The sequence below is a fragment of the Heteronotia binoei genome, chromosome 15, assembly GCF_032191835.1.
Source record: "Heteronotia binoei isolate CCM8104 ecotype False Entrance Well chromosome 15, APGP_CSIRO_Hbin_v1, whole genome shotgun sequence".
Taxonomy (NCBI): Eukaryota; Metazoa; Chordata; class Lepidosauria; order Squamata; family Gekkonidae; genus Heteronotia; species Heteronotia binoei.
The window spans coordinates 27,824,231-27,968,409 of NC_083237.1; the positions used below are offsets into that span (position 1 = coordinate 27,824,231).

Genomic DNA, 144,179 nt, shown 5'->3' on the forward strand with positions numbered 1-144,179 from the left:
TTCCACCTACTGCACCCAGAAAAACCCCGAGCGAGAGCTTAGGGGGGGCAGTATGTCAGCTTGTGTTCTATTGATGCCGTTGATACTAACCATATTGCCTATAGTGTTTATTTGTTTAAGACTAACCCTAGTGATCCAAAGTAGAATTTTAGGCGTGCCTGAGGGGGAAGAGAAAGGTGGGGGGGAGTTGGGCGCCAAAGGTAATAAACGGCTGGGAAGCACAGAGAGAGACACCGCCGCTGCTTCCCAGGCGCCGCAAGGCCATCGGCCGGGAGGGGGAGTAGAAATGGCCAAGCAAGATAGATAACAGGCGTGTGAATCAAACACCTCAGAAAGCAGAAGGCAACTTTATTATGAGAATGATTTAAAGCCCCCTGGCTTTGATGTACCCCCATAAATGCTAGTGCTTGTTCCATGTATGTTATCACTCTCAATAACCTGATGCAAGAGTAACATTGTGTATTCAATAAATGAAACTTATTTTCAAAAAAGAGAAGAGTCATCTCATTGTTGAAGCACTGATGAACCCTGCGCTGACACTACCTTTCTTTCCCACCTAATTCTGTAAGTGCTTGTTGATGTTCTGAACTGGTGCTTGGAATCCATAATAGGCTGGGTGAGGGTGAACAAGCTGAAAGTTAATCCTGACAAGACAGAGGTTCTCTGGGTTAATGGAAAAGTGGACAAGGGCCTTTGGATCTGCCATATAGGAGGTTAAAAACTCCCCTTTAAAAGCAAGATTCACTGCTTGGGAATGTGACTCGACACAGCAATCACCTTTGAAAACCAGGTGGCAGTGGTGGTTCAGAGTGCTTTTTCCCAACTTCTGCTCGTGCATTAACTGCATCCATTCCTGGTTCTATCAGATCTTAGCCACAGTGATGCATGCTTTATGTATTCCATTTTATGTATTTTCCCTGTTTCATAAGCCATTGAGCACTGTAGAAAGAAAGGTGACTAATAAATGTTTTAGCTAAATGAATAGTCTCCCAGCAATAGTGACCAGGTGAAACAGCAGCCCTAGTATGTAGGTGACACAGAAATCCTAGAGTGGCTGCAGAAGGTGGATGCTCATAGACTTCCGCTTCTCCTATGAAAGAAGGATTCCCACTGGGCTACATCCCCTCCCCAAACTTTCCCCTACCCCCAGGCACTGCTTCTATGTCTCTCAATCTGGAATTGGCAACCTGACATGTAAGATGGTAACAATAAGAACTGTGTATATAAAAATTGAAGTTAGAATTCTTCACCCAGGAAATCTGAATTCTACTGCTAGTAAATCCTGCCCCCTCAGATTTAGCTTCGGAGACCTCATGATCTTACCTCACATGTGATGAGTATAGAATTGTACATTTATTTTTCTTCTTCTGCACATTTGCAGCTTATGGGAAGTTCTGGGACCCCAGAAGAAGTGGCATTGGCTGCCCTGTACCTCGCCACAGATGCTACTTTCTGCACTGGTTTAAACCTCATGATCACTGGTGGAGCTGAAGTGGGCTTTGGAAAGAAGAACCAGGTGAAACCTGAGCAAAGTGTGAGTGGGAACTCACAGAGTTCCTCCCATAAACAATAGGACTGAAAAGGGGAGAGGAAACAAAAGCTAAGAATGCAGGTGTCATTGATTCAAAGCCATCTCTTCAAGAAGAGGTCCACAAAGATGTTGCAGCAAAAGAAAACAAAATAATAGATATTAGTGTTGGACGACAACTCAGCAATGAAAGTCACTGGATGCCTTTGGGTACACTGCTCATGGATATACAGAATAAGCTGTGAGCAGAAAGAGGAGAGCCACATGTGTCACCTTAGGCTTTGTTTGAGGAAGGGCAGAATTAAAAACGTCCCTTTAAGATACACCAAGGGTGGCCAATGGTAGCTCTCCAAATGTTTTTTGCATACAACTCCCATCAGCCCCAGTCATTGGCCATGCTGGCTGGGGCTGATGGGAGTTGTAGGCAAAAAACATCTGGAGAGCTACTGTTGGCCACCCCTGAGATACACCATTATAGATAGGCCACACTAAGAAAGAAGACTCATATTTTTTTTATTCTTGCAAGAAGGTTTAGTAGTTTTCAAACTGATCTCTTGCTGGTTTCTTTAATATCAGTTTGATCCACAACAGATGTCAGGGGGCTGTCATCCCTTTTCATGCCATGGAAAGCTTCAGCTGCTCATTTCCACACATGAAGCTTCTATTAAAGGGAGAGGACATTCTTCCCCAGGCCTGTTGGCCACCCTGCTTCCAGGGTTTCCAGTCCTTTAATGTTTAATTTATTGTGTAAACAGTAGCAAATATCCAATTTTTAAAAACAAGCAGTCTGAAAATCAGATTTCAAAGGACATCAACAGGAGCTTGAAAGGAGGACATGGTGGAATTTCATTAAACTTTTCCAGTTTAGTTTCTGTTGACTAACAACTGAGTGTTTTCTGGTCCCAAATTCCATCATCCAATAAAGAAATAGTTTGAAGAAAAAAAAGATGTCATAAATGTGTTGTTGCTGTTTCACTTTAATACATTAAAACAAATTTGTATAAGGGATGTACCCTTCCTAGTTGAGCTGGATTTGGGGTCCTCTCCTGGGTATGATTGCCAGTCCTCGGTTGGGACCGGTAAATTAAGCTGTGAAAAATAACTTCAAAAGCACAATATTAATCATTTACATAAATTTCTATAATGAATCCAGTCAAATACTACAAAATACAATGTTCAATATATAAGCCCATGATCACTATAAACATCTAGTAGTCATTTACATTATTCAAAATGCGCAGAAATTCTGCTTTTACGTTACAGAGGGTGTTTTCGCACTCACGTTCAGCCGGCACGACCCCCCTCTTCATCGCGCAGGATCTGCGCGGATTTCGCACTAAATGCCGCGGAGCAGCCTTTTGCGCCGGAAACTCCCGGCGCAAAAGCCGCTCAAACGTAAACCGCCAAAAAGCAGTTTCCATTTGCGCGGCTTTTGCGACGGGAGTTTCCGGCGCAAAAGGCTGCTCCGCGGCATTTAGTGCGAAATCCGCGCAGATCCTGCGCGGTGAAGAGGGGGGTCGTGCCGGCTGAACGTGAGTGCGAAAACGCCCAAAGAGAAGCCTCATGCCTAATTAAAGGCTCCAAGGATAGTGCTTGCGCCATTCCAATTAAAGTGCTTGTGCCATTGCAAATCCTTATAAAGTAAGGTTCCAAAATCCTTTGTGGTCTTGCTTTGTTAATTTCATAATCCAATAAGAGTATGGACATTACTCCAATTAATAATCCAATAAGAGTATGACCAGAAGCAAAGAAAGGCAGGAGTGCATATTACAGAAGGTATTCCAGACAGGGAGAACTTGCTTTCATTGTGTAATTTATTCCAGTTTGTTGCAGAACACACCTCTTCCGGACTGCAGGCATGAGACTTAGGTTCCCAACTCTCTTGAGGGGTTCCCAACTCCCTCTCAGAGTCGCCCGCTGCCACTGCCTGATTGTTGTTGGGATTATCCACTGGGAAGATCAGGACTCCCAGCTTCCCTTCAAAGAACATAGGCCTTGCCTCTATGTCCCCTGCTGGCCAGCAACTGGTCACCATGGGGATAGTTTAACGGTCACCTCGATTGGACTACTATAATGCCCTCTACATGGGGCTGCCCTTGTCACGAACCCAGAAACTACAGTTAGTGCAGAACACAGTAGCCAGGCTGTTATTGGGGCTGCCCAGGTGGGAGCACATACAGCCGGCACTGCAAAAACTGCACTGGCTGCCAATAGTATACCAGATTCGCTACAAGGTGCTGGCCATTACCTTTAAAGCCCTTTATGGCCAAGGACCTGCCAACCTGAGGAACTGTCTGTCTCCACATGTTCCCCAGAGGGTACTAAGATCAGGAACTCAACATCTTTTAGTGATCTCCGGGCCAAGGGAGGCAAGACTGATGACTACCAGGGATCGCACCTTCTCAGTAGCAGCCCCCCACTGGTGGAACCAGCTGCCGGAAGAGGTTAGGGCCTTGCAGGACCTCGCTCAGTTCTGCAAGGTCTGTAAGACCATACTCTTCCGGCTAGCTTTCAGCTGACCTTTGAGACCTCCAACAGCAGGAGGAACCCAGGAAATACTGACGCAATCATAACTGAATAACACCAAAATGTTATTAGCACCAGCTGTTTTATTAATTAATTGATTTTATTATGAGGTACCAATGTGTTTGGTTTTTATTGTTATTATGACTAATGTTGTAAGCCGCCATGAACCTGCCTCAGTGGGGAGGGTGGGGTACAAATTTAATAAACTAAACTAAACTATAGTTTACTGCCTTGTGCACCCCTGAAGGAATACTTGCTTGCCAACTATCTTCCTTTCTCCCTGGTGCCCCTCTTGGAATAGATGGTGGAGGTCTATGTGAAGAAGATATTGGATTTATATCCCACCCTCCATTCTGAATCTCAGAGTCTCAGAGCAGCTTACAATCTCCTTTATCTTCTTTCCCCACACCAGACACCCTGTGAGGTGGGTGGGGCTGAGAGAGCTCTTACAGCAGCTGCTCTTTCAAGGACAACTCCTACAGATGCTATGGCTGACCCAAGGCCATTCCAGCAGCTGCAAGTGGAGGAATGGGGAATCAAACCCGGTTCTCCCAGATAAGAATCTGCACACTTAACCACTACACCAAACAGAGAACCACTACCGGACTCAAAAATTATGAAGTATTTATTAAAAAGAAAACACTTAGAAGCAGAAGGAGGTATCCCAAATCAGGCCATCTTAAAAAGAACTGTCCTGAAGCCTCCATACTTTCCCCCACAAGCTGTCTCCATCCCGTCCATGGGGTGACATGGGTGCGATCAGACGGCTGTCATGCACCATTCCTGTTGCTCGGTTTGGGTTTTTTCCCCCATACATTCTTCACACCGCCAAAGTGCCTCACTTGCGCCCTCTGCTGCCAGACACTAAGGTGGCGACTGGCGTGCGGCTCAGAAATTTGCTACCAATTCAGAAGTGGTAGGTTTTTGAGCCACACTGTGAAGGGCAGAGGGTGGGGTACAGATTTTTGTGTGTGGAAGGATTTTTTGGGTCTATTTCAGAGGCATCTCTAAGTCGGCCCAAAGTGCCAATCTGTAATCACCCATTGTCTCCTTTTTTACTGCACACTAAATTAAACATTTATTTAAAAGTCAATATTGATTTGAAAGGTTCCTCAGGAGAGAAGTTTATCATGATAAATTGTTCCCTGTATCTGAAAATAAACTCCATTTCATGTCGCACTAGAATTTTTAAATTGCTCCCGACAAATGAAAAATGTAGAACAATGAAGGGCTGTTTTATTGGTGAATATTCTCTAGGAAACTCCTTGAAAAAGACCTGGTGAGCAGCTTTAAGTGATTTTGTAACACCTGTGGGCTTTCCATCAGGATATCACATTATGCAATGATCACTACTTGAAATGTTTTGGATGACAAACACAGACACATGGGTATCAAATTGCCTGTTTCACAATAAGATGTGGCTGGGAAGAAGCTTATGGTATCAAGCTGGTTTTTGCCAGCCTGCATTCTCCACTGATTCTATCACATGGCTGTTTCTACATGTTTGCTGCTCCATAAACACACCTTTAACTTCATTTCGTTATTCTCTCTTTCCCACAATAAATAGATTATTAAGACCTTTACCATGATATACTTTATTTCTTGAGATGTGTTGCATGTAAATTCACTGTCCTCCTGTCTCCTCCTTTTTGACCCAGGTTTATTAGCAATAGAATAATTAACAGGCATTCTCACATTCTGACATGTTACTGTTTTATGGTTTCCCATACTAATTCAACCCAGATCAAAGGTTTTCTGAATTTGTTAATTTTACTATTCTGCTATTGGTTTTTAACGTTGTACCACTTGGCATTCCAAACCCCACCAGCTATATGTGGCTCTGCTTACTGTACCTCATTCCTCGTCTGAAGAAGTGTGCATTCACACGAAGGCTTATGTTCTGAATAAAACTAAGTTGGTCTTAAAGGTGCAATTGACTCCTATTTGGTTCTTTCCCTTCTGACACTCTCCCATTTAAAAAGTTCAGTTTTCCTGAACAAAGCTACCTGCCTTCCTTCAGTTACCCTATGGAAATATCATACAATCGTCTCTCTTTCTTCACTTCCGTTCCATTCTTGTCTTCAAACATTTCCCTCCTTCCTTTAGTTTTGTTTCCACACATATTTACCCCTTTAATGCCCCCTTTAATGGAGAGCCAGTTTGGCGTAGTGGTTAAGCGTGCGGACTCTTATCTGGGAGAACCGGGTTTGATTCCCCACTCCTCCACTTGCACCTCCTAGCATGGCCTTGGGTCAGCCATAGCTCTGGCAGAGGTTGTCCTTGAAAGGGCAGCTGCTGTGAGAGCCCTCTCCAGCCCCACCCACCTCACAGGGTGTCTGTTGTGGGGGAGGAAGGTAAAGGAGATTGTGAGCCTCTCTGAGACTCTTCGGAGTGGAGGGCGGGATATAAATCCAATATCTTCTTCTTCATCTTCTTCCTGTCTTAAGTTGAAGGGGACTTGACCAGTTTCCCCCTGGCCACTGCTCATGCTCTCTGTTCTCAACAGGTTGGGGCAGTTTATCTAAACACCAATTTGCATAGAGATTTCTCCCACCTCTTTTATGGTTTATTTTTACCACATTCCCTTCCCTTTTTAAATCTTTTGTACTGGTACTGGCATTTTTCTGTTTAACAACATACGTTCAAATGATCTTCTTAGCCTGTTGTGGAAACATCAGTGAATGATACATCAATATACGTTCATTTAATCTTTTCCCTTTAATTTCACATTTTTAAAAAAATTAAATGATGAGGTGTTCATTCACTTCAGTGCAAGATAGTGGTTAGAACACAGAGTAAGATTCACCATGGTGAGAAAAAGGCAGAGGAGCAAGGGTTATCGAAGGTATATCCAGTTTCCAAGATGGGAAGCTTTAAATTTAATTAAAGATTCAACAAACTGGAATAAATAACTCAGAGAAAACTGGTAGTCTTGGTCTGGAATACCGTCTGGAATATGCATCCCCCCCCCTTTTTTTTCCTTACTTCACTGGAAGGATTCACTGATGTTGTTCAGAGCTGGTTCCAGTTTTTGAGGGCCCTGGGCAGACAGTTCCCCTCCCTTCCTCTGCCCATCACCAACACTCACGTGCCAACACCCTCCTGCATGTCTCCCACCTGCTGTTTCTCCTTGCCCTATCTGCTCACAATCCATCCCACTATCCCTGCTCGCAGCTGCCTCCAGACCTTTCCCCAGTGCCCAAGGAAAGACAGGCAGCTGGGACAATGGGTGCTAGGAAGGGAGTGAGCTGGCAGTGCCAGCTGGCAGTAATGGCACTACCATAAGCCCCAGGGACTGCTCCACCTGAGGGTATGCTGATGCTGGCACAAGTGTCATTCTACTCTTTTGTCATTTTTTCATTCACGTTTTCCTGCAAGTAGTAATTGGGTTTACTTGCATCTTGGTGTGTTTCCTTTATGTAATTGTATCTGCTTTCTGAATAGACTTTCCATACATTGTTCTACATAAAGGGCAGTTGCTTCCCCCCCTTTTGTGCTGCTGCGCTTTCTTAATAACTTATTTTGATGGTGGCATCTGAAAAAGATGGATGACTTTTTCAGCCTTGATTCAACAGTTGAACTGCTGGGAGTTACCTCAGGATGAAGAGATCTATTCCACCACTACCACTCTGATCAGAAGCCCTGCTTTTGCTGATCCTTCATCAGGGAGCAAGCACAGTTTGCCCATAAACAAAGGAAAAGGAAGTTGAGGGGGAGAAGCAAATGAATCCAGGCAGAGCTTGCAGGTGCAGGGAAAATAAGCTGTAAGGCAAGGCAGAGAGCACCAAACCCAGTTCAACTAGGAAGGGTAGGTTCTGATGCAAACTCATTTTCAGGTATTAAAGCCAAACAGCAACATGTTTATGATATCTAATTTCTTTGAAGTGCATCTTTATTGGATGATGGGATTTCAGATTGGAAAAGGCACAGTTGTTACTCAAAAGGAAGTAAACAAAAAACATCAACAGGAAATGTTTAATGAAGTTCCACCATGTCAAGGTCCTGCTATCCTGAGGTACATTCATATGACCAGCTCAAGCCTAAATAGAGAAGAGACACTCCAGGACTTTGCTCTTACATTACACTATCAGAGTCTGGGCCAGGGGAGGCTGAATCCAAGATAAAGCTAGCCATCTTTCATTCTGGGACAAGTACAGGGCTTATTTCCTGGGGGAACGTGGTGCAATGGTGTTCTGGAATGTCTTTGTGGGGGGGGAAATTCTCAAAAATTGTTTAAAAGTTATGAAAGGCACCCCTGTGTTCCTGCTCCGTTTCCCTCTTGAGAGTTCTGGCATCTCTTTTGCTGGAAAAAAAGCCCTGGAAAAAAATTTCTACTTGCCCCTCAGAACATGACAGGACTGGGAAAGGGTGGCTAAAAGGCTTGGAGAAGAATGTTCTGTCCCTTTAAGAGAGGCTTCATGTGTGGAAATGGGAAGCTGAAGCTGTCCATGGAATGGAAGTGAATGACATCCCCTTTGGTATTTGATGTGGGTGAAACCCACACTAATGAATCCAGCAAGAGACCAGTTTGAAAAGTAACAACCTTTACCTACAAGAATAAAAAACATAAGTCTTCTTTACCAGTGTGGTCTCTATCTGAACCGCTGTATCTTAAAGGGACTTTTTGGATTCCGCCTTTCCCCCAAAAAGCCTAAGGTGACACACATCGCTCTCCTCTTTCTGCTCACAACATCCTGTTTGGCAGCTCAGGCTGTGTATCCATGACTGGCCCAGGGGCATCCGGTGAGTTTTATTACAGAGTTGTCCTAGTCCAACACTAAATGTCTCCTGCTTTGTTTCCTTTTACTACAACACCTTTGTGGACTTCTTCTTAGAAGGATGACTTTGAATCAATAACACTGGTGTTCTTACTTTTAGGCTGATTCCGTACTCACCTTGGTCCGGGATAGGCTTCCATTTTCGCGTGGAAACGGAAGCCTGCGCCGGACCAAGGTGAGTGTGGAATCAGCCTTAATCTCCTCTCAGCTTTTCTGACCTATTGTTTGCTGGAGAAACCCTGTGGCTTCCCACTCTCAGTTGGGTCAGGTTTCATCTGGTTCTTCTCCCCAAATCCCACTTCAGCTCCACCAGTGATCATGAGGTTTAAACCAGTGCAGAAAGTAGCATCTGTGGCAAGGAACAGGGCAGCCAATGCAACCTCCTCTGGGGCCCCCAAACGTCCCATAAGCTGTAAATGTATAAAAGAAGAGAGATATATGTAGAATTCTATGCACTCCTCACATGAAGTAAGATCATGAGGTCTCAGAAGCTAAATCTGAGTAGAACAGGATTTACCAGCAGTAGAAATTCTAACTTTCAATTTTTGGATATGCAGCCCTTAGGGTGGCCATAATATCTGCAGGCCAGCCAGGGACACCTTGAGGGGGGAAGGAATGTGTGTGTGCGCGCGCAGAGCGCGTGCACCGCCGGAAACAGGAAGTGGCGTCACTTCCGGTGATGTCATCCCACCGCCGGAAACAGGAAGTGACATCACTTCCTGAGACATCATTTCCCCCGCGCCACCTGCCGGAAGCAGGAAGTGACACCACTTCCTGTGACATCATTTTCCCCCCGCGGCACCAGCCGGAAGCAGGAAGTGACATCACTTCCTGTGACATCACTTCCCCCAAATGACATCATTTCCCCCAAATGCCACTGCCGGAAACAGGAAGTGACTTCACAGCACTTCCTGTGACGTCCCCCAAAATCCCCCAAATATCACCGCCGGAAACACCAAGATTATTTATAGAGAGGGAAAGGGGGAAATAAAGTTAAATAAAACTCTTTTTTTACTTTTTTCAAAGTGAGAAGACTAGAGAGAACGGGTTCCACGCTGATAAGCCAGTCAGATTCCAATGAGATTCCAGTGAGACTGTGCTGCATAATGCAGCCTATTTATTTTGTCCTGTTTGCTCTGTTGGCTCTATCTGCGCCACCTTCATCACTTTCGAGGTGTGGATCCCTTAGTGGGGTGGTCTCCCGACTCCCTCCGCCGGCTGTTTCTGATAGCCCTGCGCCCCCTCTTTCATTTGATATGTGTCCCGTGCGGGTGCCACCCTCCCGCCGGGAGATGCCGCAAAATGAGCCCCCTTGAGGCTTATGGCGGCAGGGCTCGGGGGAAGCGAGCTAGACTGCTGTTATTTTGAGGGGTTATAGAGTGTTTCGAGCCCGTCCATGTGGCATCGGTCCCATCGTTGTGGGACCCAGGGGGCCGGCGCAGCGGCCTGCTGAAGCAGCCTGTCACTAATAACACAGGTCGAGATGCAGGACAGGAACCCGGAAGTGACCGACAGGCTGCTTCAGCGGGCCGCTGCGCCGGCCCCCTGGGTCTCACAATGATGGGACCAATGCCACAGGGACGGGCTTGAAACACTCTATAACCCCTCAAAAGAACAGCAGTCTAGCTCGCTTCCCCCGAGCCCTGCCGCCATAAGCCTCAAGGGGGTTCATTTTGTGGCATCTCCCGGCGGGAGGGTGGCACCCGCACAGGACACATATCAAATGAAAGAGGGGGCGCAGCGCTATCAGAAACAGCTGGCGGAGGGAGTCGGGAGCCCACCCCACTGGGGGATCCACACCCCAAAAGTGATGAAGGTGGCGCAGATAGAGCCAACAGAGCAAACAGGACAAAATAAATAGGCTGCATTATGCAGCACAGTTGAGAAAGTGCCTTATCTGATATACTGATGAAGTAAATACAGGATTTGAGAACAAAATTGCACCAGAAGACACAAACACAAAGCTCCCTTACACTGAATCAGTGCTTGGGTCCACCAAAGTCAGTATTGTCTACTCCAGGGGTGGCCAGAGTTGCTTAACAAAAGAGCAACACAGAATAAAGGTCAGATGTTTGAGAGCCGCAAGACATGAACATCAGATATTTGAGAGCCACGGACGGACGGAAGGAAGGAAGGAAGGAAGGAAGGAAGGAAGGAAGGAAGGAAGGAAGGAGGGAAGGAAGGAAGGAGGAAAAGAGGGAGGAAAGAAGGAAGGAGGGAGGGAGGAAGGAGGGAGGGAGGGAGGGAAGGAAGGGAAGAGGGAGGGAGGGAAGGAGGGAAGGAAGGAAGGAAGGAGGGAGGGAGGGAAGGAAGGGAGGAGGGAGGGAGAGAAGGAGGGAAGGAAGGAGGGAGGGAGGGAGGGAAGGAAGGGAGGAGGGAGGGAGGGAAGGAAGGAAGGAGGGAGGGAGGGAGGAAGGAAGAAAGGGAGGAAGGAAGGAAGGAGGGAGGGAGGGAAGGAAGGGAGGAGGGGGGAAGGAGGGAAGGAAGGAAGGAAGGAAGGAGGGAGGAAGGAAGAAAGGGAGGAAGGAAGGAAGGAGGGAGGGAGGGAAGGAAGGGAGGAGGGAGGGAGGGAGGAAGGAAGGAAGGAGGGAGGGAGGGAAGGAAGGGAGGAGGGAGGGAAGGAAGGAAGGAAGGAGGGAGGGAAGGAAGGAAGGAGGGAGGAAGGAAGAAAGGGAGGAAGGAAGGAGGGAGGGAGGGAGGGAAGGAAGGGAGGAGGGAGGGAAGGAGGGAGGAAGGAAGAAAGGAAGGAAGGAAAAAGGAAGGAAGGAGGGAGGGAGGGAGGAGGGAGGGAGGAGGGAGGGAGGGAAGGAAGGAAGGCCGGCCATCCCCTCCCGCCAGCCGCCCCCCCCGCTTTCGGCCCCCTCCCTCCCTCCCTGCCTGCCGGCTTACCTTCTCCCAGGGCGCGGCCTCCCCTCCGGGCGGGCGGGCTGGCCAGGTTGCGCAGCGGCAGCTGGTGCTGCTGGCGGTGCTGCTGGCGGGGCTGGCGGCGGGGCTGGCGGCGGCTGAGGAGGAGACGGCCGAGCCCACCGACCCGGGGCCTCCCGCCACACCGCCTCCGCAGGCGCCACCGCTGCCGCCGCCGCCTCCACCGCCTCCCTCCGCGGGCCTCCAGCGCCAGCCTCTCCGCCGCCTCCCCCTCCGCCACCGCCGCCGGGGCCCTACGCCAGCGAGAGGAGCCGGCGGGCCGCACGCGCGAGGAAGGCGGCGACTGAGGGAGGGAGCGTCCCTGCGCGTGCGCACGGCGATTGGCAGTGGTGTGGCGGGCCCTACGCCACCCACGCTCCTGGCCCCGCGCATGCGCAGAGCCCGCCACACCGCCGCCAATCACCGTGCGCACGTGCAGGGACGCTCCCTCCCTCACTCGCAGCCTTCCCCGCCCGCGCGCGTGGCCCACCGGCTCCTCTGGCTGGCTAAACTGGGATCTCTAATGGTCCTGGTATAGCCAGCCCGGGAGGCGGGAATTTGCGGCCAGAAACGGGACTTTCCCGGGTGATCGGGACGGTCTGGCCACCCTAGCCCAGCCCTTCTTATTGTTATCATCTTAGAAGTGAAAGAAGTGAGGCTGCCAATTCCGGCTTGGGAGGCATAGAAGCAAAGTTGTCCTTCTGGGAGAACTTAAGGCCCTGCCCCAAAGATGGCAACTTTAGGGAAAATGAGTCATCTGCAGCAGCTCCATTCCTGTTTCCCCCCAATACACTTGCCTGACTATTGATGGCTTTCTGTGTTGCTGCCTCTGGATTCGGTGATAGATTCATATCCTTTTCAAACAGAGGAGTCTGGATATAACTTGGTGAGATGCTAGGATTCAAAATGTTTGGGAATCAAAAAGGGCAGAGATACCAAAAAGCATCAAGAAATATGTCCCCTAATGAATGAGTTTTGAAGACGTGTCTTTCTTATGATCGCTAAAAAGATATCAATTTCCAGTTCCATTACAATCTTAGAGTTTAGCATGCTATGTGAACTGGCTGCTTTAGTGGGTGGTCACTACTGAAGTCTCTACTGTCCATAGGCTCCACCCCCAGAATCTCCAGATATTTCCCCACCCAGAGCTGGCCACCCTAGTGCTATCACATATGCTAATATACACTACTATAGTTAGAGATACTTCCTATGCATGGTGCTAAGGGAAACCAGATTATTCCAGTGAATGTGGAAACAATGGAATTCATTTCCTAAAATTTAATTCTAGAAGACATCATATTTTGGGCCTAGTCTATTTTTTGTGTTTCTGTGCTCATAGGTAACAACACTGGAAATACCTTCTCCAGAAAAATAACCCAGCCCACTTGTCTGGGTATTTGACTCTCTTAGAATGCCAGCTATCTATTACTATTATGTTCTCCAACTATTACCTTTTTATTTGTTTTAGCAAAAACTTTGCCGGTAAGCTCCTGTCCTTGGGGTACGGAGGACTTGTATAGGGGTGTGCATTTGGTTCGGCTGAACCAAATAGACTGCCAAATACCCCCTGATTCGGAAGTATACAGAGTTGTATACTTCCGAATCCAATTAGAAGGCATTACACAGGAGCCGTATACGGTTCCCCGTATACTTCCAAATCAATATTTGGAAGTATATGAAACTCAGTGTAAAAGGCGGGAAAGGAGCTTCTGCAGCCTCAGGAAAGCTGCTTGCCTCCTTTCCCGCCTTTGGAAGTCTTTTCCCACATCTCCCATAGCCTCCCTGGGATCGAGGAGGGGGAGAGGAGTCCAAGCAGTCTATCCAAAGCATGCATTTGCAAAATGCATTGCAAATGCATGTTTTGCAAGGCTGTTGTGTAACTGATGGCTGGGCTAATCCCCCAACCATCAGCAACATTGTTGTTCTTTTGTTTACTTGGGTATCCAAGTAAACACTGTTCTCTGGCCAATCACAGAGCAGTGGTATTTTTTGAAACTGCTCTGTGTAGGGCCAGAGAACCTTTTTAAGGAGTCTGCCTGGCTGGACTCCATTCCATTGCTGCTGTGTTGGTGTTGGTGTGAGAGAGCGATTGTGCTGCGCTGGCCCTTGGCCTCAGCTGCTGCTGCTCTCTCTCAGCCTTGCCTTACCTGCCTGGAGAAGACATCTAAGGTAAGACAATCTTGGGGTTCTTGTTTTTACTTATCAAGAAAAGTAAAAGGACTTTTTAAGACTCAGAGTCCCTTTACTTATCCATATTTGGGTGGGTGGGTAGCTTATTTGGGGTTAGGGGGTTCTGCTGGGGTTGGGGGTCTGGGGTGGGGCGGTTGCCAATTTGCCTATATCTAATTTTAGTGAGAGGACTTTTAAAAGTGCAGTGTCCTTTTACTTTTCTTGATTTGGGCGACTTGAATTTCTTGGGGTTAGGGTGAAGGTTTTTTGCGGGGGAGGTGTTGGTTAAGTTCCTGTATTGTTAAAAGTCAAGTTTTTTACTGTTTTAAAAGGATACTGTGTTTGATTTGTTGCTGCTGTGCTGCTGTTGTTCCTTTTCTCTTCTGGTTCTGGTTCTTGGGGGAAGGGGGCTGTTTGGCCTAATTTTTATTGTTAAATGCTCAGTTTTTTAATAGTTGAGTTTGTTGGCCTTTTCTCAGTTGAATTTGTTTGGATCTGTTGTTGTTAGTTTTGCATCCTGTCCTGTCGTCCTTTTCCTGGTTCTGGTGTTTTTTTGGGATTTTTTGGGTTTTTTTTGGGGGGGGGGGGGTTGACTGATTTGGCCTGAGGTTTTTTATTGTTAAAAAGTTCAGTTTTTTAACAGTTGAGTTTGTTGGCCTTTTCTCGGATTTGTTTGGATCTGTTGCTGTTGGTTTTGCATCCTGTCCTGTTGTCCCTTTTCCTGGTGCTGTTTTTTTTTTGGAGGGGGGTTAAAAGTTCTTTCTGTCACGTTTTGGTTTTTCTTAATTACCTCTGGTTGGTGTGAGGGGGGTTGGTGTGTGGGCTGGGTCACTTTCATGTTTTTATAGAGCTATTTTTGGAGTCTGAATCCTTGGGTTCCATGCAGTTTTGGGGGCTCTCCCTCAAATCCCCTGCCACCCAGTAGCCTCTGATTATGCCCTATATTGCCATTGAGTTCAATGGCTCATAGGGTATAATGCTAGGATAGGGGAACCCTCTTTGGGTTCCCCTGGAAAGGGAACCCCTGGCCCAATCTTTTTGGGACTAGGGGGTTCGTAGGGGAGAGTCTCCTGCATGTCCCCTGCAAATTTGGGGGCTCTCCCTCAAACTTCCTCCCCTTCAGGTGGCTTCCAATATACCCTATTTTGCCATTGATTTCAATGGCCCATAGGGTATAATTGGGCCGTATATTCGGAAATAGCCGTATGTCTCCAGTATATACAGCTATTTCGAATACTAGTATTTGAAAATATATGGTATTCCGAATATTTTGGCCCCGTATATTTCCAAATCTGATTAATTCTGATTTTTTTTTTTTTTTTTGCACACCCCTAGACTTTTATTTCTTTCCTGGAAGTGTTCTGAAAAGAACACTGTTCATTGAGGGTTCTGTATGGATAACAATCATTTTTACCTGTTGACTCGTACTCCATATTTACTCTCATCGATGGCCAGGGCTTTGGTCAGTGCAATCACAGCACCCTGCAAGAGAAATGCACAAGATGGGTTGCCATTGCCAACTGACCAGAAATGGCTTATCCTCCTCCTCTTACAGTCCGACGTGCATTAAGGATTTTTTTTTAATTATACACACATAAATAATGCCTCCAATCCACGTTACTACTCAACTTCTACTAAAGGATAAGCCATTTTTCTCAAGGCCTGTTGGAAACCTTCAGTGAAGACACAGTACATGGGAGACCAATGTTGAGTGCCTTACTGTAGTCTAGACTCAATCTTGGCAGCCCTAGTAAAAATAGGATGGGGTGGTAGGTCAGACCTTCTCATTTGTAAATGTTGACTTTTCACACCTGAGTTATCACCACTCACCCAAAATATCTTATTCCTCTGGACAAGAGAAACAGGGGTAGTGGGGCTGACATTCCTGGGGGGGGGGGTGTGCAGTTTGGCCCTAGATATCCCAGTCTATTCCCTTGCCCAGGAAAATGGATATAGGCAGGGGGGTTTTGGTAGAAAAAGCCCATCAGGAACTCATTTACATACTAGGCCACAGACCTTGACACCAAGCTAGCCGGAACTGCGTCCCTGTGTGTTCCTGCTCAAAAAAAAGCCCTGGATATAGGGGACCTTAGAAATAACATTCCCATGGAGCCTTTGTTCAAGCAACAGGGCTTTTCATTTTCTCTAGGCAACTGGCAACCCTACTTGGGATTGTCCCCTAAGGGTTAAAGACCTGGGATGTTTTGCCTTTGGGGCTAAAGTGAGTTTTTCTCACTCTAATACTGAGAAGAAAGCAAATGGATGCTCTATAAAACATTTTCAGGTTACAGACTGGTTTTAGACTCATCTATGAAAATTGACAACTGACCTGAAAAAAAATCAGCCTGACCTCCTCCTTTGCCTTTTGGAGCAATGTAATTTACGGAAGCCTGTAGGGGGAGTTTTTCAAAGCACAGGAAATGGAGATTCTCTCACTGGTCATCTCCATTCTGTGCAAATCTTCATCTGCTATTAAAGTCTCAAAGCAGAAGCATTAAAACAAAAAGGCATCTATCCTTGGGTCAGGATTACCTTGCTTGCAATATATGACACATTTCCCTTTCCCCCAAAGACACCGACAATGCTGGCCATGTTGATGATGTTTCCTTTTGTTTGACGTAAGTAGGGCAGTGCATACTGTATACAAAAGAGAAACAGAAACAGTGTGCCTCATCTCAAAACAGAAACTCCTGAAGCTGCTATAGCTTAGACTTGTCCATTATAATCAACAAAAAGGGATCACAGTTCATATAACAGGCAATAAGAGAAACAAACACTGTGATGTACTGGCTAACAATGTTTAGTAAAACCATTTAAGAAAAAACCTTTTAAAATCATATAATCTTTTTATACTGCACTAGAAATGTCCATTCACACAACAATATTACAACAAAGGTCCATTCTCACATTACAATATTACAAGAATGGTCCTATAAACACCCAGATATAGGCTCATTTCGTCAGTGAACTTCCTCAGTAGTAGTCCTGCCAATTTCTTCCAGGGTTACCAGCCTGTTGTAACAGCCCAATGTTAATGCTCTTCTGCAACATCTTTTACTTCAAATTCTCTCATCCATTCATTGACACTTAAGTGTATATATTTTTACTAGGAGCTTAAGCCAGTCCAAACTTCTTCTTTTAACCAGATGCACAAGCCTTCTGGAGTTCGCTGGCCAACAGCTCTCTGCAATATTTTTATTAGAAGCATGCTGTTCCTTTTGATGGCAAAATGCCCTTATGCTCTCTACAATTATTTATTTATTTATTTATTTAATTTTTAATCTTGAGCAAGCCATTCCTATTTGACAGTGAAATGCTCAAAGCCACTTAAGTGTATAATTTTAAACAGGCCAGTTTTATGCCTCTTTCATAACTAAATGCAAAAGCCTTCTAAAGTCTGCTGGCATAGCTTAGAATTGTCCATTGGCAGAGGCCCTTCTCAGTACAGCTAGCAGAAATCTTTAGAACCACAGAGGGCAGCGATGAACTTTTTGGGTGCAAAGTGGGTCCCCAGCTATGGAGCCCTGGCTCATCCCCACTGTTCTGATTTGGGCAGGAGATAAACTGATGAACACAGATAGAGGACTAAACCTCTGAGTACCATTCCAGGTTATTTTCTACTGAACTTTCAACTCTGGATTAAGCCAGCTGCACTTAGGCAAGAGCAGAAACTCCTTAGATGTTAGAAACATTCACCTTGGATGCTAACAAACAGCTCACAACGTTGACTTCCATGATGTTGCGAAAGTCTTGGACACTTGTTTCATCTATTCCTTTGAAATCACCTGTTTGCAAGAAGGATATAAAATGGAAGTAAGTTTCACACACAAAAAGCAAGAGAGCCTTTCTCCCACCCCCAGAACATTTTGATGGCTTCACATTGGTTTTAAAGTAATACTGCTTGGAATGAAACAACAAGGCAAACGTAATCATCAGTTCATCTGGATGTAAGACTAGCCCTACTGGGTCTGATCCTGGAGACCCTTTAACACAGAGGTAAACCCGCTCCAGAAGGCCCCAAGCCTCTCCTTGTCACTGCCCTGGGGTTCCCTGCCTCCGAGTGGGAACATAGAGAAAAAAGCCATCAAAATAAGATGATCAATTTTGAATAAACTATTACTATATCAATTATAGTGAATACATCATCTTTCAGTTTTAAGAACTACAAAAGATCATACAGGTATCAAATAAACACATTGAAATATGTTACAATTGCCTGTGACTGTGGCCATAGAAGCTCACAGGCACTGGATACCGATGAAAAGGCAGCAGTTTACAGAGAGAGTATGCAAAGCATTTACACCTAGAACTGCATTTTGAATTACAATAGAAACAGTAATAGAAAGACCTCTTTGTCAAAGACTAAATAATTCAGACTCAGAGAAAGTCTAGACTGTAAGGGACAATGTCCTTTAGGACACTGTTATAAGACCACAGTGCTCTTTCAGTAGATGTTGAATACACACACACACACAGACTGGGTGTATGGGCGTATTAAAATAATAACTTAAAATAACCTTGTGCTATAAGGTGATTGTAATTTCGTTAGTTTCTTTATAAACAGCTGCCTGACAAGTTATACTACCGCAAACCCTTTATTGCACTGGTTCATTATTCTGGCTTTTGAATAAACAGGAAATGACCTCACATTCAGACACAGACATCCCAGTGAGTCTTTCTAGCCCCCCAAAGGTTGAACATCACTTACCATCTCCAGCATTGTTCACCAGGCAGTCCAGGCATCCGTAACGTTCTACAGTTACCAAAATCAACCTCTACAGGAACAAAGATAAAAAACATCTAAGAAAGGGAAAGAACAGCAAAAGAACTGAGAATGCTGAAATTCCAGAGCTGCAAGCAACCATTACCTACTCAGGGCTGCACCTGTTCCAGCTTGGGCAGCAAAGGAGCCTTAGGGAAAACAGGAGAGGAGAAGCCAAAGAAGAGGGATTTTATGTGGGCTGGAGGACAAGGCCTGATCCAGCCTGGGGAGAGGGTTGCTCAAGCATTTGGTGGTTGAGGGTCTTTGAACCATGAGTTGTCCCTTATTGGAATATAGCAATGTCTTGTGTACAAAGAAGAAGAGGAAAGAAGATCCTTGCAGGGAGCAGCAAGTTCTACCTAGAGAGGACTGTGGAGGGAAGCACTTTCTTTCCTAAGGGGATTCTCTTTGTCTGTCTGTAGAATTGTCTTCTTAGGCTTTCCTTCTGAAATAGTCTAGTACTCTCTGACCGAGTCTGCATTTCACACTTGCCTCCCTTCAGTACAGGGCTGAGGGCTCCTCACAGTGGCTCTTTTTCTTGGATTCTGCATTGGCATCTCTGGAGTGGGGCTGCATGTTCCCCGCTTGCTCCCAGCCCCATGAAAACTCAAGCCGAGAATGAGACTGGAACAAAGGCAAATGCAGAATTGGTTTCTGTCTCTCACCTAGCAAGGCAGCTAGGGTTGCATCTTCTGTTTCCTAAAAATAAAAGGTAAAGGTAGTCCCCTGTGCAGGCACCAGTCGTTTTCGACTCTGGGGTGACGTTGCTTTCACGTTTTCACGGCAGACTTTTTATGGGGTGGTTTGCCATTGCCTTCCCAGTCATCTACACTTTCCTCCCAGCAAGCTGGGTACTCATTTTACTGACCTCAGAAGGATGGAAGGCTGAGTCAACTTGGAGCCGGCTACCTGAGCCAGCTTCCGCTGGGATCGAACTCAGGTCGTGATCAGAGGGCACCTACTGCAATACTGCAGCTTTACTACTCTGCACCATGGGACTCTTTCTGTTTCCTATCCACTATTAATTTTACAAATAAAGTTTTTTTACCCATAATTGGTTCTGTGTCCTGACTGCTGTATAGGCACTCTGCTATAACACCTCCAGCCTGACTGAGCCCAGAGTCAAGGAGGCAATGCTTGTGCTCAGCTTCTGAGTTTGTCCTTTTTCAGACTCCAGGGCATGCTGGGACAGTAAGGAGGCTGGAAGTTTAAAGCTGATGGAGAAATTATGTGGAACCCCAGTGCAAGGAATTAAGCAAAGAGAGACACTTGACACCATAGCTGATACGCATATTCTGAATTGATGCTAGAAGAGCATAAATCAAGGGGAAAGGCCAAGCAGAACAGAGTTATGGCCATTTAGACACCTGAGAATTAGAATATAGAGAATGGTTTTAGTGATGGGTTCAGAGATTAAAGGAAAGCTGAAGAACCCCCAAAGAAGTACTACTCTTCCCCCAGTTTTACCATACCTTAATGTCTGACTCATTCCGGACATCACAGACCTGGTAGAAAGCATCCCCTGGGCACCCAGAAGCCTGCAGTTCACTCTGAATCGCTTGTCCCTCTTCCGCTGCAAGGAAAGTGGGGGGTGGGGGGGGGAGAGAATAGAACAACTGTCATCAGGACAAACTTTCTAACCCTGCCTTTTTTTGCAGCTTTGGCCTTATCCCTCTATCTTCACCCCCCCCCCCCCTTTTAATATATTTATAATCAGAAAGACCCCTATACAAATACACAAAAGCAAAACCAATATAGGGATAAAATACATTCAAAACAGAAGAAGCACAGTGTTCTCTTTTCGTTCTCCTTATCTAGGCAGTTTGAATGAGATAAGAAATCAATGCCCCCTCTTTGAGCCAGATTGATGTAGTGGTTAACTGTCCAGACTCTTATCTGGGAGAACCGGGTTTGATTCCCCACTCCTCCACTTGCAGCTGCTGGAATGGCCCTGGGTCAGACATAGCTCTTGCAGAGGTTGTCCTTGAAAGTTTCTCTCAGCTGCACCTACCTCACAGGGTGTCTGTTGTGGGGGAGGAAGATAAAGGAGATTGTGAAGCACTCTGAGATTCAGAGTGGAGGGTGGGATATAAGTTCAATATCTTCTTCATATTGATGCCCCCTCTCCAAGTATCCCATAGATTGCTTCCTGGGATTAAAGGTATACGTTTACCCACACAGGAGTGCCCCATGGTGCAGAGTGGTAAAGCAGTGGTACTGCAGTACTGTGGTCTGAACTCTCTGCTCATGACCTGAGTTTGATTCCGGCGGAAGCTGGATTCAGGTAGACAGCCCAAGGTTGACTCAGTCTTCCATCCTTCTGAGGTCAGTAAAATGAGTACCCAGCTGGCTGGGGGGAAAGTGTAGATGACTGGGGAAGGCAATGGCAAACCAACCCTTAAAAAGTCTGCTGTGAAAATGTTGTGAAAGCAACATCACCCCAGAGTCGGAAATGACTGGTGCTTGCACAGGGGACCTTTCCTTTCCTTTACCCACATGTACGTATATTAGCATACAGAGAAATTCCCCTCCTAGCTTCCATATTCAACAATAATAACAATTAGGAATACCAAACATCACTGAAATGAGGAGGAGTCACTCCCTTTGGGAAGTGCTAAATAAAACTCTCCACCAATCCCAACACTTCTCCCACCCAAGAACCCAGCTTCCCTCCCCCAAACCCATAACAATGATTTCCAACCTCCCAACAGAAGATGGACAAAAACAAACAAAACTAAACCAAGACACCTGCCATCCCCATAAATTCTGTACCCCCACCCTATCATTTTGCAAGCTGCCTTCTCCCCATTGGTGGTCCACCCAATTCCAATCCAGGCTGAGAAAAGAGGCCCCCAACCCCTCCTGCTGAGAACTCTCAATTTCATCTTCTACCTGCTATTGCCTATTTGGAAGGGCACCCCCTTGAAAGCCTAACTGGTATGGGGGCCCTGAAAATGAATCTCAAAAATACACCTGGTCTGCCAGGACCAAGGTAAATTCTATCACAGACCCAGGGTGCCACTGTTATCCATAAAGCGTTTACATTCCCTCAATTCCAAAGCATCAAGGCAATATGAACCATTTCCAGCTATAGACAGTTAGGCAACTCTTAAGTATAGCCAGGGCTTTTTTTGTAGCAGGAACTCCTTTGCATATTAGGTCACACACCACCACCACCACCACCCCGATGTAGCCAATTCTCCTGGAGCTTACAGTAGGCCCAGTACGAAGAGCCCTGTAAGCTCTTTTAGGATTGGATACATCAGGGGGTGTGGCCTAATATGCAAATAAGTTCCTCCTACAAAAAAGCCCTGTTTATAACTAATGAAACTCAACCATTGATAAAGACAGCCTAACATCCAATCCACGCAGAATGAGTCATCAGGATCAACCCATCACTCACACTCGATCCTGTATCAATATGCTAAACCATCCCAAATATAGACTGACCTTGGAATGTCAGGTATTTCCCAACCAATGTTCCCTCTAAGCTGCAAAGTCTTGTGAGCAAAAATTTTACTTTGTGAGCTACTAGCATTAAAGTTGTGAGCTACTGCATAAATTAGTGTGCTCTGGGATCATCCTTCCTGAGCTAAGACAAAAATATGTGAGCTGGAGGCTAAAAATCTGTGAATTAGCTCACACTAACTTGGCTTACAGGTAACACTGTTCTCAACTACTTCCCACCAGATTTTGACAGAAGTTACCTTCAAATTGCCCAGTCAAATTTAAACTTCATAAATCTCAACTCAAGTAGGGTCCCATGTTGGTTGATTTCTGTCTTCTCATAGCAATTATGCTCTGGAAATTGAATAAACCCTCTCTCTATATAAGGAAAAGAGCCCTTGTTTGCTTTTCCGGAGACCCCGTTAAGAGCTCATTCTTCCACTCTTGATCTATTTCAGGTAACATGATGACCAGAGAAAAGGGACTTTTGGAGGGGTGGTCTCTTTGGGAGGAAAGGTGGTGTGGTACAGCCCAGTCTGGTCAGATCTTAGAAGCTAACAACAGGGCTGCTACTTGAAGGGGAGTCTACCAAGGAAGTCTTGCAGAGGAAGTCAATAGCAAACCACCTCTGCTTCTTGTTTGCCAAGGAAAAGCCCCTTTCTGGGGTCCATAAATGAGTTGGGGCTTGATGGCACAGACAGATGTACCTGACCTGCTTAGTCCCATTACACTGGAGCTCCACCTGGCCCAAACAGTTCTTTTTACCTAGACTTGAAATTAAGGAGTTGTGCCTTAAAATTGTAGTAATATTCCAGGATAAGGTCTGTGTTATGAAAATCATTTGGAGCTTATTACATTTTTAAAAATCTTAGAAGAAGAAGAAGAAGATATTGGATTTATATCCCGCCCTCCATTACAAAGAGTCTCAGAGCGGCTCACAATCTTTTTTACCTTCCTCCCCCACAACAGACACCCTGTGAGGTGGGTGGGGCTGAGAGGGCTCTCACAGCAGCTGCCCTTTCAAGGACAACTTCTGCCAGAGCTATGACTGACTCAAGGCCATGCCAGCAGGTGCAAGTGGAGGAGTGGGGAATCAAACCCGGTTCTCCCAGGTAAGAGTCCGCACACTTAACCACTATACCAAACTGGCTTACATAATGTGCCTGGGGTTTTGATATATTTTTAAATTAACAAGTTATGCAGCCTTATGATTTTATTGTTTACTTTGTAAGCTGCCTCAAGAAGGATCTCTATCAAAGTGGCAAATACATTTTAAAAACAAACAAGGGGACCATGTTTTGGAGGCAGGTAGAAAAGGTGCTCTAGACTCACCTCCGCGTGCTCGTGAACAGAAGACTACATTGGCTCCTTGGTGAACTGGAAGGCAAAGAGAGAAAGGAAAAGACAAAACTCAGAAGCTTGGCTCACTCACAGACGTACAGCAACAGATTTATTTGTTTGTTTAAAAGATTCAATTCTTGCCCCCAGTCCCCCATTTTGGCCCTCAATCAACATCAGAACACTTGGGGGGGGGGGGAGTTGTTTCCTGTCCTAGGAGGGGCAGCCTTCTGCAGGCAGATCTTTCTGTCTGGAACAAACTCTCTCTGATGGTGGGAGCAGAAGCCCCTCCCCCTAAGCCCTCCATGAAGACCCTTTCAGCTGGGCAGCTGTGGTGGTCTGCAGTAGAAAAGCCAGATTTGAGTTCAGGAGTACAAGATCTCCAGGGAAGAAGCTTTCAAGAGTCAAAGTTCTCTGAATTGTCACATATCTCTGTCTGTAAAGTCAGATATACCCTGGAAATCTTGTTACTCTTTTCAGAGCTACTGGGCTCAAATCTTGTTGTGCCAGAGCCTTGAGACCCAGTCTTACTATGAAAATATGGGACGCCCAGTGCCTCCTGCCACAGGCTTACTGTCCTAGGATCAATCAGATGGCCACCTTGTATTCTGGCAGCCTGCTTCAAGAGCTTTACAACAGGTAGAAATTCAGCAGGTGCAGCTTCACCTCCTATGAAAATAGAAATGGCTCACCCTTTCTCAGAATCTGAACCACAACTAATAGGGATAGTTCTTGCATCACATACACATATAAGCTATAATTTTTAAAATTTCTTTTGATAACAAAAGAAAGAGTCTTGTGGCACCTCAAAGGCAAATGAAAAGTCTCTAGTCCACAAGACCCTATCTATGCCAAAAAGTTCTACTACCTGAGTCCTTTTTGTGTTTGTTGGACAGACAAAAATGTCTCTGAGGACATAAAGAAGCCATTTCCCTCCCTCTCAACTTCTCTCCATCCTTGGTTAGAGATGTAGGCAGCAAGACTTCCCTCTTGGTCCCAGCCCATACAGGTGGAAAATACCCCTCCGCCAAACCCACTTCTCTCCATTCTCACCAAATTCTCTCACGATAGCCAGACCAATGCCTGAGGTGCCACCAGTCACGATCACCACCTTCCCTGGGTAACGCAGACAAGTTGCCATATCAGCTGTTTGCCTCTGTTTCTCTTAATGACTAAAAAACACATAGAGCTTCAGAAATGAAGCTCTTGGGTGGAGCATTCTAATGTGGGGAGGAGTGTCCATGTTTGCTCAGTGTAGATTGTGGAGCATGTAAAAGTTGGGGAGGGAAAAGAATGGGGGGAGAGCTTTTCTGAAGCTCCTGTGTTTGTTCCAAGTGATGGCTTCATTGCTGAAAGGCCTAAACTGAACAAGCAGTAGATAAGAGCTATGAAGAAAGCAAGTCTCACTGGATCCCCATTGAAACCTTGCTGCTGAGGTATGGTTGCCAATCCTCAGGTGGGGGCAGGGGATCCCCCGATTTGGAAGCCCTCTCCCCGCTTCAGGGTCGTCAGAAAGCGGGGGAGGGGAGGGAAATGTCTGCTGGGAACTCTTTTATTCCCTAGGGAGATTTATTCCCATAGAAAATAATGGAGAATTGATCTTTGGGTACCTGGGCCTCTGGGGGGGCTGTTTTTTGAGGTAGATGCACCTAATTTTCAGTATAGCATCTAGTGCCTCTTCCCAAAATACCCCCCAAGTTTCAAAAAGATTGGACCAGGGGGTCCAATTATATGAGCCCCAAAAGAAGGTTCCCCTATCCTTCATTATTTCCTATGGAAGGAAAGCATTAAAAAGGTGTGCCGTCCCTTTAAATGTGATGGCCAGAACTCCCTTGGAGTTCAATTATGCTTGTCACAGCCTTGATCTTGGCTCCACCCCCAAAGTTTCCTGGCTGCACCCCCAAAGTCCCCAGATATTTCTTAAATTGGACTTGGCAACCCTATGCTGAGGATATTTTTCATAATATGAGATGGGCCCCCTCCCACCCATTCCCACTTCACTAGAGCCACTTCCTCAAGAAAATGTGCGCCCCTGTACCCCATCTTCTTAAATTCAGCAGCATTTCTTCTCACTCAGGCCCTTCATCCTAGCCTCAGCATTACGGTTGTCAGGTTCCTGCTGGCAACCAACAGGGAATGAGGGGGGACTTATCAGGAGAGGGAAGGAGGCCCAGGATGTGTTGTCAGTAACATGGCAATGTCACTCCAGTGATATTCTAGTACTTGGGCAAAAATTATGTGGTAAAATAGATTTTACCATGCAGTTTTTGCCCAAATACCAGGCCATTTCCCAGATGATGACATCACTTCCAGTACACACCAGAAATGCCAGAGACATAGCCTGGGCTGTCCTCTCACTCCTAATAAGTCCCCTCACTGACCAGTTGTTTTTTTGTAAGCTTTATTTGTATGTTTTGAATTAATACAAAAATTGACCATGATGTCTTTGATATTTGGACCATGAACAAGAACAATCTGAATAATGATTTCTGATGGTACTAATTCATTCCAATAATGAACTTAGAATTTCAGTGCACCAGCACAAAAGGGAAAAAAAGCAACTACCCTTTAATAAGGAAAATGTATTAAAAGTCTGTTCAGAAAACAGTTACTATTCAATAAAGGAAACATCAAATGGTGACCTTTTCACTCTTTATGCAACCACTGAAATGCTTCTGAGGTCCAATAAAATGAGTGCTCCATCCTTCCGAGGTCAATAAAATGAGTGCTCAATTTGCTGGGGGGAGAGTGTAGATGACTGGGGAAGGCAATGGCAAACCACCCCATAAAAACTCTACCATGAAAATGTTGTGAAAGCAACATCACCCCAGAGTCGAAAACGACTGGTGCTTGCACAGGGGACTACCTTTACCTTTTTATCTCAGGATGAGATCTACTGCACCTCCACTACTTGCTTTGGCTTCTCCTTCATCAGGAAGCAAGTACATATCACCTGTAGACAAACAAAAAAGGAGCTGAGGGGGGAATCAAATTAATCCAGGCAGACACACAAAACGTTTGTCTGGCTACTTGTGTGCTTACATCCTGGAGGGACTCATAGGCGAGCTTTTGCAGCTCCTTGACATCCTCAGATATGACAGGACTGGAAACCCAGGAATCAGGATGGCGAACAATTGGCAGCTGAAGTATTGTGTACTGCATTTTAGGACCTGAATTTACAACTCAGCATGGCTTTGCACGCTCTGGGGAATCGTGGGTAACTGTGGTCACCTGAGAGAGGCTGGACCCTTCTGGGGAGCCAATGGGCATTTAGGGAGTGAATATTCAACTGCCTGGACTGGCCAAGACTTTTTGGGGGGAGGTTGATCCAGGTGCAACTATATACGGTAAGTGGGGACCCAGCCCCGCTGTGTTGTCTTGTTGTATGTGCCAGTTCAATAAAGCATTGTTATGGTTGAACGTCTCTGAACCCAGTATTTTACATGAAGCTTTCCATGGCATAAAAATGGATGATCCCCCCCCTCCCCGATATTTGATGTGGATCAAACCCATACTATTGAAACCAATGAGAGACCAGTTCAAAAAGTAGCAACCCTACCTGCAAGAATACAGAACATGGGTCTTCTTTATCAGTGTGGCCTATCTGAACTGCTGTTTCTTCAAGAGACTTTTTGAATTCTGACTTTCCTAATTAAAAAAAAAAAAAGCTCTCCTTTTTCTGCTCACAAAATCCTGTGTGGCAGGTTACACTGTGTATCCATGACTGCCTCAGGGTATCCCATGAGTTTGATTGCTGAGTTGTCCTAGTCTGATGCTAAACATCTCTTAGTTTGTTTTCTTTTGTCGCAACATCACAATACAACACCTTTGTAGAACTCTTCCTTTTGGAACGATGACTTTCTTGTGTTTTACCAATTTATTGATAGCATATGGTTACAGAACTTAATTTCCCTTCGTTGCTTCAATACTAACCCATATGACTTTTCAATCCCTCCTCCCTCCAATATAGACTTCCCCGAGGTTATAGATTCTAATTCAAAACTAAAGATACATCTGACTAATCAAAATTATATATATATTTTCCCCACCTTCTTGCTTCTTCGTCCCCCCCCCCCCCAATATTACTAAAAAATTGTCCAATGTCTTCTTACATTCGACTCTTTCTCTATGTATTCTTTAAACTTCCTCCACTCTTTTTTAAATATCTCCAAATCATAGTCTCTTAATGCTCTAGTTAATTTATCCATTTCACTCCACGATAGAACTTTCATAGTCCAATCCCATTTATCCGGTATTTTTTCTTGCTTCCAAAGCTGCGCATACAATGTCCTAGCAGCTGATAGCAGGTACCAAATTAGAGTCCTATCTTCCTTTGGATATTTTTCTAATTGTAATCCAAGCAAAAATGTCTCTGCAATTTTCTTAAAGTCGTAACCCAATATTTTGGAGATTTCTTGTTGTATCATCTTCCAATACTCTTTCGCTTTTTCACATGTCCACCACATATGGAAGAAAGAACCTTCATGTTTTTTACACTTCCAACATCTATCCGACATTTTCTTGCTCATCTTAGCCAATTTTTTCGGGGTCATATACCACCTGTACATCATCTTAAAACAATTTTCTTTTATGCTCTGACAAGTTGATATCTTCATTGATTTCATCCAAAGGTATTCCCATGCATCCATTTGTATTTCTCTATTCACATTGACTGCCCATTTGAGATTTTACTACTTCTTCTTCTGTAGACCATTTCAATAATAACTTATATACTTTTGATATCAATTTTTCATTATCACCAAGCAGGACCCTTTCCAATTCTGTTTGTTCTCGTCTAATTCCTTCCGATTTTATATCATTTTCCAACAAGCTTTTAATTTGTTGCATTTGAAACCAATCATATTTATTGTCTAGCTCTTCCGAAGATTTTAATTCAATTTTATCTCCTCGAATCTTGAGCAGTTGGTTATATGACATTTCTCTTTTATCGTCGGATTCAGCTGTTATTTTTATTACTTCTGCTGGCACTATCCACAGCGGTTTTCTCTCGTCCCCATATTTCTTATATTTTATCCAAGTACTTAGTAAAGTGTTTCTAACATAGTGGTGAGAGAAAAAACCATCCATTTTATTCTTCCCATAATACATATACGCGTGCCAGCCGAATTTATTTCCGTGAGCTTCTAACCATAAAGGTTTTTTATCTAACAGCATTATCCAATCTTTAATCCATGTCAAACAAACTGCATCATGATACAATCTTAGATCAGGAAGTTGAAAACCTCCTCTCTCTTTAGCATCTGTTAAGATCTTCATCTTTATTCTTGGTTTCTTTCCGGCCCATATAAAGTCGGAGATTTTCCTTTGCCATTTGTTAAATTGTTTTGCATCTTTTACAATCGGGATGGTTTGAAATAAATACATTATTCTTGGCAAAATATTCATTTTGATTGCAGCTATCCTACCCAATAAGGACAAATTAAGCCTATTCCATTTCATCAAATCTTTGTCCATTTTGCACCACAGTTTTTCATAATTATTTTTGAATAAATCAATATTCTTCATTGTTATCTCTATTCCAAGGTATTTAACTTTGGTTGTGACTTCACAACCCGTCACCTCTTGTAGTTCTTTTATTTTATTTGGTTGCATATTTTTACATAAGAATTTTGATTTCTCTTTGTTTATATACAATCCTGCTAGTTCTCCATACTCTTTTATCTTGGCTAACAACAATGGTGACACTTGAATCGGATTCTCCAGTATAAACACTATATCGTCTGCAAAAGCTTTGTATTTATAAGAGAATCTTCTAATTTTTAAACCTTCTATTTCTTCATCTTTTTGAATTTGTTGTAGCAATATTTCCAAGGTCATTATAAACAACAGTGGTGATAACGGACATCCTTGCCTTGTTCCTTTACTCACTTTCAGTTCTTTAGTAAGATCTGCATTTATACACAATTTTGCATATTGATCTGTATATATTGCTCTTGTCATTTTTATAAATTGTTCCCCTAAATTGATCTTTTCCATTACCGCAAACATAAAGTCCCAGTTCAAGTTGTCAAAGGCTTTCTCTGCGTCAACAAAAAATAAGGCCGCTTCCTTTTCTGGATGCTTCTCATAGTATTCCACAACATTAATGACAGCTCTCACATTGTCTTTTATTTGTCTTTTAGGAAGAAATCCGGCTTGGTCTTTATTTATAAAATTGATCAAATATTGTTTCAATCGCTCTGCTAAGATTCTTGAGTAAATCTTATAGTCGTTGTTCAACAATGAAATTGGTCTATAATTCTTTACATTTGTGATGTCTTTATCTTCCTTAGGAATCAAAGAAATTGCAGCTTCCCTCCATGTCCTTGGGATCTTCCCTTCTTCTCTTATTGTATTTAACAGTTTCAACAGTTTGGGTGTTATTTCATCCGTAAGAGTTTTATAAAATTTTGATGTGAATCCATCTGGCCCAGGGGCTTTACCCTCTTTCATTGCTTTTATTGCTGCTTCTACTTCAATTTTCTCTATTGGGTCATTTAATATCTTTTTCATATATTCCGTCAAAGGCGCCACCTGGATATTCCGTAGATACTCTTCCATTTTTTCTTTGCTTATATTTACACCTTTAAATAAATTTGCATAGTATTTAAAAAATTCTCTTTTAATTCCTTCTTGATCCACTATTTCTTTCCCATTTGCCATGATTTTATTTATAGTCTTATTTTCTTTCTTTTTTTTCAATTGCCAGGCTAAATATTTACCAGGTTTATTCGCACTTTCAAACGATTTCTGTTTCAAATTTTTTAAATTCCATTCTAACTCTTTGTTCAGCAAATGCTTAACTTGGGATTGTAATATCGTAATTTCTTTTATTAATTTCTTTTTCCCTGGTCTTTTTTTTCAAATCTTTTTCTTTATTATTTATTTCCTTTTGCAGTGTTGCCAACTTTTCTTCCTTTGCTCTTTTATCTTTATTGTTCAATGTAATTAATAGTCCCCTCATTACTGCTTTATAAGTGTCCCATATTGTTTGAAATTCAATGTCATCTGTTTCATTTATTTGGAAGAACGCTGCAGTCTCCTTTCCCAAAAATGATACAATGTCTTTATCTTGTAGTAAATCCTCATTAATTCTCCATCTTCTTCTTTTCTTTCGCAGTTTTGTAGACCAACATATTGGGTTGTGATCCGCCCAAACCTTGGGTAGAATCTCAATTTTTTTTGTTATGAGGCCCAAATTTTGGGAACCCCATATCATATCTATTCTCGAAAAAGAACTATGTCTCGCTGAAAAAAATGTATAGTCTTTTACTTCAGGGTTAAATTTTCTCCATATGTCTTCTAAATTTTCTTGTTTAACCAATTCAAAGAAAGATTTGGGTAGCTTCCCTTCTTTTTCATTCTTCTTTTGGCTTGATCTATCAAGTTTATTTTGTATTGTCCCATTAAAATCGCCCATCATCAAAATCTGATCATATGTCTTTTCATCCAATTGTCGATTTATATCTTTAAAAAATTTATCTTTTGCTCCATTGGGTGCATATAATCCTAGTAATAGCGTTTTTTTCGCCTCTATCATCACCTCAACAGCGATGTATCTTCCATCATTATCTTTAAAGATTAATTTTGGCTCAAGTTGTTCTTTGATGTTCTTTTCTTTTGTTCTGCTAGTGAAAAAAATTCCAACCCCAAATTTTTATTCCACAAAAATTTACTGTCTTTGCATTGTATATGAACTTCCTGTAAACAAATTATATTGCATTTTTGTTTTTTAATCCAATGAAAGGTTCTCCTTCTTTTCTGTGGTGAATTTAGTCCATTTATATTCCAAGATAGTAATTTGTACTCCATTATGATTTTGATTCTTTATTTTCTTCAAAAAAGCTATGCATCTCTTGTTCACTTCTTATTGTGATCCTTCTTCCCTGTTGTTCAAATCCAAGACCTTCCGGTATTATCCATCTATATCTTGTACCCTCTGTGCGTAGCTGATCGGTTAACTTCTTGTATTTCTTCCTGTCACTGATCACTTGTCTTGGTAACTCTTTCATTATTTTGACTTTACTCCCTTCTATAGCCCATGCTTTCTGGTAGCCTTTACTCACAATCTTCTCTGCCATCTCTTTTGATCTTAGTCTTATAACAATGTCTCTTGGCAAACCTTTATTCTTTGCATATGCAGAGTTGACTCTATAGTCTGATGCTAAACATCTCTTAGTTTGTTTTCTTTTGTCACAACATCACAATACAACACCTTTGTAGAACTCTTCCTTTTGGAACGATGACTTTCAATCAATGACAGCTGTATTCTTTGCTTTTATTTCCTCTCCCCTTTTCAGTCCTTATTGTTTTCTGGAGGAGAGTTCCCTCCACACTAGGGTTAGGGTCAGGATTCCCCTAGTTCTTCCCAAAGTTGACTTCATCCCCATCACTGAGCACAAGGTTTAAATGAGTGCATAAAGTAGCATCTGCAGCAAGGAACAGGGCAACCAATGCCACTTCTTCTGGGGAACCAGAATATCCTGTAAGATGTAAATGTGCAAAAACAGAAGAGATAAATGTAAAATCTACATTCATCACATGTGATGTAAGATCATGAGATCTCAGAAAATGAATTTAAGTGGGGCAGGATTTACTAGCAGTAGAATTCTGATTTCCTGGGTGCAGAACTCTAACTTGCATTTTTCTTATACACAGCCCTTCTTATGGTTACCATAATAGAAATGGAAGAATTTGGGTTGCCAATTCCAGCTTGGGAGACACCGAAGCAGTGTCTAAAGACCATGAAGTTTGCAGAGGAAATGCAGCCCAACAGAGATGCTTCTTCCTGTACAGGAGAAGCTGAAGCCTATGAGCATACACCTTCTGCAGCTCTAGAGAGGGAGTGAGCTGGGGGGTACCAGTTGGCAGAAACCACGGATGCCCCACTTGAGAGTATGCTAATACTGGACCAGTTGTCATTCTGTTTTTTGGTCATTTTCTCATTCACATTTTCTTGCAACTAGTCATTGGATTTTGTTGCATTTTGATGAATGCATTTCCTTTATTAATTAAATCATTTTCTAAACAAACTTTTCATACATTCTCCAACTTAGTGGGTACTTGCTTTTCCTCTTTTGTGCTGTTGCACTTTCTTGATTGCTTATGTTCATGGTGACATCTGAAAAAGTTGGATGAGCCCTGACCTGGATAGCCCAGGCAAGCCTGATTTCATCAGATCTCAAAAGCTAAGCAGAATTGACTCTGGCAAGTACCTCCTTGGCATACCAGCAGTCAGGAGGTGGAGGCAGGCTTTATTCAGCCATCTCTGTGAATATCTTCCAGGCCCCCAAGAGAGGTCAGTCACCAAAGGTTGCCATGGCTTCCAGGTGCAGACACAACACACACACAGACAAAATACAAAAAAAGAAGTTGGATGAGATATTCAGCCTTGATTCAATGGTTGGATTGCTGGGTGATATCTCAGGATGAGGAGATCCCCTCCACCTCCATCACCACTCTGATCAGAAGCCCTGCTTTTGCTTCTCCTCCATCAGGAAACAAGCACCGTTTGCCCATAAACAAATGACAAGAGAGTTGAAAGGGAGAAGCAAATGAATCCAGGCAGAGAGCTTGCAGGTGCAGGGAATGAAAGATATAACGCAAGGCAGAAAGCACCAAAACCAGCTCAACCAGAAAGGGTAGGCCCTGATGCAAGCACATTTTCATGAATTAAAGCCAAACAGTAACAACACATTTAAAAAATCTCTTTTCTTTAAACCATTTATTTTATTGGATAATGAAAGGGCACAGTTGTAAGTCAGCAAAAAAAAAAAAACATCAAAAGGAGATGTTTAATGAAATTTAATCTTTTCCTGGGGTGCGTTCATATAACCAAACAGGGCTAAATAGAGAAAAGACATTCCAGGACTCTTGTTTGCAATATCAGAGTCTGTGCCAGGTGAAGCTGAATCCAAAATGGGGCTGGATCTTCCATTCTGAGATGGGAAGACATGTTGAATTTCTACTTGCCGCACAGACATTACAGGACAGGAAACCCAGGAAGCAGGGTGGCCAACAGGCCTGGGGAATGAAATCCTGTCCCTTAATAAAGGCTTCATGTGTGGAAACGGGCAGTTGAAGCTTTCCACGGCATGGACATGAATGACAACCCCCTAATATTTGATGTGGATGAAAGTGACACTAATGAAACCAAAGAGAGACCAGTTTGAAAAGTAGCAACCCTACCTGCAAGAATACAGAACATGAATCTTCTCTCTCAGTATGGCATAACTGAACTAGTGTATCTTATTTTTAGCTAAAACAATTTTTTATTGGAAACATATGGTAATAAATCTATTTCTTACATCTTTCATAACATTTATTTATCTATCCCATATATTACTTTCCACCCACCCCTCCCCCCATTACTTGACCCCCGCCAGTGTTATTTACTTAAAATGCTAATATTTAAAGGTACCCTTTACTAATAAAATAAAAATTTATATTCTTCTTCTTTCTAAAACTTAATCATTATCAAAAATTGTCCAATGTCCATTTATTTTCCACTCTTTTTCTACATATCTTCTAAACTTTTTCCACTCCATCTTAAAAACTTCTAAATCATAGTCTCTTAGTATTCTTGTTAATTTGTCCATTTCACTCCATGTTATAACTTTTACAATCCAATCCCATTTCTCTGGTACTTTTTCTTGCTTCCACAACTGCACATATAATGTCCTAGCAGCTGAAAGCAAGTACCAAATTACAGTTCTATCTTCTTTTGGAAATTTTTCCATTTGTAATCCCAACAGAAAAGTCTCTGCAACTTTCTTAAATTCATATCCCAAGATCTTAGAAATTTCTTGTTGAATCATCTGCCAATACTTTTTTGCTCTTTTACAGGTCCACCATATATGGTAGAAAGAACCGTCATGTTTTTTACATTTCCAACATCTGTCTGGCATCTTGTTGTTCATCTTTGCCAATTTTTTAGGAGTCATATACCATCTATACATCATTTTAAAACAGTTCTCTTTAATACTACGACATGTCGAAAGCTTCATAGAATTCTTCCACAAGTATTCCCAAATTTCCATCTGTATTTCTTTATTTACATTAATTGCCCATTTAATCATTTGAGATTTCACTACTTCATCCTCCGTAGACCATTTTAAAAGTAATTTATATATTTTTGAAATTAATTTTTCATTGTCTCCAAGCAGAACTTTTTCCATTTCTGTTTATTCTTTTCTTATTCCTTCAGTTTTGATATCATTATCCACCAAACTCTTTATTTGTTGCATTTGGAACCAATCATATTTATTATTCAACTCTTTAGCAGTTTTCAATTCTATTTTGCCACTTTTTATTTTTAATAATTGATTATATGACAACCACTTTTCTTCACCTATCTCAGCCATTATTTTTATTACTTCAGCTGGCACTATCCATAACGGTCTTCTCTCATCTCCATATTTCTTATATTTCATCCATGTATTTAACAAATTATTTCTTATATAATGGTGAGAGAAAAAACCATCCATCTTCTTTTTTCCATAATACAAATACACGTGCTAGCCAAATTTATTTCCATGACCTTTAAGTGCTAAGAGTTTTTTGTTTAACAGCATTATCCATTCTTTTATCCACACTAAACAAACTGCTTCCTGATATAATTTTAAATTCGGTAATTGAAATCCACCTCTCTCTTTTGCATCTGTCAAAATTTTCATTTTGATCCTTGGTTTCTTCCCAGCCCACACAAATTCTGAAATTTTTCTTCACCATTTATCAAATTGTTTACTATCTTTCACAATGGGAATAGTTTGAAACAAATACATTATTCTTGGTAGAATATTCATTTTAATTGTAGCTATTCTACCCAGCAATGACAAATTAAGTTTATTCCATTTGAACATATCTTCATCCATTTTATGCCATAGCTTCTCATAGTTATTTTTAAACAAATCAATATTCTTTATTGTTATCTCCACACCCAAATATTTTACCTTGGAGGTAACTTCACAACCCGTCAGTCTCTGCAAGACCTGTTGCTTGTTTATTTGCATATTTTTACATAAAAACTTTGATTTTTCTTTATTAATACAAAGTCCCGCTAACTCCCCATATTCTTGTATTTTAGCTAACAACAAAGGTATAACTTGTATGGGATTTTCATTTATAAACATTATATCATCTGCAAATGCTCTGTATTTGTAAGTAAGTCCTTTTATTTTTAATCCTTCTATTTCTTTATCTTCTTGGAGTTGCATCAGTAATATTTCAAGAGTCATTATAAACAACAATGGGGAAAGTGGACAGCCTTGTCTTGTACCTTTGCTAATTATCATATCTTCCATAAGATCTGCATTTATACATAGCCTTGCACGTTGTTCAGTATATATAGCCTTTATCATTCCTATAAAGCTTTCTTCCAGCTCCATTTTCTCCATTACTGCAAACATAAAGTCCCAGTTTAAATTGTCAAATGCTTTCTCTGCATCTGCAAAGAATAATGCTACTTCCTTTTCTGGAAGTCTTTCATAATATTCCACAATATTTACAACAGTTCTAATATTCTCTCTTATTTGCCTTTGGGGAAGAAACCCCGCTTGATCTTCCTTTATAAAGTTTATCAAATGTTGTTTAAGCCGTTCTGCCAAGATTCTTGTATATATTTTATAGTCATTATTTAATAGTGAAATTGGTCTGTAATTTTTTACATTCATGACATCTCTATCTTCGGAATCTCTATCTGGAATCAACAAAATAACAGCTTCCTTCCATGTATTTGGTATTTTCCCTTTTATTCTTATCATGTTCATCAACTTCTGCAATTTCGGTATTAATTCCTCTTTAAAGGTTTTAAAAAATTTAGCTGTATATCCATCTGGCCCAGGTGCCTTCCCATTTTTCATTGTGTTAATTGCTGCTTCAATTTCTATTTTTTCAATTGGATCATTCAAAACTTTTCACATATTTACTGTTAAGGGTTCTATTTTTATCTTTTGTAAATACTCATCTATCTTTTCTTTCTTTATTTTGACACCTTTAAATAACTTGGCATAATACTTAAAAAATTCTCTTTTTATTCCCTCTTGGCTAACCACCTTTTGTTTGATATGCACTTCTTGTAAACAAACTATATTATAATTTTACTTTTTAATCCAATGAAACGTTGCCTTTCCTTTTTACGGTGAATTTAGTCCATTTACATTCCAAGACAATAATTTGTAATCCATCATGATGCAAATTCTTTATGTTCTTCATAAAATCTACGCCGTTCCTGTGCATTTGTAATTGTGGTTCTTTCCCCCTGAAGTTCAAAACTCAAACCTTCAGGTATTATCCATTTATACCTCATTTCATTGTCCCGTAATTTTTCTGTCAGTTTTTTGTATGTTCTTCTGTCATTTATCACTTGCCTTGGCAACTCCCTCATAATTCTTACTCTGCTCCCTCCCACTATCAATGTCTTTTCAAAGTTTTTATTCATGATCTTTCCCACCATTTCTTTTGTCATATATCTTATAACCACATCTCTTGGTAGATTTTTTTTTTTTTTTGCATAGAGTGAGTTCACTCTATACATATAATCATACATATTTCTAGTCCCTTCAGGATCTTCCTCCAAAAATTCCGCAATTATTTCTATTATATATTCTTTCAAGTCACCATCTTCCTTTTCAGGTACTCCTCTCAGACGTATCTGAGTCTCCATCAATTTGCAGTCATGGATTGCCACTTTTTCTTGTATTTTCAACAAGGTGGAGTCATGTACTTTCATTTTCCCTTCTACCTCCTCCTTTCTTAGATGTTTCCTCAGTCTCATTTCTGAGATCTTCAATATCTTTTTTGATCTCTTCTATATTTTTTTTTACATGTGTTTATCATCTCTTTCATGCCTCTTATCATTCTGGCCTCCATGGCCTCTAATCTTTCATTTTCTCCAGTGAGGTAGCCCTTGCACAAGTCTGACATTTAAAAAAAACACTGAAAATTTTGATCTCACCAATTTCAATTTTGATTATCAAGTTCAATAGATTAGAGCTTGCTCTTCCCAACAAGCCTAATTTCGCCATCCTCAGAGCTTCCCAGACTGAAATATTATTTTTTAAAGTTTTTAAATCCTTCAAAATGGCAGTCACGACTTTCTGTTTCCCTTTAAAAAAAATTCTTTTTTCCTTTAAGAACTTCTAAAGTCCAATATAAACAATATATCCAATAATATTTATCTTCTTATCATCACCTCAATTATTCCCAACAATTTTTATTTTCCTGAATACTTTAAAAATATTATTTTAATTTTAACCTCCTTGCAATGGCCACTGATGTTTCTCTGTGATATTATAGTCCTAGAGTAGGCTTTTTGTCTGCTACTTCCTGCTTTACTTGCCACCAAATCTCGTTTTCACTGGTAAAGAGATTTCATGATACTTGACGTACTTCCTGTGTTGACTGTATATGCTACAGGTCTGTGACAATGGTACTCTTTTTTCAAAACTGCAAGTAGACCAAACAATAAATTTCTTTCTACTTTTTAGCACTGTCCTTTAAATTTAAAAAGTCCAAATTTCACCTCTGCATCTCTTCTTCTTCCAAGCTTTCTAGATTTCCATTTCCCACCTTCTGAATTTATTCTGTTTAACTGTAAATAGTCCCGGAATGAAAGATAGTAATCAGTACCTTTTCTGCCAATTATCCAGATCCACACCGGTCTCGTGTAGCTTTAGATGTTTAGTAATGTCCAAAAAGGTTAGGATTCTGTTGAGCTTATGTCAAATAAATGACTCTGAGAACTTCTGCAGATGATGAAGATGCAACTCTTCTCCGGAGACCCCTCAAAGCCTCAAAGGAGCCCCCTGCAGGACTCCCTTTTAGCCAAGGTAAATCTCCTCAAAGTTTTCTGTGCCTATCTTGGACTAATCTCTGACTGAGAAAAAGTAGGCAGTAGGCATTAATTTGCCTTCCACTACCCCGAACAGAAGTTCCAGCCTGCTCCCGATATGAGAAGCAGCTCAGCTCGGCATTCCCCCCCCCCCGAGAAGTCTGAACTGGTGTATCTTAAAGGGACTTTTGAGATTCTGCCTATCTTCCAAAAAAGCCTAAGGTGCCACACACAGCTCTCCTCTTTCTGCCCACAACATTCCATATGGTAGCTTATACTGTGTATCTATGAGAATTGTACCCAAGGAGATCCAGTGACTTTCATTGCTGAGTTGCCCTAGTCCAACACAAAAAAAATCTCTTGCCTTGTTTCTTTTGCTACAACATCATAATGGAACACATTTCCGGAGTTCTTCTTAGAAGGGTGACTTTGAATAAATAATATTTATAAAGGAAATGGTTTTAGTGAAGAGGGAATGGGCGAGAGGGGAGTAATAATAGCAGCAGCAGCAAGATCATGAATGGGAATCCATGGAGACTTGCTTCCTTCATAGCTCCTATCTATATTTCAATTTAGGCCAGGAACGCACAGGAATGGAGTTCCGGCTGGCTTGGTGCCAGGGGTGTGACCTAATATGCAAATGAGATCCTGCTGGGCTTCTTTCTACCCAAAAAGCCTTGTGTGAAACAATGGTGATGTCAGGAGGTGTGGCCTAATATGGAAATGTGTTCCTGCTGGGCTTTTTCTACCCAAAAAGCCCTGATTTGGACCTTTCAGCAATGAAGCCATCGCTTTGAACAAATACAGGAGTTTTTGACACCCCCCCTTATTCTTCTCCCCATTCAGAAAGGACCAGCACACACCACACACCTCACACACCACAACTTTGACTGTGCAAACTAGACACACCTCCCAACAAATTAAGTAGTTTCATTGTTCCACCCAAAAGCTTATATAATCAAAGCTCTATGTGGATTTTATTCATTAAGAGAAACAGAGGCAAACAGCTGGCATGGCAACTTGTCTGCGTTACCCTGGCAAAGTGGTGATCGTGACTGATGGCATCGAAGGGATTGGTCTGGCCATTGTGAGAGAATTTGGTGAGAATGGAGAGAAGTGGCTACCCACCTGAAAGGGGCTTCACAGAGGTTTTTTGGGGGGCGGAGGGCTTCTGCTTCCATCATCAGAGAGAGTTTGTTCTGAACAGGAAGATCTTTCTGCAGAAGGCTGCCCATCCTGAGACGGAAAACAACTCTTTGCCCCTCTGAAGTGTTCTGAGTTTGTTAGAGGTGCTCAGTGGGGAAGGCAGGAATGGAGTCTTTTAAACAAACAAATAAATCTAGTGTTGTGCATCTGTGAGTGAGCCAAGCCTCTGAGTTTTGTCTTGTGTTTCTTTCTTTGCCTTTTAGTTCGACAAGGAGCCAAGGTGTTTTCAGTTCACGAGCATCTGAAGGTGCGTCTACACTAAAGCATCTTTTCTACTCCCCCATGATTACAGGATCCCCTTGTTTGTTTTAAAAATGTATTTGTCACCTCAACAGAGATCAAGTATCAACCCTGCTTTCCTTCCAAGATCTGACCAGGTCACCTTTCCTCCCAAAGAGATCAGGAACCACCCCTGCAAAAGCCCCTATGGACCCACAGATGAGACTGAGCTCTTAAAAGGGGGTCTCCAGAAAGGCAAACAAGGGATCTTTCTATATTATTTTATTAAAATTTAGGAAATATATATTCTGCAAACCCTGCAAACGTGCTCAGGACAGATCATAACATAATTGGACAATAAGAACAATAGGATTAAAACTAGTGAAATCAGTACATTAAAACAATGTACTTAACTTTGCATTAAAGAGGCTTTATTCAAGAGCAAAATTTCTTAGGAAAAATTGACAGAAACGAACGGATTATAAGTCAGTGAAACATTTATTTACTAACGATCAAAGCTACAACTAGAAGCAAACCTAAACTATGAACCCTTTAAATTATGAGTAAGTCCTCCTTCCCAATACACACTCACCCACACACTACAAAGAAGGTTGAGGGAAGAGAAAAGGAGAGGGAAGGGTGGATGCTCAGATGGCCAATACAATGTGATCCTAGGTGAGTGAGAAGTGAAGGATCATGGGAAGCCCATGCAGCAGATGTCTAAGGAAGCAGTGTATTGAGAAGAGGAGCCTGCAATGAGGTTGCATGGGCATCCAAGTGCTCCAAGGACCTGACACACTTTCCATCAACTGGATGGTCATTTTATGGGAAAGGGTCCCATGTCTTGCCCAAGGCTGGGATTGGCCAAGATATGAGGTTTGAATTTGACTGGGCAATTTGAAGGTAACTGTTGTTAAAATCTGGTGGGAAGATTAGTATGGAAATACCCAACATTTTGAGGTGGGTGAATCACTGGATGGTTTTTAGTATAATGATAAAGAACTAGCCGTGAATGTATCATTTGAGCCTGATGGCTTATCCCAGGTAGATCGGGTCTTTATCAATGGCTGGGTTTGATTAGTAATACTTAAGACATGCCCAATTGTCTATAGCCAGAAATGGTTCATCTTGCCTTGATGAAGTATCCCTTGGAGCTGAGGGAAGGTAAATGCTTTATGCATTCCAGTGATACCCTGCCTCTGTGATAGAATTTAACTTGATCATGGCAGATTAGGTGTATTTTTGAAACTCATTTTCAGGGGGCCCACTGCATAGACTTTTAAGGGGGTGCCCTTCAAAACAACCAATTGAAGATAGGGGGGTCAGATTGAGCAGTCTCAGCAGTAGGAGAGGTTGGGGCCTCACAATCACCCACATCACCTCTTCAGGCACACAGAGCAGGGCTTCAGAAGCAGATCTTAACTGGCGGGCGTGGAGGACAGACAATAAGGGAGGAGGGTGTTCTTCAAAGACCCCCAGCTTCAAGCCATTGACAGCCTTGAAGTTAAGAGCCAGCTCTGTGAATGGATTGTGTTGCCAGCAACTGATGGGGAGCCAGTGCTGATATTTCAGCACAGGGGAGGTCTGATTCCTGTATCCAGCCCCTTACTCCCTCATTTCTGGGAGGGATGGTGGCTCAGTGGTAGAACTTCTGCTTGGTAAGCAGAAGGTTCCAGGTTCAATCCTCGGCTTCTCCAACTAAAATGGGTCCAGGCAAATAGGTGTGGAAAAACCTCAGCTTGAGACCCTGGAGAGCCGCTGCCAGTCTGAGTAGACAATACTGACTTTGATGGGCCGAGGGTCTGATTCAGTATAAAGCAGCTTCATATATTCATATCTTGGGTTAGCAAATATGAAGAAAATATGAGGTTTAGATCAGAGATGAGAGTATGTTGGAATGATAATGCCCTGCAAGAGAGAACACAGGTAAGAAATTAAAGTTAAATTCATTCATGAGTAGAATGTTGCAAATACAGTGAGAGAAATATGCACATAATGAAAAGTAAGACCATCAGACCTTTTTTGGCTGCATATGATCTATACACTAGCCAGTCATCAAGTTCTTTGTCTTCCTTCCCCTGTTCCAGTAGGCAACACTAGACAGGACCTGCCTGCCCAATAAGATGGGTTTCCCTCTTTAAAACAGAATGTATTTGTTTCGTTTACAGCCCTTTTAGGCTGCCTTTCTCCACATGGAGAACACAACCAAGAGAAAACAGCAACAGTCTTCAAGTCATTTAGTGAATGTGCTTGAGTGTAATTAGAGCTTGGGCACAGCTGGAAAGGAAGATGGAAGGATATAGCAGAGGTTGCACAAAAAAGGCAGGGTTAGAAGGTTTGTTCTGTGGACAAGTGTTCTGTTCTATCCCCTCACAGAGGAAAAGGGACAAGCAATTCAGAGGGAGTTGCAGGCTTCTGGGCGCCCAGGGGACGCTTTCTACCAGGTCTGTGATGTTCACAAGGAGTCAGACATTAAGGTAGGCTAAAAGTGGGTGAAGAGTGGTGCTTCTTTGAGGGTCTTTCTTTGGCTTTCATCTCTGAACCCATCACTAAAACCATTCTCTGTATTCTGATTCTAAATGGTAATAACACTGTTCCATTTGGCCTTTCCCCTTGATTTATACCAGGTGCTTACACCTATGGTGTCATGTGTCTCTCCTCTGCTTAAGTTCTTGCCCTGAGGTTCCACTTAATTTCTACATCAGCTTTAATCTTCTAGTCCTCCTCACAGCCATAGCATGCCCTGGAGTCTGAAAAAGGGCAAGGCTCAGAAGCTAAACACAAACATTGCCTCCCTGACTCTGGGCCCAGTCAGGCTGGAGGTGTTATAGCAAAGTGTCTATGCAGACAGGAGGAAATAAAAATCAATTTATTTGCAGATGATATAATCATGACAATATCTAACCCGAAAGAAGCCATTAGGGAAACGAAAATTATTTTAGAGGATTTTGAAGTCGTGTCAGGTTTAAGAATAAATATGGGAAAGTCTGAAATAATGTACTTTAATGTTGGTTTGGAAGAAAGGAAAGAGATTAATAGGATAACTAATATGGGGATGGGAGTTAAGAAATTTAAATACCTAGGGATAGAAATTTATAAAAATATTAACAGGATAGTGGAGGGAAATTATAATAAAATCTGGAAGAAGATAGAGAGGGATATGAAGCAGTGGGGGGAAAGGGTGATGACCCTGACCACTAGAATAAAGACTGTGTCGATGTTTTGGATGCCAAGGTTGTCGTATCTTTTTCAAACGATACCATTGGAGTTAGATAAGCAAAAAATGACTAACTGGAACACTAAAATAAGGGAATGGATATTTGGTAGTAAGAAACTTAGATTCCCCCAAAAATTGGCATATAATCATAAATCGGAACTTGGATGGGGAGTCCCAGATATAGTCAATTATTATGAAGCATTTCAGCTTAAGGCATTATTAGAAATAGAGAAGGAAGGGAATCAGAAATGGATAAGGTTTGAGAATGAAGCTAACAATGGGGTAGGAAAACATGGCATCTTTACGAACATGGGGGCGAAGGAACTTAATTTAAACGTGGGACCAAGGAAAAATGGGCTAAATGTCTGGAAGAAATGGCAACCGAAATGGCTGAATCGGGTATCTAGATGGACGCCATTAGAAATGTTGATGGAAGGAGATAAAGAGCATAGGTGGAGTGAACTACTTAAGGCTAAAGGATTTAGAAGGGTAGAAGATTTGTTAATACTAGATAAGCTAAAACCATTACATGAGTTTCAAGAAGTAGTAGGAATACAATACTGGCTTAAGGCTACAGGACTGTATACTAAAGTTAAGAAGGAAGTGGAGAAGAGTAATTTAAATGAAGAAGAACCTATGGAAAAGTTTTATAAACTAATGGGTAAAACAAAAAAAGGATTAGTAGGCATCCTATACAGGAGTATGAATTCAGGCAACGAAGGAGCAATAAGCTACCTTCAACGCTCATGGAGTCTAGAAGGCCAAATAACGAAACGAACAGGGGAGAAGATAATGGAAGGTTTAAAAAAAGTTAAGATATATAAGGTTAGAGAAATGGAATTGAAATTTTTCACCAAATGGTATAGAACTCCGGCCACTTTAGCCAATATGTTTCCTGGGTTGAGCCCTAAGTGTTGGCACTGTAAGAAAGAGAAAGGATGGTATTCCCACATGTGGTGGGAGTGTCCTGAGGCCAAGAAACTATGGGATATGGTAGTGGAAATGATAAAGAAATTCTTTCAGGTAGAGCCGAGAATTAACTTTGAACTAATGCAGATGAGTTTATTAGGGAATGAAAAAATAGGGAAGAACAATCAAGATTTACTAAAAGCAATGATTTCAGCGGGTAAAGCAGTAATAGCGGCAGGATGGAAGGATAAAAGTAAATGGAAGGAAAGAACTTGGCATAACTACCTCTTTGATTTTGTCCAGTCAGATATAGCTGCTACAATGTCGCAAGAAAAATCATGGGAAGAAAGGAGATCAAGAATTAAAGAAAAGTGGCAGACCTATCTGAAATGGGCGAAGGAAGAAAGGAGAGTGGACATTCAGTGGAAGCTTAAAGCCCTTTGCCCCTGGCTGGAAGAAGAAAAGGATGTATAGACTAAGGGGGGTGGGTTGGGGGAAAATGTATTATGGATATCAGAAACCATGAAAAGAAATGGATAATGTATAATAACAATAAAAATATACATGGAGAAAAGCAAAGTGTCTATGCAGTAGTCAGGACACTGAACTGATTAAGAGGAAAGAAAGTTTTATTTGTGGAAGTAACAAAGTGGACGGGAAACAGAAGATGTCTCCCTAGTTGCCTTGCTAGGCGAGAGAAAGTCAGGAGTGTCGAACTCTTTTGTTATGAGGGTTGGATCTGACATAAATGAGATCTTGTTGGGCCAGGCCACGTGTGTCATAAACTGTAATGTCAGGTAGAAGAGATATAAAGGACACAAAGACATTTGTATATATATAAAGGTAAAGGTAGTCCCCTGTGCGAGCACCAGTCATTTTTTACTCTGGGGTGACGTTGCTTTCACAACATTTTCAAGGCATAAACGTTAGCACTCATTGGTCTTAAAGGTGCTTTCTTTGTATCTCTCCCATGGGATCCAGGGAACTGGGCAAAGGAAGCTCTGGCTCTTTCCTTCCCTCCCTAGAGGACCAGGAGAGGAAGGAGCCTCAGCCAAGAGAAGGAAAAGAGACTTTGCTCAGTAGCTCTGCTGTGTGATTGAGAGAGCCTGGAAAAGCAAGCTCTGCCTCCTCTCCCTTCCTACCCAGGGAAGGAGCCTCAGCCAATGGAAAAGATAGAAGCTTTGCTCTGTAGCTCCCGTATGATTGAGCAAGTCTGGCAAAGCAAGCTGTGATGCAGAAGGAAGCAAGAGAGAGGGAAAAGGAAGCAGATGACAGCAAGTTGGTCAGGAGGCCTGATAGGAGCCCTCTGGGGGCCTGATTTGGCTCCTGGGCCACATGTTTGACACCCCTGTGTAGATTGTTCTAAGAGGAAAATCTCAGAAAAGCATTCTGCCAGAGGACAAAGAGAAGTCCCTTTAGAAAGAAGATACTCCCTCTATAGTCCTCTCTGGCTAGGGGTTGCACTCTCTCTCCTAGCAGGATGTGGCATTGTTTGACACCCCTGTTCTAGACTGTTTCAGAAGGAGAGTCAAAGAACACCCTTCTGCAGACAAAGAGAAAAAACGTACCTTTAGAAAAAAAGTACCTTCTCCTACAGTCCTCTCAAGCTATAACTTGCTGCTCCACACAGGAGCCCTCTTCTTTGGTTGCTCCTCCCCTCCCTTTCCTCAGGCTCCTTTGCTGCCCACCCTTCTCTGTCTTGCTCCCAACACCAGGAACAGGTGCAGCCCTGAGTAGGTAATGGTTGACTGCAGCTCTGGAATTGCACATTCTCAGTTTTGCTGCTGTCCTTGCCCTGCCTTAGATGTCTCTTCATCTTTCTTCTTCCATTTTGGTAACTGCAGAACACTATGGATGCCTGGACTGCCTGGTTAAAAGTGTTGGTGATGGTGAGTGTCATTCAAACTTTTGGGGCCTGGAAAGAATCCATGGGTGGGGTCTCAAAGGTGTGAAAGTGCTTCTTGTTTATTCAAAAGCCAGAATAATGGACTTGTTCAATAAAGGGTTCAAGAAGGTATAACTTTCCAGGTGGTTGTCTACAAAGAAACTAAGGACATTACAGTAGCCTAAAAATACAGTGTGTTTGTATGAAGCTTTTGGAACAGCTTTTAATAATGTGTGCCACATTTGACTTGATCTCTTGCTGAAATCTTTGGAACAAAGCTGCACACGCCAACAAGATTATTAATTCTGATTAAATCATTGTACTCTACATCGTTTACTAAGGTTAGATGCCCTGCTAATGAAAACTATTCCAACCTAATCCCAGTAACCAAAGGCATCCAACAGTGTCCTCCATAAAGCAGAGGATGCTCAGATAATTGGGAGTCATCAGAGACTGGGTGGGGAGAGTGCCTGGCTGGCACGCAGTCTCTGTAGCATTCTCTGAGCATCCTCCACTTTTGGGCGGGGGGAGGGGGGTGGAAACCTGCCTGGGGTGCCCCATACCCTAGGGCTGGCCCTGGTTTGGAGAGTGTGCAGGCTCTTTTCTTCTGCATGCCCCCCAAATGCATCTCAAATTCTAATTTATTACTGGAATCAGGGTATACTATAGTTTCTGTTATGGCTTGGGCAGCTGCAATAAAATTGAAACTCTTCCTGGTGCAATGTAAATCCTTACTCGAGCTTTTAAAATAGATTCTGTTTGACACCCATAAATCAACTTGAGACAAGTTAGTGGAAATCAAGTTGCTCAGTCTAGGGTTTAATCAGGGTTTCTCCCTCCATGGATTAGAAAGAAGGCTCTCGATTTGCTGAGGAGATGATATCAAAAGGCTATCAATCTAGACACCAAGAGATGTCTTTCAGCTCCCTTTTTTCCTGCTTTGCCATTTTGTTTTACTTTTTAAAACTGTTCCACCTTTTCTGACAATTCTTCTTCCTGGCTAGAACAAAAGCCTTGATTCTTGCAAGATTGTCAGGTCCCTGTGAGGGTATTCGCTGCTCCCAGAGACTCTGCCCTTGGAGCAGAGCAAGAATTGGAACTTTATCTCATTTTCTATTTCATTGCCATCTGTATGCTTCTATAACAGCCAATTCCATATTGCCTTCATTGGGAAGGTTTCCTTTAATGCTCGCATGATTTCCACCTACCATATCTTCTGGCTGGCAATGATAGAAAAGTAACTCTGGCCATGGCAAGGTTTATATTCCATGTTCTTAGAATCAAACATATTCCATGTTCTTAGAATCAAGCAGAGTTAAAAATACCTCTGGGCATCAGTTCTAGCAGAACTATGGACTCTATTTGTTCCACTATGGCATCTTGGGTCATGTAGGTGCTCTAAGTTTGGTGTAGTGGTTAAGTGCACAAACTCTTATCTGGGAGAGCCGGGTTTGATTCCCCCCTCCTCCACTTGCACCTGCTGGAATGTCCTTGGGTCAGCCATAGCTTTCACAGGAGTTCCTTGAAAGGGTAGGTTCTGGGAAAGCACTCTACCTCACAGGATGTCTCTCTCTACCCTACCTTACAGGGTGTCTGTTGTGTGTGTGTGTGTTGGGGGTGGGGAGGTAGAGGAGATTATGACCACTCTGAAATTCTGAGATTTAGAGTATAGGGCAGGATATAAATCCAATATCATCATCATTATTATCTTCTTCTAATTTTGGCACAGGAACAGGATGCGTTGAGAATGGGTCCATCAATGCCTATTAGCCGCTATGGTGAAAAGAGACCTCCATATTCAGGGCCAGTAATCCTTGGAGGACCAGTAGTAAAGGGACTGTTATCAGGTTCCCAACTCTGGGCAGGGGAATCCCTGAAGATTTAGGGGTAGAGCCTGCAGGGAGCAGAGTTTGAGGAGAGGAGGGACCTGAGAGGGGTATAATGCCACAAATTCCAACGTCCAAAGCAGGCATTTCAGGAACTGATCTTTGTAGTCTGGGAAATCTCTAGGCCCCACTTGGAGGCTGGCAACCCCAGGACAGCAACAAAGAGAGTCTCGGGGCCTTCTGGAGTGTATGGTTTGTCTCTTTGTTAAAGGGTCTCTGGAACCACTGGTAAGACTCAGTAGAGTTAATCTTATGACCAGATGATCTGACAATTATGTTTGACTTGTTGTTGTACTCCAAGCAGTATTACTTTAAAAATAAAAAAGTGTGAAGCCATCAGCATGCCACAGAGGTGGGGCTCTCTTGCTGACTGTGTGTGAAACCCACTTCCATTTAAAATCTTCTTGCAAACAGGTCATTTGAAAAGTATAGATAACGCGAGAGCCCAAGACTTACGCAACCTCATAGAAGCTGACGATGTGAGCTGTTTGTTAGCAGCCAAGGTGAGTCTTTCTGATTTCTAAGGAGTTTCACTCTTCCCTGAGGGCAGCTGGCTTCATCCAGAGTTGAAAGTTCAGGGGAAAGAACCTAGAATGGCACTCAGAGGTGTAGTGCTATACCTGTGTCCATCAGTTAGCCCAGTGCTAGGGATTCAGCTGCTTGAGGCAGACCCCTGTGCCACACCCCTCCCCCTGCAAGCTCCCTCTGGGGCTATCACTGTGCATGCACTTTGTGTGCGTACGGCACAATGACTTAACCTAAAGTGACATCATTGTTCCAGGAAAGCAGGGGATGAGGGAGTGACAGGTGGCACACAAGAGTGCTGCCACGCCACTGCTTTCCACTGCAGTATGCTCTTCAGAGGCTTCCTTGGAAGTCTCCGAAGAGCGCACTGTTTTAGCGGTGCCCTGTCGCTTTTGGGCTGAAAGTGGCCGAGCGACACCTTCCCATTGCACTGCCTACTACCACTGCCTACCTTGCCTACTATTACCCACCAGCCCTGCTGTCAGTTCTCTTCTATCTAAATGAGAACAATAGGGACAGGCCAGGGCTCCACAGCTGAAGGCCCACTTTGCACCCCAAAAGTTCCCTCTGCCATCTCCAGTTGCAAGGATTTCTCCTAGTCATAGCAGGAAGGGGCTCTGTCAATGGACAATTCTAAGCTATGGCAGATTCATAAGTATCTGTTTCGAGATCCAGCATGCTGTTTCTGTTTCTCTTTTGTGTACAGTATGCACTGCCCTACTTACGGAAAACGAAAGGAAACATCATCAACATGACCAGCCTTGTTGGTGTCCTTGGAGCACCGTATGGTGTGCTGTATTCTACAAGCGAGGTAATCCTGACCCAAGGACAGAATCATCCCCCCCCCCCTTTAATGCTTCTGTTCTTGAGCCTTTAATAGCAGATTGACTGGCAGATCAGGGTTTGCACAACACAAAGATGGCCAGTGATCGTGCCTCCAATCTCAGTGCTTTGAAAAACTCCACCTGCAGGCTCTGGTAGATCAAATTGCCCCTAAAGGCTCAGGAGGAGGCCAGGTTGTTATTTTTTCGGGTCAGTTGTCAATTTCTTTTTGTTCTCATGCATGAATCTAAAACTTGTCTGTAACAGGTGAAGATTTTAAAGAAAGGTTTGCTTTCTTTTCACTGTCAGACTGAAAAAAGCTCACTAAAGCCACAAAGGCAACACACCCTGACCAATTTCCCACTAGCCTTATGCTGCTCTCACACTCCTCTTTGTGGGGCTTTTGTCAGATTTCACACCATCTGCCCAGGGGCTGCAACTCGCTCCGCCTCTTTCATGCAGCAAACAAGATCCTCTAAAAACCAGTTTCTGTTTGCCTTGCGAAAAAGGCGATGTTAGTTGCAGCCCCAGGGCAAATAGTGTGAAATCTGATGGAAGCCCCGCTGAGAAGTGGAGTGTGAGAGTGGCGTAAGGCTAGTGGGAAATAGGTCCCTGCATTTTTCACCCTTCCCTGAGAACCCCAAGCAGTTGCCAGCTGTATTGAGAAAATGAAATGCCCTGTAATAGAGGCTTCATGGGAAAGTTATTTAGAAGCTCTCTACATGGGGCTACCCTTGACGCTAACCCAGAGACTACAGCTAGTGCAGAATGCTGCGGTACGGCTGTTAATGAGGCTGTCACGATGGGAGCACATTCAGCCACTGCTGAAAGAGCTGCACTGGCTACCTGTTGTGTTCCGAGTTCGCTTCAAGGTGTTGGTATTGACCTTTAAAGCCCTTTATGGTCAGGGACCTGCCTATCTATGGGACCGCCTTTCTCCATATATTCCCCAGAGAGCACTGCATTCAGGGGCAAAAAACGTACTGTCCGCCCCCGGACCAAAAGAAGCCAGGTTATGTGTGACAAGATCTAGGGCTTTTTCGGTGGCAGCACCAGAACTTTGGCATACCCTTCCGGAAGCCATAAGGGCTCTGCGGGATCTGTCTGCGTTCCGCAGGGCCTGTAAGACTGAATTGTTCAAGCAGGCCTTCGATGCTTGATGGAAGGAGGGCTGCCACCGGACAGCACATAGAATGCCGGTGATCACTGTTTGGAATTCAATGCCGCCTATATTGTACGGATGCAGCACTATAGAATGGTTTTAAAAATTGTAATATGTTTTTAAAAATTGAAATATGTAAATTATGGTTTTATATGTTTTATTGGTTTAACTGTATTGATATGATGTTGTGAGCCGCCCTGAGTCCGCTCGCGGAGAGGGCGGGATATACGTTGAACATAATAAATAAATAAATAGAAGCTGATGTCATTTCCCTCCATGCTACAAAAAGCTTGTTAGCAGCCTGAATTCCAGGAAACCATGTATCTACTTATTCTGCTACAATCCATCCATCTACTGGATGAGAGCAATCTCTCCTTCAGATCCCCTATCTCCAGTTTCCTAGACAAGAGATCAGACTAGCATACCTAGGGTCACATTGCCTTCCTGAAGATGTCAAGTCTGCTTCAACTGTGAAGAAAAAGCCCCCTACTTTTCATACATATGGACATCGTGATCACCAGTATGGTTGCCAGGGTGCCTGGAGATTTGACTCTCACACATCTGCTCTAAGAAGTGGACTTTGCTTACAGTTTCTAAGGCTTATGTGGATACTATAAGCCTCAGCTTTGCAGCAGCATTCTACATCTCTGAAGGGTGTTAGCCAGAACTACAGACATGCTCCAGCTGCTCCTTGTGTGCCCAGTCTTGGCCACTGCAGTGGAAGAAGCCAGGCCACCATGTTTCCAGCCTGCCTCCATGAACCTAAGGCTAACAACACCAGAATCCATCTTGCTTTCCTGATCCAAGCATACCCTGCCAGGCTGGACTCCATTCCTTAGTGGGAAGCTCACGTACACACCCTGTGTCACCCTTGGCTCGCAAGCAACCCATCTGCCCCATGAATGGATTAACAGCTCAACTAATGTTCCTGTTTGCCTGAGGAAACCCAGAACAAAGACTGGTGCCAGAAAGAAGATGAGAAAAGAGGAAGAACATCTCCTGTCTCAACCAAGTCTTTTGTCCTACCCGGGTGATACCTAGGCCAGTATTTGATTCTCTATTATCACCTTTTCAGATAATCCCATTTAACCTTAAGTATCCAGCCATTTCCATACTGACACCCTTGGAGCCGCCTCAGGCAATATTGCAGCTTGGAAATTTCCAGGTTCACCGGACTAAGGTGAAGTTCATTGGTCAAAGCTGACATCCAATTAAGAGCTACCAAGGAACTCGCCATTGGCTCTGCTCATGTCCAGCCTTCTTGGTCATCGCAGAGCCTCCCCCTGCTCCTCCCCAAGACCTCCCAGCCCCTCAGGGTCTAAGAGAGCATATTTAACCTCTGACCCAACTCCACTCATGTGTGCTTCTATCAGTAACCCATATTCCGCTGCATAGATACATCCCCGATTCCTGATCAGTTTCGGGCCCTTCCCCCATTCCCTCAACTGTCGCCATCGGAGCCTTCCTTGAAGTCTGCGAGAGGTAAATATCACCCTGTCTGTCTACCCCTATATGTTCCCCTGTCAATCTATCTGTATTTCCTAGACCTGTGTGAATGTGTGATTGTATTTTTATCTTGTGTGGAAGAACTATTATTCTAAATAAATTACAATTGGTTTTTATTAAATTAGAGTCCTTTTATTGAGCATTACTCTCTGGACGGTTGAGCCTGGTATAAATTGGTAAAAAGATTCCTATTAAGCCAGGTGCCCACCTAACTAATTCCCCAACCTCGTTTTGAGGGCATTTGGCTTAACACAACTCTGGTCAAGTCTGTATTTCATCTTTGGTTCAGGGGGAAGCATTCTGGGTAAAAGCCACACTGTATACCAATGCTGCTAGCTTGAGCTCTCCTTTCCCCCCCTCCCTTCCTTTGTTATGTAGTTTTGCTTTGAAATGGGAATATGTGAAAGAGATTATGGTGCCTTCTCAGGCTGGGCACCGGGGGAGGTTTCTCGCCCAAGGCCAACAGGCCTTAGAACGAATTCGTAACATCAATGTGTGAATGTGCCCTGCATAGTACCCCCTCCCTAAAGAATCCCTTTGAAGTATACCTTATATGATTATGCTTTACTGTATGGTCTTCAGTCCTTCAATCTCTCTGAGTAGTCGAGAACAATGATATCAATAAACTAGAAACTTTTTATCAAGAAGGTCTCGTTATTGAATCAGCCGACTTGACAGAAGAATGTTAGGATCTCCCTCCCACCACCAAGGCTTTTTTTTTTTTTGTAGCAGGAGCCTTTGCATACTAGGTCTCACACCCCTGATATAGCCAATCCTCCTAGAGCTTACAGTAGGCACTGTACTAAAAGCCCTGTAAGCTCTTGGAGGATTGGCTACATCAGGGTTGTGTGGCCTAATATGCAAAGGAGTTCCTGCTACAAAAAAAGTCTTGCCCACCATCACCAGTTTCTGTTGTTCACAAGGAACAGAGCTTTGTGGAGATGGTGTCAATGCATAAGAACATGAGAAAAGCCATGTTGGATCAGGCCAATGGCCCATCCAGTCCAACACACTTATGTCACATAGTGCCCCTCCCTAAACAACAGCAACAACAATCAGATGCCATGAGGAGATCCACCAGTGGGCCAGAACTCAGGTGCTAAAAGTCAGCATTCAGAGGTGAGAATGTCTGGCCCATCACCCTCCGTCCTATTTTCACTAAAGTTGACAAGACTATAAGACACTCAGCATTGGTTTCCCTTGTATTGTGTATTCACTTTGTCAATTAACTAAAAGACTAGTGGAGAGGGAAGCCAGCTTTAAAGAGAACCAAATCTCCTCCAGGCAGCCCAGAATGCAATGAGCAGCTGAGAGTCAGATAAAGGGGGGGAATGGTGTGTGGGGAGGGGGAGAAGAAATCCACCTGCTTAAGTCCTCCCCCTAAGAGCTTACAGAATTCTGGAGGAGGAGGTTTCATGAAGGAGATAATACTTACAAGTTGAACACGTGCCCAGTGATTCCTTGCAATATCTCAGGTTGTGCAACTAACCCTCAAGTACTTTTTAAAAATGCATTTAAAAGTGGATTTTTGCAATTGCTATTTCTTTTCCCATGGACAAATGATTCAGTTCCCTGTGTACTGAAATTTCAGAGGTGACATTGCTTGCTGTATGTTCCTGGGACGTATAAATGAATAGTCATGCAGAGGATTATGGGGTATTGTAAGGTGTATAAGGCTGTCGTGGAAGTTGATATCTTTCTAGGGATAATAAAGGGTCACTTCTTCCAAACTCATTCATTTGGGGAGATATTTCTTGGGGAGATGTTTCATGGTGCCCCTGCCCTTCTTTTTTGTAATTCTAAAACATTTTGAATCCTAGCATCTCATCAGTTCACATCTGGGGTCCTGAGATGAAAAGGGGGGCAAATGAGGTACAATATCCAGACATAGCACTGCAGGCAGCTGCTGATTATCAGGTAAGTGTGTTGTGGGGAAACGGGAATGGAGCAAATGACTGATTCTCTCTAAGATTGCTGTCCTTTGGGCGGAGCCTGAGGTTCTCCCAGAAGGGCAGCTCTTCCTTTTACTATGTTGGAGAAGGCCTGACCAGTCTCCAATCTTCCATGCTTAAACAAGGTGCTAGGGTGGGTTCTGGATCCATCCAGAACCCATTTCAAACTGGCCTCAGGAACAGAGACTGCTTGGGTCATCTTGGTTGATGAGCTCTACCAAGAAACAAAAAGGTGGATTGTGACCTCTTGGATCATTCAATTACCTTCAATACTGTCAGTCAGTATTCTATCGAGCTGCCTGTCAGTACTAAGACTACGGAGAGCCCATATTGTGGTAGTTCTAGTCTTGGGGGTGGGGGTCAGGCTTAGAAGGCATTGCTGAGGAATTCTTAGTCTTTGTGGTCATTGACTTGTGGGGTTTTGCAGGGCTCAGCCTTATGCGAAAGTGCTGGAAGAAGTCATCAGGAAGTTTGAAATGAGACATCAGCAATATGAGGATGATACCCAGTTCTACTCTTATTTCCCACCAAACGAGAGCCAGTTTAATGTAGTGGTTAAGTGTGCAGACTCTTATCTGAGAGAACCGGGTTTGATTCCTCACTCCTCCACTTGCACCTGCTGGAATGGCCTTGGGTCAGCCATAGCTTTCATAGGAGTTGTCCTTGAAAGGGCAGCTGCTATAAGAGCTCTCAGCCCCACCTACCTCACAGGGTGTCTGTTGTGAGGCGGGGGGGGGAGGTAAAGAAGATTGCGACCACTCTGAGAATCAGAGTATAGAGTGGGATATAAATCCATTATCTTCTTCTTCGTCTAATTCAGAAGATGCTGTTGACATTCTGGTGCTTGGAATTTGTAATGGATGAGGGAGAACAAGTTGAAACTTAATCCTGACAAGAGAGAGATCCTCTGGGCTAGGAGAAAGGATCTCTTCTGTCTTGGAGAGAGTTATACTACCTTTGAAAATCCAGGTTCACAGCTTGGTAGTGCTACTGGACACAGCAGTCACCTTTGAAAACTAGGTGGCTGCAGTGGTTCAGAGTGCTTCTCCCCAGCTTTGGCTGGTGCATTCACTGCAACCGTTTCAGGTTCAATTACGGTAGATCTTAGCCACAGTGATGCATACCTTCATTACATGTAGACTGGACTATGTATTGCATTCTACTTGAGGCAACCCTTGAAGAGTGTCTAGAATGTGCAGCTAGTGCAAAAGAAAGTGGCTAGAGTGCTAGTCAGGACTAGTTATCTAGAGCACGTTGCCCCAGTACTACAGCATTTACACTGACTACCAATCTACTCCCAAACCCCAATTCAAAGTGTTGGTTTTGACCTTGAAAGCCCTCTTGGATGGAACTGAAGAATCTCCTTCCATAAGTTCCTGCCTGGGAATTAAGTTCACAGGGAGAGACTCTCCTTACTGTCCTAACAAACAAAGAAGCTCCTGTGGTGGGTACACAAGACAGGGCCTTTTCAGTGGCAACCCCACAATTATAGAACAACTTCTTCCCCAGGGAGCTGCACCTGGCCCCCTCACTTTTAATCTGTTGAAGATAGTTTTATTTAGGACCGCATTTGATTATGTTATTTGTAGGCCTAAATTGTGATTTTTGATTTAGGGGTGGTGTGTGTGTGTGTGTATTTTATGTGTAACATGTATTTTACCTGTATTATAAGCCATTGAGTGCTGTAAGAAAGAAAGGTGGCTAGTAGATGTTTTCAACAAATGAATATTCTACATGCAACAGTGCCCAGATGAAAACAGCAGCCCCAGTGAGTAGGTGAAAGAGAAGTCTAGAGTGGCTGCAGAGGGTTGTCAGAACTTGGATGAACTTCAGAAGAGTCCAATACTTGTTGCAAGTTAGGATCTTTATTGAAGAACTACAGTACTATAGTAACGAAATAACAGTAATGGCGATTCTGGGCAGTTGGTTACATTTTATGCCCACAGCAAAGCATAATAAAACAATAATTCACACGGTCTCAAATGGTTGTCTCTTCTTCCCAGCCTTCGTTATCAGAAAAGGAGGATGCCCCCCTGTTGCGAAGGCCAAACGGCTTGGCTTCAAAGGGCACCTGTGGATGTTAAGCAGAGACTCTCTGCCGCCTGTCTTACTGCCCTAAATATTTGGCATAGCAGAGAGGCCCGGGTCAATGACCGCTGTCAAGCACTCTAAGTTACAACATGGAGTCAGTTTGATTAAAGCAAAGCAATCAAAGTTACAAGTTCTGACATACTGCCCCCCCTAAGCTCTTCGGCTTGGGCTTGTGCGGGTACAGTAGGTGAAATTTTTTGAGCAATTGCGGTGCAGATACATCAGTAGCTTTTACCCATTCATCACAGCTAGGGGGAAAGTACTTCCACCTGATCAGATAGTACAGCACCCCCCTCTGGACCTTAGAGTCCAGGATATCTAACACCTCATGGTGACTCTGACCCTTCACTAATGTCGGAGGCGGCTCCGGGGGGCGAGGATGAAACTGCGTAGCTCCAGGATCCTTGCGAAGAAGGCTGCAATGAAAAACAGGGTGGATCTTACTCAGGGATTTGGGCAACTCTAGTTCCACAGTCACTTTATTGATAACCTTCTTTATTTTGAATGGCCCCAGGTATTTAAGGGCAAGTTTGCGGCATCCCTGGGGAAGGGGCAAGTTTTTGGTGGATAGGAACACTGTCTCACCCTCCTTTAGTTCCCATTGCTGGGCATGCTTTTTGTCAAAGTGCCGTTTGTACTCTCTTTTTGCTTCTTCCAGGTTTTCTTGAATTACTTTCCACCCCTCCCTTATCCCCTCCCACCACTGGAGGCATGAAGTGGGTTCTTTCGGTCCTGCGGGAAGGGGGAGGTTTGGGAAGGGCTTCCCCTCGTAGCCGTTGACTATTTGGAAAGGGGAGGATTTGGTGGAACTATGGAGGCTGTTATTATATCCATACTCTGCGAACGGCAGAAGTTCCACCCAATTTGTTTGTTGGTAATTAATGTAACACCTCAAATATTGTTCAAGAAGCCCGTTTACTCTCTCCGTCTGTCCGTCCGTTTGCGGGTGGTAAGCGGAGCTAAGGCCCTGTTCGATGCCAGCTAGCTTGCAAAACTCCCGCCAGAAGTTGGCAACGAACTGTGGCCCGCGGTCACTAATGACCTTCTCGGGGAATGAGTGTAGGCGGACCACGTGATTAAAGAAAAGCTGGGCCAATTTTTTGGCTGTGGGTAATTTCTTGCAGGGGATGAAGTGGGCTTGTTTTGAAAAAGTGTCAACCACCACCAGTATCACTGTTTTCCCTTGGGACAGAGGAAGTTCCACTATAAAATCCATCGACACAACGGCCCAGGGTCGATTGGCCGTGGGGAGAGGAACGAGGTGGCCAGGAGGTTTTCCCCCTCTGCGTTTGGACATGATGCAAGTAGGGCATGCTAGCACGAATTCAGAAACGTCCCTCTTTAGCTTCGGCCACCAGAATTGTCGGGTGATTAGGTGGAGGGTTTTCACGTACCCAAAGTGACCGGCCAGGCGGTTGGAATGACTCTGTTCTAACACCTCTTTCCTCATGGACTTAGGCACGTAGATTTTTCCTTTGTGGAGCCAAAGTCCCCCCTCCCCTTGCTCGAGCCCGTCGGGGCATTCTGCTCCTTCTAAGTCGGCCTCTGATGCAAAGCGTTCCTTTTGTGGTAATTCCGGGGCCCCGGTCTTTTTCCCTGAACGGGTAGTGACCCCTCCCGCGACTGCTGAGGGGGGAATGAGAGAATCGATTACTTCCTCTCGTTGACTTTCGTGCTGAGGCATGCGTGATAGCGCGTCAGCCAAAAAGTCCTTAGTGCCGGGGATATGTTTCAGCACGAAGTCGAATTTTGCGAAGAATCCCGCCCATCGAATTTGTTTGGCCGTCAGTTTGCGGCGGCCCGTGAGGGCTTCTAGGTTCTTGTGGTCGGTCCAAATTTCAAAGGGGACTCGGGCTCCTTCTAACCAGGATCTCCAAGTTTTCAATGCGAACATTACTGCAAAAGCCTCTTTGTCCCACACCGACCAGTTCCTTTGTTCGTTTGAGAATTTGTGAGAGATATAGGTGCAGGGACTCAGTTCCCCCTCTGCATTCCTCTGCATCAATATGGCTCCTACGGCGACGTCGGAGGCGTCGCATTGCACCACAAAGGGTTTTAATTCATTGGGATGAGCCAGTATTGGTTCAGAGGTGAAGAGTTGTTTGAGCTCTTGGAAAGCTTTGTGGCATTCCGGCGTCCATGTTAAGCGCGCCCCGGGTTTTTTCGCAGCCTCCCCCCTCCCCTTCGTTTTTAGGAGCTCTGTGAGAGGAAGCATCACCCGGGCGAACCCCTTAATGAATCCGCGGTAAAAATTTGCGAACCCGAGAAAAGATTGTAACTGCCGTCGGGTTCGGGGTGGTTCCCAATCTAGAACCGCTTGGATTTTTGCCGGGTCCATTGCAAGCCCCTCCCCCGACACTCGGAATCCCAAGTAGTCTAGTTCCGTCTTGTGGAACTCACATTTAGACAGTTTAGCATACAGTTTGTTCTTACATAGAGTAGTTAATACTTTTCGTACTAGGGGTACATGGGATTCGAGATCCTTCGAATAGATAATGTCATCAAGGTACACCACCACCCCCTTAAACAGAAACTCTCTCAACACTTCATTTATAAAGTTCATAAAAACCCCCGGCGCTCCCTGGAGCCCGAATGGCATCACTAGATATTCAAACTGTCCCATAGGTGTGTTGAACGCAGTCTTCCACTCGTCTCCTTCCTTAATTCGCACGCGAAAGTACGCGTCTCTGAGATCGAGCTTAGTGAAGATCTTGCCCTCGGCCACCGTGTTCAAAAGGTCCCTTATCAACGGGATCGGGTAAGCATTGGACATAGAAATCCCGTTTATCCCACGAAAATCTGTGCAAAGTCTAAGCCCCCCGTCCTTTTTCTTGCGGAATAGTACAGGGGCCGCATGGGGGGCCGTGGCTGGTCGAATGAAGCCCCGTTTCAAATTTTTGTCAATGAATTTTCTCAGCTCCGCTTTCTCCGCCCAACCCATTGAATACAGTTTTGCCTTTGGTAGTGTCTGCCCCGGAATGAGTTCGATAGCACAGTCCGTGGGGCGGTGCGGGGGGAGTTCGTCCGCCTCCCGCTCACTAAATGCTTTCCTCAAGTCCCTGTATTCTTTGGGGATCGATCCTATCTCCTCGAGGGTGAGGCAGAGTCTCTCATTCTGGGGGGGTGCTTTCGGACCCCACTCGGGCCTCCAGTGGTGGTGTTCACACCGCCAGTCCGGGAACCGCACGATTTGCTCTGCCCATCGAATGTCCGGCTGGTGTTTTGCTAGCCATCCCGATCCCACCACCACATCGAAAGAGCAGGATGGGGCTATGACAAAAGTTTCTACCCCCCAGTGCTCTTCGGTTCCCACAGGGGTCGCCTGGGTTTCTAGGGTGCACGGTTCCCACCGCATAGGTGACCCGTCCATTTGTTCAAATTGGATGGGGTGGGGAAGGGGAGACGTGGCTAACCCCAGCGCTTCCACTAAGCGTGGGGTGATGATGTCTCTCGTGCACCCAGAATCAATCAGGGCCCGGGCGTGCATAAATCTTTTCAAGTTGGGGTTCAAAAGGGTGACCGCCATGAACAATAGCCCCCCGGTAACTCTCACCGTTAGTAGTGCCGGCGTTTTGTCGACCTGCCTCGCGGCACTGGTTAAAGGAGGTCGCTGTCGTTTCCCGCCGACTCTTGATCCCAGGACTCCTCGCTGGATTCTTCTATGGTGGTAACATCCTCATCAATCGCCAAGGAAGTGGCGATGGTGCCCCGACTGGGCTCCTTCGTTCGCTCGCCCTTCTTCTTCGGTGCGGTGGGCGTCGGTTTGGGCTGCGTCGGAGTCGGTGTTGGCTTCCCCGGGCAGTTCGCGGCCAGGTGATTCGGATCCCCGCACCTGAAGCACTTTCGCGCTGCTGTCGAGGGGGTCGAGGTTGTGGGGCCCCGCTTCCCCTCCGTCTTGCTCGGGGAGGGGCTCGACTTTCCCCCCTTCTTGCCTTGTTGCTGGCGTCGCATCCCGACGTGCTGGAGGTCGGTCTCTACTTCCCCAGCCAGTTGGATCCATCCTACCAGGGTGTCTGGTCTTCCCTGGTGGTAGCACCGGTCTAAGATGTTCGCGTTCAACCCGTTCTTGAACGCGGTGTACTTCATTACTTCATTCCATCCCCTGGCTGCCGCGCAGTGGCCCATGAACTCGGTAGCGTACTCTCGGGTGGTGCGGTTGCCTTGCTCTATTCTTTGTAGGGCCGCGATGGCTTTCTCTTCTCGTAGGGGGTCTCCGTACTGTCGGAGCATCGCCTGCAGGAAGTCGGCCACGGTGGCTAGCTCGGGTTTCCGTCCCGTGTAAAGCCCCACATACCACTTCTGAGCCGGTCCCCTCAGTCTGGAGGCAATGTGGTCTACGCGGCTTGCTTCCGTGGGGTACCCCGCTCCCCAGTGCGTGAAAAACATGTTGCACTGGATCGTAAAGTACTCCACCGCTTCCCCGTCTCCGTCAAAGGTGATTTTCAGCTCCCGGTGTCCCCCCCGTCTCCTCCGGCCGGGGCGGCAGGAGCCGGAACTACCGGAGCCACCGGCCCACCGGGTGGTGGGGCCGGGGGTCCCGCCGGAGGGTCGGCCGGCGGTCCCGCGTGTGGTCCAGCCGGGGGGCCTGCTGGAGGACCGGCCGGGGGCCCAACCGGGGGTCCTACTGGAGGGCCGACCGGCGGCCCCGCAGGGGGTCCCGCCGGAGGGCCCGCCAAGGGCCCGGCCGGCGCGCCTGCCGGAGGGCCCGCCGGTCCTCCTCCCGGGATCTGCCCTGCGGCCACGACCCCCTGGAGTGTGCGTATTTGGTCGCGGATCGCTCCCAGGTTCTGCTGCATCTCCTCTGCCATCAGGGTTCTGGAGGCGTGAACCTCGTCGTGGATTTCTTTCACCCAATCGAACAATTCGTTGCGTAGTGTTCGAATCGGGTCCCCTCCGCCATAAGTGCCGATCCCCTCGTCTCTGGGCTCGTCCTCGTCCCCTTCTCCTCCGCCCGTGGCGAGAATTCGGTAGCGTTGCTCCGCGGCCTCCATAGCGGCCGTAGACTTCCTCGGGCTCCAGGTCCGGGAAGGGAAGGCGTCAATGGAAAACGGCGCGGGGACTTTAATCTTCCTCCTCGCTCCGGTTACCTTCGGGTCGAGGGGTTCTTCGTCTGGTGGGATACTGGGCTCTCCGTTGTCTGGGGCCAGTGCCGCCATCGGGCCAGGTTGCCAGTTCCGATAAGCCCAAACAAAAGGATTACTGTTATAATGTCAGAACTTGGATGAACTTCAGAAGAGTCCAATACTTGTTGCAAGTTAGGATCTTTATTGAAGAACTACAGTACTATAGTAACGAAATAACAGTAATGGTGATTCTGGGCAGTTGGTTACATTTTATGCCCACAGCAAAGCATAATAAAACAATAATTCACACGGTCTCAAATGGTTGTCTCTTCTTCCCAGCCTTCGTTATCAGAAAAGGAGGATGCCCCCCTGTTGCGAAGGCCAAACGGCTTGGCTTCAAAGGGCACCTGTGGATGTTAAGCAGAGACTCTCTGCCGCCTGTCTTACTGCCCTAAATATTTGGCATAGCAGAGAGGCCCGGGTCAATGACCGCTGTCAAGCACTCTAAGTTACAACATGGAGTCAGTTTGGTTAAAGCAAAGCAATCAAAGTTACAAGTTCTGACAAGGGTGAATGCTCATAGACATCAGCTTCTACTGTACAGGAAGAAGCACCTCTGCTGGGCTCATTTCCCTCCCCACCCCAAACTATGCCCTCCCAGAGCACTGCTTCTGTGTCAGCTGGAACTGGCAACCCAACTTCTTCCATGTCTAAGATGGTAACAAGAAAAAGGGCTGTGAATTTTTTTAAAAAAGTATTGAAAGATAGAATTTTGCATCCAGGAAATCAGAATTTCTACTGTTAGTAAATCCTGTTCCACTCAGATTCAGCTTCTGATACTTCATGATCTTAACTCACACATGATGAGTGTAGATTCTACATTTATCTCTCTCGTTTTGCACATTTATAGCTTTTGGGGCGTTGTGGGACCCCAGAAGAAGTGGCCTTGGCTGTCCTGTTCCTTGCCACAGATGCTACTTTCTGTACTGATTTAAACCTTGTGATCAGTGGTGGAGATGAAGTCGGCTTTGGGAAGAGGGAGATGCTAGACCCTGAGTCTGAACCAGGTGCAGGTGGGAACTCACAGGGTTTTGGCAGTAAGCGATAGAGCTGCAACCATCAAATAAAGAACGCTTCAAAGAAAAGAGAAGTCACAGATGTTTTGTTGCTGTTTGGCTTTTATTCAGGAAAATGAGTTTGCATCAGGACCCACCCTTCCTAGCTGGGCTTCCTTTCCTTGCACCTCCAAGTTCTCAGCCTGGATTCATCTGCATCTCCCCCTCAACTCCCTTGTCGTTTATGGGATAAGTTGGTCTTAAAGGTGCAACTTGACTCCTATTTTGTTCTATGGGTAAACCGTCCTTGCTTCCTGGTGAAGGAGAAACAAAAGCAGGGCTTCTGATCACAGTGGCAGTGGAGGTGGAGTAGATCTCCTCATCCTGAGATTCCACCCAGCCATTCAACAGTTGAATCAAGACCAAAAAATTAATTTAGCTTAAATGTCACTATCAAAATAAGAAAGTGCAACAGCACAAAAGGGAAAAAGTACTGAGGACAGTCAATGGAGGGACCTCAAAGTATCTGTTTTATTGCAAAGGAACTTCAGAAACAGATCATAACAGGAGACTGCTGGATTACAAGTTATTACAACACTCAGGACAATGGTACCTCCAGGGCTGGACAGATATATCAGCTTCTTATCTCAGTACACATGCCAAGTGACTCAGTTTTCACTTAACCATTATACCCATAAACCAAACTCTGTTGCTCTTATAGGTTCCACTGGACTTAAACTCAGTTCTCACATCTGTTGTTAACGCCTTTATTATCTGTATGCCAATCTGCTGCTATTTACACGTCTTACTCCAATCTTAGCTGTTTTTATTACTCAGTTACTTATGCATCTTGACTCTAGTTAACTCTTCCTGGAATCTAATCCTCTCTAGGGGCACTATCACACTGGGAAATTGACACAATATTATCTTGTCGCAAAAAAACCCACTTGAGTTTGGTCTGTTTCAGAGATCAGACTCTGGCAATTGAAGCGGCAGCATTCAGGCAGTGGTCCATGGTTGGCCATTCACACTGCTAGTGCACCTCAACCATGGAAAGGGTTGGTTTTTTAAAAAATCCCCCAGTGTGTGCACTCAAGCAGAGAAGTGCACAAGCACTCCTTGGAGTGGGGTTGGGGGGGGGGACCCAAATGCACCAGAAATGGCTTGGCACAATCACACTGCTCTTCCGCTTATGAGTCATGCGCCAGCATTCAGACAGCCAGTGAATATGAGAGCTAAATGCATTTTTTTTTGGGGGGGGGGGGAGTACTGGGAAGATCCAGGTGTTTTTTTAATCTGGATAGGAGGCATCTGGAGATGGGGTGAGAATGGTTGTGGCTCAGAGGACAGATGTGTTCGTGTGATCATGCACATTTAATCTAAATGGGAGGCATGGCTAGGTCGTGCCAAATCTCTTGTGTGAAAGCACCCTAGGAGTCCATACCTATAGGTAATATTTGAGGAAATCTGTTACAATAGATCTGAAGGAGTATAGATGTACACCTGTAAAGCCTCTCGCTTATATGCAGAATTGAACTCTGCTGCTCTTGAAGGTGCCACTGGACTCAAACATCAAATAAATGTTTCAAAGAAAAGAGATGTCATAAATGTGTTCTTACTGCTTGGCTTTTATACAGGAAAATGAGTTTGCATCAGGAGAACCCACCCTACCCAGCTGTATTTATTGGCAATCTGGATGCTGATTTGCTGCCATTCATAGATCCTACCAACTACCAACCACCTCAAGCCGCACAGCTATAATCGCCCACTTATTGGTGCATCTTGGTTCTAACTAGCCCATCCCAACAACTGACCTCCCCTCCTCCTATATGCAATGGTTGAGGATACTCTGTTTTCCTTTTAGGAAATGTGCTTGCACATGAAAGTTCATACCTTGAATTTAAAAAAAAAAAAGTGGTCATAAGCAATGTTCCCTCCAAGCTGCAGAGTCTTGTGAGCAAAAAATCTACTTTGTGAGCTACTGGTATTAAAGTTGTGAGCTACTGTATAAATTAGTGTGCTCTGGGGTCATCCTTCCTAAGCTAAGACAAAAATGTGTCAGCTGGAAGTTAAAAATCTGTGAGCTAGCTCACACTAACTCAGCTTAGAGGGAACACCGGTTGTAAAGTTGCAGCTGGACTCAAACTTTGTTTTACCTACTAAGTAGGAAAACATGGAAAATCTATTCAGAAAACAGATAAAATTGCATAAGAGAAACAACTCCTACAATGGCTACTTGCAAGAAAACATGAATGAGAAAACTGCAAAAGAATAGCATGGCAACTGGGCCGGGATCAGCATACACTCAGGTGGGCAGTCACTGGGGCCCATGGTTTCTGACAGTCTAGAGTTCTCTTGTCTGTCACCTGGTAAGGAACTAGGTTTGTCTCTTCTGTTTCCTAACCAATTTATTAGTTCCACAAATAAAACTTCATTTACTATAAATCAGATTAGTGCCCTGGCTGTTGCATAAGTTCTCTGCTATAACTCATCCAAACTGACTGGGCCCAGAGTCAAGCAGGCAAGATTTGCAGTCAGCTTCTGAGCCCTGCCCATTGTCAGACTCCACAAAACGCTTGCAGCAGCCATGCAGAGGGCATAGTATGGCACTGAGGACTAGAAGCTTGAAATTGAAGGAGAAATAAAGTGGAATCTCAAGTAAAGACTTAAGCAAAGGAAAGATGTGTGCCTTCACAGATGACAAACACATTCTGAGTTTATGAAAGAGGAACATTAATCAAGAGGAAAGGCCCAAAATAACACTGTAATGTGCATTTAGATGCCTGAGAATTAGAATATGGAAAATGATGTTAGCAATAGGTACAGAGATGAAAAAATATCTCATGCTGAAGAAGACCCGCCCCCCCCCCCCCAAAAAAGCACCACTCTTCCTCCAGTTTTAGCCGACCTTAATGTTTGACTCCTTGCAAAAATTCAGACCTGGAAGTAAGTGTCCCCTGGGCACCCAGAAGCCTGCAGCTCCCTCTGAAGCACTTGTCTCTTTTCCACTGCAAGAGGGTGGAACAGAACAGTTGTCAGCAGGACAAACCTTCTAACCCTGCCTTTTTCTTTTGTACAGCCTTTGGCTTATCCCTCCATTTTCCTTTCCACCTGTGCCCAAGCTCTTAGTACGCACATGTTTGCTAAATGCATTGAAGACAGTTGCTCCTCTCATGTAGGTTTTTCTCTGTTTGGAGAAAGGCAGGCTAAACGGGCTGCAAAATAAACAGATATATTCTGTTTGAAATGGGGAAACCAACCTTTTGAGGAGGACGGGGTCCCATCCTGTGTTGCTTCATGGAACAGGGGAAGAGAAGAACATGATGACTGGTGAGTAGACAGCTCATGTGCAGCAAAAAGAAGGGTGTGATGATTCTACTTTCCATCATCTGCCTCCTTCTCTGCAGGTATTTGCCAAGACTCTACTCAATGATTAATAGAGCTGAAATTTCTTACCTGTCTTCCCCCTCTTGAAGGGCTTGAGCAGAAGATGGGAAATATGACTTTGACCACAGTCTTCTCATTTCCCTTTATTTTCATCTGCTACCTTATATTTGCTGCTCTAAGATACTCTAAACAGGGAAGTAAGGGACTGGATAATATCTGGGATCATATCACTACTGGGCCAGCAATACTGCACTGGTCACTCATCTGTTCTTAAGGTCAGTCAAGGCAGAGTTCTGGTTCTTTCCTTCAGGGCTGTCAATGGGGTGGAGCCAGGTCACTGAAGGGCCACCTCCTCCCATATTGCCCATTCCCCCTGCTAAGATCTGCTTCAGAAGCCCTGCTCGCTGTGCCTGCAATGGTGATGTAGGTGGTAGTCAGAGAAATGGAGTTTGCAGTGGAACCTGACCTATGCAACGCTTCCCCCTCCCCCTGTGTGAGGAAAAGACCCCTCTTTCCCCAATATTATAGTCACCAGCATGGTTGCCAGGGCGCCTGGAGAAGTGAGCTTGCACCCGTCTGGCCAGAGAGTGTGAGTAAAGCCATCCAGGAACTAAAAGGGACTCGTTTGTACAAACAGCCTAAGTGTGCAGGCATTCTAAACAGGTACAGAGTGCTTGCCAACATGCACGGACGTTTCCCCGTCACTGCGTGGGTCCGCCATGGTAGGGAAGAAGCTGTGCCGCCACGGAGCTTTCCAGGCGACCGGTGTTGAAGCGCTGAGCATGGAATCCACTGTGTTTCGCTAACACCACTCGTAGCCATCTTCCTGCCAGGCTGGACTTCATCCCTTCGTAGTGGGAAGCTCATGTACACACCCTGAGTCACCCTTAGCCCGCAAGCAACCCATTCGTCCCATGAATGGATTAACAGCTCAACTGTTAGTCCTGATTGCAGGGCAATACCCTAAACAATAACTCCTGCACAGAAGATGATGAGAAAAGAGGAAGAACATCTCCTGTCACAACTACGGTAAGTCTTTTGTCCACACCAGGGATACCTAGGCCAATATTTGATTCCCTATTGTCACCTTCCCAGATAAACCCATTTAATCTTAAGTACCCAGCCATTCCCATTCTTACCCCAGTCTAACTCCATGGAGCCGCCCCAGGCCATGTTGCAACTTGGAACTCTCCAGGTTCACAGGGCTAAGGTGAAGTTCATTGGTCCAAACTGGCACCCAATTAGGAGCCACCAAGGAACCCACCATTGGCTCTGCTAATGTCCAGCCTTCGTGGTCATTGCAGAACCTCCCATCTCTCCTCCCCGTCACCTCCCATCCCCTCGGGACTCAGGTGACTCTTTATAACCTGTGGACTAGCTACCCACAGGTGTGCTTCTATCAGCAACCCATATTCCGCTGCATAGATACATCCCCGATTCCTGATCAGTTTCGGGTCCTCCCCCATTCCCTCAACTGTTGCCATCAGAGCCTTCCTTGGAGTCTGCGAGAGGTAAATATCGCCCTGTGTGTCCACCCTTATATGTTCCCGCATCAATCTATCTGTATTTCTTAGACCTGTGTGAATGTGTGATTGTTTTGTATTTTTATCTTGTGTGAAAGAACTATTATTCTAAATAAATTACAATTGGTTTTTATTAAATTAGAGTCCTTTTTATTGAGCATTTACCTTCTGGATGGTTGAGCCTGGTATAAATTGGTAAAAAGATTCCTAGTGAGCCAGGTGCCCACCTAACTAATTCCCCAACCTCGTTTTGAGGGCATTTGGCTTAACACCTGTGGGCCTCACCTGGCCCAAAAGATTTCTTTTTACCTCAGCTTTTAATTAAGGAGTTGCTGTTATAAAATTGTTTACACAACCTGCTTCTAGCCTGAGGCCTGTTTTATGGAAATCTTTTAAGGCTGCTAATTGTTTCGTTTTTGTAATTCTCTGGCTGGGCTTTAATCTTAAAATTCACAATTTTTATGCTGTGCTATAATTTTATGAAGCAGAATTTTGTAAGCTGCCACAAGAAGGTTCTCTGTGGAGGTAGCATTGACATTCTAAAAATGAACAAAAGGGACCCAGTTGTGGTGGGGTGAGAGAAAATGCTCTGGACTCACCTTCAGATGCTTTTGAAGAGAAGACCACATTGGCTCCCAGGCGAAGGAGAGGGCAAGGAGAGAAAAGAGCGCAAGGCAGGACCCAGAGTCTTGGCATACACAAGCTGCAGTCAGACTGGAAAGCTGGTGTGGTTTGAGCACACTGCTAAATACTCCTTCGCATTTCATGACAGAGATTTTTGATCAGACTCCCATCCTGATCCAGCCTCACCACACATATCTTCCAAACACTAACTTTGACATTTTGGAATACATTTCTAGGGTGCACATGCATCCAAGTACATGTGCACTGCTAGAGGTGACTGCACTCTTGAGTTTATTTTCACACACTTTTATGCCATCTTTATTGAATTAATGCCAGGAACTGAATTAAAACGAAGGCTGTCTCCATATCATCTTTGTCCCCATCAGTGGGTTCACTAGGCAATGACACATGAATATACTTTGAATTATTTATTTCTCTTTGATTTCTCCTGGTTTTTTTAAATTAAATGATGAGCTGTCCATTCCCTTTAGTGCAGGAGAATGGTTGGATTGTAAGACTGATCATGGTGAGAAAGTAAGATTGTAAGATTGACCGTGGTGAAAGTAAAATCGCCCTGAGCCTGCCTTGGCGGGGGAGGGCAGGATACAAAAATAAATTTTATTATTATTATTATTAAAATTGATCATGGGGAGAAAAGGGCAGTGGGGCCAAAATTCTTTATTGAAGATATGCTGAGATGGAAAGCATTACATTTCAATTATGGATATAACAAACTGGAATAAATAACACAAAGAAAGGTCCTTCTCCAGGTCTGGAATAGCCTCTGTAATATGCACTCCCCCACCTTCTCCTTACTTCTAGTCACATTGTATATTTTTTTCTGTATGGGGAGAGTCCCTGTTCTCTCCCCACTCCCTACATTCACACAGCACCTGGTTGCCATTTCCCTGGCCTTAACAGATTTCACCAAGGTCATTCAGGGCCAGTGCCAGATTTTTGTGGCCCCTCAGCAGACAGTTCCCAGGGCCCCCTGCCTTTCCTCTGTCCATCACCAAGCACTCAGGTCCTTCCACCCTCCTGCATGTCTTCTACCTGCTGTACCTCCTTCCCTTTTCAAATTACAAGCTGTCCCGCAATCCCTGCTCACAGCTGCCTCCAAATCCTCCACCTGTGTCACTGGGCAGGGCAGGCAGCAGGGACTGCAGCACTAGCCAGTGGATGCTGCAGCACTAGCCAGTGGATGCTGCAGCACTAGCCAGTGAGTGACTTGGGATGGCAGCAGTGGGCCCTGCTAGAAACCACTGGCCCTGGTGGCTGCCCCACCTGAAAGTATGCTGACACCCGCCCAATTGTCATTCTGCTCTTTGGTGATTTTCTCATTCATGTTTTCTTGGAAGTAGTCATGGGATTTTCTTACATCTCAGTGTATGTATTTACTTTATTTCATTGTCATCTGTTTACTGAACAGACTTCCCATACATTGTTCTACTTAGTGGTCTGTTGGTTTCCCCCTTTTTATGCTGTTGCACTTTCTTAATAGCTTATTTTGATGGTTGCTTGTGAAAAACCTGAATGACCCTTGATGCAACCATTGAATTGCTGGGTGGTATCTTAGGATGAAGAGATCTGCTCCACCACCACCACTCTGATCAGAAGCCTTGCTTTTGCTTTCCATCATCAGGAAACAAGCGCAGTTTTCCCATAAACACGAAAAGGGAGTTAAAGGAGAGAAGCAAATGAATCCAGGCAGAGAGCTTGGAGAAGCAGGAAAAGGAAGCTGTAAAACAAGGCAAAGAGCACCAAACCAGGAAGGTAGGTCCTGATGCAAACTCATTTTCAAGTATTAAAGCAGCAACACAACTATGACATTTCATTTCTTTGAAGCATTTAAAAAAAAAAAAACAATAGGATGTTGGGATTTGGGGTCAGAAAAGACACAATGGTTAGTCAAGAGATTATAAAGAGAAAACATCAACAGGAAATGTTTAATGATGCTCCACCATTTCTTGGTATCGCTGCCTGGAGCATCTTCTTGTGGTCAACTCAAGCCCAAATAGAGAATAGACATTCCAGGGCATAGCTCACTATTACACTATCAGAGTTGGGGCCGAGTGAACTCAGTGAAGCTGAATCCAAGATGGGGCTGCCTTCTTTCAGTCTGGGACAGGTAGACATGATGAATTCCTACCTGTCCCTCAGACATTACAGGATAGGAAACCCTGGAGGCAGGGTGGCCAACAGGTCAGGGGAAGAACATCCTGTCCCTTTAATAGAGGCTTCATGTGTGGAAATGGGCAGCTGAAGCCTTTCATGCAATGGAAGTGAACCCTAATATTTGATGTGGATGAAATCCATATTAAAGAAACCAGTTTGAAAAGTAGCAACCCTGCCCACAAGAACACAGAACATGAGTCTTCTTTATTAGTGTGGCCTATGCGTACATTTGCCAATCCCCAGTTGGAGGCAGAGAATTCTGTGGTTTGGAGGTCCTCCCCCTGCATCAGGGTTTGCAGAAAGGGGGGGGGGAGGAATGTCTGCTGGGTACTCCATTATACTCTATGGAGACAGTTTCCCATAGGGTATAACAGAGAATCAATCCATGGACATCTGGGGCTCTTTTTGAGGCAGAGGCTGTTTTTGGAGGTACAGGCACCAAATCTAATGCCTCTCCTCAAAACACCCTCTGACTTTCAAAAAGATTGGACCAGGGGGGTCAAATTCTGTGAGCCCCAAAAGAAGGTGCCTCTCTCCATTATTTACAAATGGAGGGGAGGCATTTAAAAGACACACAACCTTGCGACTGGCTCCATTCCCAAAGTCCCCAGACATTTCTTAAATTGGACCTGGCAACCAATGTTCCCTCTAAGCTGTGGAATCCTGTGAGCAAAAATTCTACTTTGTAAGCTACAGGCATTAAAGTCGTGAGCTCCTGGCATTAAAGTTATGAACTGCTGCATAAATTAGTTTGCTCTAGGGCCATTTTTCCTGAGCCAAGACAAAAAATTGTGAGCTGCAGGTTAAAAAATTGTGAGCTAGCTCACACTAACTCAGCTTAGAGGGAACACTGCTGGCAACCCTACTTATGTGAACTGGTGTGTGTCAGACTCTGTCATTGATACTATTCCTGAATGCTGTTTACTAACCACATTGATCAATAGAAAGTGCATGCTTATTAACTCATAAGGATATACAACAGTAAAGGGGGGGGGGCGTGTAGGGGCTAGCCCAAAAGTAGATTCCCAAGAATATCAACGGTTGGGAGAGGAGCTTTGAAGTAGAGAATGCCTAGGCAGTTTCACACCTCCTCCCTAGAGCCGGCAAGGACACTGCCGCAAGGGAATGTAACCACCAACGGTAGAAGATAAGGGGGAGCCATGTGAAATGTATCACTTGCAAAGACAGCCTTTGTTTTGGGAAGTAGAGCTAGATACGATTGCTTTGATGTGTAATGTTAAATACCAATGACTCGAACTGCTAGCCATCAGTTCCAATGTCTTTCATGCTGAAGTAACTTTGGAGTATACAATAAATGCAACTTTGTTTCAAGTACTCAAGTCTGCTTATTTTGGGAACTTCAATGAAACTTCGCTGACATTGTTTCTTAAAAGGACTTTTTGGATTTTGCCTTTCCTGGAAAAAAAAGAAAAGAAGAAGAAGCCTAAGGTGACAGACATGGCACTAGCATTGCCAGTCCCCAGGTCCGGGTGGGGATCCCCCAGTTTTGCAGGCTCCTCCTCATTTCCAGCCAGCAGGCCAGTGGGGGGAAGCCCCGTCCCAATAGCTGCAATGTACCTTTAGATCTCAGGCAGATTGAGAAGCCTGCAACTGCTTGTTTTGAAAGGTGTGTGAGAGACTTTAAATCTGTGTGAGGCTGAAGCGGGGTGGAGAGTGGGGGGAACGAGCAGGAAGTACCACATGTGTGTGAGAGAGAGGAAGCCAGAAAATCCAATCCCTCTGTTGGTTTTGCATTCCTTTCAAAAGCTGTTTGCATAGTAAAAGGGATAGTAAACATTTAACTAGAACCTGAATATGGGATAGGGGAAAACTCCACCCCCTAGACCTCTTTCTCCGTAAATTGGTTGAAATACAGCATATTGTTACATTCAGCAACTCCGGTGAGTAAAGCTATCTATACCATTGCTCCGAGGAGATCACAGAAGTGTGGGCATACAAACTGTTTATTTTAGCTATGTTGTGTGTGTGTGTGTGTGTGTGTGTGCACTTTCATTTTAAAGGAAGTGCAGCTGCTGTGGAACCATTTAAATGCAAAAAACAGAAGAAGGAAATGAAGACTGTACTCAGGGGAACTACTGCTGTATTTTCATTTATTTATTTTTAGGGAATGGAAAAGTCTCCCGGCTCTACTCCCAAAGTCCCCAGATATTTCCTGAGTTGGCCCTGGCAACCCCACATGGCTCTCCTCTTTCTGGTCACAACATCCTGAATGGCAGCTTACACTGTGTATCCATGGGCCATGTACCCAAGGACTTTCAGTGACTTTAATTGCTGAGTTGTCCTAGTCCAATGCTAAACATCTCTTGTTTTATTTTCTTTTGCTGCAATATCATAATGTCACACTTTACTGGAGCTCTTCCCCACTTGCCGTGGCAGCTCTATGACTTGCTGGAGGAACCTTGTGAGTTCCCACCTGCACTTGGGTCAGGCTTAGGATCCACCTGGTTCTTCTTCCCAAAGCCAACTTCAGCTCCACCAGTGACCAGAAGGTTTAAACCAGTGCTGAAAGTAGCATCTGCAGCAAGGAACAGGACAGTCAATGCCACTTCTTCCGGGGTCCCTAAGCGTCTCATAAGCTGTAAAAGTGGAAAACAAGAGAGATAAATGTAGGATTCTGTATTTATCACATGTGAGGTAAGCTCAAGAGGACTCAGAAGCTGAATCTAGGTGGGGCAGGATTTACGTGCAGTAGCAATTCAGATTTCCTGGGTGCAGAATTCCGACCTTTCAATTTTTGTATACGCAGCCCTTCTTGTTATCATCTTAGAAGCAGAAGAAATCAGGCTGCCAATTCCAGCTTGGGAGACATAAAATGAGTGCCTGGGGGGAGGGCAGAGTTTGGGGAGGGAAGGGAGCCCAGCAGAGATGCTTCTTCCTGTACAAGAGAAGCCGAAGTCTACGAGCATCCACCCTCTGCAGCCACTCTAGGACTTCTGTTTCTCCTGCCCTCCAAGGCTGCTGTTTTCACCTGGCCACTGTTGCCTACAAAATACATTTATTAGCTACCAGTCTTCCTTATTGCACTCAATGGCTTGTGAGATAGGTAAAATACATAATCTAGAATACATAAACTACCAAAAGAAGCAACAACACACACACAAAAAATTACAATTTTGGACTGCAAGTAATGTGATCAAATACAATCCTATCTCCTAAAAATTGAAAGGGCCAGGCACACTTTCCTGAGGAGTAGGCTGTTCTATAATTCTGGGGCTGCCACTGAAAAGGCCTCTCTTGTGTACCCACCATAGCAGCTTCTTTGATTGATGGGGCGGTAAGGAGAGCCTCTCCCTGGGATCTTAATTCCTCAGGCAGGAAGAAGGCTCTCCAGTCCCAAGCCAGAAGAGCTTGGAGGTCAAAAACAACATTTTGAACTGGGCTTGGGAGTGGATTGGTAGACAGTGTAAATGCTGCAGTATTGGGGCAACATGCTCCAGATCGCTGGTCCCTGCCAGCAGTTAAGCTGGTTTGCTCTGCACTGGCTGCAGCTTCTAAACCCTCTTCAAGGGTAGCTTCAAGCAGAGCTTAAGGCAGTAGTCCAGACTACATGTATCTAAGGCCAGGAGCAGCCCAATGCCCCATGGAACCCTAGGCAGACTCACTGCCTGGCGCCCCCCAAGAGCCCCCGTGTCTCCCCCTCACCGTGGCTCTGCGCCCCCCCCACCTCCCCTATTCCCTGCCGCACCTCCTCCCTCCCCTTGGACCCTTTCCCACTCCGACACGTCAATTTCAATGCCAGAACTGGCTCTAGTGCTGCGCTTCGGCTCTCTAAAGCCCCCCCCCACGGCCGAACACTCTAGTTGCAGTTAAAACCATGCCACGGGGCCAGGCTGTGCTCACTGTCTGTCCCTCAGGAACAGCATCCCGAAAGGGTGACTCCCACTGAACTCCTCCTCTCCCATCCAGAATGTGGGGAGGAGAGGAGTCAGCTTAAGCGGGGGCCACCCTTTCAGGATGCTGGGAACCTCTGTCTGGTCAGTGTTAAGTTTTCAGCTTCTTCACTTTCATCCAGTCCATTACAGATTCCAAGCACCACTTCAGAACGTGAAAAAGCAACTTCAGAATTAGGTGGGAAAGAAAAGTAGAGCTGGGTATCATCTGCATATTAAGAATGTAAGAGAAGCCATGTTGGATCAGGCCAATGACCCATCCAGTCCAACACTCTGTGTCACACAGTGGCCAAAAAACCCAAGCACCATCAGGAGGTCCACCAGTGGTGACTCCACCGCTCAGACTTCCTGATGACCTCTCCCAGCAGTTTCACATAAATATTAAACAGCACAGGGGATATGATTGAACCCTGCAGAACCTCACAGGCCAACAGCCACAGGACAGAGTGATATTCTCCCCAGCACTGCCTTCTCAGATGCCCCCCCCCAAAAAAAATAACAATAGGACTAGAACTCCCATAATACAGGCTCCTTTAGTCTTAGTGCTGACAGGAGGCTCAGTAGGATGCTATGGCTGATGGTACTGGAGGCCACTGAGTGATCCAGCAGCACTAGCAGGGTCACACTCCACCCAGGGCCATACCAAGGGGGCAGTGCTCCCTCTTGAATCTGCAATACCCCCATCTCACCCCACCCAGGAGGATGCCCATCCCACTAGGGTTGCCAAGTCGAATTCAAGAAATATCTGGGGACTTTGGGGGTGGAGCCAGGAGACTTTGGGGGTGGAGCCAAGGGACATTGAGGCGGAGCCAGGAGCAAGGGTGTGACAAGCATAATTGAACTGCAAGGGAGTTCTGGCCATCACATTTAAAGGAACAGCACATCTTTTAAAATGCCTTCCTTCCATAGGAAATAATGAAGGATAGGGGCACCTTATTTTGGGGCTCATAGAATTGGACCCCCTGGTCCAATCATTTTGAAACTTGGAGGGTATTTTGGGGAGAGGTGCTAAATGCTATACTGAAGCTTTGGTGCCTCTATCTCAAAATACAGGCCCCCCCCAGAGCCCCCAATACCCACAGATCAATTCCCCATTATTCCCTAGGGAATCTTTCTCCATAGGGAATAATTGCCCAGTAGACATTTCCCTCCCCCACCCCCACCCACTCCACTGCTTTCTGATGACCCTAAATAGGAGGGGAGGTCCTCCAAATCTGGGGATTGGCAACCCTCTCTCTCTCACACATACACACACACACTGGGTCTGGTTCCTCCACAACAACATCTGAAAAGAACAGGGACTAAGCTGCTCTCTGTCTCTCTCTCTCACACACACACACACTCAGTTGCTCTGAAACGAAAGCAAAACAAACCGAGGGACTGTGTAGCTGACCTTTCCCATGAAGTACTTCCTGCTCAACTTTAAAGGCACACAGACACACACATATTTTGGAACGGACCTGTTTGCAGGTTTCTAAACCTGCCCAAGATTTAGAGCCGCATGGTGGCTGAGGGGGTGGGACTTCTGCCACTGGCCAGCTGGCTGGGGGCAGGTGGGGGGAAGCCTGTAAAACCTACGAATCCCCCACTAGGACCTGGGGATTGGAAAGCCTACATCCCACCCACTTCCAGTGTGCCAAGCTTCCTACTTCTGCAGGCAGTCACCCTGGCCTCACCAGCTCTTCCTGCTGCAGCAGAGCAGAAGGGGAGGGAGAAGGGCATCCCTCTTGCTTCTGCAGCTGGGTTTCAAAGCCCCTTTCCCTCCTTTCCTGCTTAGCCGCAGCAAAAAGAAGGAAGCAGCAGCAAGAGCAAGCGAGGTCACCACCGCTTTCCCGTACATCCAGAGAGCCTGGGGAGGTCTTACTGGGAGGCATACTGGCTGCTGTGAGGAAGAAAAGTTGCTGAGAAGGGACAGGGGGAGAAAGGAAAAAGGAAGCACAGGTGGGGGTGAAAATCCCAGCAGGGAACTTGGACTCCTGGACAGCAGTTTGCAAAACACTCCTCTGTTCCATGCAGCAGAACTGGCCCCAGCAACCACATAAATGCAAGGAGAGCAGGGCCCGCCCCATAGGACAGCTGATTCTTCTAGGGGGAGGCTGCAGCAGGCTTTGAGGTGTGTGTGTGGGGGGGGGGGGGGTTGTTGTGCAATTGTGGCACTTGGCTCACAGAGAAGTGACCTGAATGCTGGGCTCGCAAGCAGGAATAGAGGTGGGCAGGCTCATCCATGGGACTTCTGCATGCAACTCCTTTGAAGACTCCTCCCACCCCAGTTTTTCTGCAGTCTGAGTACCCGGAGAGGAGGACAGAGCAGGGCACAGGGGCAAGGCTGCGCACTCTGCATGTGCTCAGAGGCTGCACATTCTTCACTCCCCCCCCAAAAAAATATATTGTCTAGCTTAAGTGCTGATTTCACTTCTCAGTTTCTCAGTAGAGGTCACCAATGAAGGTGACAAAAATAGTCTGTCCCAAATTCTGGTCTGAAGCCACTTTCAAATGGGTCCATGAAAACCAGTCTTTTCCAAGAATCCCTGGAGCTGGGAAGCAACACCCACCCAAGCACCTTGCCCAAGCATGGAAGATTAGAGACTGGCCAGAAGTTATTCAACATAGTGAAAAGAAGAGTTGTCCTGGGAGAACTTCTGGCCCCAACCTGAGGATGCCAACTTTAAGGAGAACCAGTCATCTGCAGCAGCTCTGTTGTGTCTTGCATTTCGGTCCCTGAATTTCCAACACAGCGTGACTACATGCGCTGAGGTGACCAGCGGGAAACCGCGGGTCACCTGACATAAGGGACAAATGCAATCCACCTATGAAGATCTGTGGCGGGAAATTTAACTAGTCAGGATTGGACCTGACCAGAAAGGGGGTTGTTGCGGGGAATGTATATAGTTGGGGACCCAGCCCCGCCATGTTGTCTTTGTGATGTATTAGCTAATAAAGCATGTTGACTGTTACTCATGTCCGAACCCAGTACATTACAAGCTCCATTCCTGTTTCCCCACAAGACACTTGCCTGACTGTCCTTGTATTGTTGCACTGTCTCTGTATTCGGCAACAGTTCTGTCAGCTTTTTTGTCAAAGGAGTCCAGATAATACCTGGTGAAATGCTAAGATTCAAAATGGAAATTAAAAAGGGACAGTGGTACCATGAAGCATCAACAAATATGTCCCCTAGTGAGTGAGTTTTGAAGAAGTGTCATGACAATCTTAAGAGTTCAGCACGCTGGATAAATTGATTCACCCCACAATCCTCAGCATGATTATTTATTTATACATCCTAGGAAAATACAGCATGAAATGCAGCCTCGGAGATTTAAGGGAACTGAATGGTTTGTTCAGGGCACAAGAAAAAGCAGTTGCAAAAATCTTTTTTTTTTTAAATCCCCTTTCTAAAGGACTCAGGGGTTAGTTGCACAAGCTGAGGGCCTGCAAGGAATCACTGTGGTGTGTGTGTGTGTGTACAACTAGGAAGTAATACCTCTGTCACCAAATCTCCTCCTCCAGGATTCTGTAAACTCTTACAGGGAAGACTTAAGTAGGTTGAGGTCTTTTTTCATTTTTCATTTTCCACTTCATTTTATTTGATTTATATCCCGCCCTACCCCACCAAAGTGGGCTCAGGGCGGCTCACAGCATAAAAATTCTAACAATAAAATTCAGAATTAAAATACAATAATAATTTACATAATTAAAACAACTAATATATTGATACATCAGTCAATGTCAGTATGCTATCTTATAGACTTCCTTCAGAGTATTTCAATGCCGGTCAGTTATAAGCCAACCGGAAGAGGACTGTCTTACAGGCCCTGCGGAACTGTCCAATGTCCCGCAGGGCCCTGACCTCTTCCGGTAACTGGTTCCACCAGCAAGGGGCTGTAATTGAGAAGGCCCTGTCTCTAGTTGACGTCAACCAGGCCTCCTTTGGCCCGGGGATTACAAGCAGATTTCGAGAGCCAGATCGCAGCACTCTCTGGGGGGCATATGGGAAGAGACGGTCCCTAAGGTAGGCAGGTCCTAGACCATATAGGGCTTTAAAGGTAATAACCAGCACCTTGTACCGAACTCGGTATATTATTGGCAGCCAGTGCAGTTTCCGGAGGCCCGGCTGAATGTGCTCCCATCTAGAGAGCCCTAATAACAGCTGAGCGGCGGCATTCTGCACTAGCTGCAACTTCTGGGTTTGGCACAGGGGCAGCCCCATGTAGAGGGCATTACAGTAACCCAACCTTGAGGTGACCGTTGCATGGATCACTGTTGCCAGATCGTCCTGCTCCAGGAAAGGAGCCAACTGCCTTGCCCGCCTAAGATGAAAAAATGCGGACTTGGCAGTGGCTGCTACTTGGGCCTCCATGATTAAGGCAGGCTCAAGTAGTACCCCCAAACTCTTGACCCTGTGCGCCATTGTCAGTGGCACACCGTCAAGAGCTGGTAGGGGAATTTCCCTTCCCGGACCACGGCGACTCAAGCAAAGGACCTCTGTCTTCGCTGGATTTAGTTTCAACCTACTCAGCCGATACAAAATGCTGCGCAGACTCGGAGGAAGGCAGACGCTTGTTTCTTCGCTCCTAAAAACGCTCCTAAAACGCTAAGTTGTTTTCAATCTTCTAACTTTTATCTTGCCTTGTTATAATTGTTTTTAAATAGTCTCATCTTATCACCTCTCTTTTAATTTTGGTGCAGCTGTTTCGTCTCTCCCAAGCTCTGGCTGTTTAATCAGTTAATAAGCTTCTCCTTTTGTTTTCTGACACAGAAGCTGCTGCAGCTAACGAACGACAGCTGATGTTTTATAAAGTTTTACAAAGTTTTACATTGTCCCTCAAAGACAGGGGGTTTTTTTCTTTTTCTTTTTTTTAGAGTCTTTTAACTTGAACTGTGACTTTAACTGAAGGTTGAAATTAAGTCAACTCCTGTAAAGCAACATGGCGGAGTGCAGTCGACTACAGCGTTGGTTCTGACAAATTTGGCTTTTAAAGACATTTCACGATATTCTTAGCAGATGTTGTGGCTTTTATCTGTAATTTTTAAGATATCAATTGTTTGGTATTTGTTTTATTTATTTATTATCAGAACAGTGCCAATTACCATCCAACAGAACCCCCTTAATGGCATCGGGCAAGCGGCCAAGAGAAATGGAGGAGGAATCTGCTTCTTTGCCAGTTTGCAAACAGCTTAGGATAGAGGACTTTTTTACCTTAAACAACAAGTCCAAATCTGCTCTGCCGTCATTTGCTGTCGAAACATCAAATCGCTTTTCCTCTCTAGAGGACATGTTGGAGCCAGCAGAAAAGGAGGAACTGACTAGTGAACTGACTAATGGAGGAGAAGATGGAAGAGAAGCTTGTCCTGTGGGCCAGCCCTTTTGCAACACTAATGAAGCTCTGAATGATAACATACCTTGCCAATTAAGTGACAAACAATCAAATAGGCATGCGGAGGGGCTGGAGTTGCTAGCACAGCAAACAACCCTGGTGGCAGAAGCCTTACAGACAATTTTTACTTACTTACGAGAAATAGTATCCTTGATAAAGGAGAGGGGTGGAGATTATGCAAAAGAAAATAAAGAACAGGCACAGGAGGGGAATAAAGCAAACGTTGTTAAGAAAAGAGGTCCAATAGGTACTGGGATTAAAGCTACTTCGACATCAAAGAAACCAAAGGTTGTTAAAGAAAATTTATTTTCATTGGTATACAATCCAAAAAGTATTGTTGTAAATATTTTCCCATTGCAAGGGAGATTTATCGATTGGAGCGCCAAATGGAAAGCAAAAGGACATTTAGCCAACTTACTTGGGATAGCTCCCCCTTTGGTTGACCTCATACAGATGGAAAGGCTGCCAGGTCCTATAAGATTTGAACGCTTTTTGCTTCATTTTAATACAGACAAAATTCCCTCGTACTTGTTTGCTTATGCCAACAGATATGCGGCGCTAGGGATTAGATTACAAAGACATTTCAAAAATGCTATAATTTTGAAAATAGTTGCAAAAACAAAAGATGTTGGTTCTAAGAAGGACTATAAAAAACAGTCGCTGCTCTGTAGCAAATCTTCATTCAGTCTCCATCTTCTCAGTTTTTTGGACAATTTTGTAATCCACATTATTGGGTTATGGTCAGCTCCAATTTTAGGTAGGATCTCTATCTTCCTTGTTATAAGGCCTAAATCTCTGGTTCCCCACAGCATGTCAATTCTAGAAAAAGTCTTATGTCTTGCAGAAAAAAAAGTATAGTCTCTCACTTCAGGATTAAACTTTCTCCATATATCTTCCAAATTTTCTTGTTTAACTAATTCAAAAAAAGACTTTGGCAATTTCCCTTCTTTCCCATCATTTTTTTCCCCTCCGGATCTATCCAGTGAATTCTGAACTGTTCCATTAAAATCTCCCATTAAGAGTATTTGATCATAAGTCAACTCATCTAACTGTTGTGTAATGTCTTTAAAAAAAGCATCTTTTGCACCGTTAGGTGCATATAGTCCCAATAACAGCGTTTTTTTCCCATTTGATGTTATCTCCACTGCTGCAAATCTTCCATCTTTATCTTTAAACACCAATTTTGGCTCCAAATCTTGTTTAATATAAAAAAACTACTCCCCTTTTTTTCTGTTCAGCTAACGAAAAAAATTCCCTTCCCAGTTGTTTGTTCCATAAAAATTTATAATCCTTTTGTTTGATGTGAACTTCTTGCAAACAAATTATATTACAATTTTGCTTCTTGATCCAATGAAAAGTTGCTCTTCTTTTTTGTGGTGGATTTAGTCCATTAACATTCCAAGACAATAATTTGTAATCCATCATGGTGCAAATTCTTTATTTTCTTCAAAAAATCTCCTCAACTCTCGGGCATTTGTAATTGTGACTCTCTTCCCCTGAAGTTCAAAGCTCAAACCCTCGGGGATTATCCATCTGTACCTTGTGCCATTGTCTTTCAATTTTTCTGTCAACTTTTTGTATGTTCATTTGTCATTTATCACTTGTTTAGGTAGCTCCTTCATAATTCTCACTCTGCTACCTCTTACTATCAATGACTCTTCAAAGTTTTTCTTCATGATCCTTCCCACCATTTCCTTTGTCATAAATCTTACAACAACATCTCTTGGTAAATTATTTTTTTTGGCAAAAAGCAATTAACTCTATACATGTGATCATACATGCTGTTAGTCTTATCAGGGTCTTCATCTAAGAATTCTGCAATTATGTTTATTATATATCCTTTCAGATCACCGTTCTCTTCCTCAGGTACTCCTCTCAAACGTATCTGATTTTCCATTAATTTGCAGTCGTGGATAGTCACTTTTTCTTGAACTTTCAACAAGGTGGTGTCATGTATTTTAACTTTCTCTTCCACCTCCTGCACTTTCTTAGCTGTTTCCCCAATTCTCTCTTTGAGCTCATCCACTTCCTTTTTAATCACTGTGACAAGTTCTTCCTTCATTTCTTCCATCATTTTCTTAACTCCTTTCATAATTCTGGCTTCCATAGCCTCCATTTGGTCCTGCATTTTTTCTAATGAAAGGGCCCTTGTTCGGGGCTGCCTGGGCTCAGACATTTAAGCCAAAGACAAAGGAATAAAAATACCAAAAATTTCCGTTTCACCAATCTCAGGTTTAACTACCAAGTTCAAAAGGTCTAAATTTTCTCTCTTAGTTAAACTTTATTCTGTTTTCTTCTGAGCTTCCCAGGCCCAGATATAAATTTTTAAAGATTTTTTTCTCCTTTAAAAAATGACAAAATTTTTGACCTCACCAATCTGAAATCTGACAGTCAGGTTCAATAGAGTAGGGCTTGCCCTTTCCAGCAAGCCCAATTTCGCTGGTTTCTGAGCCCCCTAGGCCGAGTTATTTATCTAAAAAGTCTTCAAAAATTCCAAAATGGCGGCCGCGATTTTTTGTCCTTTAAAAAAAAAAAAATTCCTTTTAAAATCACCCCAGGAGCCCACCAATAATATAGTCAATAGTTCTTGTCTTCTTACCCTTTTTCCAGTTGATTCTGTCAATTTTAAAGTCTCAAATCTTTTTAAAAACAATGTTTTAAATTGGACCTCCCAGCAATGGCTGCCGATGTTTCTCTATGGTATAGAGTAGGCTTTTTTCTTTACTGCTTCCTGTCTCTGTCACCATCAACTCTCATGGAAATCTCACGATACTTGACGCACTTCCTGTCTTGCTCAGAAGAATTGCTCCAATATATCCCAGTGCAGCGTGGCTGTTTACATTCCAAGAAACCGCAAGGTAGACTAAACAATAATCTCTTTTCAGTTTTTAACTGTTTTTAGCACTGTCCTTTATATTAAAACAATCCAAACTTCAGCCTTTCCTTCTTCTACTTGCAAGCTTTATATTTTTTTCCTTTTTCCCACCTTTAATATGTCCCTTTAGTCTATAAATAGTTCCGGAGTGAAAAGAGAGCTTCTGTACCTTTTTCTCCACTTATCCAAGTTCCACTGGTCTTCCACAGCTTTAGTTGTTTATAAATGTCCCAGAAGGTTAGGATCCTGACGAGCTTATGCCAAATCAATGACTCTGAAAGTCTTGCAGATGATGACTATGCAAACTTCTGAGACTCCTCAAAGCCTCAAAGAAACCCCCTACAGGGCTTCTTTTCAGCCAAGGTAAATCTCTTTCCAAAGTTTCTGTGCAAGTCTTGGACCTTTCTCTCACTGAGAAAGGTAGGCAGTGGGCTTAATTTGCCCTCCACTACCCCGAACAAAACTTTCAGCCTGCTCCCATTACGAGAGACAACTCAGCTCAGCATTTTCCTTCCCCGGAAGTCTTCTAGGAAAAGAAACTAAGGAATTTTTCCAAGTAAATGACAAAGAAGATATTGACTTCCAGATGGTCTGGGACGCTTATAAAGCAGTAATGAGAGGGTTGTTGATTACTTTGAACAATAAAGATAAAAGGGAAAAAGAAAAACAACTATTGGACATTCAAAATGAAATAAAGAAAAAAGAAGGAGAGTTGAGGAAAAGACCAGGAAAAAAGAAAATTCTAAGGGAAATTTCAATATTACAAATTCAACTAAGACATTTGTTAAGCAAAGAAGTGGAATGGAATCTGAAAAGGCTTCAGCAGAAATCGTTTGAAGGAGCAAATAAGACGGGGAAATATTTGGCGTGGCAACTGAAGAAAAAGAGGGAAAATAAAATAATTAGTAGAATTGTGACAGATGAAAGAGAGGTAGTTACTCAAGAGGGAATAAAAAGAGAATTTTTTAAGTATTATGCCAAGTTGTTTAAAGGTGCTGAAGTAAAGAGAGAAAAGATAGACGAATATCTACAAAAAATAAAAATTGAGCCCTTAACTGAAAATATGAGAAAAGTTTTGAACGACCCAATTGAAAAAGTAGAAATTGAAGCAGCAATCAACGCGATGAAAAATGATAAAGCTCCCGGGCCAGATGGCTACACAGCTAAATACTTTAAAATTTTTAAGGATGAATTAATACCAAAATTACAGAAGCTGATGAATGTAATAAGAACTAAAGGGAATGTACCAAATACATGGAAAGAAGCTGTTATTTCTTTGATACCCAAAGAAGAAAGAGACGTCACAAGTGTGAAAAATTATAGACCAATTTCGCTTTTGAACAATGATTATAAAATATTTACAAGAATTCTGGCAGAACGACTTAAGCAATATCTGATAAATTTTATAAAGGAAGATCAAGCTGGTTTTCTTCCTAAAAGACAAATAAAAGACAATATTAGAACTGTTGTAAATATTGTAGAATATTATGAAAGACACCCAGAAAAAGAAGTAGCATTATTCTTTGCGGATGCAGAGAAAGCATTTGACAATTTAAACTGGGACTTTATGTTTGCAGTGATGGAAAAAATGGAGCTTGGAGAAAGTTTTATAAGAATGATAAAGGCAATATATTCTGAACAAAGGGCAAGGTTGTGCATTAATGCAGATCTTACAGATGAAATGAAAATCAGCAAAGGTACTAGACAAGGCTGCCCGCTTTCGCCATTGCTGTTCATAATGACTCTTGAAATTTTACTGATGCAGATTCAAGAAGAAAAAGATCTAGAAGGATTACAAATAAAAGGCTATACCTATAAGTACAGAGCATTTGCTGATGATATAATGTTTATAAATGAAAATCCCATACAAGCTACACCTTTGTTATTAACGAGAATACAAGAGTTTGGGGAGTTGGCGGGACTTTATATAAATAAAGAAAAATCAAAAATTTTGTGCAAGAATATGCAGATAAATAGACAACAAGAATTACAAAGACTAACGGGTTGTGAAGTTGCCTCTAAGGTTAAATACCTAGGGGTAGAGATAACAATGAAAAATATTGATTTGTTCAGGAACAATTATGAAAAACTATGGCGTAAAATAGAAGAAGATATGTTAAAGTGGAACAAGCTCAACTTGTCCTTGTTGGGTAGAATAGCTGCAATAAAAATGAATATTTTACCAAAGATTATGTATTTGTTTCAAACCATCCCTATTGTGAAAGATGCTAAACAGTTTGATAAATGGCGAAGGAAAATTTCGGAATTTGTGTGGGCCGGGAAGAAACCAAGAATTAAAATGAAAGTCTTGACAGATGCAAGAGAGAGAGGTGGATTCCAATTACCAGATTTGAAACTGTATCATGAAGCAATTTGTTTAGTATGGATGAAAGAATGGATAACGCTGTTAAATAAAAAACTTTTAGTGTTGGAAGGCCATGGAAAAAAATTCGGCTGGCATGCATATTTGTATTACGGAAAAAAGAAGATGGATGGTCTTTTCTCTCACCATTATATAAGAAGTAATCTATTAAATGTGTGGATAAAGTATAAGAAATATGGTGATGAGAGGAGACCTTTGTGGATAGTGCCAGCTGAAGTGATAAAGTTAACAGCTAAAACAGTTAATGAAAAACAGCTATCATATAACCAGTTACTAAAAATACAAAGTGGGAAAATAGAACTGAAAACTGCAGAAGAACTGAGTTATAAATATGATTGGTTTCAAATGCAACAAATAAAAAGCTTGATGGAGAATGATATTAAAGCCGAAGGAATAAGGAAAGAACAAACAGAAATGGAAAGAGTTCTGCTTGGAGACAATGAGAAATTAATCTCAAAAGTATACAAATTACTTTTACAATGGTCTACAGAAGATGAAGTAGTGAAATCTCAAATGATAAAATGGGCAATTAATGTAAATCAAGAAATAAAGATGGAATCTTGGGAGTATCTGTGGAAGAACTCTATGAAACTCGCAACATGTCATAGTATTAAAGAAAACTGTTTTAAGATGATGTATAGATGGTATATGACTCCAAAAAAATAGCAAAGATGAATAACAAGATGCCAGATAGGTGTTGGAAATGTAAAAAGCATGAAGGTTCTTTCTACCATATGTGGTGGACTTGTGAAAGGGCTAAAATGTTTTGGCAGATGATTCAGCAAGAGATCTCTAAGATTCTGGGATATGAATTCAACAAAGAGGCAGAGACTTTTCTGCTGGGATTACAAATGGAAAAATTTCCAAAAGAAGATAGAACTTTAATATGGTACTTGCTCTCAGCTGCTAGGACATTGTATGCGCAGTTATGGAAGCAAGAAAAAATACCAGAAAAATGGGACTGGATTACAAAAGTTATGTCATGGAGTGAAATGGACAAATTAACAAGAAAACTAAGAGACTATGATTTAGAACTTTTTAATGCGGAGTGGAAGAAATTCAGAAGATACGTAGAGAAAGAGTGGAAAATAAAAGGACATTGGACAATTTTTGATGATTAAGATTTTTATAGTTTAAAGGTACCTTTAATATTTGTTTTTTTTAAAAAAAATAACACTGGCGGGGGTCAAGTAACGGAGGGAGGGGTGGGAGGAAAGTAAGATATGGGGTAGAACGATTTTTTTTTAATTTTAAGCTCTTTATAAGTTGTAGATATAATTCTGCTACCACATGTTACTAATAAATTTGTTTATACTCAAAAAACAGTCGCTGGTGGCAGAACTGGAATCTACCAACACTGTATTGATCTTAGATCAACCAACTCCTTCTAATTTACCCCCTCCTTTGCTGGAATCAGCTCTGAAGCCCTCTATTACCTCCATTAACTTAGACAAAGAGGCACCACTAACAGGAGATATTGGGATCGGACAGAAAAATCTGGATTCCAGTTGGCCAGAGGAGGAACTCGAGAAACAACTACTTGCAAAATTTACATTGTTACAAGACTGTGAGCAAGAGTCCTTGATAGACCGTTTTGAACAATTGACATCTACCCTGAAGGGTCTCAGAGGTTCTACTGATTGTAGGGAGATGGAAATAGAGGGAAGTACTAATGCCTGTGAGCTGAGGAAGAGTGAAGGTGAAGGGACCCATTCTGCAGAGGAGGCCCATCATTTCCCATTAGAACCAACTATAATAATTAACAAAGGAAAGCATAATTCCAACCTGATTGTGGCAGCTGATGACCCTGAAATATGCGAAATAAGGGATGTCCCCCATGCACCTGATGGAGGAAAATGCAAATGACTGTCCTCAATGCAAGACATGGGGATCACCAACAAACCTGTTGAAATTTTGTCATGGAACGTGGCGGGATGGCTAAGATGTCTTCATTCGTACATAGAGGTTCCTTTTTTCCAGAGAGACTTTGATATTATTTTATTGCAGGAAACGTGGATGGCAGAAACTCTTTTGCTGGACGGTTATTCCTCCTATAGTTTACCAGCAGTTCCAGGAAAAGGTCCAGGGAGGTTAAGAGGAGGCTTGGGCATTTTTATTTCCAATGCCCTTAAGGTTCAATGTGTGTTGAAACCCTCACTGTCCCATTTAGCTATGGCTATATTGGTGAGATGGGATAGGGGAATCCTGATTATTATAAATGTATACCTCCCACCTCTAACAAAACAGACATCTATAGAAGAAAACTGGGCGTCACTAGACCAATTTATAATAAATCTTTCCCTGGAACACCCGGAAGCTCAAATCTTACTGGCAGGGGATTTCAATGCCTGTATGGGAATGAATGATGCCTTCTTAGCAAATAAATTCCCTACTAAATGAGCAGAAACAAGGCCAGAATGGACTTCCCTTCACAAGAGATTTTAAAGATTGTAAGGCAAACTTTGCCGGCCTATGTTTAGCTAAATTAGCAGGAAGAAGAGAGTTCCATATCCTAAATGGGGCATTCTATGGCGATCATCCAGGCGAATATACTTTTATGTCTGGGAATAGAATGAGCACTATTGATTATATGTTGGTATGCAATTCTCTATTACCTCTGATTAAAAATTTCCAAGTACTCCCATACTTGGAGGGTGACCATCTACCTCTATGTCTGCAGATAGCTCTCCCATTAAATCCTAACCAAAATGAGGTATGTTATACAACAAGGATAGGAATTATGGGGAAAAGAGTAAGGTGGGGTGGGGAATTGGATAAAAAAGTGAAAGAAATCTTAACTCCAGAAAATTTGCAGAAGCATGTGTTAGTGTTCACAGCTTTAGAGGAAAACCAAGACCCGTTAATAGTTTACCAAGATATAATCCAGGAGATTTACTCTATTATGACTGTGCCAGCAGGGAATAGATTACATCAGCATTATAGGAAAACAAAACGTTGGTTTGATTCTGAATGTGTCCAAGCAAAAAAAGAACTAAATCGTTTGTATCATCTTGCTATGAGAAGTAGCATAGAAAAAAGGGTAGAGACACAAAGTGCCCTAGCGAGCCATAAAAAAACCTATAAAGGCATTATTCAAAGGAAGAAGAAAGAGTATACTCGGAAACTATGGGAGGAACTTATACAGGCTGTAAAACTAAAAAATTCTGTGCTTTTTTGGAAATTAACAAAGATTGGGGGGTTTAAGATAGCCTCTCCCCTGGACATGTTTATTCCGGCGGAAACATGGACTGTTTTCTTCCAGAATTTATATGATGACAATGTCCAACCCTCTTTTCCAGGTAACATAGAGAACTTCCCTCAGTGGCCACCAGTTAGTATGCAAGAAATAAAAGCCCATATAATGCAACTGGAAAATAGGAAGGCTCCAGGTATAGATGGCATACCAGCTGAGATGCTTAAAGAGAATGTAAATTGGTGGGCACAATTTCTGGCATCTTTTTTCACTTATGTTGATCAAACAGGCCGAATCCCAAAGCAGTGGGGGACAGCTATAGTTGTCCCTATTTTTAAAAAAGGCAATCGAAATAATCCCGCCAATTATAGGCCCATAAGTCTTTTAAATATAATAAGTAAGATCTATACAAGACATCTTTTAGAAAAACTAGAAATATGGATGGAACAAGAAAAAATTATTCCCCTGGAACAGGCTGGATTTAGGAAAGAAAGGTCGACAATCGAGCACTGCCTGATATTGCAACAGCTAATTGGGAAGTACTCTGCCAGAGGTACAACTGCTCTATATGCTGCTTTTATTGATTTAAAGGCAGCATTTGATTCCATTTCAAGGCAACGATTGTGGCAAAAACTAGCGGCTTCTAATATTGATAAAAGGCTGCTATTTCTTATTCGTGGACTCCATGAAGAATCATTTCTTAGAGTGAGATGTAATATGCAGGGATTACTTACAGAACCAATAAAAACTCAGAAGGGTGTAAAACAGGGTTGCCTTTTGGCCCCCATCCTATTTAACTACTATATCAGTGATATGGTGGAACATATGACTGATACTAAATTTCACCCCCCAAAGCTGGCTCTTCGCCATCTTCCAGTACTGCTATATGCAGACGATGTGGTACTGTTATCTAGAACACCTATTGGGTTGCGGAGAGCATTAGACAGCTTTGTTAAGTACTGCGAAAATGAACGGTTGGTAATAAACTTTGAAAAAACAAAAGTGATGGCATTTGGCAAAAAAGCCAAGAAGAGGTATTGGACTATGAAAGGGAAGAAAATAGAACAAGTAACAAAATTTACTTATTTGGGAATGGTGATTCAGAATACAGGTGCCTATACTGAACATTGTAATATGAGGGTGGAGAAAGCTGAGAAAACAATGTACGCTATCCTGAGATTTTTTCGCTCTAAGGGGGCCTTCTATGTTCCGGCAGCACTGAAACTGTTCCAATACAAAGTGTTAACACAATTGCTCTATGGTATTAACCTGGGCATTTCGGCTAAAAAACTGAAGGCTCTCGAGAAAGTGCAGTCTAAATTTCTTTGTAACGTTTTGCAGCTTCCGCCAGGTGTGTCAAATGCCCTTTTGCGTTTAGAAACTGGGCAAATGAGAATTGAGGCCAGAATTATGTTATCTTCGGCATGTCAATGGCTAAGGATCCATAAAAACAAAAAAGGCCTCTTCCCTTTAATAACTCAAGACCCCTATAGGCCAAGGTGGCTGCAATTGGTCAGAAGCAACTTAGAAAGTATAGGATTCTCACTTGAAAACCTCTTGGCGCAGAGCTATGCCAAAGCAAAAAGTATTATCAAACAAAGAATCTGCGATATAGAGAGACAAAGGGATCTAGAACAGGCCCCCTCTTTTTTAGCAGCTACTGAGACCAAATATGTTATGAGGACGGCCAAGTACTTTTTTTATTTGGAGGTACCAGCCCACAGAAGAGCCTTTACGTTGGCTCGATGCACAGCCATGCCCTCAAAGGTGCTAGAAGGGAAATATAGAAAAGTCCCGTATGAAGACCGACGCTGTCCTTGTGCTATGGGAGAGGTGGAGTCGATGACTCATATGTTTTTTCGATGCCCTTTCCACCAGGTACAGAGGGATAGGTTTGTCTCCCCGTTTGTAGTTAAACCAATGGCAGACGCGGATGAGGCATGTTTGGAGAAACTTTTGGTGGATGCAAGTCCAACTATCTCTAGACAGATAGCCAAATTTTGCCATTATCTTGTGAAGTTCCATACTAAGAAACAAGAAACTGCATGTCTTGTATGATCTCTTGGAATTTTAGTTTATAAATGTTTTTATATACTCTGATTTAAAGGATTTATATAAATTGGAACTGACTTGAATTTTAAAATTGGTTCAATTATATTTTAGTTATCTTGGATTGTATAGGTGGGGAAATGTTTATGTATTTTATTGTATTTTATGTTTTTTTAGGAGGGTATTTTATACTATCTTAGGTATTTTAGGAGGGTTTTATATGATGTGAACCTACTCAGCCTGAGCCATCTAACCACAGCTTGTAATGCCAGGTCCAGGTTTTCTGGGACACAGTCAGGCCGGCTGTCCATGAGTAGATAGAGCTGGGTGTCATCAGCATACTGGTGGCAACCCAGCCCATACCTCCGGGCAATCTGGGCAAGGGGGCGCATGTAGATGTTAAACAACATTGGGGAAAGAACTGCCCCCTGAGGCACCCCACAATCAAGCGTGCGCCTCCAGGACAACTCACCCCCAATCACCACCCTTTGTCCCCGACCATCAAGGAACGAGGAGAGCCATTGTAGAGCCAACCCTGAATCCCCGCGTCGGCGAGATGGCAAATCAGCAGCTGATGGTCGACCGTATCAAACGCTGCTGATAGGTCTAACAACACCAGCACTGCTGAGCCGCCTCGATCCAGATGCCGCTGGAGATCATCCATCAGAGTGACCAGCACTGTCTCCGTCCCATGACCCGGATGAAAGCCAGACTGATGGGGGTCGAGAACGGAAGCATCCTCCAGAAAACTCTGCAACTGCCACGCCACTGCCCTCTCAATGAGTTTACTCAAAAAGGGTAAATTCGAGACCGGCCGATAGTGTGCCAATTCAGCCGGATCTAACGTTGGTTTTTTCAGTAGAGGTCTTCTTCCCACCTCCCTCCATTTTCTTCCTTTACTGACGCTAAGCTGCTCTTTACATTGTGGGCTTCCTGGAGTAGGTTTGGTTCAGCCGGCCTTTCCCCTCGGTCTCTCTTTTTTTTAGTTACTTGACAAAATGTTACTTTCCTGCACACCTGGGAGAGACTTGTTAATATGCAGACACCCCCCTACACACACATACACACACACCTCCTCTATCTGCAGGTGCACTGGTTTTGGTGCTTTGGTGGCATCTAAGGTGGCCAATGTCAAAGGTGGCACCTGGAGATCTCCCACTGTTATACATGATCTCCAGATGACCAGGAACTGTTCCCCTGTAGAAAATGACTGCTTTAGAGGATGAAACCTATTGAAGTCCCTCCCCCTCACAGGCTCCACTCCCAAAATCTCCAGGATTACCCAACCCAGAGCTGGCCACCTTAGTGCTATTATATATGCTAGTAAACATTATTATATTAAACATACCTCCTATGCAAAGCCTCAAGGAAAACAAAATTATTCCAGTAGATTGAAAAATAATGGAATTCATTTCCTATGTTATAATTCTAGAAGATATCCTATTTTGTGCCTAGTCTATTTTTGTGTTTTTATGTTTGTAGGGAACAACATTGGAAAATAAATAAATTTTCCTATAATAAAGAAGTTTGTACAACTTATACCTTCTCCAAAAAACTAACCCAGCTCAGTTGTCTGGATATTAGACTCTTTCAACACCAGTTAACTGTTATTATGTTCTCCCCCTATTATCTCTTTAATAGCAATTTTTTTCCCTGTACGATCCTGACCTTGCGGTATGGGGGACCTGTTTTTCATTTCCTGGAAGTATTCTGCAAGGGACACTGTTTATTGAGGGTTCTGTAGGGATCATAATCACTTTTACCTGTTGACTCGTACTCCGTATTTGCTTTCATCGATGGCCAGGGCTTTGGCCATAGAAATCAAAGCACCCTGCAAGAGAAATTTACAACAAGCAGGGTTGCCAACTGACCTGAAATGACTTGGCTTCCTTCTCTTACACTATGATGTGCATTAAGAGAAGGTTTTTTTTAAAAAAAATGATACAGACATAAATAATGCCTACAATTCATGTTGCAACTCAGCTTCTATTAAGGGACAAGCCATCTTTCTCAAGGCTGTTGGCAACCCTTGGTAAAGACACAGTACAGAGGACACCGATGTAGAGTGTCTTACTGTAGTCTAGATCTTGGCAACCCTAATGAAGACAGGAGTGGGGGGTGGGTGGGCCAGACCTTCTCATCTTTGAATGTTTTCAGTATCTGAGTTGTCACCATTCACCAAAAAGATCTTTTCCCTCTGGACAAGAGAAACAGAGCTGATAATAAGAAAGCAAAGAGATGTTACAGGTTTTAGACTCATCTATGGAAATTGACAAGTGACCTGAAAAATACCAGCCTGGCCTTCTCCTTTGCCTTTAAAGAGCAACTTGATCTACAAGAGCGCTCAGGGGGAGTTTTTCAAAGCACAGAGAGTGGCGACCCAATCACTGGTCACCTCCATGCTGTGCAAACCTTCATCTGCCAGTCAAGCTGCTATTAAAAGCTCAAGAGCAGAAGCATTTTTTTAAAGGATTTTGTCCTTGGTTCAAGATTACCTTGCTTGAGGCATATGACACGCTATGCTGAGTCCCAAAGACACCAACAATACTGGCCACGTTGATGATGTTTCCTTTTGTCTCCCGTAAGTAAGGCAGTGCATACTGTACACAAAAGAAAAACAGAAACAGGGTGCTGGATCTCAAAAGAGAAACTCATAACGCTGCTGTAGCTTAGAATTGTCCTTTGGCATAGGCCTTTCTCCAGTGGTCCCAGGAGTGGGCCAGTCCTCACTCTTGGGATCATAGCTCCTCCTCTTCTATCGCAGGGCTTAACAAACTTGACCCGAAGGGGAGGCGCTTGATCCTCAGAAGTCAGTTTGTTTAGCCCTGCAATCGAAGCAGGACGTGCTTTAGAGCCCTTTGAGGCTCTTGATCCGAAATTTTAAAAAAGAAAGAAAGAAAGAAAGAAAGAAAGAAAGAAAGAAAGAAAGAAAGAAAGAAAGAAAGAAAGAAAGAAAGAAAGAAAGAAAGAAAGAAAGTTAGTTCAATGATTAATTACCTGATTTCAGTGGCAAAGGAATCTCCTGGCAAGGGAGAAAAGTCCAGCCGCTGTTTTTTCTTCGAGGGAGCAATCCCTCCCGCACTGAAAGAGAGCGCCTGATTAGCCTCACACCATCGGCACGCGTTCGCGCCCTTTCATCTTCCGGCCTCCTCCCAGCTTGGCAGGCGTGCCTGGGGCTGTAAACCGATCTTCCCCTTCAGCTCCCAGCAAAGGCACTCCGGCAACCCCGGGGGCCTGTGGAGCAGCAAATCGAAGGGAAGGCTCAGAGGGGAGCCAGACAAAGGGAGAGGACTCGTGAGTTTCATGCTGCCCTCCCGAAGCACCGCAGACAGCGCGATCGGTGCGATAGTTCCTGGAAGGGAAAACAAAGTTGCGGTAAGCCTGGCAAAAAGTGGGGGGGAACCCTGGAGGGTCCCTAGGGGGAGAGGAGGTCTTTAGACCTTACCCAAGCCCCTTGCTTTCCCGCGGCTCAAGCTGATGGGGGTTGAAGGTCTCTGGGTTTCAGACGTCTTTTTCTCAGCCTCCCCCCCCCCACTCCACCCCTCACTCCCTTCTTTCCTGCTGTCTTTCCAGTTTACTCCTGCATTCAGGAGGGGTGGCTCTATCTAATATGGCCCCTGGGAAAGGGAAAGGGAGTTAAAACCAGGTTAATGCTGGTGGGGGGGGGAGGTTTTTTGGCGGGAATGGAAGCCATTTTGCAAATGCTTCTTGTGTTCTATAGGGCCACTCATTCTAAGATGGCCGCCTCCACCAAATTTCCCATGGGAGCAATGTTGGAGGAGGGAACATGTGAGTTGGAGTTGGCTGATTCCCCCAGCACAGGAAGAGGGGACAGAAGATCATCAGACTGATACCTCAGCAGATGAAACTAAGTCTAATCTTCTTGCTTGGATTCAAGAGCTGGTCAAAAAAGAGGTTCAGGCAGCCTCTGCGGCCACCCCAACTCCTTCACTTAAGAGGGCAGCCAAACAGAAACACAGGGAGGTAGATAAGGAAAAGGAAAATTTTCCCATAAGGCCTCCCAAGCGCAGTAGGTTTGAGTTGCATCCCGTGTCCTCTGATCAAGAAGAAGAGGACTCTGACTTGTCTGATGGCTCTTCGTCACCAGATACTGGGGAACTCTCTGAGGAAGAGGAGGGGGCAGCCTCTGCTCACTCCAAACTGTTTCCTGCAGAGGTGTATCCGCGCTTACTCCCAAAAGTTATTAGAACTTTACAGATACAGTATACTCCAAAATCTAAGGATGAGGAGGATGCTGAGTTCCCTGCAGCAATAGAGGATATCATTCCCAAGTCAGGTTCAAAACCTCTACAGGTTCCTTTGCCCTCTGGGTTCTTCTCTATAATCAGATCTGAGTGGGAACATCCAGCCAAGCCTAAGACGGTTTCCTCAAATTTTTCTAAGTTCTTCTCCTTCATCCCAGAGGCGACCAGGAGGCTGAAGCTACCAGTGGTAGATGACCCTGTCAACAGTTTGATGGAGTTACATACTGCCTATGGATGCAGATGGGATGCCAAGGGATCCGACAGACAAGCATATAGAGCAGGCTTTACGTCATGATTTTGAAGCTTCTGCTAGTTCCTTAAAAGTGTCAGCTGCCACGTCTCCTGTAGGGCTTCATACATGTGGCTCTCTGATCTAGCTAAGAGGGAGGATCTGCCTAAGGATGTTAAGGACTCACTTAAGAAAATTACACTAGCTACTGCCTTTGCATCAGACTCTACCCTTGAAGCAGTTCAACTATCTGCTAGGGCCATGGCCTCCAGTGTGACGGCTAGAAGGAATACCTAGCTACGTAATTGGGATGCAGACCCCTCAGCTAGAGCTAAAGTGGCTGCGGTTCCCTTTAAAGAGGCCTCACTCTTTGGGGAGGGCCTAGATAGATACCTCATAGAGGATAGGAATAAGAAAAAAGTACTGCCCTCCAAGAGACGTGACAACAGAACAAGACAACGATTTCAGTCCTTTCGTGGAAATTGGAGAGACTCAAGACAAACCCCCTTCAAGCAATACAGAACAAAGTGGCAACCAAAGACCAGAGACAGCAGAGCTTCCTTTGGTGGAAAACAAAGTCAACCCATTAAAGGACAGAAGAAGCCTACATCAGCATGACTGGGCGGGTCCATTGGACCTAAGTCGGATAGGGGGACGGCTTCAGAGATTCTCCCACGTTTGGCATCAAACGATCTCAGAAAGATGGGTGTTGGACACAGTTACCAACGGTTACTCCCTGGAGTTTTATTCACCTCCACGATGCCGTTTCCTGGAAGTACAGAGAGCTCAGTCTCTAGAGAAACATCATACCTTGCTGATGGCCATCGACCATCTGATTCAGATAGGAGCCATAGAACCGGTCCCAGAGTTGGAAAAATTTCAAGGCACATATTCAGTCTTCTTTGTAGTTCCCAAAAAGAACGGAGACGTTCGGGCGATATTGGATTTGAAGTGGGTGAACAAGTCGGTAGTTACAAAGAAGTTTCGGATGGAGACTCTGAGATCCATACTACTGGCTATCCAATGGGGAGACTTCATGGCCTCCATAGAACTGTCAGAAGCCTACCTTCATATCCCTATCGCCAAGGGACATCGCAGGTTTCTTCGCTTCTCCTACGACGGGTGTCATTACCAGTACAGAGCCCTGCTCTTTGGCTTAAAGTCTTTGCCAAGAGTGTTCACAAAAGTCTTAGTCACCCTTGTGGCACTCCTCCGGTTACAAGGGGTTTCTCTGTTTCCGTATCTGGACGACATTCTGGTCAAGGCCCCATCGGCGGAGCAAACGAAACGAGACCTGGATCTGACCATAAAGACCCTCAGATCCCATGGGTTCGTGATAAACATTCAGAAGAGCTGGCTTCAACCTTCCCAGTCTCTGACACATCTAGAGGTTTAGATCAACTCCAGCTTGAACAGGGTTTTTCTGACTCCAGAAAGGCAGTCAAAGATCTTGCAGCTGATGTTGGAAGTCCAGCAACGGAAGCGAGTCAAGTTGATGCTGCTGGCAAAGTTGCTGGGAATGATGGTTTCGTGCCAGGATGTAGTTCAGTGGGCACGGTTCCACACGAGACCTCTCCAGAAGTTCCTTTTACCCATCCAGAAGCAGATAAGTATCAAAAGCCCGATTTCACTGACATTACCAGCCAATCTGTTAAAAGATCTCGAATGGTGGCAAACTACCGATCGCTTTTCCTTGGGACAGGAATTGCGGGAGCCCAAAAGGGTGGTGGTAACCACAGATGCCAGCCTTTTTGGCTGGGGAGCTCACATGACCGGAGCCATAGTGCAGGGTCAGTGGAATGTCCGAGAGGCCAAAGAAAGTATAAATCTTTTGGAATTGAGGGCCATACGACTGGCCATGCTTCAGATGGAAAAAAGAGTGATGGGGACTCATGTACTGATTCAGACAGACAATATGACGGCAAAGGCCTATGTGAATCGTCAAGGAGGCACCAAGTACCGGAAGCTTCAAGACGAAGCACAGGTCCTGTTCACATGGGCGGAAGTTCATCTCCAGTCTATCAAGGCCGTCCATGTGGCAGGAAAGGACAACATGGTAGCGGACTGGCTGAGTCGGCAATCACTGGACCAGTCGGAATGGGCTCTTCATCGCGAGACGTTTTGAGACATTTGTCAAAGATTCGGAATGTCGGAAGTGGATCTTTTTGCCTCGGACGACAATCACCAAGTGCCTCAGTATTTGTCAAGGACAAGAAGCAGAGGAGCGGCAGCTGTCGACGCTCTGAACTCAGACTGGCCAAGGACTCTATTGTACGCCTTTCCTCCAGTCCAGATCATCCAGAGATTTCTGAAGAGGGTCTGGGAACAGAAAGCGGAAGTGATTGTGGTGGCCCCCTTTTGGCCCAGGAGAGCCTGGTTCCAGGAACTTCAAAGCCTGTCGATAGGGGAGCCATGGCGAATTCCATTGAGAGAGAATCTTCTGTCCCAAGGCGAACTACATCATCCACGGCCAGAAATGCTGCAGCTCACTGTTTGGAGATTGAGCGGCAGCAGTTGATTGGTCTAGGTTATTCTTCTAAGGTAGTAGACACCATGTTGTCTTCAAGGAAGAGCTCCACTAACAGGAGCTATAATGTTACCTGGCAGGTTTTTCATACCTGGTGTGCAAGTAAGGGAGAAGATCCTTTACAGGCCTCAGTTTCTGTTATCCTTTCTTTTCTACAGGAGGGGCTAGAAAAAGGCCTTAGCACTAGTACGCTGCGTAGACAAGTGGCAGCCATAGCAGTGGTTAGAGGGTCCAGAAAGGGCAAGCCTATTTCTGCACACCCACATATCAGGAGGTTTCTAAAGGGGGTGGCTTTGGTTAATCCACCGCAGGTGCATAGGTTCCCCTCTTGGAATCTAAACACGGTGCTGAAGGCGCTGTGTGGCAAGCCTTTTGAGCCTATGGCGTCGTGTAGCCTTAAGTTGCTGACCTTTAAGGTGGCGTTCTTAGTGGGCATCACATCGGCGCGCAGAGTGTCGGAGCTTCAGGCTCTGTCGATACATAAGGATCTCTGCGTTTTCCATCAGGACAAAGTAGTGCTTCGCACTGATCCAGCATTCATTCCAAAGGTGAACTCACGGTTTCATAGGGTGGAAGACATTGTGCTTCCTTCTTTCTGCCCTAATCCAGTTCACGAGACAGAGAAGTTGTGGCACTGTTTGGATGTCCGTAGAGCCCTTAGTTTCTATCTGGACAGGATCAAAGGGTTTCGTCAATCTGACTCTTTGTTTGTTTCCTTTAGGGTCTCAAACAATGGACGCAAGGTATCAGCCTCCACCATTAGTAGGTGGATCAGGGGGTGCATTTGGGAAGCTTACAAGGTAAAAGGCCTGGAGCCACCGGTCAGGGTGACAGCTCACTCCCTCAGGGGAACAGCCACTTCAGCGGCCTATAGGGCTTTTCCTTCCCTGGAGGTAGTGTGTAAAGCGGCAACTTGGAAGTTGGTTCACTCCTTCACTAAGTACTACAGGATTGATAAGGCAGCCTCGGCTGAGGCTGCGTTTGGTAGGAAGGTACTCCAACACGTGGTCTCGGGGCAAAGCTGAAGTGCCCACCCAGGGACTCGGCTTTTTTATGTCCCAAGAGTGAGGACTGGCCCACTCCTGGGACCACTGGAGAACGGAAGATTCTGTTCACTTACCGTGAAGTCTTCCTTCTCTGTGGTCCCGGAGTGGTCCAGTCCTACCCACCCAGTTGTGTCGGGGGGAGTATCAGCTTTGTCCTGGGACTTCGTAGTTGGAGGTGGACTCTGTGTTTTGGGTTCCTGGGTCCCTCGCTAGAGCCCCTTGAGTAAGGGTTCAGGATAAGCTCTGGAGGGAGGGGACTGTTATGTTTTCCCCAGAGAGGTTTTCTCCTGTTGTTCTTGGAGTTATTACTTGGGAGGTAGGACAGCTGGCAGAAGAACTGACTTCTGAGGATCAAGCGCCTCCCCTTCGGGTCAAGTTTGTTAAACCCTGCGATAGAAGAGGAGGAGCTATGATCCCAAGAGTGAGGACTGGACCACTCCGGGACCACAGAGAAGGAAGACTTCACGGTAAGTGAACAGAATCTTCTGTTCCCAGCACAGCTAGCAGAAATCCTTGCAAGTGGAGATGTCAGCGATGAACCCTTTGAGTGCAAAGTGAGTTCCCAGCTGTGGGTTCCCAGCCATGGCTCATCCCTGTTGTTCTGATTCAGGCAGGAGAGAACTGATGGACACAGGATAGCACTATACCTCTTGGTTCCATTCCAGGCTTTTTTTTACTCCGGATGAAGCCAGCTGCACTCAGGGAAGAGGGAAACTCCTTAGAAGTTCAAAACACTCACCTTGCATGCTAAAAAACTACCCACGGTGTTGACTTCCATGAGGTTGCGAAAGTCTTGGGCACTCGTTTCATCTATTGTTCCTGGATCACCTGTTTGCAAGAGAATTTAAAACGGAAGTGGGTTTCACAGACACAAGTAGCAAGAGAGCCCCAGCCCTGCAACAGGCTGATGGATTTCCCACTTCTTTTATTGTTAAATACTTCATGGAGTACAACCACAAGTCACATAACATCCTCAGATCATCTGGGCATAAGAATAGCTCTACTGGAACCACCCAGTAGTTTCAGAGACCCTTTAACACAGAGGCAAACTATACATTCCAGAAGGCCCCAGCCTCTTCTTGTTGCCCTGGGGTTGCCAGCCTCCAATCCCAAGCTACAGATCTCCCAGGCTACAACGTTCAGTTCCTCAGGAGAAATTATTGCTTTGGAAGTTGGAATCAGCTGTGGTATTATGCACCCCTGAAGTCCCTCCATCCCCCAAATGCTGTGGTCCCCAGGCTCCACCCCTAACTTCCCAAAAATTCCACAACCCAGTAATCATAACCCTGTATAGTCCCCTTACCACTGGTTCTCAGAGGGTTCTGGGCCCTGATTATAGAGGCTTCCTTTCACCATCATAGCTACTTGGCATTGATGGATCAAATCCCCATAATTCCTAAACCCTAAACTTGGAATTAAACTAGATGTCACTCTGGAACAGCAAGGCCCATAAGTTAATTACTGTTTAGATGAAGAAACACAGACCAATTTCTCAGCGCAGCTTCCTTCCGATTTCACACTATCTGTCCTGGGGCTGCAGCAAGCATCGACGTTTTTGTGCAGCAAACAGAAACTGATTTTTAGCAGTTTCTGTTTGCTGCATGAGAATGCCGACGCTTGCTGCTTCTGGGGTAGATAGTGTGAAATCAGAAGGAAGCCGCACTGAGAAGACGAACGTGAGAGCGGCATAATGTGAGTGTGAAATTGGTCACATTCTTTAGAAAGGGTCAGTGTGAGAGATGCAGGGCTTCAGGTGGAATTGCCAGTCATTGTGTCGATGGGAGGATTTGGGGTTCATTTCAGAATGTCCCCCATATGATGATGTCACCTGGACTTGACATCACTGCATTGGTGACATCACACAGCAACACTCTGTTTTGAGGCAAAACTCTACAGTTTGAGGGAAAATTTACCATAGAGTTTTGCCCTCAAACCAGAATGTAACAGTGCAACATTCCCAACATGATGGCATCACTTCCAAGTGACATCATCACATTGGATACATTGCTGTTTGGGGGTGGGGTTTCTCCTATTGGCCAGCAGGCCAGTGATGGGCAGAAGCCCCCCCAAAAGGAAGAACCCCTGCCAGGACATGGGATTTATTCCAGGATGAGATTTCGAAGAAAATAAAGAGACTGCAGAGAACATTTTCCAGTCATATTCAGAAGGCTTTTGCATCTGTTTAGAGATTGTTAAGGCCTGGTTGCTCCCAATATTGACACCCATTACAATTCATGTTACCAGTGAGACAATGCTACCATGTATTGAAATGCAGTGAATGAGTTTTGAATGAAGCAGAAGTGATTAGTATACCGCAGTACTTTCAGAAGTTGGCGTCCACTGTAAATGAACTGAACTGTCAAATTAGAGTTTACAATCCATCAGTGGAAGAGCATCCTTGACATTGTACTGGACCTAGTGGACTACAATATCCACATGTTTATGGACTTTATTATTTGTTCCTTCACATTGTTTTACGCAGCACTGGCCCAAGGGCCTGTGGTGCCCCAGGCAGGCTCCCCACTCTTCCCCCTCAGGTCCCCCACTGCCCCCCTGCAGTGCTGAACCCCGCTGCCCCCTCCAGAGCGTGCCATGCCTCAGCACTGTGCCCACCCCTCCCTTCCCTTCCTTTCCACTTCACCTCACCCTTGGTGCCTTGGCCCCATCGGCTGCGACATGGTGTGCATCTTATCCTTCTCAAAGAATGCGCTGGAGGACGCTTCTCCCCCCTCCTTTCCAGAACCGAAAGGGGGGGGACCAAGCATCCTCCAGCATGTTCTTTGAAGAGGGATAATGCACGCCGCATCACAGCCGGTGGGGCTGACGTGCTGCATGCTCTGATCACGCTGGGAGAGGGGAGGCAGAGCGAAAGAGCCAGGATGGGAAGGGAAGGAAGGGAGGAGGCGAGCTGCAGTGGGCAAGGCAGGCAAACTAGGTGATTGCCTAGGGCACCGGGAGGAGGAGGGAGCCCAATTCGGTGCCCCTCTCTTCCCGGCACCCTAAACAAGCACCTAGTTTGCCTAGTGGACGAGCCGGCTCCAGTTTTACGTATAATGTTTAGTTTAGTTTAGTTTATGTGAGAAAAAGACCCCTAATTTCAGAATATCGTAGTCACCTGTTTGGTTGCCAGGGTGCCTGGAGAACAACTCATACACATCTGCCAAAAAAAAGTGGGTTTTGTCTACCAGACTGTAAGGGACATGTGAGTACTAACAGCCACAATGTTGCAGCAGCACTCCGTATCTCTGGAAGAGTGCTAACCAGGAGAACAGATGGGTTTCCAGCCACTCTGTGCGTGCACCATCTCGGCTGTTGCAGCGAAAGAAGTTGCGCCGCCAGGAACTGTCGGGGCAAGCGGATTCCAGTCTTGACCATAGAATCCATATTGGTAGGCTAACATCACCAGCAGTGCCAAACTCCATGACAGCGAAGCGGGAGGCTCACTTACTCAACAGATGTCACCTATGCATAAGGCAATCAAGCTTATCTTAGGCATGGATCCTGTCAGACTTCCTAAGCCATTGTCCAACAAAACCCAAGACAAAGGCTGGTGCCAGTAGAGGAATGAAGAAGAGGAAGAACATCTTCATCCAGAGCCAAGCTCCTTTGTATAGATTAGGTGTTACCTTAGATAGCAATTTGGCCATCTATTGTCACCTTTTAGATAAGTTTTGATAGCCTTTTAATCACTTCCACCCCAATAGTTTCACCCATTCTTTCCCTTAATGGTCATCCTGGAGCCTCCCCCATTGGCCCATTGTTACCTGGAAGTCCAATCAGGTAACCAGGGCCAAATCTGCTCATTGGCCAGGTACAGGCATCCAATCAGGTGCCTCCAATAAACTGGCTATTGACTACCACACAAGTCCAGCCCTTATGGTCATTGCAAAGCTTCCCCTTTTTCTGAGGTCATGTACCAGTTGACCACTTGTCATCCGCCCCTGTACCTCCTACCCCCTAAGGACTCATGGTAGTCCTTATAACCACAGTCCCAACTCCCCACAGGTGTGCATTTAGCAGTACCCCATTCTTGCTGTTTATATACATCCCCGATTCTTGGCCAGTTGAGGGTCCCCTTCCCCATAGTCCTCATTTGTCGCCATTGGAACCTTTCTTGAAGACTACGATCGGTAATTATCACCCTGTTTGTCCATCCTTATGTTACCTCTATGCATTTCTCTCTATTTTTATTAGGTCTGTATGTATGTTATATAAGTCTATTTTCTTGTATGTGTGTGTTCTATATTTTTCAGTAATAAAATCATATTTGTTTTACTTAATTAGCGTCCTTGGTAAATTTAGCAATAATTTCTGGAAATGGAATCCTGTATACGTAGAATCTAGGTCATTTTTAAGCCAAAGGTGCCCACCTGTCAGTTGGTGACGCTACAGGCAGGAGGGGCCTGCCAGAAAGACAAGCTCGCACAAACTTGGAAATCGGGACATCCCGTCTTGTTAAGGTAAGACCACAGAAAATGGGGAATAGAAGTTCTCAGTTTAAAGAGAGTAACAGATCTGGGGAGGCTTAGGGAATCCCCCAGATACAGGCAGATAGACAGCTGTCTCGCTGTTTTTGTGTGGTCAAAGTATTATCTGGCCACCCTTTGGTAGCTTTGATGAAACAGTGAGACAGCTGTTAAACATTTATATTAATGAAAGGAGGCTTAAAATGAGGAATCCAGTTTTGTGGGGGCATGGATGCCTCAACCAGGATCACTGGTCTGCATGATGAAATTTAAAAGGGAAAAACAAAAAGAAATGGTTGCTTTTTGTGTGGCCACACCAAAGGGAACTCTCTTGGCTAAAGTCTGGATACCAGTCTCCAGGTGTAGCCAGGAGACATCCTTCAATTTCTCTAGATTGCAGCTGCATTCTTAAAATATTCCAGGAACTTCAACCTGGACATGGTTATTGGTAATCTTTGTCAGATAATCCTCTTATAGTAAAGGAAGTATTTATAGTAATGAGTGTTGGGAAACAGAGAGGGGAGAGAACTGGTCAACCACCCCCCCCCCACTCTGTTGGAATATTTTTTTTTCCCTTTCTTTTCCCTTCTTTTGTTCTTGTTAACATTTGGTATTTGTAAAGAAGTGACATATCTTCGCACTTAGTGAAAAGTGTAAGTTCTGTCTTGCATAAGTAAACTAATTTGGAAATGTTGTTGGAACATTAAAAAGAAATACAGAAAGTGTTGTCTATATAGTCAGAGATTAAAAGTCTTTGGAAGGTAGCGAAGTGTTAAAATAAAGTTTGCTTTCATGGTTGGAGTTTAGCAGGATAACTGTGGCACAGAAGGTTAAAATAGCTGAAAGTGTTGGGAAGGATTTCTTTCTTTTAAAATGGTGATAAGAGTTAAGAATTTATTTTGCTGTACGTATTTTGAGTAGCTAAAACAGATTCAATTGCTTTCCTTGTAAATTGTTTGGCAAAACCTTTTATAGACCAAACTTTGAGCCTTTCTCCTGCCAGGAGAGTGGCATCCTCCAAATCCTAGCCCCTCCTTTTGGAATGTTAGGAAACAATACAATATGTAGCTAAGACAGAGAAAGCAGGTCCTTTCTCCGAGGATTTTTTTTTCTTCCTGAACAGAGGTTTGCCTTAAAACAAAGCAGAGATAAGTATTCAGAATGAATGTAATGCTATTCAGCATGAATGTAAAATGAGAGTTTTTAAAAGTTTTTATAAAGTAAAAGGACAGTTGTAGATAAATTATTTTTCCCCTAATGTTACTCTTTCAGAAGCCAGTTGTTTCGTTTTGTTAAGTTTTTAATTTTAAGCATTTATGGCTTTTAAACCTGCTTTTTATCAATGTTCTGTAAATAAACAAGGAAGTTGTTGAAGCATAATTCTCTCTCTCTCGGCTTGACTTCGCGAACGAAGATTTAAGAAGGGTGCAGTAGTCCACGTCTGCTGCAGGCTCGCTGGTGGCTGACAAGACCAATGCGGGAAAGGCAGGTCCGGCCACAGTGGCTGCAGGGAAAAATCTGATTTGGGGTTGGTGCTGTAGCAGTGCGATTCTTCCTCAAGCTTTTGTCCTCAAGACCAGCTATGCGTGCGTTCTCGAAGGAAGAGACAGCCTGGTGGATGGTGTGCCTCCATGCTTTGTGATCTGAGGCTAGGTCAGACCACTGGTGATGGTTGATGCGACAGGTGCCAAGGGATTTCTTCAAGGAGTCCTTGTACCTCTTCTTTGGTGCCCCTCTATTTCGATGGCCGGTGGAAAGTTCGCCATACAGAGCAATCTTGGGAAGGCGGTGGTTTTCCATCCTAGAAATATGCCCTGCCCAGCGCAGCTGCGTCTTCAACAGCAGTGCTTCGATGCTTGTAACCTCCGCCCTCTTGAGGACTTCAGTGTTGGTCACAAAGTCACTCCAGTGGATGTTGAGGATGGTGCGAAGGCAGCGCTGATGAAAGCGCTCAAGGAGTCGCAGGTGATGACGGTATAAAACCCACGATTCGGAGCCGTAGATGAGGGTTGTCAACACAACCGCTTTGTAAACATTGATCTTTGTGCCTTTTTTCAGATGCTTGTTGCTCCATACTCTTTTGTGCAGTCGGCCAAATGCACGTTTTGCCTTTGCCAGCCTGTTGTCGATCTCCTTGTCAATCTTGGCATCTGAGGAGATGATGCACCCCAGGTAGCTGAACTGCTGGACTGTCTTCAGTACTGATTCACCCACAGTGATGCAGGGAGGGTGATAATCTTCCTGGGGTGCAGGCTGGTGGAGAACTTCTGTCTTCTTCAGACTAACTTCTAGGCCGAATAGCTTGGCAGCCTCTGCAAAGCAGGACGTCATATGCTGCAGAGCTGATACCGAGTGGGAGACGAGTGCAGCATCATCAGCAAATAGTAGCTCTCGGATGAGTTTTTCCATTGTCTTGGAGTGAGCCTTTAGTCGCCTCAGGTTGAACAGGCTGCCATCAGTGCGATAGCGGATGTAGACACCATCGTCATCATCTAGATCTACTGCGGCTATTTGAAGCATCATGATAAAGAAGATCGTAAAGAGAGTTGGCGCGAGAACGCAGCCTTGCTTTACACCTGTGCCTATTGGGAAGGGCTCCGAGAGGTTGTTGCAGTGCCTGACTTGGCCTCGCTGGTCTTCATGTAGCTGGATGATCATGCTGAGGAATCTCGGGGGACATCCTAAACGTTCCAAGATTTGCCACAGGCCTTTCCTGCTAACGGTATCGAAAGCTTTGGTAAGGTCGACAAAAGTCACATATAGACCCTTGTTCTGTTCCCTGCATTTCTCTTGGAGCTGCCTGAGAACAAATACCATGTCGGTGGTGCTCCTGTTAGCTCTGAAGCCGCACTGACTCTCTGGGAGGAGTTCTTCTGCAATGGTGGGCACCAGTCTGTTCAGGAGTATTCTGGCAAGGATTTTGCCTGCGATGGAGAGCAGGGTTATCCCCCGGTAGTTGGAGCAGTCTGACTTTTCTCCTTTGTTCTTGTATAGAGTGATGATGATTGCATCGCGAAAGTCCTGTGGTAGTTTGCCTTGTTCCCAGCAGGTGACAAGTACTTTGTGAAGTGTGCTATGTAGTACTGTGCCCCCATGCTTCCAGATCTCTGGTGGGATTCCATCAACTCCCGCTGCCTTGCCACTTTTCAGTTGCTTGATGGCTTTAACAGTCTCTTCTAGGGTGGGGATCTCATCCAACTCTGTTTTCACTGGTTGAAGTGGGGTGAGGTGGATTGCTGAATCTTGAACTACGCGGTTGGCACTGAAGAGAGCCTGAAAATACTCCGACCACCGGTTCAGTATGGATGCCTTGTCTGTGAGGAGCACTTGGCCGTCTGCACTACGCAAGGGACTCTGAGCCTGATATGATGGGCCATATACTGCCTTCAGGGCTTCGTAGAACCCTCTTAAATCACCAGTGTCTGCACACAGCTGGCTTCTCTCTGCAAGCTTGGTCCACCACTCGTTCTGAATGTCTCGAAGCTTGCGCTGGAGGTTGCTACATGCAGCGCGAAAGATTGCTTTTTTCCCAGGGCAGGAGGGCTGAGCAAGATGTGCTTGGTAGGCAGATCTCTTTTTCGCTAATAATTCTTGGATCTCTTGATTGTTCTCGTCAAACCAGTCCTTGTTTTTCCTTGTGGAGAACCCGAGGACTTCTTCAGAGGTCAACAGGATGGTCGTTTTTAGGTGTTCCCAGAGTGCTTCTGGAGAAGGGTCTGTGGGGCAACTGGGGTCCTCAATTCTTGACTGGAGTTTTGCCTGGAAGGCAGCTTTAACTTCAGCTGACTGAAGGCTGCCAACCTGAAGCTTCCTCCGAGGGATACCTCCTCTCCTGGGTGTGGGTTTAAAGTGAAGACGGAGATTGCAGCGTACAAGACGATGATCCATATGACATTCCGCACTGGGCATTACTCGGGTGTGTAAGACATTTCTAAGGTCTCTCTGGCGCACCAGAATGTAGTCGATAAGGTGCCAGTGCTTGGACCGTGGGTGCATCCAGGCTGTCTTCAGGTTGTTCTTCTGCTGAAAGATAGTGTTGGTGATGGTAAGCTGGTGCTCCGTGCAGAATTCTAGCAGGAGGCGCCCGTTATCATTGCAGTTGCCAATGCCGTGTTTGCCAAGTACTCCTTTCCAGGCTTCCGAGTCTTTACCTACTCTGGCATTAAAGTCGCCAAGGATGATCACCTTGTCCTCTGTAGGGGTCTTCCATACGAGGTTGCGTAGATCAGCACAGAACTTGTTCTTTTCTGCAGGATCTGCTTGAAGAGTTGGGGCATACACACTGAAGAGTGTTGCATGCTGCTTGTTTTGAAGTGGGAGGCGCATGGACATGATGCGATCTGAGTGACCTGTTAGCAGGTTTTCGAGTTTGGAGGCAATGGAGTTCCTGACCATGAAGCCAACGCCAGAAAGGCGGCTCTCAGCCTTTGACTTACCCGACCAGTAGAGGGTATAGCCAGCACCATGTTCTTGAAGACTACCTTCCTCAGGGAAACGGACCTCACTGAGAGCTGCTATGTCGATATTCAACCTGAGAAGTTCGTGGGCAACTAGAGCAGAGCGTCGTTCAGGACAACCACTGTCTACTGCATCAAGCATGGTTCTGATGTTCCAACACGCAAGCTTAAGTCTTTGCACACTTTGTGAGGCAGGTGCATGCCTTTTCTTTGTTGTTATTTTTTGACCGCAAGTAAGGATGCCCGTTGACCACAGCTAGCCAACTGGGGTGGGGGAGACGAGCTTTGTTTAGGCCACCTTTTCTAGGCCCCTCTCCGTGTGGAGCAAGCAGTGCTGTCCCTAGATAAGGCTGCTTGGTCATTCAGGGTGCTGCCGAAAGATGCTTTCGTCTCCGGGTCAGCATCAGGCGACCAATACCCTGAACCGCCTACATGCAGGATCGGGACTGCGGCTTCCAGTGGCATCTTCCACCTGCCGTTTCGCCCCTTGCCCATCGCTGCAGGACTTGGTGTGTTGTGGGTTGTGGATGTGGATATGCCCTTCAGGCCTGCGCAGAGGAATTTTTAGGTGAGGCACAGTGTGCGCAGTACTGGCTCCACCCTTTCACCTTGGGGTCATCTGCCATGGCCCAGTAAGCCGGGACGCCGGCAGCGAGTCCTCCAGGTGGTAGGTGTTACATTAACGAGCTCTATCTGCCCGGGTTTGATGTTAGAGTTTTCCTTCTCTTGGCTGGCAAGGTTGGTGAGCCCAGCCTGCCCATCCGGTTATACCGCCGGACATTCGGTCACACCATGACGTGGCAAACTCTGTGAGAAACGGGGGGGACCAGCGAGAAGGTGTTGCCACAGATGCAGTAATGCAGGAGAGGCCATTGCAGTGACCATCTGCCAGGCATAGCCGGACAGTGACCATGCGGCGTTCACTACACCGGGAAGGAGAGGCTATGTATTGTGCATACATTTTCCCTGGGGGGGCAGGATACCCAAGAGGGAGCCCACCCCTCCCCCCCATTGCACATACACTTTCCCTGGGGGGGGGGGCAGGATACCCAAGAGGGAGCCCACCCCTCCCCCCCCCACTGGGAGAAAAAACTACTGGGAGAAAAAACCACCAGGAGTTGAAGGGATATCAGGGGAGGTACTCCAAGCCACAGAAAAGGAGTCCATCAAAATCTTAACAAGAATCTGCTAACAAAGATGGAAAACAAAAGAATGGCCCACAGACTGGAAATGCTCACTTTACATTCCAGTTCTGAAAAACTGAGACATCAAAGACTATAGCAACTATTTGATTATTATGATTAATTATGAAGCATAATTAGTGGGAGAAGAAAGTGCAATGTTTATTTCATTGGTTATAAGGAACATAATGCTTTAACCCTAAAAGGGTGAGGGCCAATGTTCCCTTTAAGCTGAGTTGGCATGGGCAGGCTCATGGATTTCTGGCCTCCAGCTCACACTTTTTGTAAAAGTAGTCCCAGAACACAACTGCCAGTAGTTCACACTTTTTATACAAGACTTGGCAGCTTAAAAGGAACATTGGTAGGGGTGGAATTATGCACTATTTTAAAAAAATGCACTATTATATTAGAAGTTGTGGAATAAAAAGTGAGATATCTGAATTGGACCCCCAGAGGAAATAACATTCTCTTAAGCAGACTCAAAGTTTTAATGATGTGAATTTAGAGATTTCTAATCCAAAGGTAGGCAGGCCAGATCTCTCCAGTCTTCTAGATGCAGTGGGGTGAGAATGGCAATCTTGTGTGCTGCCTAGAGAAATAACTTTTGTTGAGAAATACTTTTAATAGTAGTTTATAATGCTAGTTATGACAAATTCCAGATTGCTAAAATGTAAAGCTATATTACTAAAACCATAGAATAAACATTGAGTTTAACTTTATATTTGGAATCTGGAGACTTTTAAAGGACAAGGAAAGGAGGAACATGATAATGTAAAATTTACAAAACCTCCAGATCAAAAAGCTAACCAAATCTAAAAGATGTTCCTCTACTCCAGGGAAGGGCTGGTTCTTTCCAAGCGGTAGAGGAGAAATGGTGCAACGATATAAAGGGAACAAGGGGGAACAAGAGGCAAGAATAATTAATTTGGGATGGCCTGGCCAAACCTGTACCTTATGTTTTCAAATGTAAACTCTATTAAAGAGAAAGGGTGGTGTATTTAGGTTAATAAAACTCTTAAACTTTTTGAAGGGAAAAAGAAAATGCTAAATGCTAACCAGTAAGGGTGGGTGCATGGGGAATTCAGGTCTTGAATTTAGCAGAAGCTTACAGGAGAGCAGCTCCTGAACTTTTTCTGATGGCACCACCTCTTCCTCCCCATCTACCTACCTTGTCTATTGAAAAATAGGTGCAACTGCATAACAATCCCTGGATGAAATCCACCAACTATTTTTTGCCCCCTTACTCGGAATGAAGAGGCTGACACAGTGTGTTGGATAAAAACCCGGGCCGCTTTATTGAAACATAACTTGAACAAATAAGGATGGCAAGAGGTATAGGCCTACAAGAACAAGCCCTGGGGTCAAAACACCAGACCCCACCTTGTCCTAGAAGGGCGAGCCACCCTGCCCCCAGCACGAGGCCAATACCGTCTGACTGGTGCTGAGCGGCCAGGCCCAAACTCCACCTCTGTCGGCATCAATCACTCAGGAAAGATCCGCCCCAGTGAGGCTTTGTCATGATCTGCATTCCCAGCATTGAGCCATAAAGCCCATCTACCGTTCATACAGACCACTTGCACCCACTGGTGCAGAGCCATAGGTGCTCTCCTGAAAAGACTGTAGCCAATACCTCATCCTGCCACCACCAATGCCAAGCCTCTGCTTAGCATTAGCGCCCAACTGGGTGGCCCAGAGCTGACCGCAACCCCTGCCTTAACTCGTTCAAAAAGGCCCGGGTACCCAATTCAAATAACTGAAAACCCATCTGACCTATACAGGTCAGCATTCTCGACCCGTATGGCTGAGTGGTGAAGAATATGTCCAACCCCCCCCCCCCCTTTCCATGGCTTTTTAAAGCCAAGTGGGCCATAAGTCTGGCACATTCAATCCCCCCGGGATACAGGGCAGACCACCAGACCCTATTGGCAAAAATGACACCAAACCAAGATGACTCCTGGCTATCTTTGCATAATGGCCCGCAGATCCTCCTGTGCCTGCAAAGAAAAAAAGGGGGGCCTTCCCCTTCATACCACCCAGGTCATTAGCCCCAGATGGATGACTAAGACGTGCGGAGGAGGCACACTCCTCCCATGAAACAACCGAGGCATGATCCCCGGCCAGCGTATGCCACGGAGACCCAGCCACTCAACCGTCGCCCACTCGCTAGGACCCAGCTGGGTGCCCGCTGGCGATCTCCTGGCCCGGTGGACCACCCAAAACCATGCTGTGCCTGCAGATGGGAATTCACCACCTCTCATAGAAAAACAGAAAAAACAGTCAAAACCAGAAAAAAACATGTCCGAGGGCCGCCTATTGCTCACGTGCCCCCATGCACTCACTGAAAGACCAACATGCAAACATAACCTATAGGCTACTGACCGCCACCATCTAAGTCGACGTATGGCGGGGGGGGTGTACCCCCTGCTTCCACCGGAGATGCGGCTCTAATTCAAAACGAATGTGTTCCACATTTTATACCCCCCCAATCCCAGCTCAGCCAGTGCCTTACCTGACACTGCCCAGAATTGATATTTCATCAGGGAGGGGGGGCATTGCCACAACAACACAACGGGCCAACACCCTCCCCCCCTGAGCAGTAACTACTGCTCCAAGCCTTGATTGGGCACAGCTCCGCCACTACACATTAACCAGCCATAATGGCTGAGCCCCTCTGCTGCTGGTCCGATTCTAACCTCTGTAGAGTCGGCCTCACCTGTCACCCCACAAATTTAACATCCCTAGCATACAACGCCCGGTCCGAACTGTCCATCTTCAACTGCACTACCTACTCGCTAATCCAAAGTGTGCCTAAAACAAAAGGCAACCAAAGAGGCTGCGTGAAAAGAGCGGCCACACAGGAAGACGAGCATACCTTGGGCCAGATCCTATAAGCCCTTAAGCACTAAGGGGGAGGGGGGGCATTGGCTAAAAGGCAACTGCCCCTGGCCCCGCTCTCTTGCCCGGCCCTCCAACATCCTTCTACCTCTAAAGATACCGGGGCCCTCCTAAAGGTCCTACGCTTTATTAATAAAAGCCAGTGCGGCCACTTGGCCTTTAATTGACTTAATACCTAACCCTCTGTCCTTCTGATAGATACAAATTGGATAATGTATACCACTGAGGCCAGCCAGGTGTCCATGAGCCCTGCAGCCCTCCTAACAACCCAGAACTGCAGCTCCGCCTCTTAATATGTTTTTTGACACTTGGTGCCCATGCTAGTTCAATTGCCATACCACTTCCGCCTCCCAAGTTGCCAAAGTTCCGGAGGCATTCGCACCGGCTTCAGGTCCGCTTCCAGAGCAAGCTGGCCAAACGCTTGATCTGTTGATGAGATAGAGCATCCGCCACCACATTGCTCACCCCCGGAACATACCTAGCCAGAAACCAATGGAGGCATCGCAAATAAATGACTGCACCAAGTTCATCACCACTGGCGACCTGGATCACCAGGAGTTGGTAACATGCACCACAGGCATGATATAGCACCAGAAATGGATTGTATGGATGGCCAGCTGCTCACCCAAAAGCCAAATGGCTACTACAATAGGAAAAAATAGGAAAAAACCCAGGTAAGATCACGGCACACCAACCGTCAAACCACGCTGAGCTATTGCTCGGCGCATAATGTCACCTAAAATATACTCCGCCGCTTTCGCAGATATCTGGAGCTCAGCTTCCAACTTAAGTCATTCCTCCAAGAGGAGATTCCATTGAAGGATTTCACAAATTCCACCCTTACCTCTTGATCCATCCGCATGCCTGCGGTCATTCGTACTCTAGGCGAGAGAACCGCAGGAGCCTCAGGCATCACATAGGCATTGCAAGAAAGCCCTCCCAGGAGCCACAACTTTGCAAGCACTCTGTCTTTTCATGGGCCCATGGGACCCCAATCTCCCACACCAGGTCCTCAAATGACCGCACAACTAGGCACATTGCCCTGAACCAGCAAGGCCAATGAAAGGTAGGCATCCAGGTAGTGAACAATAACTTTCAACCCAGACTTGATCCAAAGTGCCCACTCCATAAAGGAACTAACCACTCACAAACGGCTCTGGACACTGAGCATCCGCTGGATGGGGCCCTATTCATATAATACTTCCTTCAAAGGCAAAAAACCCGGAAGATCGAAATCTTCTGGGTGCATGGGCAAAAGGCGAAACACTGACTTAATGTCGCATTTGCCATTGCAGCCCACACACCACAACCCAGAACCACTTTGACCGATTGGTCAAACGAGGTGTACCTGACCGAACTGAGCATTTCCAAAATGGAATCATTCACTGCTCCGCCCCTGGGTAAGCCAAATGGTATATCAGGTGCCATTCCCCATGTGCTTTATTGTGCCCGCCCCCGAGGGGGGGTACCCATAAAGTGGGTACTGGCAGAGGGCACCGCCCTCCGCACACTCCTCAGTTATTTAGCCCTAACCACGTGCTCAGTCCCCCTACCAAACAAAGGTTAGAAGACTTACAACGGCCCCAAGTCCCTGATACAGGATCCTAGACCCTGTCAAGTCTGATATGTATAAAATGATGGTTCTGTAACTTTGGTTCATTGGTAAAGGATTCTGGGTAAAGCATACTGTAAACTAGCTGCTGAGAACTACCCCTCCTTCCCCTCTGCCTTGCTATGTCTTTGTTGTGTAGTCGCTTTGAAATGCTGATATGGGAACAAGATAACTGAGCCCTCTCAGGCCGAGTGCATGTAGGAGTCTGGAGGCGTCAAGGCCTCGCACTGAGGGAGAAAGTAACATCCTGGTGTGAAAGTAGATTGTATAGAGGGCCCCTCCCGCAGGAATTCTTTGATCTGTACCTTGAAAAGCTGGGTCAATGTATATGCTCCCCAGTCCTTCAATGACTATCTTGCTCTGTAGTTCTGTATTCAATAAACTATGATACTTTGTTTCTACAAAGACTCGTTATTGAAATCAGCAGACTTGACATTTTGAAGGACTCCCCTTTTTGGAGTTCAACTGTTCCGGCAACTTGAAAAGGCGATGGCCGACCAGATTCCGGACGACGGAGAATTCCCCATCCAGGAGGAGGAGGCTGAGACACCCTGGCACATCCACACTGCCAGAAGGACCGCGGCCTCTCCTCCCCACTTCCAACTGGTGGTCACCCCACGGCAATACCAGCCGAGGACATCCACAGCGCTTATGAAGCAAGCCCCGGTGCGCCGGGAGGCTATTATGACCCGCCACACCAGGCGCGTTCAACTGGCCGAAGCCACGGCTCCCGACACGGGTGAGCCGAGCGAGGGGGCAGAGCCGATCGTAACCCAGGCCCTGAGTGGAGAAGGGGACGGCGCGGAATGCCCCGCGGACGACGGGGGACAAAAGCCTAAAGACCCGCACGATGAAGACTACGAAATGTTTCGAGCGATGGTCCGTCGTGAGGTAGATGGGGCCATGAAAGACCTCAAGGACCAGATGCAAACGCTGACGGCGCAGCTGGGGAGAGCACTAGGAGTAACCAGCGCCCGACAACCGCCACGAGGTCGCCCAGCCCCGCCAGGACCGGTCGCACCGGCGGGGCCAGCAGCTCCCCCCGCACCGGCAGCACCCCCTCCCCCTCCGGCTCCAGCCCGACGGAGAGATGTGGGGGGGGGAGAGAACTGGACGCTACTTTCGACGGGGACCCCGAGGAAGTGAACTACTTTGCGATCCAGGCCAACAGTTACATGTACTACTGGGGAGACTCCTTCCCTGACGAGATGAGCCGAGTCGACTACCTGGGGTCGAAATTGCGAGGGGCCGCCAAGAGATGGTATGTGAGCCTGTGCGAGACCAACGACCCGGTGCTGCGTTTTGTGAACACGTTTGTGCAGGCTTTACTAACCCAGTATGAAGACCCGCTGCAAGAAGCCCGGGCGCTAGCGGCGCTGCGAAATATGAAACAAGGGTCCCGATCCATCCGGGAGTATGCCACGGACTTCCAGGCCAACGCGGCTAGGGCCCGGAACTGGAATGAGGTGATCAAGATTGAACACTTCGCCAATGGGCTGAACCCCAGCATCTTAGACCGGGCCCTCACTCAAGCGAGCCCCGACACGCTAGTGGGCTGGATCCAGCTGGCGGGCGAAGTGGAGACCAACTTAAAGAGAGTAGCTATGCTGCGCCAGACGATGGCCACAGGGAAGGGGGTGCCTAAAACCACCCCGGGGAAAAGCGAGGCCCCAAAGCCGAAGAGACCTCCGGCGACCGTCCCTGCTGCTCCCTGCCGCTGCTTCAGGTGCGGAGACCCGAATCACTTAGCGTCCAACTGCCCGCAGCCCCAAGGAGGATCCGGCCCCGCACAAACAGCACCTAGGCAGAGCACCCCGGGACCAAAGAAAACCCCCGGCCGCCCTAAGGATGCGGCGAAGAGCATTGCGCTGTTGGCACCGGAAGAAACGCTGGAGGAAGAGGTCCGACTCTCCGCCGCCCTAGCCGACCTGGCATGGGAAGAAGAGCCGGCGGGAAACGAGCCCGACCTGCTGTAAAGGGCGCCGGAGAGCAGGTCGACCGGGAGAAGGCGCCACTGACAGTAAAGACCACGGGGAGACTGTATTTTGTGGTAGTAAAAATGCTAAACCCAAAGTTAAAGAGGTTCCTGCAGATTAAGGCCCTCATAGACTCGGGGTGCAACCGGGAACTAATTTCTCCCAAAGTGGTGGAAGCCCTAGGGTTGGAGCGCTCACCACTACCCCACCCCATGATGTTTGCCCAGATGGACGAGTCGGTGATGGGGGGGGAGCCGTGTACACAAGAAACTGAGCCCTGCCCGCTAGGGATCGAGGGCCACTGGGACTCCGAGACTTTTGTCATCGCCCCAGCTTGCAGCTACCCCATTGTACTGGGGGTGGGGTGGCTGGAGAAACATGAGCCACTCATCCGTTGGAAAGCTCAGACCATCCGGTTCCCCGACCCAGACTGTAGCCAGCAGGTGTGGAACCCGGGGTGGGGGCCGAGAGAGCCCGCAGCGCAAGAGAGAGCCTGCGTGCTGGTAGAGGAAACGCACCCCGTGCCGAGAGCTTACCGCGACTTAATGGAAGTGTTTAGTGAGCGGGAAGCCAACCAACTGCCCCCCCACAGAAACACGGACTGCGCCATAGAGCTCATCCCGGGTGAGACGCTACCGTGCGCCAAACTCTACCAGATGGGGTGGGCCGAAAAGAAGGAACTGCGGAAGTTCCTAGACTTGAACTTAAGCAGGGGATTCATTAGACCCACAACGGCCCCCCACGCGGCCCCCGTACTGTTCAGAAAGAAGAAGGATGGTACGCTTAGACTTTGCACAGATTTTCGCGGGTTGAACGCGGTGTCGATGTCCAACGCCTACCCCATCCCCCTCATCAAGGATTTACTAGGCACAGTGGCGGGGGGGGGAAATCTTCACCAAACTAGACTTGCGAGACGCATACTTCAGAGTGCGCATCAGAGAGGGGGATGAGTGGAAGACAGCGTTCAACACCCCGATGGGACAATTTGAATATCTAGTAATGCCGTTCGGACTGCAGGGGGCCCCGGGGGTGTTCATGAATTTCATAAATGACGTGTTAAGAAAGTTTCTGTACAAGGGGGTGGTGGTGTACCTTGATGACATCATTATTTACTCGCAAGACGAACAATCACATGTGAAATTGGTGAGGGAGGTGTTGAGCACCCTGCTGGAGCACCAGCTATACGCCAAACTGTCCAAATGCGAGTTTCACCGCACTGAACTAGACTATCTGGGCTTCCGGGTGTCCGGGGAAGGGTTGGCAATGGACCCAGAGAAGGTGCGGGCGGTAGTAGAGTGGGCTCCCCCGAGGACACGTAGACAGCTCCAATCATTCCTCAGATTCTCCAATTTCTATAGGGGGTTCATTGAGGGGTTCGCGCAGATCGCCCTACCCTTAACTGACCTCCTCAAGACCAAGGGGAAAGGGGCGGAGGTGAAGCGACCCGGGGCCAAGTTAAATTGGACCCCCCACTGCCAGGCAGCGTTCGACCAGCTTAAGCAACTGTTCACTAGCGAGCCAGTCCTCATGCACCCCGATGAGCATAAGGCCTTCGTGGTGCAATGCGACGCCTCCGATGTCGCCGTAGGAGCCATTCTCATGCAGAAAGATGGGGAGGGGAAGCTGCGACCCTGTGCCTTTATCTCTCGAAAGTTTTCTGATGAGCAAAGAAACTGGTCAGTGTGGGACAAAGAAGCGTTTGCCATTATGTTCGCACTGAAAACATGGAGGTCCTGGCTAGAGGGAGCTAGAGTACCGTTCGAAGTATGGACAGATCACAAAAACCTCGAGGCACTGACGGGGAAAAGGAAACTGAGTGAGAAACAGATCAGGTGGGCGGGCTTCTTCTCCAGGTTCGATTTTACTCTGAAGCACATTCCGGGGCCCCGGAACTTTTTGGCGGATGCTTTGTCCCGGCTCCCACAGCATGAGAGCCAAAGGGAGGAGGTGGTAGACTCACTAATTTGCCCCACGCAGGTGGCGGCCATGGTCACCACCCGTGCCCAGAAGAGGAAGGAGCTAAACGGGCTCAGCCGTGAACGCATTGCCCTAGAAGCCGAGAGGGAGGGAGGTGGGCGGCCAGAGGGCGTGCAGAAACGCAAGGATGGGTTGTGGTACAAGGGAGAGAAGCTATACATTCCGGAGAAACTGAGAACAGAAATACTGCAATTGTGTCATGCCTCAAAATTAGCCGGGCACTTTGGCTATGTCAAAACACTGCACCTAGTAAACAGGCAATTTTGGTGGCCGTCACTAAGGAAAGATGTGTCAGACTTCGTGACAGGCTGCCCGGTGTGCATAATGTCGAAAAGGAGGGGAGGGAAGCCTCCCGGGCTGTTGCAACCCTTAGAAACAGCCACACACCCCTGGTCAATTGTGTCCATGGACTTTATTGTAGAGCTCCCCTCTTCAAGGGGGAAAACTGTGGTTCTGGTGGTAGTAGACACGTTCTCTAAGCAAGCCCATTTCATCCCCTGTGCACAACTACCCACGGCCAAGAAACTGGCAGCATTGTTCTTTGACCACGTAGCCAAACACCATTCAATTCCGGACAAGGTCATTAGCGACAGAGGGCCTCAGTTCGTTGCCACCTTCTGGCGGGAGTTTTGCAAATTACTGGGCATGGAACAGGGGTTGAGTTCAGCCTATCACCCCCAGTCGGACGGACAGACGGAGAGAGTGAACAGGGTGCTGGAGCAATATCTTCATTGTTTTGTCTCCCAACGACAGTCTGACTGGGTAGACCTACTCCCGTTTGCAGAATACGCTTATAATAACAGCACTCACAGTTCCACCAAAATTTCCCCCTTTGCAACGGTGTTCGGTTATGAAGGGAAACCGATCCCAATGTTACCGGGAGGGGGAGACCCCACTACAACTTCTCCGTTTGAGCAGTGGTGGCAAAACCCCAGTCAGTGTTGGCCCTCAATACAAGAGAACCTGAGAATAGCTAAAGAGACTTACAAACAACAATATGATAAGTCTCATGTGCCAGTCTGGGAGTTAAAGGTGGGGGACTCTGTGTTTCTATCAACCAAGAACTTGCCCCTCTCCCAGCCATCTAGGAAGTTGGCGCCGAAGTTCGTGGGTCCGTTTAAGATCAAACGGGTGATTAATTCAGTAACTGTAGAGTTGGATCTGCCCCCCAGCCTTGGTAAAGTTCACCCTGTGTTTCATTGCAGCTTACTCCGTCGCTGTCCGGCCCCATCCAAGTGGCACCCCGGGGGACCAGAACCCTCCCCCTCTTTGAGTAAAGTAGGGGGAGTGACTTCAAGGAGCACCGGAGAGCTGAGCTGCATCAGAACCCAACTCCGTCCCACCCGAGGCCCTGCTTAGGGGGGGCAGTATGTCAAGTCTGATATGTATAAAATGATGGTTCTGTAACTTTGGTTCATTGGTAAAGGATTCTGGGTAAAGCATACTGTAAACTAGCTGCTGAGAACTACCCCTCCTTCCCCTCTGCCTTGCTATGTCTTTGTTGTGTAGTCGCTTTGAAATGCTGATATGGGAACAAGATAACTGAGCCCTCTCAGGCCGAGTGCATGTAGGAGTCTGGAGGCGTCAAGGCCTCGCACTGAGGGAGAAAGTAACATCCTGGTGTGAAAGTAGATTGTATAGAGGGCCCCTCCCGCAGGAATTCTTTGATCTGTACCTTGAAAAGCTGGGTCAATGTATATGCTCCCCAGTCCTTCAATGACTATCTTGCTCTGTAGTTCTGTATTCAATAAACTATGATACTTTGTTTCTACAAAGACTCGTTATTGAAATCAGCAGACTTGACAGACCCATGGGTAAAACCATCCATCAAATGGCCCCTATCCACCATCAGGGGGTAATTGCACAACAACTGCCTAAGTACCTTCAGCCATATTAGGCTGAGTCCCCTTTTTCCCAGCGGCTACTGGTTACTTTCACCCCCGAGGTGTCCTGACCCAGCCCTTATTTTGGATTTACCGCAAGCTGAGAAGACGTGTGACACCCCACATAGTGGGTGCTCATATTTAAATTTTTCATGCCTTCCAGGAACATACGCCCTTAGTAATAAATTTCCGTATAGCAGCCGGGGCTGACCCACCTGGCCCGCTGCACTGCGGGCACCCATGCTAAACTATAGATTATGCACTATGTGCCTGCTGTAGGCCCTATCACCGGAATTGAGCTTTTCCGGGGACATCAATTATAGCCAAAGCTGATGCTTAATCGGGTCCCACGGGAGCCCTGGGTTGACCGCAGCCCCGATCCTAAAGGCCTCATCGTATTGCAACCACATCGCTCCAGTGAAATCCATATATACACGGTGCACTACATCGCCACCTAAAACAGGGCTGCGGCCCGTAAAGGCTGTACCCTAGCTATTACCCCAACATAGATCCGGAAACCCGGCAGCCAATCAGACCAAGTCCTAACCACCTTTCCCAGTTTCAGCTTCTCATTCTCCTTGTCAACTAGGTCCCCCTTCGACCTACTATTCCACCTCTCCAAAGAGGGGCTGAACACATCACGTGTTCGCCCCACAAAATCTTATACCAGGTAGCCATTGCGAAGTGGTACCCCAAGGGCAACGCCAGATAACCATATGGGAAGCCATGGGGCATGGCCCCACAAGGACTCAGAAGGTAATTCCATGTATCCCACTGATAACCCGGCCACTCTCCCTGCTGTAACCACTAGTGTTGCCCCCACCATGGCAGCTCGCACGGCACTGCTTGAGAAGCAGAAGCGCCTTGCAATGATGCCCTAACCACTGTCAAAGGAGGGAACTGCATGGCGGACGAACAACTCTGGCCTTGAGGTGATGCACAAACATGACCCCGGCCCAGAAGGTCCCCCTTTATCACCGTTCTTGCCGCATGTCAACGTCCCCGGCTACACCCTGCAACGCAGGAAGACGAGCCCAAGCCTCCCTTTCAAAAGTTATCTGGGACGATCAGCATATTACCCTATGGCGCCCTTCCCATGCGGGAGTGCCTGGTGCGACCCTCGGCCTCTCCTAATCATCCCTCCGGCCCCTAATGGCCTGCCGAAGCTGGGCTTCCATGCACAAGTCACCCGTGGAACCGGGTTGCTGGGCCCGCATCTTGTCAGGCAGTTACGCTATGACAACGCTTGAACCCAGTGGCACCTTTAAGACCAACAAGGTTTTGTGTCCAAGCTATCCAGTTGTGTGTGAAATTATAAGTCCCCTTACCTATAGGTAAAGGGGGAGGGGAGCAGTAAGCAGCATATGACCATATGAAGCTGCCATATACTGAATCAGGCCCTGGATCCATCAAAGTCAGCACAGTCCACACAGACTGGCAGTAGCTCTCCAGGGACTCAAACTGAGGCTTTCCATGCCTATTTGCCTGGACCCTTATAATTGGAGATGTCGGGGATAGAACCTGGGACCTTCTGCTTACCAAGCAGATGCCCTGCAACCGAGCAACCACCCCTTTCTGAGACCACAATCGGAGGGGGGGGGCACCTACCCACAATGCCTAATGATGGCAAAAAAGGGAGCACACGCACTCCTCAGACCCTTTCTAGCTCAGCCACGGGAGGGGAGGGAAAAAGGGGGGGTGGCCTCACCACGTGCCCTCCACACACACACACACACCCTCCGACTCAGGCTCCTTTCACCTCCACGATATGACTCCGCATCACCCCACACCAAACCGGCCAAACTTGTGCAGCTGCTGCTCACACGATGGCCCAGAGCCTCCCCAAGCCGCTCCTCATGTCCCCGACCGGTCGCCATGCTGAAAGGGCCCGCGCCACGCCTGTTTGCGCCTTGCGCTCCAAAGCCTCAGCCCGACGATATGCCCAAAGACATGGCTCTCCCTGCCAAGAGCCATGAGAGAACTGCTGCGACATGGGTGGAAGCCAGGGCTTTATAGCCCCGACTCCACGCCCCCTCCTTCAACTCTCGGATGGCCGGGAAGCCAGCGTCAGCCTCCCTCCTTGCGGGAGCGCAAAGCACGGCCCCCAGCCTACAACTGGCGTTGCCAGTGCGGCTGGGAAGGGGCCAATTTTTTACAATATGACCCCTGATAAAATTAATATCAGAAAAATTAAGGATTGGTGAAGCAAAGGGAACAGAACAGTTAGTTATTATATGTGTGCAGGTATCAGATTTAATTTTTGGATAAGGTTATAGAGAATAAGCTAACTAATGTGGCAGTTAAAAAAAAGCTAAAGAAGAAACAACAGGGTTTTGGGGAAAGTGGCGTTATAAAGTTTAGTTGAACTTAAGGTATAATTTGTGTAGGAGACTGTAAAAGGAAAAACAGTGGCTCTCCAAGCCATTAATTAAATAAATGTTAAAGTGATTGTATGAAGGAAAGTATCAGGGAGCTCAAGCCAAGATGGATATATTTTTATAGGAAATTTGTGTGTTTAGGAAATTTTGAAATAAAACCTATATCGTGTGTGTGTGTTATGTATAAAAGTGGATTGCCCTGAAATGCCTTGAGGAAGAAGGCTAAAATATTGTTTAATGCTAAGGGATCAGTTACTCTACCTTAATATACCTACTTCTATTTATCAAAATGCTGCTAAAAAGTTTGCCTCAGTCAGGAATCTGGCTGAGTTATTATGTATTATTCGGATCAGCTACTGTCGTGCTGTTTTCTTTCTTCAATAGAAAAGCCTTGCTGATGCGAATGCTGTCCCTACACCGACATGAACCAGGTGACTGGGTTTTAGTCAAGACTGGGAAGAAAAGGCCGTTGTCTCAGCAGTGGTTAGAACCTTGCCAGGTGACACTAACAACGTAAACAGCAGTTGGCACAGCAGAGAGTGGCTAGATGTATTACACATGGTGAAAGAGGCTCCAGCAGCAGTGGATTACATTGCTGATAAATAAAATTGTTGAATGGTAGCACAAAATCACAAACAAATAAGCGTTAAATGGACTCTAAAAAGTTTGCTTTATATAATACATATTGTTTGATATATTATTAGAATTTTGGAGTAGGAGTAGGTTGCAAAAGGGAGATGGTGTAACACATATAAGGTTCAGGTTTACCAGAATGAAAGGGGATTGGACTCTCTTGACGTTGAAGATTGTGTCTGGTTTTACAAAACTGCTGTTAATAATACTGATCTCTAAGGTCCAATGCCCCAGAAGTGGAGGAAACGCCATGCTCATTATATTTTCCTGCAGCATGGGAAAAGTTCTAGATTAGTCTATGATCATCCCACGTCAATGGCAACGCTGAGTCTGCTACCTGGGTTAATATGTGAACCCCATTAGTGGTAGGGTCTTTACAAGCATTATCCCATTGATCAGAACAAGAAATAGTGTTTGTTTATGCACCTACAAGAAATGCATATGACTTTAAAGGAAAATTATGAAGGAATACAAAATCCCTGGAACTGGCTAACCTCCTGGTTACCAGACTGGGGATGGCTCAAAAGCATATTACAAATTGGTATAATCATAGTAGTAATTAGCATCATCTGTTGTTGTCTACACTGCTTACCTGTGTGCAGCAGTACTTGCAAGTCAGCAATAAAGAAGCATACCAAGAAGGGACAAGCTCAGCTGATGGTTGCAAAGTTTGAAAATGTTTCAGCTCAGGTAAAAATAAAAAAGTAGGGATTGAGAGGAGTGAAATAATGAAATGAGCTGAAACAAATAGAAGGTACTTTCCAAATAAAAAACCAAACATAATGTCTTAGTGATTGCAAAAATGCAAGACGCAGAACCAGGTTCGCAAAGCACAAACATATAGTAACCATAGAACAGGTGTATTAGCCATTGTTAAAACGCAGAAGCAGAATTAAAAGAAATGACACGGTTGAACAGGCCATGAGCACAGTAAAGATTAATAGCAATAGAGACTAATAAGTAGCAAGTACGCAGGCATAATCAAGTAATGAATATTAACAGACACACCCCACTTCGAAGAAAGGTAAATTTAAAGGCACGTGCAATGTATGTAATGGGAGGGGTACATATCAAGGAGGGGGCATGAAGTAGGCGGCCCGGTAGCCTGTACCTTCCGAATACCTCCGCCTATGGGGAAAGGAGGAGGGACTCATCGGCCGGGAGTAGAGGATAAAAGGGCATGTATGGAACTGATCAGAGAGCTCGCTGCAAAGCGACTCCCCTCTTTCTTGATATCAATAAAGTTGTATATTTTAAAGGAGACTCCTGACTGACAGCTCTTCTTCTTTGAATCTCCTGGAGGGGCCAGGAGATGCAGACAAATTGTCTCTAACACTGTTGCTAATTTCCATTTAGTTACAGATGGCATTCAATGTTCTTAGAAATCCAATTAGATCTTATATCTCAGCAGGTTCAGTTAAAAGCTAGCTGAAACAGTATTGTCTTGCAGGCCTTGTGGAACTGTGAGACACAACTAATATTTAGATTACTAATATTTAGATATGGATTATATTCTGCCTTTGATGTGTTTAATGATTAGAATTAATTAACTATTTAAAGAATATATTAAGGGATAGCACAGCCACAGTTCCTAGAGTCTTATATATCACTCCCAATATTAACACTGAATTGTAACAAGAGGCTGATAACTTTGAAGAAAATAGGAATGCTCCTGAGAGAGATTTTTGACAAAATGAGCCTACATCCGGGTGCTCAGGATGGACTTTTTTTTGTAATATTGTAAAGTTGTACTTCTTTATAATATGTACAAAAGATTTATATGACTCTTCAAAATGTTTTACTAAATGTTGTTAGCAGTATATCACAATTATCAAAGATTTCAGGTTTTCACGGCTGGTATCATCATTAGGGTTTGTAGAATCTTTCGGGCTCAAGTGCCGTGTTCTACTGGAGAAAGTTTTTCTTCCAGACGTTTCGTTCTCAGCTGCGGAGAACATCCTCAGTGGCGTTGCAGTCAAAGCAGGCGCTCTGACCTTCTTGGCTGCTGTGCATTGAGTGAGGCCAGGGCTGCTGGAGAGCTGCTATTTCTAGGCTGGAGGGGGTGTGGTGAGAGGGCAGTTGGTTTGTGGATGTGCCCATTGTTTGGTGGGACTTCCTGGAAGGGTAGTGATAAGGAAACTGGCTGTGTAATGTGACCATTGTTCTGTGTTAATTGCTGGGAGGGTTGGAAGGGATGTGAAGATAAGGAAGATAGTTGTTGACTGTGCTGATTGTTCTGTGGAATGTACTGGTTGTTCTGTGACCTTCTGCAATTTATAGTCTGTAGGGTGTTTTGCAGAGCTGGATACCAAGATTGGTGGATGGAAATGCCTTCTTCCTTTCTGTTAAAGTTGTGCTGGTGTTTGTAAATTTCAATAGCTTCTCTGTTCAGGCGGGTATGATAATGTGAGATCGTAGAAAGGACTTCAGTTCTTTCAAAGTGGATGACGTGGTCTCCTTCTTGAAGTGCATGTTCAGCTACAGCTGATTTTTCAGGCTGAAACAAGCGACAGTGTCTCTTGTGTTCGGTGAGGCAGGTGTTAATACTGCGTTGGGTAGTGCCACTGTAGACTGCACCACAGGAGCAGGGTATTTTGTAGACTCCAGGGGTTGAAAGTGGATCTCCCATATCTTTGGTAGAGCGCAGCATGTGGCGGATCTGTTGTGTGGGCTTGAAGACTGTGTCAACATTGTGGCATTTGAGAACCAGTCACTGCAGGCCAATGGTTACTCCCAACAAGAAATTAGAAGAGCCCTCCATCCCAGGAGACCATCCACACCAAATCCCGAACCACACACAAATGTAAGTACAGCCTTCCTGCCCTACATGAAATCTGTCAACGACCTCATTGGCAAAATTCTCAAACGCCACAATGTTGACACAGTCTTCAAACCCACACAACAGAGTCTTATATATATCACTCCCAATATTAACACTGAATTGTAACAAGAGGCTGATAACTTTGAAGAAAATAGGAATGCTCCTGAGGGAGATTTTTGACAAAATGAGCCTACATCCGGGTGCTCAGGATGGACTTTTTTTTTTGTAATATTGTAAAGTTGTACTTCTTTATAATATGTACAAAAGATTTATATGACTCTTCAAAATGTTTTACTAAATGTTGTTAGCAGTATATCACAGTGTTTGTATTTTTTCTATTTTCAGGACCTGGGGACTGGCAACCCTGGTTCAGAGGAGGGAGTTCCAAAAGTTTTATATAAACTTGTTGGGTGGTTAAACAATCCAGTTGGTTAAGAAAACATCCTGGGGGAGGTATGGAAACTCTATTAAGATCAGGAGTTCAAGGAGGACTGGTGGTACCCCGTATTACTACATGTTATAAGGAAGTTAGGCTGGCTGAAATGACAGAATGGAACAGATATGATAAAGAAAATTAATACTTGGAAACTTTTCTTAAAGTGTAGGAGTAAGGCCTGTTGTGAAGAAAACTACAGTGGGCTCTAGAAGGAGGATCTGGGCGAGTGCCTGCCACCCTTGCTGTCTTTCCATCCACCCAAGTGAAGGCATTGACTCTCCCCCCACACCCCTCAAAGGGAGCTGATCTCTGCCATCTAGAGAGCAATTATAAATCTGAGTGATCTCTAATGGTTCCCCAGAAGGAAATGGCATTGTACCTGTCCGAGGTCCTATCCCTCCTAAAAAACCCCATTCTCCAGGCCCCACCCCTTTAATCTCCAGGAATTTCCTAATCTGGAGTTGGCAAACCTATCTCCTTCTCCTTCTGCCCCTCTGACTTCAGGTTTCTATCACCTTCCCCCTCCATGCAGCCTCTATATAGGAAAATGGCAGTCTTTCTTCACAGCGGGGGGAGGACCAAAGTAGTGTACATTATTCTCCTCTCCCTGTGATCTGAAAAACAACTCTGTGAGGCAGGTTAGGTTGGAAGTCTGTGAATGATCCAAAATCACCCATTCAGCTTCCACAGCAAGAACATGGGACTGGCAGATCACACTCTGAAGTTTTAACTCCTATGCCACACTGGCTGTCATAGGGTGGCTGCTGCTGAATAGTAGCAAGCAGCGAGGCATAGGGTAGCCAACCGCGAGGTGGAGCCATCCTTTTATCTGCCCCTCTGACTTCAGGTTTCCATCGCCTTCTCCCAGCATACTACCTCTACTTAGGAAAAGGTCTGTCTTTCTTCTTCACAGTGTGAGAGAGACCAAAGCAGCTTACATCATTCTCCTATCCCCTCTTTGATCTGAACAACAACCCTGTGAGGTAGGTTAGGCTGGAAGTCTGTGACTGGTTTGAACCTGAAAAGGTACCACTAAAGGCCTCTGAGTGAGTGTCCCCCCAGCCTTGCTGTCTTCCCACCCACCCAAGTGAAGGCATTAATTCCCCCACACACACCTCAAGGAGAGGTGATCTCTGCCATCTGAATAGCAGTTGTAATTCTGAGTGCTCTCCGGCCCTCACCTGGAGATTGGGAGGAAATGGCTGGTAGCATCAAGCAAATCACAGGCAGACCTGCTCCGCAAGCCTCCCTTTTGATCCCTCTGTTTATCTGCCGGTGTTGGAGTGGCCCCTCCCTGCTGTGAATGAACACTCATTTTTTGTCAATTGAAGAGATGTAGGAAGTAGATAGAATGAAATTTAAAAACTGAAAGACAGAGATACAGATAAAGAATGAGAAAAAGAACAGAAGGGAGAGGTAGGAAAAAAGGAGGAGAAAGGAATGAGAGAAAGAAAAATGGTGCAGTTCTTGCCTGATGGAGCTGGCAGTGGGAGAGCAGAATCAGCCAATAGCAAGGCAGAGGCAGATTGCAAGCCAATCCTGCAAGAACATGGGGAAGGCTGCAGTGGGCAGGTGACAGAGAGTCTACCCAATGGTAGTGGGAAGTGGTGGCAGAGTGCCAGCCAATAATTGGTGCAGTACAGTCCAAGTGACTGCAAGAAATCAGGATGCTGGGATTTGCCACCGCAACTTCGGTTTTATGACTAAAGGATGATTTAAAACTGAAAGATCCGCTTTGGTATGATAGTAGAAAATTGGCTTGGGATAATCCTATTATATATTCACTTTTGGCAGTTTGGTATAAGTTAAATGGTAGTTTTAGTTTGTGTTTGTCACCAAGTTGGTATTATTTAATGAACATATACAAGAACTTTCAAACTTAGGTAATATCCAAACCTGGAGAAGTAGTAACTTGGATACTTTAGAGGCGTACACAATAGGTCAATAGATGGTGGTGGTGATAAAAATGAGGGAGGATAAAGTCCCCATTATTTCAGGGTGGTTCCCCCCCCATTCCAAATCAAACATTTAGTATTTGCATTTTTAAGGTAATATGCAGGTCTAAGATCTAAAAGATCTTTTGAAGTACTGTTCTCTGGTAATGTCAATTGCACTGTTGTATTCTTGGCTAATTAATATGGACAGTAGTCCCTCGAGTTATGCTAGACAATGAGAAAAAGATTTGCAAATTACTATCACAGAAGAGGATTGGGGTTGGCTTTGGGAAAGAACTGTTTCTAGACTATTGTCAATGAGTCTGAAAGAAAAGATGTATGAATTACTTCTCCAATGGAACCTAACTCCCCATAAATTAGCCCTTATGCATAGTACATCAGAGGATAATTGCTAGAAATTTAATAGTTCCTCCGCAGATGTGTTCCTTATTCTCTGGTCTTGCCCTATGATTAAAACATTTTGGAAGACTGTGGTACATTATGTTACATTATGTTACTGAAATGCTGCTTATTACAATTTCTTGTAAAATTACTGGGGAATTTGTGTGTATGAATATATTTACTAAGTGCATGTTTGTATTAAAATAATTTTTTAAAAAATAAAAAAATAAACTTGTGCTGTTAGACTGCTATAATTTCTTTAGTTTCTTTCTAAACAGTTGCCTGCAGAGTTATTCTTCCTCAAATCCTTTATTGAACAAGTCAATTCTGGCTTTTGAATAACAGGAAACACCCTCACATCCAGACAACTGCACCCCAGGGATTCTTCCCAGGCCCCAAAAAGTCTGAACATCACTCACCAGTTCCAGCATTGTTCACCAGGCAGTCCAGGCATCCGTAACGTTCTACAGTTACCAAAATCAACCTCTGCAGGAACAAAGTTGAAGAGACATCTAAGGCAGGGCAAGGACAGCAACAGAACTGAGAATTCTATAATTCCTGAGCTTCAAGCAACCATTACCTACTTGGGGATACACCTGTTCCAGGTGTTGACAGCAAGATATGAAGGATGGGCAGCAAAGGAGCCTGGGGGAAGAAGGGAGAAAAACAACCGAAGAAGAGGGCTCCTGTGGGGGTTGGGGGACAAGCCTGATTCAGCCTGGGGAGAAGGTTGCTCAGGCATTTGGGGGTTGAGGGTCTTTGAATCATGAGCTACCTCCTGTTGGAATATAACAATGTCTTGTATACAAGGATGAAGAAGAAAGATTTCACAGGGGGCAGCAAGTTCTACTTAGAGAGGACTTTAGGGAGAAGAACCTTCTTTCTAAAGGGGCTTCTCTTTGCAAAATTGAGTTCTTAGGCTTGCCTTCTACAAGGCAGAAAGGGTTACATCTTCTGTTTCCTATCCACTTTGTGAGTTCCACAAATAAAGTTTTCTTTCCTCTTAATCAGATCTGTGTCCTATAACACCTCCAACCACGCTGGGCCCAGAGTTAAGGGGGGAATGTTTGTCCTCAGCTTCTGAGCCTTGTCCGGACATGCTGGGCAGTGAGGAGAACTAGAAGCTTAACGCTGCTGGAGAAACTAAGTGGAACTTCAGGGCAAGGACTTAAGCAGAGGAGAGACACGTGACACCTTAGGCGATACGCATATTCTGCATTTATGAAAGAGGAGCATAAATCAAGGGGAAAGGCTTAGCAGAAGAGTGTTAAGGCCACTTAAATACATGAGAATATAGAGAACAGTTTTAGTGATGGGTTCAGAGATGAAAGGACATTTCTTGGAAATGCTAAAGAAGACCCCTCCCAAGAAGCACCACTCTTCACCCAGTTTTAGCCTACCTTAATGTCTGATTCTTTGCCAACATCACAGACTTGGTAGAAAGCCTCCCCTGGGCATCCAGAAGCCTGCAGCTCCCTCTGAATTGCTTCTCCCTTTTCCGCTGCCAGAGAATAGAACAGAATAGTTGTCAGCAGGATAAACCTTCTCACCCTGCCTTTTTTGTGCAGCCTTTGCTTTACCCCTCCATCTTCCTTTCCAGCTGTGCCCAGGCTGTAAGTACACACAAGCACATTTGCTAAATGACTTAAAGACTGTTGCTCTTCTCCCTTGGTAGTTTTCTCCATTTGGAGAAAGGCAGGCTAAAAGGGCTGCAAACTAAACAAATACATTCTGTTTTATATGCAGAAATCATCTCCTTGGGCAGACAAATGCTGTCTAGTGTCACCTACTGAAACAGAGGAAGACAAAAGACTTGATGACTGACTAATATACTGATCATACATAGCCAGAAGAAATCCAATGATCCCAATTTCCATCACATGCATATTTCTCTCCCTGAATTTGCAACATTCTACTCAAGGGTGAATATAACTTTCTTAGCTGTGCTCTCTCTTGCAGGGCCTGAAGCCACTCTGGCCGTGATCTTATCATGCCAGCTTACTTCATTTCTGACTCTACTACCATAAACCTCATATTTTCTTCATATTTGCTAACCTGAGACAATGGAAGCAAGAGAGCAAGGGGCTGCATACAGGGATTCTCCCTCCCCTGTGCTGAAAGATCTGCAATGGCAATCCATCTGCTGCTGGAAAGTCAATCCATTCTAGGGTTGCCAAGTTCCTCCTCTACTGCGATGGGGGAGTTGTTTTTTGCACACACTTTATGCGAGCGATGCAATGACGTCACCTGGAAGTGACATCATCGTGCTGAGGGACACTGCGTGGGGATACTCTAGGACTCGCTCTAAAACTGCTATGGTACCATAGAGTTTCACTGTGATTCCTAGAATGTCACACCAGAAACACTTTAGGATTTGCGGTAAAACTCTATGGTACCGTAGAGCTTTTAGCACGAGCCTTAGAGCGTCCCAGCAGGATGGCTTCACTTTCAGGTGACATCATCATGCTGGAGATGACATGCACCAACAGGGCTCTTCGGGGGCAGGGATCCCCCCAGCAGTCTGCTTCCTGCTGGTGAATTGGGGGCCTCCTGGGTGGGGGATTCCCCGCCCCCAGCGGAAGTTTGGCAGCCCAAATCCATTCACAGTTCTGGTTCTTACCTTCAAGGCTGTCAGTAGCATGGAGCCAGGGTCCTTGAAGAACTCCCTCATCCCGTATTGTTTGCCACCCCCACTGCCAGGGTTGAAGCCCTGCTCTGTGTGCCTACAGAAGTGATGTGGGTGTTCATGAGACCCCAGCCCCTCCTCCTGCTGAGATCCCTCAAACTGATTCCCCATCTCCTGTTGTTTCTTTTGAAGGGCATGCCCTTAAAAGCCTAAGCCCAATGCGGACCCTGAAAATGAGTCTCAAAAATACACCAAGTCTGCTGTGACTAAGGTAAGTTCTATCACAGAGACACTGGAATGCATAGAGGATTTACCTTCCCCCAGCTTCAAAGGATACTTCATCAAGGTATTATGAACCATTTCCAGCCATAAACAGCTGGACTTCTCTTAAGTATTTCTAATCAAACCCAGACATTGATGAAGACAACCTAACATCCAATGCACCGGGGTAAGCCTTCAGGAGAACCTTTCAACCCTTCCTGTGGAAAAAAAACCTCTGTATGAACAGACAAGAGATCCCTGGTTTGCCCTTCTGGAGACTCCCTTAAGAGCTTCTTCCCAGTCTCTGGGTCCAGTTCAGGTAACATGATGACCAGAGAAAGGGGCTTTTGCAGTGGTGATTCCTGACTTCTTTGGGAGGTCAGGCCTGTCTGGTTAGATCTTGGAAGCTAAGAGCAGGGTTGGTACTTGAACAGGGGATACCTCAGAAGATTCTGCAGAGGAAGGCAATGGCAAACGACCTCTGCTTCTTCCGTGCCAAGAAAAAGTCCCTTGCTGGGGTCACCATAAGTCATTTGGGGGTTGATGGCATTGAGAGATGTTCCTGACCTGTTTAATACTATTCCACGTGAGCCCCACCTGGCCCAAACAGTTCTTTTTACCCACACTTCTAATGGAGTTGTTCTTTTAAAATTGTTTTAACATTCTAGGGTAAGGTCTGTGTTATGAAAATCCTTTGGGTCTTACGAAATCCTTTACATTACACCAGGGGCTTTAAATTAACAATTTATGCTTATGAATTTATTTTACTTCGTAGTTGCCTTAAGAAGGACCACTGTTGAGGTGGCAGATTTATTCTGAAAACAAGCAAGGGGACCCTGTCATGGGGGAGGGGGAGAAAAGGGACTCTAGACGCACCGCTGGATGCTCGTGAACAGAAGACCACTTTGGCTCCCTGGTGAACTGGAGAGCAAAGAGAAAGGAACACAAGTCAAAACTCAGGGGCTTGGCTCTCTCACAGATGCCCAGCAACAGACTTATTTATTTGTTTCAAAGACCCCGTTCTTGCATTCCCCACCCCACATTTAGGACTTCAAACAAACTCAGAACACTTCAGGGGGCAAACAGTTGTTTTCTGTCTCAGACGGGCAGTCTTCTGCAGGCAGATCTTCCTCTCCAGAACAAACTCTCTCTGATGATGGGAGCAGAAACCCCCTCCCCCAGAGCCCTCCATCAAGACCCTTCCAAGTGGGTAGCCGTGATGGTCTGCAACAGAAGAGCCAGATTTGAGTTCAGGAGCACAAGATCTCCAAGGTTGCTTTTGAGAGTCAAAACTCCCTGTATCATCACAAATCTGAGACTGTAAAGTCAGATATACCCTGGAAATTGTCTTTGTTTTTTTTGTGCTACTGTGCTCAAATCTTCCTGTGCCAGAGCCATGAGACCAGGTCTTACTCTGGAAATGTGGGACATCCAGTGCCTCCCACCACAGGCTCACAGTCCTAGGATCAGTCAGATGGTCACCTGGTATTCTGGCAGCCTGCTTCAAGAGCTTTACAGCAGGTTGAAATTCAGCAGGTGCAGCTTCGACTGCTATGAAAATAGGAGTTGTCCACCCCTCCCCAGAATCTGAACCCAAGCTAATAGGTGTCATTCTTGTAACCTGTTTTCCAAGCAAGGAATCTGTTCTGGAACACACACGCATATTACTTTTTATAACAAAAGTAAGAGATTTGTGACACCTTAAAGGCAAGTGAAAAGTCGCCAGTCCACAAGACCTTATGCCAGAAAGTACTACTACATGACTCTTTTTTGTGTTTGTGGGACAGAGAAAAATGCTTCTGAGGACATAAATAGTACATTTTCCTCCCTCCCAATTTCTCTCCATCCCAGATTAGAGATGACGGGAGCAAGACTTCCTCTTTCTGGCCAGCTTGACCCTGGCCCCCGTGGGCAGAAATATACCCCCTCCTCCATAGCCATTTATCTCCATTCTCACCAAATTCTTTCACAGTGGCCAGACCAATCCCTTTCGTGCCACCAGTCACAATCACCACCCTGCCCGGGTAATGCAGACAAGTTGCCATGCCAGCTGTTTGCTTCCGTTGCTCTTAATGATGAAAACCCATGTACAGCTTTGGTTATATAGACTCTTGGGTGGAGCAATGCAACTACTTAATTGGTTGGGAGGGGAGTCCATGAATCACAGAGTGGCTCACAATCTCCTTTGTATTCCTCCCCCACAACAAACACTCTGTGAGGTAGGTGGGGGTGAGAGAGCTCTCCCAGAAGCTGCCCTTTCAAGGACAAACCTGCAAGAGCTATGGCTGACCCAAAGCCATTCCAGCAGCAGCAAGTGGAGGAGTGGGGAATCAAACCCAGTTCTCTCAGATAAGAGTTCGTACACTTAACCACTGCACCAAACTGTCTCTCTAAACTGAAGCATGAGAGTTGTTCCTTTCTGAACTGGGCGAAGAATAACTGGGGATATGCATTTTCAGAAGCTCCTGTGTCTGCTCCAAGTGATGGCTCCATTGCTGAAAAGCCTAAACTGAAGAAGCAGTAGTCAGGAGCTGTGAAGGAAGCAAGTCTCACTGGATCCCCATTTATGACCTTGCTGCTGAAGATATTTTTTTGTAATATGACAGGGGAGGGATGGGCCACCTCTCATGCATCTCCTCTTCACTAAAAACATTTCCTCAAGAAAGTGTGTCCCCCTATATCATCTCCTTAAATTCAGCCCCATTTCTTCTCATTTGGACTCTGCGTCCTAGCCTTGAGATTAGGGTTGTCATGTTCCTTCTCTTAACCAGTGGGGAATGGAACGGGGGGGGGGGGGGCGGACTTATCAGGAGAGGGAAGGAGGCCCAGGCTACATTGTTGGTCACTTGGGATTTGGCAAAAACTCTATGATGAAATGACTTTTACTGTAGAGTTTTTGCCCAAATACCAGAGCAGCACCCAGACGTAGCCAACTAGATGACATCACTTCCAGTACACACTGGAATTAATGTTGCCACATTGCCAGAAACGTAGCCTGGGCCTTTGTCTTGCGCCTGGTAATTCTCCCCTCACAGGCCAGCTGTTTTCTGTGAGGGTTCTTTCCCTAATTCATTTATTTGAATGTTTTCAATTAATAACTTTTTTATAATGATGATTTAAATATTCAGAACATGAACAACAACAATTTGAAAAATGATTTTTGGTCGTCCTAATTTATTCCAATAATGAAGTGAGACGTAGCTTGTTAATGAACTGGCCCTACTTGTCTTTGTTCTTAGAGCAGATTGGTGGAGTCACAGTGCCAATCCGCCTTGCTTGCTCACTCCCGCACTCATGCCAGGAAATGCAGGAGGGGTGCAGGGGAAGATTTTGCTACCACTTCCCTACTTGTAGCTATTTGATCCATCTCAGAGACTTTGGAGGATGGGGTGTCTGTGAGAGCAGAACGGGAGGCAGCAACTGTGCCTGTCTGAGCTTGACTTTTTAATCCACCCGAGGGAAGTGCCTATGTTGGCTCAAATTGGCCATCTGAATCCAGACTTAATGACTAAACTCCACATCGAGTTTGGGAATATAAACTGCTGGGTGGAGAAATTGAACTACTGAATTAGGATGTTGGGAGTAGGGGATGTAACTGCTTTGCTGAGTGTCACCTTGCCAGTTGTGAAGCATGAGAGCTTGTCATCATTGAACTGGGAGAAGAAGACTGAGGAGAGGCTTTCTAGAAGCTTCTGTGCTTTGTCCAGCTTACAGGTTTGTTTCTGGAAGGCCTGAGCCGAAGAAGCAGTAGGCAGGAGCTATGAGGAAAGCCACTCCCACTGGATTCCTATTTCGAATCATTCTGCTAAACTTTTCTTTTTCCACTGCTCAGGTTATTTCCCTTTGATGGGACATGGTTCTCTAATGCATGCTAAGTCTCATAAATGGGAAAGATTGCCCTTTAATTTTGCATACAAAAACCTGGATAAATCACAGAAAGGAAAGTGGTCCCAAAGGATCATGCATTTGCACACGCAAACTAGGGTTGCCAATCCCTTCAAAATACCTTCTTGGCCTACTGTAGTAACATGGATGAGATGATTGCGTGCTAAGCTTACTTCCACACACTTTTATATCATCTTTATTGAATTAACACCAAGAACGCAAAACAAAGGTTGTCTCCCTGTCTCTCCACCCCATGAGGGTTCAATAGGGAATTATACATGAATATACTTTCAATCAATTATTTCCTATTTATTTCTCCTGTCTTTTGAAAAAAATTAAATTATGAAGTGTCCATTGACTTCAGATATGCAGATGATACCACTCTAATGGCAGAAAGTGAAGAGGATATAAAGAACCTCTTGTTGAGGATGAAAGAGGAGAGCACAAAAATAGGCTTGAAACTCAACATCAAAAAAACTAAGATCATGGCATCCGACCCCATCACACCTTGGCAAATGGAGAAGACATAGAAATAATGACAGACTTCACATTTCTGGGATCCAGGATCACTGCAGATGGTGACTGTAGCCATAAAATTAAAAGAAGTTTGCTCCTTGGGAGGACAGCTATGGCAAACTTGGGCAGTATAATAAAAAGTAGAGACATCAGACTGCCAACAAGAGTCTGTATATTCAAAGTGATGGTATTCCCAGTAGTAATGTATGACTGTGAGAGTTGGATGATAAGGAAGGCCGAGTGCAGAAGAATAGATGCTTTTGAGCTGTGGTGCTGGAGAAGAATCTTGAGAGTCCCTTGGAATGCAAGAAGATGAAATCAGTCAGTTCTAAGGGAAATCAGCCCAGACTGTTCCTTGGAAAGTCAGATGCTGAAACTCAAATACTTTGGCCACCAAATGAGAAGGGAGCACTCACTGGAGAAGATCCTGATGCTGGGAAAGACAGAAGGCAAAAGAAGAAGGGAACAGCAAAAGATGAGATTGCTGGACAACGTTACTGATGTAACAAACATGAATTTGAGCAGACTTCGGAGGATGGTGGAAGACAGAAGGGCCTGGCATGGGGTCGCAAAGAGTCGGACTTGACTGTATGACTGAACAACAACAACATTGACTTCAGTGCAGGATAGTGCATGGAACACAAAGTAAGATTGACCATGCGGAGAAAAGGGCAGAGGGGGCAGGATTCTTGAAGGCATGCCAAGTCTTGGAGATAGGAAGCATTACATTTTAATTATGGATACAACAAACTGGAATAAATTTCATAATGAAAGGTGCTTCTCCAGGTATGGAGTACCCTCTGTAATATGTAATCCCCCACCTTTTCCTTACTTCTAGTCACCTTGTACATTTTTGTTTATTTATGGGGAGAGTCCCTGTTCCCCCCCACCCCCTACATTAAGACAGTTCCTGGTTACCATTTTCCTGGCATCATATGAGCCGCATCTACTCCGGAAGAGCATCTTTCTTTGAATCTACTTTATATCAGAGTATCAAACACTTTTGTTTTGGGACTTTATTTCATTACTTTGTTCAAAAATGAAGAATGCAGTGTGAAGGATCGGCCCCTTCCCAGCCAAGCCGGCATCACCGACGTTCAGGTTGGGGGCCGTGATTGCCACCCGGAAGGAGGAGGTGGCTGGCCGACGTCCCGGGCATCCGGGTCTTCCTTCTGGGCATGGCATCAGGACTATATATGGCCCTGGCCCCGCCCAGAAGCATGCAGTTTGCTTTTGGCTCTCTGCCCTCCCGCCTGCCTCTTTTGGCAGTACAGGTTTTTACCGGTCGCCTTATTAGGGGCCAGGTAGGAATTTTTTCATCTTCACAGAATTGGCCCATGTGGAGTTATTTTTTGCCTACCTTGTACTGTCTTGTAGCATTAGGGAGTTTAGCATGAGTTTTGTTTTTGGTCGCATGCTGGAGGATATATTGGCCACAGTGTTTTCAGGGGAGCACCTATAGCTCAGCACCAGGTGTGCGGGTGGTCTGTATGAACCGCAGATGGGCTGTACGGCTCAGTGTGGGGAATGCAGATCACGAAGAAGTCTCACTTGGGCAGATCTTTTCCATGGGGGATTGATGCTGTCCCAGGTGGAGGATGGCTTTGGGCCTGGCCGCTCAGCACCAGCCAGAATACATGGGCTTGTGCTGGGGGCAGGGTGGCTTGCCCTCCCAGGACAAGGCGGGGTCAGGGTGTTGACCCCAGGGCTTGTCCTGCTAGGCCATACCCCTGCCAGTTATAAGTTTGCTCAAGTTTGTTTCAATAAAGCGGCCCAAAACACTGTGTCAGCCTCTTCATTCCGACTGGGGGGGGGGGGGCAATTATATGTGGATTGAGAACAAATATTCCAGTAGAAGGTTTAAATCAATTTGAATGTATTACGTTTGGCTACATATTACATGGTTCTCTTTTAAGTTTTTTTGCCAATCTAGTCCGTGGTTTCCCTTAGCGTTTATTAATTTTCCTGGCCCTGTCATATTTCACTGATGTAATTCAGGGCCAGTTCCAGGTTCTTGGGGCCTTTAGGAGAACAGTTCCCAGGGCGCCTCTCCCATCCATCACCCATCACTAAGCCCTCAGGCCCTTCCAGCCATCTGACCATCTCCCACCTGCTGGGTCTCCTTCCCCTATCAAATTACAAGCTGCCCCAACCATCCCTGCTCACAGCTGCCTCCAAATCCTCCCTCAGTGTCACCAGGGAGAGCAGGCAGCAGGGGATCATGGGGGCTGCAGCACTAAGCAGGAAGCGAGCTGGGGGTGCCAACTGGCAGCCGTGGAACCTACAAGAAACCACTGACCCTGGCAGCTGCCCTACCTGAGGTATGCTGATGCTCGCCCAGTTGTCATTGTGCTCTTTTGTTATTTTCACATTCATGTTTTGCCCCTCCAAGTGGGAATAAAGAGACGGACACAATTAAATTGGTGAAACTATGGGCCACTTTATTAAATAACACAGCAATGGCAAGGGCAACCAAACTGCGGCCAGGTCAGGGCCAGGGGTCTCATCAGACCGCTCCGCTGTTTTTTCCAGCGGGCGAGAGACCCGGCCCCCCAGCCGGAGCTGTGAGCCACAGCTTCCATTAGGCAGGCCCAGCAGGGAGGCTCACGCCGGAGGGCCCAGACACCAGACACGAGTCTCAGCGAAAGGCACCCATCCAATCGAGTCTCCAGGACAGTCTGCATTCACACACCTCGGGCCACACCCAAAGGTTGATCCTGCCAGACCCCTAACTCCCCAAAAGGGGGAGGCTAACTGGTCCTCCCCAGGCCGCATGGTGCCATAAACCCTGTAAAACCTGCCCTAAAAAGTGACCAAGCTATACAAAGGCACCAACCCGAGGCCAATTCCTCAATCCACTGATATGCTATGCAGGGTAGGCAAAAAAAAACCCCAGTCACCAGCCAAACAGCCGGGGAGTAAAAAATTTCTACCCGGCCCCTCCACAAAAGAGGCGACCAGCAATTGCCTACATAACAAACAGGGCGGGTGGGAGGGCTGAGCACCAAGAGCGGACTGACGTGACGAGGAGCGGAGGCTTCAAGGCAAGCTCTGAAGCCCCGCCCCTGCCAGACGCACCTGAAAGCGCGCCAAAGCATCCGCTCTCCCTCCGGGGGGGGGGGCAAAATCTCCCCTGCAGCCACGCCACGATGCGGCGGGCCACAGGAGGCTTCGTTGCCCCCCCCAAGTTGGAATAAAGAGACAGACACAATTAGATTGGTGAAACTATGGGCCACTTTATTAAATAACACAGCAACGGCAAGGGCAACCGAACTGCGGCCAGGTCAGGGCCAGGGGTCTCATCAGACCGCTCCGCTGCCTTTTCCAGCGGGTGAGAGACCCGGCCCCCCAGCCAGAGCTGTGAGCCACAGCTCCCGTTAGGCAGGCCCAGCAGGGAGGCTCGCACCGGAGGGCCCAGACACCAGACGCGAGTCTCAGCGAAAGGCACCCATCCAGTCGAGTCTCCAGGACAGTCTGCATTCACACACCTCAGGCCAAACCCAAAGGTTGATCCTGCCAGACCCCTAACTCCCCAAAAGGGGGAGGCTAACTGGTCCTCCCCAGGCCGCATAGTGCCATAAACCCCGTAAAACCTGCCACAACTAAGGCCAAGTCTCTACTTAGGGCTTAGCACCCACTGAAAGGCCCAAAGCCAACACAAGCCCTTGCCGCAAATCCCTCAGAAAAAGCATATTACCCTTTTCCAAGAGATGCACCCCATCCCCTCTGTAGAGGTCAGGACATTCCCTAGAAATATCCGTATGGGGCAAATAGTGGCCCAAACCACCCTCCAAAACCTTGCAAATCTCTTTATTTGCTCTGTAACGAGCCCTTTCTATCCCAGCTGGATTCCAAGCACTGCGCCACACCAAGCGCGGAATCATGGCCAACCAAACTATAATGGTACCAGGCCATCTGTTCCTTATGTACTTGAAATCATCTCGGGCCTGCAAGATCAACGCCTTGCCTTTAATCATCCCAAGATCATTCCCTCCCAGGTGAACAATTAATACCTGCAGAGGAGGTCCCATACACCCGTGAAACAAAAGGAGGAGCAAGCCAGGCCACTGAAGACCCCGGCGCCCCCGCCATTCAACCATAACGTATTTGCTGAGCCCCAGCTGAGAGCCAACAGCAGTTCTCCGAGCTTGATGTGCCGCCCAAAACACATAACTGTGCCCGCAGATGAGAACTCTGCTCCTCCGGCCAGGAACAGCAGCATCTAAAAGGAAAAACAACAAGTTATAAAACCCAAACCTTAAACTACCCCAGCTCCTAATCACAAACTACTAGCGAAGCAAAGGGCGAATATAACCTTTGTAAGCCTGAGACCACCAACGGCCAAGGCGCTGAATGGACGAAGTAGGATAACCCAAGGCAGCAGCCGTAGAGGCCGTGGTGATTCTAAAGGAATGGGTACCAAACCTCACTCCAGACAACCCCAACAAGGCTAAAGCCCTGAACATCATGGCCCAAAATTGATGTTTTGTCAGAGGGCTGCCTCCAAAATGACAAAACAACAACCCTTTGCAGCCTCCCCGCACAGCCAAATAGTCGGCCAATGCGGAAACTGGCAAAGCTCCACTTCCGAACACGGACCCAACTCCAGCACAGTCCCCATGCCCTCTTGATCCGTTTTGGATCGCCGGATAGTAAGAACCGCCTTACCCCCTGACAACTTAATATCCCTCAATAACAATGCCCTACCTGAAACATCACTCTTGGAGCTTGCCACCAATTCACTAACCCTCAGCGCCCCAAAAAAGGCCACCAAAGAGGCTGCGTGAAACAAAGCTGCCTCAAAATGAGACACACAAACTGCGCTCCAAACCCCCTTCAAACCCCGAAGAATCTCAGGAGACATAGGGGTCCTAGTATCAGGCTTAGGCCCAACCTCCTTGGACCACCCTTCCAGCATCTTTCGAATACAAAAATCTGCTGTTTCCTCTTTATACCCTAAGGCCTTGCTAGTGAAGGCCAGCGCGGACATGCGTCCCCAAATCGATCACACGGCCAGTCCCTTACCTCTTAAGAAAACACAATAATGGAACAACTGCTCCACTGGGAGAGGCCAAACAATGCGATACCCTACCTCAGCCCTAAAGTCCTCAAACTGCCATACAGCACGTTCATAAGACTTCCTGGTGCTAGGTGCAATGGCTAAGCCTATCGCTCTGCAGGCCTTGGCTCTCCAGTCAGCCATAGCTCCTGGGGCATTGGCGCCGCATCCAGATCGGCGTCCGGGGCCAGCTGACGAAACCTCTCCATCTGTTTACGAGAGAGAGTGTCAGCCACCCCATTATTCACCCCAGGAACATGCTTGGCCAAAAACAAAATGTTAAGCCACAGGCAACGCAGAGTGAAGGCCCTCACCAACCTCATAACCCGCTGCGATTTGGACGAAAGGGAATTAATAACATGAACAACCGCCATGTTATCGCACCAAAAATGAACAGTGCGATTAACCATATTGCTCCCCCACAGCCAAACTGCAGCCAAAATGGGAGAAAATTCCAAAAACGTGAGGTCCCGGCTCAAACCGGCCTGCACCCATGACTCTGGCCACACCTCCATGCACCAGTGTCCATGGAAGTAGACCCCAAAACCTAATGACCCAGCTGCATTGGACATGACCTGAAGCTCCGCCTCGAGCCTCATGTCCTCTCTCCAAAAAGAAATCCCACTAAAGGATTCAAAAAACTCCTTCCACATTTGCAGGTCCTCCTTCATGCTGCTAGTAACCCTGGTCCTGTGCTGTGGCAAGTGAAGGCCCGCCATAGCGTCACAGAACCTGTGAAGAAAAGGCCTACCCAGAGCAACCACTTTGCAGGCAAAGTTAGGATGCCCAACCAACTGCTGCAGCTCAAGCAGCGTAACCTTTTTGTGAAGGAAAGAACTAATCATTTCATTCAAGTCCTGCAGCTTCTGACAAGGAATCCTAGATGACTGCTAGAAGAAGATTAAAACACCCTATCATCAACATCAAGCCGCATTCCAAAGTGACAGGTGCCCCGCCCCCCCCCCCCACCTCCTGATCGGTAAAATGAATGCCAGATGTAGTGGGATTGTACTTTTTGGGGGAGGATGAGTTGATCCACTTTTAAGAAAAAACTATTTTTTTTTTTTTGCTGCCCCATTCTAATACATTAATTGTAAACATCCTGCATTTTCTTATGTGCTTTTCCACGTTAAATCCTAACATTTACCTAGCATCTTCAGTGCCTGTTCTCAGTGGATTAAAAAAGCACACTTTTGTTATTTACCAGCACACATAGCAAGATTGCCCAAAGGACTAGTTTGGCAGGGATGGTCACTATGAATCAGCTAACAAAGAAATTTTAGATGTGCAGGAAAAGAGCATGGCAAAAACTCCTTTTTATGCTTAAGATTTCCTTTGCATCCCTCCTCACACACCCCTCATCCCCCCCCCTTCCTGAGAAAAAGGCTTACTTCTCCCCAGTGTGCAGGCAGGCACAATGTAAAACACCTAACAGCATTTTAGATGTGTCTGTTTGTTTCCCTCACACTTCAATGCAAAGAAATGTCGTTGTACACTATATTTGAAATGTTGCAGGCAACTCCTGGTTGTCACAAGGCGTGTCCCATGCGACATTTAAATACACCAATGAGTTCAGGTGGTGCTTTCTCACGGAACTCTTTAAAATAGGGAGACTCCCAGCCCCCCACTCCATGGCCTGTGTTTGTTGCTTATGGTTTCCCAGCTCTGTTGAACCATCATTTTATGAAGAAATGAATGCTGTGGAGACCGATGGGGTTCCTGCTTTGGAACAGGCTGTTCATGAGAATATGAACCATGGTGAGGAACCTGTTTATGAGGAGATGATGCATCTTTCACCCAAAAGCTATGGTGAGGAGCCTGGACATGATGAGGGAAAAGATGAAGCCGAGGATGAGGAAGAAGAGGAATGGGCGCAGTGTGTTCAGAATTGGGTAGAGGATGTAAGTAGCACAAAGAGAACGGGGATGCTGTTGATAGCGGGGGTGAGGCTGGAAATATTTAGAATTGTGTTTTTTCTCTTGCAGATGGAGGATGAAGGATTGTATTGGAGACTGATTGCTCAAATTATGGAATTGGCGCATAGTAGAGTGGGAACAAGCTGTTGTAAATTCTGTACAACAATAACATATTGTCAAGAGAGTAGTTATGTGAAAAACGCAACACACAAGAAGACGGGACAGGATGAGGAAGAGGAGGCGGAGGAAGAAGAAGAAGATGAAGAAGAAAGTATAGTGTGTGTCGAATATTCCCTAGAGATGGTAAGTAGCGGGGGGGAACGTTGGAAAGATCACAACAGTGCGGGGGACAGGATAAACATCGTTGTTTTTTCTCTTGCAGAACGACTATGACGATGTGAGGTGGGAACAGTTTATACAAATTGTGGAAGTTGCGCATGAGAAAGTGAATCCTTCATGCTGTGATTATTGTGGAGAAATAGCGTGGTATCAAGAACGCAGCTGGGTGAGAAAGAAAATGGAACGCCCACAACCTCCCTGCGTGCGAGATTTATATCCGGGTGTAAGTCTTCTTTATTTAAGGGGTGGGGGGATGCTGATGTCTAGAAGGGAAATAGAAAGACTTAGCCACTTTTTCCCTGACAAGGTAGGGAAAACTCGAGCGTATTCAAAGGTGGCGGATGTCGTCCCTGTGAAGCCGGAACCAAGTTGCTGCTGGGAATGCATGACCGTATATAACATGCAATCTGTAAAGAAGGATCGTGAGGAAGATTCCCTAGCAGATGCCGAGCACGGTACCGCCGGTGATTCCAGACCGGACATGACTGATACCTCTGGAGATTCCGGAGCAGACACGGAGCATGAAGCCGCGGAAAAGGTGAGGGAACCCCCGGTTGATGAAGCGCAAACACCTGAACAGCCAACGGATGCTGATCCAGCCAAGGAGGGGGAAGAAGAAGACACCCGTCCCTGCATTGAGGCTTTATTCCCTGTTGTAAGTGTAATAAAACTGCACCAGCTGTGTGAATGTAACAAAGCGCTAGTTGAACTAAAAATGTGTTTTCTTCTTTGAACACAGGTGTGGGACAGGCCCGTTGATTTCGCACTACTGGCCAGATGCGTTAGCGAGGAGATAAACCCAGGCTGTTGCTACCGCTGCGGACTGGTCGCCCTGTTTCAAAAGACGCCCAAGGCGCGTCTGTAGATGTTCCAAAGTTTACGGTGTTTGAAGTAAAGGGGGCAGACCTGTGTAAATTTCTGCAAAGGAAAGCGATGGAGCGTGATGAGAAGCAGAAACAACTTGGAGAAAAAGATGAGAATCAGAATGAGTCAGAGTGAAGATCGCGTTTTTTTTTCTGTATATACGCAGCCTAATAAAAAAAACTTTCATTGTGGCAAAAGTGAGCAAAGTGTCATGACGTGTCACGGGGATGTGTTAAAAGGGATTTATTATAATCCGCGGGAGGTTGGAAGTTTTGGGGATATCGAGCCGTTATTTCAGGCAGCCTCTAAGAAGGGGTATAAGCTGAGCAGAAATGAGGTGAAAGAGTGGTTGGACGATCAGGACGCATACAGCTTGCATAAACCGATCAGGGTGCGCTTCAAAAGGAACAAGGTAATCGTGGGGAATGTTGACGAGCAGTGGCAGGCGGATTTGGTAGATATGCAGCAATATTTGAATTACAACGGGGGCTATAAATATATTCTGACAGTAATAGACATCCTGTCTAAATACGCGTGGGTGGTGCCTCTGAAAGACAAGGGTGGTACTGAGGTTGCAACTGCTTTTAAAAGCATTTTCAGAGGATCAGGGAGGGTCCCTCAGAAGCTGCAAACTGACAGGGGCAAGGAGTTTCTTAATAAAAAAGTGGGTGCTCTGTTAAAGCAACACGGAGTTCGCCATTTTGTCACCAACAACGATGTGAAGGCGGCTGTAGTGGAGAGGTTTAATAGAACTTTAAAGACCAGGATGTGGAGATATTTTACACACAATAACACTTTTAAGTATACGGATGTGTTACAAGATCTAGTCAAAAGTTATAATCATAGTCACCACAGAACTATTCAGACGCGGCCTGTAGATGTCAAACCCTCTAACGCGCTTACGGTGTGGAGGCGCGTGTATGGTGCGGTCCTGGGGTCTCCCAAAAAAGAAACACAAGTCCTGTTTAGAAAAGGGGACCGCGTGAGGGTCTCTAGAACAAAGGGGACATTCGAGAAGGGTTATGAACAGAATTTCACAGATGAAATTTTTATTATAGAAGAGGTGGGGGGGAGGGGCGAGAGGCCCGTGTACCACCTGGTAGATTTTGACGGTGAACCGATCCTCGGGGGGGTTTTACATGGAGGAGTTGCAGAAAGTGGCTCGTTGGAAAGACAGAACATACAAGATAGAGAAAATTATAAAAACCCGGACAAACAAGAAACAGAAGCAGATCTTAGTGAAGTGGAGGGGGTGGCCACCAAAATTTAACAGCTGGGTCCCGGCTGAAGACATCGTTGAACAGGATGGAAGATGAAGGTTTTTACATCACGCTGCCCAGCAACGCTTCTAAGAACCTATTTCCTGAAAACACCAGTTCGGCTTTCACGGTGCGCTTGTTTAAGCCTCTGGATTTGAGGGGGGAGTGGGAAGTGGGGTTGGTGGAAATTCAGTATCCCTGCACAACATCTATATGCGCCCCCTCGCCCAGATTGCCCGGAGATTTGGGCTGGGTTGCCATCAATACGCAGATGACACCCAGCTCTATCTACTAATGGACGGCCGGCCTGCCTCCGCCCCGGGGAACCTGGACCAGGCTTTGCGGGCTGTTGCAACGTGGCTTAGACTGAATGGGCTGAAGTTAAACCCAGCGAAGATAGAGGTTCTCCATGTGGGTCGTGGCACTCTGGGGAAGGAAATATCTCTCCCGGCCTTTGACGAGGCGCCACTGAAGACGGCGCAGCGGGTAAAGAGCCTGGGAGTCTTACTGGAGCCTTCATTATCAATGGAGGCCCAGATAACAGCCACTGCCAAATCAGCATTCTTCCACCTGAGGCGGGCGAGGCAGCTGGCCCCTTTCCTAGAGCGTCAGGACCTAGAAATGGTGATCCACGCGACGGTCACCTCAAGACTGGACTACTGTAACGCTCTCTACATGGGGCTGCCTCTGTACCGGACCCGGGAGCTACAGCTAGTGCAGAACGCGGCAGCCAGGCTGTTACTTGGTCTCCCAAGATGGGAGCATATACGGCCGGGGCTGCGCGGACTGCACTGGCTGCCAATTGTATACCGGATCCAGTACAAAGTGCTGGTCATAACCTTTAAAGCCCTATATGGCCAAGGACCGACCTACCTGAGGGACCGTCTCTCCCCATATGAGCCCCAGAGAGCACTGAGGTCAGTGGGGAAAAGCAGACTGAATATCCCTGGGCCAAAAGAAGTTAAACTTCAAAGCACCCGCACTCGGGCCTTTTCCGTTGCGGCCCCACAACTCTGGAACCAACTCCCAGAGGAGGTGCGGGCCCTGCGGAACTTAGACCAGTT

General features: G+C 45.5%; 1 protein-coding gene across 1 annotated transcript; it reads right to left on the reverse strand.

Annotated features, from left to right (window-relative positions):
• Positions 1-9,050: 9,050 nt before the first annotated feature.
• Positions 9,051-111,212, reverse strand: LOC132583339 (uncharacterized). Its single transcript, XM_060255002.1, has 21 exons — positions 111,183-111,212; positions 110,233-110,251; positions 98,079-98,167; positions 91,768-91,872; positions 91,036-91,103; positions 76,414-76,507; positions 71,892-72,086; positions 64,721-64,788; positions 59,823-60,463; positions 57,057-57,285; positions 26,495-26,555; positions 26,355-26,405; positions 24,506-24,614; positions 23,447-23,491; positions 20,140-20,240; positions 18,614-18,680; positions 17,602-17,690; positions 16,438-16,542; positions 15,320-15,387; positions 12,534-12,630; positions 9,051-9,242 (listed from the first exon to the last, which is right to left on the reverse strand). The coding sequence occupies exons 1-21, from the start codon at positions 111,210-111,212 to the stop codon at positions 9,051-9,053; spliced, it is 2,523 nt and encodes an 840-aa protein (XP_060110985.1).
• Between the last annotated feature and the right edge of the window lie 32,967 nt (positions 111,213-144,179).

What these genes read in the sequence shown, in the direction of transcription:
- LOC132583339 (XM_060255002.1), bottom strand. Translation starts at nt 111,212, where the DNA reads ATGACCGCAGGCATGCGGATGGATCAAGAG. An exon ending in AAGGTTCCTCCAGCAAGTCA is followed by an intron (nt 64,789 to 71,891) that starts TAGAGCTGCCAC and finishes ACCCTCTTGCAG; the next exon opens with TGGAAAAGAGACAAGTGCTT. An exon ending in TATGGAGTACGAGTCAACAG is followed by an intron (nt 12,631 to 15,319) that starts GTAAAAATGATT and finishes TTTGAATCCTAG; the next exon opens with CATCTCACCAAGTTATATCC.